The sequence below is a fragment of the Pan paniscus genome, chromosome 4 (assembly GCF_029289425.2).
Source record: "Pan paniscus chromosome 4, NHGRI_mPanPan1-v2.0_pri, whole genome shotgun sequence".
Classification (NCBI taxonomy): domain Eukaryota; kingdom Metazoa; phylum Chordata; class Mammalia; order Primates; family Hominidae; genus Pan; species Pan paniscus.
In genome coordinates, this window is record NC_073253.2 from 88,831,561 (window position 1) to 88,975,739 (window position 144,179).

Consider the following 144,179-nt stretch of genomic DNA (forward strand, 5'->3'; position numbering starts at 1 on the left):
GATGAATGTATATTTTTCAAAAATTATAGAACTGCACACCTTTAAGGTGAAATTTACTATATATAAATTGTGTTCAAGTAAATCTGACTAAAATCACTTTTCTATATAGCAAAAATAACCACTTATAAAATATACTTTTAAGTTACCATTTACCATAACATCTGGAAATACCAAGCACCTACAAATAAACATAACCAAAAATGTGTATATGATTTCTGCACAGAAAACTATAAACTGTTATTGACATGTTAAATGAATCATCATAAAATGGAATTATATGCCATGTTCACTCCTTGGAAAACTCAATATTCTAAAGGTGTCAATCAATACCATAGGGCCATTAAAAATCTTATATTTTTTCATAATTTGATGAGAAAATTTAAAAATATATATTCAAAAATATGAAAATAGTTAATATTCTATAAAAAACTCAGCAACACAGTATTTCAAATAAAAAGATTTATAAACCTACCAAACACTATAATGTGTGATAGTAAATTAAAAATAGACAAAGAGGCCAGTCAAATAAAATGGATGTCACTAAAGCAGACTCACATATTTATGAAAGTGTGATTTACACTAAAGAGTGTACTGCAGAGCAGCTGTAGAAAAACTTTGTTTCCAAAAACTGGTGCTCAGATAAGTAGACATATATATAGAAAACAATGAATATATAGTGTGTTTGTTTGTATATGTTATAAAGAAAAACCAATAAAAGATTGGATGTTAATATAGGAAAATATCTAACTCATGATCTTTGAGTAGCAAAATATTTTTTAGTAACAAAAAATACTAACAAGTATAAATGATGACATTAAAGTGGAAAACATCTGTTTAACAAAAGATACCAAATTACAAATTGTAAAAAAGAATAATATGTCAAGCACACATGGTGGCCTGTATTCCCAGGACTTGGGGTAGCCAAGATGGGAGAATCATTTGAAGCCAGTAGTTCAAAGCCAGCCTGGGCACCACAGTGAGATCTCATCACTAAAAAAACAATATTTAAAAGATTAGCGGTGGCTCACGCCTATAATCCCAGCACTTTAGGAGGCCGAGGTGGGCAGATCACCTGAGGTCAGGAGTTTGAGAACAGCCTGGCCAATACGGTGAAACCATATCTCAACTAAAAAATACCAAAAAATTAGCCGGGCATGGTGGAGGGCTCCTGTTGTACCAGCTACTCAGGAGGCTGAGGCAGGAGAATCGCTTGAACCTGGGAGGCGGAAATTGCAGTGAGCCGAGATCACGCCACTGCACTCCAGTCTGCGCAGTAAGAGCGAGTCTCCTTCTAAACAAACAAACAAACAAACAAAAAAAAAAACTTAGCTGGGCATGGTGGCATATGACTGTATTCCCAGCATCTTGGGAGGCTGAGGTGGGAGGATCCCTTGATCCCAAGAGTAGGAGGCTGCAGCACTCCAGCCTGGGTGAGAGAGTGAGACCTTGTCTCAGAAAAAGGGAAAAAAAATAAAAAAGGTTGAAGTATTGAAAGCTAGAGAATCATCATCTGTAACACCCATATCATTCATATTTTCAGGGAGCAATGAGAGAGAAGTTATTGTGTGAAACTTTGAAAGGCAAAAATATTTAAACAATATTAAAGTAACTCCTTATAGATCACCAATTTTGTAACATTTAAGCTTCATTTAAGTAACATTTTTGCCAAAAAGGAGAACCTCAATTTAATCAGGAATACTCAGCCTATGTAACTAAATGTAAAATCATTTGACCAAATGTCTAGGCTGTAATTTTTGTTCAATCTTTGTATCAATGTCATGAATGTCATGGAGACAAAGAGTAGATGAAATAACCTAGTACTCCTGAGGGTACTGGTAGGATAGATTAAAGTCTTGATTACTGAAAAAAGTGAGGAATAACTTCTTGCTTTAAGTCACAGTACCGAAAGGAGAATCCTAGCTAAAAAGCTTTTCAGAAAGAGAAGACATTTGCGGAAGTTGAAGCACAGATTTGAATTGTTTCAGTTCCAGAAATTGGATGGAGATGATCCTGAATTGCCTGTAGAGTTATGCAAATGACATTAAAAAGGCAAATCCTGCGAGGGCACATACAGCGTCTTTGAATTTTTTTTTAACATTTAATTATATAGAATATTAAATATGTGATATGTTCACATTTTGTGTTTTATTTAAATATCAATTAATTGCTAATCTTATTTGCTCTATACCCTCACTCTAATCCCACACACTGTATAATCAGTAATATTACTCAGTAAATCCTAGCCATAATATAAATTCATCCATACATATTTCACTGTGTATTTATATAAGATATGAACGATAATTTTTAGAAAACCATATATCTATAATCTCACACATAAATAAGCAATATTTCCTTAGTATAATAAAATATCTGATGAGTTTTAAAAGTCCAATTCACTTATAAATCTCATACATTTGTAATAGAGCTTTTCAAACATTTTAATTAGTAACAAGGTAAGCTCTATACTTTGCAACTTAAATCATTTATTTATTTTTTCCCATCCCAGACACTGCAGGCGCTGGTCACTGGTACAACCCTGCTGGGTCTACTAATTAAATTATTTTGAATTGCAAAGACAATGTTTGGAACAAATAAAAGAACCAAGAAGACAACAAGACAATAATGCATAAGTGAAATCATAGAAAAGCAACAGATAATATAAACGGAAATGTATAGTTCCACGTATTGAAGTTATTGAACAAATTATAAAAATGATTTTATTTAGTATTTACAAGGAGATAGAAAACATGACTCACAATTTTAGCAGAGAACTCAAGAAAAATTGGAAAGCCAAATTTTAAATCGTTAATTAAAAAATACAGTAACAACTCCATGGATAAATTTAAGAGCAATATAAATTATTAAGAAAAAAGTAAACTACAAAATAGATGAGACAAAAATGTTAAGAAAAGAACAAGAGACACAGTAAAGGAAAATGGAGAAATGAGTTAGGGACACTAAGAATACACTGTAAAAGCTTAATGCAATTATCAATGAATTTTTTAAATCAATGAAGATTGCAAGGTGCATGGCTGGCTCGGGCCTGTAATCCTAGCACTTAGGGAGGCCAAGGTTGGAAGATCGCTTGCATCCAAGAGTTCAAGACCACCAGCCTGGGCAACATAGTGAGACCCTGTCTCTACAAAAAATTAGCGGGACCTGGTAGGTAGTGCATGCCTGTAGTCTGGGAGGCTAAGGTGGGAGGATCACTTGAACCCGAGAAGCAAAGGTTGCAGTAAGCCCAGACAGCACCACTGCATTCCAGCCTAGGAGACAAAGCAAGACGCCGTCTCAGAAGTAAAAAAAAAAAAAAAGAAGATGAAGAGTGATGATGGGGCTTAAAAGGCTGACTATTGAAGAGTTGAAACCCAAGAACTGTCTAAAGGATGATGAGACAACATATCAATTCATAGATCTAAAAGGTCCTGGCCAGGCGCGGCGGCTTCCGTCTGTAATCCCAGCACTTTGGGAGGTCAAGGTGGGCGGATCACCAGGTCAGGACATACAGACCATCCTGGCTAACATGGTGAAACCCCATCTCTACTAAAAATACAAAAAAAATTAGCCGGGGGTGGTCCTGTAATCCCAGCTACTCGAGAGGTTGAGGCAGGAGAATGGCTTGAACCCGGGAGGCAGAGGTTGCAGTGAAGAGCCACTGCACTTCAGCCTGGGGGACAGAGCAAGACTCCGTCTCAAAAACAAACAAACAAACAAACAAACAAAAAAAACCAAAAGGTACTATCACCATAAAGAAAGATAAAAAGAAAATTTCTTCAAAGCTATCAGAATAAAACTGCCAAGAACATAAGGTACAGCAACCAGAGCAAAAACAAAGCCTTAAAAGCGGAAACACACGTTTTCATATTAACATCAAGACAATACATGTTTTCATATTAGCATCAGTAAATATGAAGAAATTAGAATGACATATTTAAAGAGTTGAAGAAGACTAATGGACAACTTAGACTTTTATAACGAGCAATAATTTATTTCACTTTTGAAAATTAAATACAGACATTTTCAGGCATATACATATTGGTTTCATCACCAGCAGAGCTGCCCATCATGAAAAGGTTCTCATGATAAAGTTAGAGATGCAGGAAAGAGTGTGACAAATCAATAGTGCATTTAATGTTGAGATTATAAGATTTAAGAGCAAAAGCATGTAAGGCAGAAGCTAATTACAGCTTAAATATATGTTCTCTGAGAAAAAGTTAATACATCAAGAAATAGTAGACTTTCAAATAAATTTGGTACATTCTGCAATCTCTAGGTTAGCTAAATAACTAACGAATTAAAAAATAAAATAATGAAATAATTACTTAAGGATAACAATAATTACATGCCTTATCAATCTAAAGTTTTTAATAAAAGAAAGCATATTATAGAATATGTGATGCAAAATTAGACATATAAATAAGATGGATAATTTAAAACCCAATATATTAGTAGAAGTCTGAATGGAAAAAGAAAAAAATAATAAAATTAAGATACAGAGGTTGTGGAATGGATAAGAGTAACAAACATAACTGTGTTATATTTACAGAAAATATATCTAAAACATAACAATATAGGAAAGTTAAAAATATAATAATAAATGATATCCTATGCAAATATTAAACAGCTAAAGCTTTCCTTAAACCAAATAGTTTTAGAAAAAGAAGACTTTAAATGAAAAAAAAAAAAAGAATACTACACATAGAGCTTATTCAGGGGATCAATGCCAAATTTAAATGCACATGCAATATAGGTTTGAAATAAATAAACATTTACCTAATAAGGATAATCAGTTGATAATGAAAGTAAAAGATCCCAATAAAATTTTCATAGCATATGATAGATTATTCAGACAACAAATCAGAAATTATCTAAAACACTTGAACCGTAAAATTGTTCTAAGAGGCACATATCGGCATTAAAACACAATACCCAAATAATGGCACATTTATTTCCAGGCACTCATTTATTTCCAGATATCATATGTGTGATATCTAGGTAACGTCATGTTAAGGGAAAATTTGTATTGTAATTTTATTTGTTGGAAAATACCAGGCCGTGTGCGGTGGCTCACGCCTGTAATCCCAGCACTTTAGGAGGCTGAGGCGGGAGGATCAGGAGGTCAAGAGATTGAGACCATCCTGCCCAACTTGGTGAAACCCCATCTCTACTAAAAATACAAAAATTAGTCGGGCGTGGTGGCAGGCACCTGTAATCCCAGCTACTCAGGAGGCTGAGGCAGAATAATCTCTGGAACCTGGGAGGCGAGGTTGCAGTGAGCCAAGATCGCACCACTGCACTCCAGACTAGTGAAAGACCAAGACTCCATTTCAACAACCACAACAACAACAAAAATACCAAAGCCTGAAAAAGCAATGATCAAAGTATACATGCCAAAGAGATGAGAAAAATAAATAAATAAATAAATCCGAAGACAGCATAAAGGCAGAAATAATGGTCACAGGGTAGAGATTTACAAAATAAAAAACCTGTACATTTGAAAAGTTTGACTCTTTACAAAAGCGTATATTGGATAAAGCCCTGGTAAGAGTGCTCATGATTTTAGAAGACTGGAGTCTTGACTCAAAGCCCTTTTCAGCATTAAAATGACACATGATCAGCCTGAAATGTACGTGATGCTGAAAATAATGTATTTAGCAGAGAAAAAACAGGAGTTTAGATAATAAGGATGAAAGAAAGAAGGCACTGGATGAGCACCTATTACTGCAGAATACTGAGTTTGCTTAAGAAATTCAAAATCATTATGATGAAAACAAAAATTCAGAAACAAATTGAATGTGATGATGTCAAAAAAATACAGCAGATATGATAATGGTAAAATGTTGAAGTCCTTTTATTTTGTAATCTGGCAAAAGACAAGAAAGTCTATTTACAAAGAATTAATTAAACATTGTACTGGATGTCCTTGCCAGTGCAATAAAGCAAAATATAAAAATAAGAGATATAAAGATTGGAAAGAGAGAAATGAAATAATTTTCACAGTATATGGAAATCAAAAATAATTTATCACTTATTCTTCTAATTAGGTTATCATTAGAATTATTATAACTAATGGTGAATTAACAATGGTATGAAATATATGACCCATATTCAGAAAATTATAGCATTTCTGTATATTAGAAGTAATACTCAGAAAATAAATATATACAATATTATTCATATATACCATTTAAATGGAACCCAAAAATATAAAATCCTAAGTAATAATTCTAGCAAAAGTTATGAAGAATTTTACAAAGAGAACTTTAACATAGAGACAGTATAATTGAGAGAAATTTAAAATGAGTTTAAAAATGAAGGAGTTTGGAGTATTCATGAACTGAAACACTGAATATTGTAAACATTTTTATGAATTCAATTAAATATTGATCATAAAACAAGCAGGGTGTTTGCTTTTTTGCTTTGTTTTTTGGAAATGACAACATGATTCCACAATTTATATGGAAAGGCAAAACTGCAAATAGGGCAATATTGAAAAAGAAAAACATGACTCGATTTGCATTTTTTAATATTAATCCTACTCATAAAGGTGGAGAATGTAGTACTGGAAAAGAAGAGAGTATTCAGATTGAAAACCCAGGAACAGACTCATGCATATAAGGATATTTGATATATAACAAATATTGCACAGCACAGCTGAAATGGCGTCATTTCCAATAAACTATGTGTCCCATTTTGGTAGCCACATAGTGAAAAATAATTCCTTATTCTCTACGTTTCAGGTCAACATAGTGAAAAAAAAAATTCTCTACTCTCCATATGTTTCACGTATAAAATCAGTGCTAGTGGGTTGTATAGATGAATATAATTATTCAATAAATATTCTAGAAATTTATATTGTAGAATATCTTCAAGAAATATACACATATTGCATTGTTACATTTGGGGAGGATAATTCTTTGTCATGGTTGGGCAGTCCAAGTATTGTAGCATGTTTAGCAGCACCCATGGCCTCTACCCACATGATGCCACTAGCATCTCACCAGTTAAAACAACCAAAACTGTCACAAGTCATTGAGAAATATTCCCTAGGTGAACAAAACCCATTTAAGAACCATTGAATTAAACTACATTAAAATTGTCATTAATGTTTATTAGATATTGTAAGGTAAGTGAAATGACAATTCATAGAGGGGCTCTTCTCAATGTATAAGTGATAAAGGCTTTTACCCAAAATGTATTTTAAAACAGATATCAAAGACACAGTAATATAAAAGGACTTGAGACTTTATAGAAGAGGAAATCAAAATGTAAAATGAAAATCAGAATAGCCATTATTAAAATGCAACAAAGAACTTCAATGTTTTTGAATTTGACAAAAAATCAAAATATTTTAAATTAAATAGACTGCCCATGTCAAATATTGCCAAAAACATGTAGCTGTTGGTGAGAATCTTGTTAGTGAACTATTTGCTATTGCCCAATAAAACTAATCATATGTTCTGTATGATTCTATTTATAAGAAGTTCAAAAAATCAGGCAATACTGAAATGTCATTCTTGGGGAAGCACGTGAGGTACAGGTATAAAAAATCAAGAAATAGATTACTGTAAAAATCATACCAGTAGTTAACTTTGTGAAGGTAAGAGGTAGTGAATGGGCAAAAGTGTTTGCCAGAGCCCTGTGTGCTAGCAAATTCTAGCTTCTGACCTGTATACTAGTTACACAGGTTTTTCTGATATATGTTTGAGCTACGCAGTTTTTCTTAAATATTTGTGTTTATATATCTTCAAAATATAAAAGGATAAAAAATGAAATATTTCTTCAACTCTGGTTCCACCCCCCAAAGGTAACCACTGTCACCAAATTCTGAATTATTTTTCCCAATTTTTTGCACACATGTGCCTACATACATATTTATATACCTTGAAAACAGCATGCATAGTATCTTGCATTTTATCACATAATGTACCCTAGTGATGATTCTATATTGGAACATACATTATTAATTTTTCTGAAACAAGTGTGTATAAGTGCAGTGCATTTCTAAAAGAAGTATGTATAAGTGCAGTAAATTTTCAAAAGAAGTATGTATAGCGTAATGCTTAAAATAATATACTGTAATAGTCTACAACTTGGCAAGAAATTAAGCTTTCATTTATTTTTGTCACAACAGGTATACTACATGCAGATTAAAATATATATATATATATATATATATATATATATATATATATATACCCACCCTTTATCTTTTAAGGGCATTTTTCATAACCTTGAAATATAAACAATAAAAATTATGAAGCAATAATTTATTTTTTTTTTAAATCCACTTGCCAAACAAACAAGATACTCCTTCCAGGATGTCAGTAATATCAAGATAAAATGCCAGAGAATTTTAGCTGAGTACAGTAAATCAAACAGCTAATTTTTAACTTTGATGGAGGAGAAAATTAGATAAATTCTGAAAATTCATCCATTTATTTTTCTCTCTATATATATGTTAACAACAAGCAAACACATTAAATCCTTAAATTTGGTTACTAAGTTCACAAATGTCATGGACACAGTGAGGTAATATTTACAGACTGAATACTGATTTACTATCCTTTGAGTTTATTTCTACATTTCATAGAGTAGATGCTCTTTATAGATATACTCTTTTGGAAAAAGTCCAGATAACTGGATAATTAACTATTAATATCACTTTTTGAAAATTAAATATTAATATGTTTCTTCCAGGAAAAATTATTTAACAGGTTTTATTCAGACTACTAAGACATACAAAAACCTGACATTAACTCTTTGCTTTTCTAAAGATTCTCTTCAGGAAAATATGCCATCAGTCTTTCTAAATGTATTCAATTTTATCTCAGCAGTCTTGAACCTCAATCTACATGATGTTAATATACCTCCAAACAGCCATTCACATTTCTTAAGGTGATGAAATATGTATTACCTATAATATTCTTAACTAAGTTATTGTAAGGCATATTTATCACGCCACATAATCCTGGGGGAAAATTGGGTATAATAACAATTCCCAAAAATGCCTCTTGACAAAGAGTTGGAATTCAACTTTTTTCTTCTACTGCTAAAGATGTTTGCATCATGTCTTTGGAAAAATGTATCTCATAATTGCAAAGCCCTAATTCCTGATGCTCCATTAACAATATTACTCAAGATATTGTTGCTGATGTGGCTGCTTATATTATTCTCAAGTGAATTTGTAGATATTTAGCAATAGCTGAGGCCATCTACAATGTAAATTCCTATCTATGTTACTCCTCTTGAGAATCTACTCTTGGTACATTTATCAAAGGAAGACACTTTTAGCAACACAGCAGCAGTCCCCCCTTACCAGCGGTTTCACTTTCCACAGTTTTAGCTATCAGGGGTCAATCATGTTTTGAAAAATATTCAATAAAAGTTATAGAAATAATAACTTTGAAATTGTGTACCATAACGTGATAAATTCTCAGGTTGTCCGTCCTACTCCCTGTTTTATCACAAAAAGAAAAGTAGATAATAATAAGGTATTTCAAGAGAAAGAGAGACCGCATTCACATAACTTTTACTACAGTATATTGTTATAATAATTCTATTAATTATTAGCTATGTTCATATATTAGTAAAAGGAATATAATTATATTCCTATATAATTATAGAAGTATACTACTCCTATAAATAATATATTAGTATAACTAATATAATTCTGTTATCATTAGTAGTGTTAGTTTAATAAACTAATAGAATTATTAAACTAATATAATTAGCCTATTAGTTTAATACTACTCCCATAATGAGTATATTAGTTTAAACAAATACTACTACTATAATAATTAGTAGTAGTAGTTTAACTAATAAACTACTATAATTATTAGTTAAATTTCACTATGCCTAATTTTTAAATTACAGTCTATTATAAGTATGTATGTGTAGGAAAAATAGTACTTGTTTACTATCCACTGTTTCAGGCATCAATTGGGGGTCTTAATACATATCTTTTTACAGATAAGGGTGGAGCTACAGTTACCTTCCAAAAGGTAGTATTGCCACTGCCATTGTTGCCTGCTAATGTAAATTCCAAAGAAGTAGATGATTTTGGGAAGGGCAGAAAATAAAAATTTTCATCAATATTAATGATTTTGCCATTAATGCAGATTACCATTGCCATAGTCTGAGAAGTGAGATGAAACTTGAGATTGCTAGAGCTCCTAGGACAGTAGAACAGTGAAGACATTGAGGTTTAAAGTGTTAATGTTATGAAGATAGCTAAAAACAGGACTTGATCAGTATAATCCTCTACCTAACACAACTTGGAATGGGGCAGAGAGTAAAGAAATGGACCTCGGTAAGGATGTGCATGAGCACTAAGAGATAGTGCTTGATGCAAGAGCAATAATAACAACAATAACCACAACAAAGGTATATTATTGGGAGCATTAGAGAAGAACAACAGAAAACTAAAAATGTTGTGGATGTTACCTCCGAGCAAGACAATGGGACTAGGGACACAGGCCCTTTTTGTTTTTTGCTTGCACATTCTGTAATTAGAAAATGTTATTTTATAGACACACATATCAAATAATAGGAGAAAAAAGATATTTCATGTAAGATTAGTTTATTCTCAATATTCTGAATTAGAATATTGGATTAAAACAATATTTAGAATGATAGAAGCTGGATTAAAACAACTTTAAAACAAGCATTTGTACTGCATTGACATCTCTATAGAAGTTGCTGTCATACTAGTTGAGAAGAGCTTGGGGACCTGGACTTGAGAGATTTAATGGATAGATAAAATTACACAGAGGGGTAACCTTATAAAGAATTCTGAAACCAAGAATTTGGAAGTCTAAGAAAAGAAGGGACAACAATGCAAGTTGTCCAACCAAAACCTCTCTTCCCTACTTTGTTGTTTCTGAATGCCATTTTTGTTTGAAAGAGCAATGTGTCCTGCCAAATAACTACAATGCCCAGTCTCCTTGCCCCTGTGGCTGGTGACATGTTATAGTCCTGTAGAAAGATACGTAGGCTGAAGTTGTTGAAAAGGACACTTTGTTCTTCAACTTCTCCCTTCCTGCCCTGATATAAAAACATGATAACACACTACTTATTACTCTAAATATGCATAACTTTTATATGCACTACGAAGTGTATATATCAATACTTAGAGATACAATTTCAGAAATGGTCAAATTAAAGAAAACAAGTTAAAAGTTTACAAGTTCTTATAATAATTATAGAGGCAAGATAAATTACAGATTCAATTTTTTAAACTAGTAATTTAATTAATCACATCATGGATAATGTTTAGAGCTAAAATTTATTCTGTATTTACATAATTAATATTGTAATTAAAAACCACTGAGTATTTTTTGTTGCAACTGAATGTTGTGTCCCCTCAAAATTCATGTGATGAAAACTTAACCTTCAGTATGATGGTAGCAGGACCTATAAGCTGCATATTTATAATGAACTTTGGGAAGTAATTAGCTTATTATGGTGGAGGCTTCATAAATTAGATTGGTGCCCTTAAAAATGACTCTTGAGAGCTCTTTCTGTCCACCATGTGAAGCTGCATTGAGAAGGCAGTAGTCTGAAGCCCAAGAGAGCTCTCTCACCAGAACCCAATTATGCTGGCACTCTGCTGTTGGACTTCCAGCCTCCAGAACTGTGAGATGTGCATTCCGTTATTTAAAAGCCACTCAGGTTATGGAACTTTATTAAAGCAGCCTGAACCGCTGAAGATGGAAATTGATCATGAGAAGTGGGAGTGCTGTTATTATAAATACCTAAAACAAAGTGAAAATGGTTTTGGGCTCAGTGATTGGCAGAGATTGATGAGGTTTTATGCAAAATGCTAGATTACTGTGGAAGAAATTTAAAAGCCAATTCTCGTGAGGGCTCGGAAAGAAATATAGAAGAAAACGCTGTCTTCTCAGAAAATAAATAATCATGAACAGAATATTGATAAAATATGGACAGTAAAGGTCATTCTGTTGGAGTCTCAAATGGAAATGAATATGTTATTGGAAAATGGAGCAAAAGCAATCCATGTTGAAAAGTGGAAACAAACTTCTTTGAATTGTATTCATGCTCTTGTGTTTTGCAGAAGGTGGAACTTGTGTGTAGTGAAATTGGACATTTAACCCAGCAGATTTCTCAGCAACATGTAGAAGCAGCAGCTTGGTTCCTTCTGAATCCGTAGAGTCAAATGTAGAAAAAGAAAAAGGTTTGAAGATGGAATTGTTAAGGAAAAAGTAACCATAATTTAAGATCTGGGAAATTCTCAGCCTGTCCATATTGCAAAAAAAGTGAGAAAGTGTGTTCTGAAGAGAACATGAAGAGTGTTTCGGACCCTTACTGATTTGATTAATATGGGTGTGAACCATAGGCTTAATCAAACATCTCAACACAAACCATGAATAGAAATGGGATTATACCAGGAGAAACACTGCCAGTTGGGACTAAAGGAAACAGAGATAATGGGACGAAATAAAGGAAGACATTCAGAATGCTTAAGCCCTACAGGCCTGGACCCGAGAGCTATTCAGTTGTGGATGTGTGCTATTCTCTTCTTCAAAATTACGGAAGAAGGGGCGCAAAGGGGATTTGGAGACAATTACAGCTGCTGCTTTTACCAAAAATCCAGAGGGTATGGCAAGGTGGGCCAAGGTTGCCTCCATTTTGATTTCAAAGGAGAGAAATGATGCTCAGAGGAGCTGTGTGGGAGGGCCATCCAGTGAAGCCCTGGGTGAGTGACCTCAGCCCTGACAAAAGACAGTGCCATAAGTGGGTCCAGTACATAGAGTCAGCAGCGAGCAGTGCCTCACTGAGTTGTCGGGGACTGTCTGGAAGGTGAGTCATCAAGCCAAAGAGGATGCTTCTTGAACCTTAGGGTTTGATGGAGTTTGCCCTGTTAGGTTTTAGATTTACTTGGGATCCAGCATTCATATATTTTATTTTTTTCGAATAGTGGTTCTTTTTGGAATGGGAATGTTTATCCTATGCCTGTCTCACCATTGTATTTTGAAAGTTCATGTTGTTTGATTCCACAGGTTCACAGATGAAGAGAAATTTTGTGAGAATGAACTGTACCGTGAAGCTCACCTGCATCTGATTTAGGTAATATTTAAATAAGACCTTGGACTTTAGACTGGACTTGAGGCTGGAATGAGTTAAGATTTGTGGATTCGTTGGAATGGAATGACTGCATTTTGTATGTGAAGATATGAATTTTGGGGAACCTGGGGCAGAATGTTACGGACTGAATTTTTAAAGTGTACCCTCAAAATCTGTATATTGAAATCGTAACTGTCAATGTAATGGTATTAGTATGTGGGACCTTCAGGAGGTAATTAGGTTGTGATAGTAGAGGCCTCATGAATAGGCTTAGTGTTCTTATAAAAGGGACCTAAGAGAGTTCTCACTTCTTTCCCCATGTGCTTATACAAAAACCCAACAGTCTGCAACTGCAAAAGGGCCCTCCCCAAAACCAGAACATCCTGGCACTCTGACTTTGGACTTGCAACCCCTAGAACACTAAGAAATACTTTGTTTATTTGTAAGCCACTCAATCTATGGTATTTTGTATAGCAGCCCAAACTAAGACACTCCTCTACACTACAGTGTACACCACATTCTTCTGCCTCTTAGTATGCTTCAGTCACATTGAACTATATTTTGTTTACTAAACATGACAAATTTATTACTGCACTATGGTTTTGCCATATAATTTTTCCTGTCTTTTCAAACAGAAATTATTTCACAGCATACGCAGCTATAGGCAATTATCTAGCTTATGTATAAAATTACTTTCCTGATATTTGTCTCATTTTTTGTTTTTAAATGTTTTAAATAAACAAATAATAATTGTTTTGAGGGGTACAGTATTATGTCTTTGTCTTTATTTATATTGTGGAATGATTAAATCAAGCTGCTTAACACATCTCTTATGTCACATATTTATCTTTTTGTTGTGAGAACACTGAAAATAGACTTTTTAGCAATCGAAAAAAGGCAAACCCTTAAAAGTAGAGAGTAGAATGCTAGTTAATGCTGGAGGCAAGGGATAGGGAATGGGGAGATGTTGTTCACAGGGTACAGTTTCAGTTAGACACAAAGATTGAGTTTTAGAGATTGACTTTATAGCAGAGTGACTATATTTAAAAATGACTTATTGTACATTTCAAATTTTCTATTTAAAATACACATAGTATCTGTATTCCCAGTTCTTAAAACATGACCTATTAAATAACAGATTTGCAAGACTGAATGATTTTTTTTTACCTTGTCCTGATCTCTAGATTTTTTTAAAACTTTATCTCATTAATTGCTAATTCTCTCTTTATGAATGTTAAATACTTAAAATAGCACCAAACATAACTAAACAAAACAAAAACAAAATTTGTTTTTTATTTCAAATGGCATGTTCCATTGCGTTCTAAGACTGGACTGTCTTGGAGATAAAGGAGACTTCATTATTTTATGTAATATTCCTTTGAGAAATCCTGAGCTTTGTGCAAAAATGACATACTTCATTTTTTTTTTTTGCATAATTTTATCACTCCATAGAGCCCAGATCGAGTTCCTAAGTTCTCACTAAGGCACATGGGTCTAATTCCATTACATTTTTGGCCTGTGTCAATTAATTTTCTTTTCTCAGATAATAAATTTACACTCCTATTCCACTTCTGAGCAGTTAGACATTTTCAGCATGGAACATTCTATTAAAATGAAATGGCAAATTGCCTTGTAGCACACACATTTTCAAAGAATGTTTTGTCTGATAATGTAGTTCTTATGAGTTTCTTTCCAAAGTAATCCATTTACACAAAATACATTATTAATTTTGTGCATTTACAAACTACACATAATTTCAAAGTGATGTCATTGTTCCACAAATACATCTAGGTTTCAAAGTGATTGATTAAATTCTGTTTAAAATTTTGCACAGAAGTGCAGTATATAATCACATTTTATATCCCTCTGTGCAGGATATAGTTTTCTAAATCATACTCCATTGTCAGGAGCATGTTCATCTTCCATACAGAACACACTGACTGAAAATAAGATCAAGTCTACACATTTGGGATATAAATTTTTGAGATTACTGCTCTTGGTATAATATATCTCTCTTGTACTTGAGCCTCTAGATCTTGCTGTTTTTAACACTTTTGTGCTCGCAAGATTTACGCTTCTGTATACTTTGTTTATATTCAGCAGCTAAGTATATTTTGTCCTGTTATCATGACTCAACCTGTGATTTGTTTCAAAAGTACAAGTAAGGTTTTAAACATAATTATAGTGTAATCTCTTTAAATTTTGCTGCATTATCACTCAGAATGAGAAAAATCTAAATTAAAAGTGTGTGCACATGTATACACATTTTTCAATATACAAACTTAGGTATCATGTTAGATTCATCACGATTTGAAAATGAAATTTGATGATAATACTTGCAAGATGACTTACAAGTTAATATTTATATGTACACTTACAATTTTTATAATTTTTAAAACCATCCAATATGTTAGTTTTCTTTGATTTCTAATGATAACAGTAGAAATATCTGGCCCTGGTTATCATATCTGGTTGTTATGATCAATAGAAACGATATATGCAAAAGCAAATACATTTTAAAACTTTTTAATATTAATTTTTATTGTTACATATTCTGAATAATGCAGTTTTATAGTTATTATTATAACATGACACAAATGGTAGAGATTTTGATGCCTACATTTTTAATAAAAATGTTCAAAACCATATTTCACAAAATGTATCATGCTGTAAGGTTGCAACAGCCCTCTCAAATAGAGTTCTGCCTTTCTCTTGCCATTTAAACTAATGCTATCTGAGAGTGCAACAGAAGGCCCTCATTACCTGCTGGTATCTTGATCATTGACTTCCTTGCCTACAGAACTATCAGAAAATAATTTTCTATTTTTTATAAATTACCCAGTCTCAGGTATTTTGTTACAGCAGCACAAAACAGACTAAGACATAAAGTGTAAAATTATCCTTCCATATTGCTGCAAGTGAAATGATTTCATTTTTTATAGCTGTGTAGTATTCATTGTGCGTGTATGTGTGTGTATATATGTATATATGTATATCACATCATTTTCTTTATCCAGTTATTTGTTGATGGACACATGTTGATTCAATATCTTTGGTATTATGAATATTGCTGCTATAAATAAATGAGTGCAAATATCTTTTTTGGTATAATGATATTTTTTCTTTTGGGTATACACCCAGTATAGGATTGATAGAGTGAATTGTGGCTCTTTAATTCTTGAAAAAATTTTCATACTGTTTTAATAGAGGTGGGACAAATTTACATTCCTTCTAATTATACTATAAGGCTATAGTAACAAAAACAATATGATACTGATATAAAAATAGACACAATACTCAATAGAGCAAAATAGAAATTCCAGGAATAAAGTGACAAAGGCACTTTGTCACTTTATTAGTGGATATTTATAAAGGGACCTACCTACAGTCAATGGATGTTTGACAACATTGAAAAAAAACATACACTGGGAAAAGGATATCCCCTTCAATAAATAGTGCAGGGAAAATTGGAAAGCCACATGCAGAGGAATAAAACTGGGCCCCTATCTGTTGCCATCCACAAAATTAACTCAGGATGAATTAAAGAATTAAATATAATACCTGAAGATATAAAAGTACTCATAGAATACCTGGAAAAACTCTTCTAGACATTGGCCTTGGCAAAAAATTTGTGACTAAGACCTCAAAAGCAAATTTAGCAAAAACAAAAGTAGACAAATGGGACTTAATTAAACAAAAAAGTTTCTGCACAGCAAAAGAAATAACTGAGAAAACAGATAACCTGAAGAATGTGAGAAAATATTTGCAAACTATGCATCCAACTAAGTACTAATATCCAGAATCGACAAGAAATTCAAACAACTCAACAACAACAACAAAATGGATAACCCCATTAAAAAATGGACAAAGTACATAAACAGGCATTTCTCAAAAGAAGACATACAAGTGGACAGCAAACATATGAAATAATGCACAGTCTCATCATCAGAGAAATAAAAATTAAAACCACAATGAAATGTCACCTTATACTAGTCAGAATGGCTATTTTTTAAAAGTCACAACACATCAGGTATTGATGAGAATGCAGAGAGAAGTGAGTGAATCCTTATATAGTATAGGTGACATTTTTATTTATAGAATATCAAAATAGTTACTTAAAATTCATTTGAATTATAAAATATTAAAATGTAGATTTATGAATACTTTGTACTTTCTAAAAGTTTAACCACAATAAAAATCCAAACTACCACTGTTGTGTCCATAATTCATAATTGTATGTGATGATGTTGAGAAATCTTCCTAAATATTAGGATTTGAGTCCCTCATTTATTTTAATGAAAATATCATTCTTAAAAGCATTTCAAGGAATATAGCTCAACAATTCAACAAATAACATTTGCAAATTGATAATCCATGGTTCAAAGATGTCAAGATGAACTCAAAGTCTACAGGGATACCCTTTTGATTCAAGGAAATGTTACCCTAAATGAGAGAAGATAGGGAAGACCATGTCAAATGAATCACTTTTTGATGTGGTTTGGCTGTGTCCCCACCCAGATCTCATTTTGAATTTTAGTTCTCATAATCCCCATGTGTCATGGGAGGCACCTGGTGGGAGGTAATTGAATCATGAGGGCGGTTACCCTCCGTGCTGTTCTTGTGATAGCGAGTGAGTCTCACAAGAAGGGGATTCCACATTTGCTCGGCTCTCATTCTTCTCCTTCCTGCTGCCATGTGAAGAAGGACTTGATTGCTTCCCCTTCCACCATGATTGTAAGTTTCCTGAATGTTCCCCAGCCGTATGGAACTGTTAGTCCATTAAAGTTCTTTTCCTTATAAATTACTCAGTCTCGGGTATTTCTTCATAGCAGCATGAGAACAGACTAATACACACTTCAATATTGATTTACATTTCTATGATCATCAGTGATCTTGAGTATTTTTTAATGTTTGTTGGCAACTTGCATGTCTTCTTTTGATAAATGTCTGTTTATGTCATTTGCCTACTTTGTAATGACATAATGTGTTTATTTATTTATTTATTGAGTTCCATGTAGATTCTGGATATTAGTGCATCTAACGGATGCATAATTTGTGAATATTTTCTCCTGTTCTGTAGGTTGCCTGTTTACTCTGTTGATTATTTCCTTTGCTGTGCAGAAGATTTTTAGTTTACTTAGGTCCCATTTGCCTATTATTATTTTTGTTTCATTTGCTTCTGATGACTTAGTCATAAATTCTTTGTCAAGGCTGATATTCAGTAAAGTTTTCCTAGGTTTTCTTCTAGGAATTTTATAGGTTTTTACATTTGAGTATTTAATCAATCTTGAGTTAATTTTTATATATGGTGAGATATAGGAATCCAGTTTTATTCTTGTGTATATGGATATCCAATTTTTCTAGTACAATTTATTGAAAAAGGTATCCTTTCCACATTGTTTATTTGTGCATGCTTTGTTGAAGATTAGTTGGTTGTAGGTATGTGGCTTTATTTCTTGGTTCTCTATTTAATTTTATTAAACTATGTATCTGTTTTTGTATTGGTACCATGCTGTTCTTGTTACTATAGGTTTGTAGTATAATTTGAAATGGGGTGAAGTGCTGACTCCAGCTTTGTTCTTTTTGCTTAGAATTGCTTTGGCTATCTGGGTCATTTTTTCAATTCAGGATTTCATATACACTTTGGGATTGTTGTTTTCTAATTCTGTGAAAAATGACATTGGTAGTTTGATAGAAATTGCACTGAATCTTTAGATTGCTTTTGACACCATGGTCATTTTTATTTTTTTTTAATCCATGAACATGGGATATTTTTCCATTAGTTTGTTTTATTTCAGGTTTCTTCCACCCATCTTTTGTAGTTCTTATTGTAGAAATATTTTACCTCCTTGGTTAAACGTATTTCTCAGTTATGTGTGTGTGTGTGTGTGTGTGTGTGTGTGTGTCTATTGTAAATGAGATTGAGTTCTTGATTTTGTTCTCAGCTTGAATATTATTGCTATATAGAAATACTACTGACTATTGGACATTGACTTTGTATTCTGAAACTTTATTGCAGTCATTTGCCAAGTCTAGGAGTCTTTCAGAGTCTTTAGGGTTTTCTTTGTATAAGACCATGCCATCTCTTAATGTAACTTCTATCCCAACTTTTGTGGTAATTTTTTTCTTGCATTTTTCATAATTTTATTTTCTAATTTGTTTATCCAGAAATACCATTTAGTTCTGTTTGGTATTAGACTTGAAAACCGTGCAAATTTTCTTTCTTAATAAATAATGAAAATAAATTTCGTTTTTGAAATTCATCCATGTTTTTGCATAGTTCATTCATTTTTATTGATGTATTGAGTAGTCTTAAGTTACCAATTTCATTTTTAATAGTTATGCTTTTTCCAAAAATTTTATAATAATTAGTAGTTTTATCATGACTATTCCTATATACATATTCATATAAATGCATAACAAAGAGTGCAATTGCTCATTTGGAGGGCATGCCATCTTTAGCACTATGACTATTAAATAAATTGTTTGCATTGATTAAGAGAGTGATATTCCACATCATCACCAGGACTGTGGATTGTCAGACATTTTAAGTAACTGTGGCTCCCCATACAGGATAACTTGGTTAAACTTGCTATTCACTTGGCATCCCTAGCATTATATTATTGTCATCATAAGAATGGAACCCAAAGTTCTAGAGTTTTTAATCAATTATCAAACAACAATTAATTGAATAGCGTGTAAGTTCCTAACCTTGTGCTAGCCGTTGTCCTACATTTGTGATAAGAATAGATAAAGTGCCCTTCTACCTAGCAGTTTAGACAATAAACAAGGAGAAAAGAAATTAAATGTGTATTCTATGATAGCAGGTTAGTGATAATCACTAATAATCCAATGAGTTTATATGATACCAAAATATTGATTAGATCAGGAAATCACTGCTAAAGAGGAAACATTATTTATCAGTATGTTTATAACAGATGGAGCAATGAGTATAAAAGTCATGTGTTAGGGTATGCAAGATGATGATATAGAGCAGAGTAATCAAGGCAAAGGATAATGGTAGGTGGAGAAGCCAGCTTATAGTTCTGAGCAAGATTATATCTTTAGCTTTTATTAGGCATGTAAATGAAATACTTTTGAGATTTTCAGCTGGAAAAATGAAACTAATGTGAAATGCATTATATTGCCAGAGATGACTTCCATTGCCTGGTGGGGAAGAGACTGGAGGAAGGATGGATAATGGCAGCACACAGATGCTGCTGAGAAGCTATTTTAGTAGTTCATGTAAGAGACACTTGTCAAATTTGCAATAAACTTCCAGGTGAAATGGAATTGACTTTCTAATGGCTTGGAATGGTGTATATAAAACAGCTGGTAATGACTCCATGTTTTGAAGCTCTAGAAAATACATTAATAATGGCTCAAATTACTGAGTGAAAAATTACTGGGAAAGAAGCAGGATTGGCAGGATGCAGATAAAGAATTCTGTTTTACTTACTAAGGTTGAGATTCCTATTTGATATTCAAGGCAGTCGCAAATGAGATGAGTGTTCAGGAATGAGATATCAGCTAAAGATATAAATTTTAGTCTTGTGCCCATATCTTAGCTGCAAGGAAGGATTTTATGAACTGCTGGTGAGACTGTAAATCAGTGCAATCAACGTAGACAAAGAAATAAATGCATACACCATGTCATCTTGTAATAACTCCCAACCCCCAACACCTAAAGAAGAGACTGTGTGTTTAAGTTGGGAGTGTATTGTGGAGTAAGAATAAGAAACAGGATGGGTGCTATAGGGAGAGAGAGTAAAATCTAGAACACATTATTAAGTTAGGTGATGGAATACTATATGACCATTCACTGAAGTGAAACAACGGGGGGAATATGTATCCATCAGCTCTAGGAGTTCCATTTTTCAAGCATAGCCTCATGGATGCTAACTTCTCAATGTGTCTAGACAGTGCATTTATGAGTACCAAGCAAAATGCCTACAACAATCCACACAACATTGTCTGAGAAATCCCACAGCAGAAAGTGAATTCTTGCTCTAGTCTGAAGCCACATACTATCACTTCCATCTTTATGAAACTGACCAAAGTCTACATAAAAATAGTAACCAAGGCTCTGACTGGAACAAGAGGTAATGCTGAGAGGGTCTGCAGTGATGTAAGATCCAATACACCCTATGATTTTTAAATTTTGTTCCTGGGTTTATATCCTAGAGAAACTCTGACATATATATGTGTATATATATATACATTTATATATACACACATTTAATATATATATACACACATACACATTCATAGCAGCTTTTTGTTGAAATAGCAAAAAATGAGAAAAAAACTAAATGGCAATATAATGAACAAAAGGGAGCTGTGTTTTGATATTTTTATATAGTACAATGCTAAACAGCATTTAAAATAATTGATAAGAATTATATGCGCCAACATAGATGGACATCATCAATGTCATATAAAACAAAATAAAGCAGAAGGTAGATAGACACTTTTTTTTTGAGTCGGAGTTTTTGCTCTGTTGTCCAGGCTGGAGTGCAGTGGCGTGGTCTTGGCTCACTGCAACCTCCGCCTCCCGGGTTCAAGCAATTCTCCTGCCTCAGCCTCCTGAGTAGCTCGGATTACAGGCACCCTCCACCACGCCTGGCTAACTTTTGTATTTTTAGTAGAGACAGGGTTTCACCATGTTGGCCAGGCTGGTCTTGAACGCCTGACCTCAGGCGATCTACCCACTTAGGCCTCCCAAAGTGCTGGGATTACAGGCATGAATCACCACGCCCTGATGATAGACACATTTTTAACTTCTAAAAATATATGATCATGATTGTGTCTGTGGAGACTTGCACATATACTAAATTTTAAACAATTAGAGATATTTGTTCATTACCACATTTTAGGAGTCATTATTTCCTCTATGAAGAAAGGAATTTGATACAAGTTCACAGGGGCTTCCAGTAGATTGAGACTTTTATTTCTAGCTGAGCTGCTGATGTATGAATTTTTTTTGTTATTATGACTTTCATATGTATTAAAAATAAAATGAAAAAACAAGGATTAGGTGAGGAACCTATACGTCTCTAATATGCAGAATACCACAGAAATAATGACTGTTGGGAAATTAGGCCTTAGCTCTGATGTTTGAACCATCCCCTCAATGTTTCCCAGTGCTTCTTAAGAGTATTTTGATCACCTCTGTGTTGGTGCTTTAGAACTAGAGAAGCCCGTTTTGTTAACTTTTTTTTTTTTTTTTTTTTTTTTTGAGACAGAGTTTCACTCTTATTGCCCAGGCTGGAGTGCAGTGGCACAATCTCGGCTCACTGCAACCTCTGCCTTCTGGATTCAAGCGATTCTCCTGCCTTGGCCTCCAGAGGAGCTGGGATTACATGCCACCACATCTAGCTAACTTTTTGTATTTAGTTGGTCGGGCTGGTCTTGAACTCCTGACCTCAGGTGATCCACCCATGTCAGCCTCCCAAAGTGCTGGGATTACGTGCGTGAAACACTGCACCTGGCCTTTTGTTAACTTTTAGTTTAAGTTCAGGAGTACACGTGCAGGTTTGTTATACAGGTAAACTCGTGTCATGGGGATTTGTTGTACAGGTTATGTTGTCACCCAGGTATTAAGCTTAGTACCCATTAGTTACTTTTCCTGAACCTCTCCCTTTTCCCACCCGCTACTCTCAGGTAGGTCCGAGTGTGTGGTGTTCTCCTCTATGAGTCCATGTGTTCTTATCATTTGGCTCACATTTATAAATAAGAACATGCTGCATTTGTTTTTGTTCCTGCGTTAGTGGGAGCTGAGGATGGGTGGAGCTGAGGATAATGGTCTCCAGCTCCACCCATGTTCCTGCAAAGGACATGATCTTGTTCTTTTGTATGGATGAATACTATAAAGTCTTCCAAACTGTTTTGGTTTTGGTTTGTTTTCTTTCTTGAGAAAGGAAAGACAAAATAGAAATAAAAGAGTAGGCCGAGCGGGGTGGCTCACGCCTATAATCCCAGCACTTTAGGAGGCTGAGGCAGATGGATCACTAGGGGTCAGGAGTTTGAGACCAGCCTGAACAACATGGTGAAATCCCGTCTCCACTAAAAATACAAAAAATCAGTCAGGCATGGTGGCACATGCCTGTAATTCCAGCTACTAGGGAGGCTGAGGCAGGAGAATCGCTTGAATCTGGGAGGCAATGGGTTGCAGGGTGTGCCGGGATGGCACCACAGCCTGGGTGAAAGAGTGAGACTCTGTCTCAAAAAAAACAAAATAAAATAAAAAAGGGAGAGAGAAAGAGTACCAATGTATGGCAGAAATCAAGAGAAGAGTTTGCTTTTTTGAATAACTACACCCTGGACATTAGTTTCAAGAAACCGTCTGCTGGAAATATAACTATATGTTTAAGTTGATGGATCATTATTACACGTAGCAGAAAGAAAGTCACTCCTTGCTAGAAAGCCCTGTGTAGGTCATTAGGCATCACAGTGTGGAGTTATCTAAGCAAGCACCAAGGTAGGATATCTGAATAACTGATTTATTTCCATGTTTACTGAGAATATTCATTGCAACAAGTCAGTAGAGAAACAGTAAAGAGGGCAGGCATGGCTATGCTTCTATAGAATCTAGTGAAGAGGAGATAATTTCAAATAACCCAAGAAGGTAAATGAGTAGTCAAATTTTGAAAAGGACTATTAACTCACAAACAGGAAACTATAATAGAAAATAGTTGGTTGAAGGCAGAATGCCCAGTTCAGAAAAGATTCCTCTGAAAAGCAATATATAAGCATAGACTTCGAGGATGAAGAGTCACTCATTTTGAAAGAGCAGATGAAGAAAGTTTCAGGACAAAGAAACAGCATCTGCAAAGACCTCAACAAAGATATCACACAGAAAATGCTGTATTTAATCTGTTGCTAGACAAAAGTGAGCTACGGATCACATGGTCTTGGATGAGGGAGACAGATGATATAGTTTGGATGTCCCGCCCAAATCTCATGTTGAAACCAGATCCCCAGTGCTGAAGGTGGAGCTTGGTGGGAAGTGTTTGGATCATGAGGTCGAATCCTTCGTGACTTGGTGCTGTCTCCATGGTAGTGCACCTACCCCAACACACTCTCTCTCTCTTGTTCCTGCTTTCACCATGTGAAGTGCCTGCTCCTGCTTTGCCTTCTGTCATGAGTAAAAGCTCCCTGAGGCCTCTCCAGAAGAAGATGCCACTGTGCTTCCTGTACAGCCTGCAGAACTGTGAGTCAATTAAACATTTTTATAATATCCAGTCTCAGATATTTCTTCATAGCAATACAAGAACAGCCTAATATAACAGATAAGCAGGGACTAAAGTCATCAAAATTAGAATTGTGCATTTAATTTTGATTGCATTTAATTTTGATTGCATTTAATTTTGATTGCATTGAAAAGGCAGATGCTTTGAGGCTAGAATGAGGTAATAACTGTTTTGTTTTGTTTTGTTTTGTTTGCTCTTAACAAATTAGTCTGACTTCAGTCCATAGTAAATTGGAGAGGAACTGGTAGAAGATAAAAGAACTGGTAAAAAGCCATTGTAAATACTCAAGTTTCAAAAACAATTTTGTGGTAAGGGCAAATCCTCAGGTCAAGAAAAGTGTGTTACTAAATTCTGTTAGTTTCCAGAAGAAAGATAAAGTCATATGACACAGATTTTACTCCTTACGTTAGAGAGTGTGCTAAGGATACCACCCACATTTTCCAACATTTATTTCCATCATGTTTTATGATCTTCATCTATATTCCATCCTCGTTATTTCTAGCAAGTCTATGAAATTTCTTACATTAATAGAAATAATGTATTAATATACAGCAATGTGCTAAACATTGTTGAAACATTGTCTCAATATTACTCTTGGAAGAGTTCTGAGGTAGACAATATTTCCAATATATGAGTCATGAGGAAACTGAGGAATGGAAAGATTAAACAACTTGTTGAGGGTAGCATAATTGTAAATGGTGAAGACATAATACAAATCCTAATATCTATGACTCTAATGCTTTAAAAAATCATTATATACACTACGCTGTCTCTGATGTGTGAATCTACCCACTTCTAATTCATTATAACAAGTATTTGTTGCCAGGTAGCATTCTAGGCTTTGGGGATACATCTTTGGAAAAGCTTATAGAAATCTCTGTCCTCAGGGAACTAATATTCTAGGGACTATACAATAAACAATAAGCAAAAATGTAACATGTATAGTGTGTTAGACTGTAGTAAGTACAATGGCAAAAAATTAAGAATGGAGAATGTCTAAGGGGACAGATTGTTTGGAATTTGAATAAAGTGGCTATGGAAAACCTCACTGGGATAACGGCATCTGACCAAAAGCATGAGGAAGATATAGAACAAACCGTATCTGTTGCATGTTTAGTAATAACCAAGAAAATACTGTACGTGAAGCTGAGTGAGAAAATTACATAGTGGAAGGAGGGAAGTCCATAGAAGAATTGGGGGCTTCATGTGGTGGAGCATCTATAAAGCGTTGTGCAAGTTCTGACTTTTACAATGAATGAAATGAGAGATCAGAGTTTTACACAGAAAAAGGTAATAACCTGATACATGTTTTAAAGTGATTATACAAATTGCTCTTTTGAGGATGGACCGAAGGGTGCCTTATGCAGAATCAGAAACACCTGTTTGCTGGCCATTTCAATAACCTGGGCAATAAATGATGGTGGTTAGCACCAGGATGCTAGTGGTGAAAGTAGCAAAAATGATCAGAATTGAGCTGCATTTTGAACATAGTTAATAAGTTCTGTGGCATGACAGAAAAATGATTCCATAATATTTCTATTGAGCAACCTTGTTGATTTGATATTCAAACTAAGTCCTAATATTAAACAATGTAGGAATTTCAATGAAAATATGACCAAAGGGAGAAAATGGCTCCCAACCTACTGTAATTAAAGTTCCCTTCTGTTGTTTTAAAATGCTACTATGGATAGAGAAAACAAGATATGGATTTGGAAGAAAATTACCCACAGTCTAATTGTCAGATTTATTGACTTAAATGTTACATGGCAATAAAGTTGAAAGAAAAATAAGAAGAAATTCTAAAAGCCAGCATGTTAGATTTATTCCCTCCACAAAAAGAATTGCTAATATTTATAAAGTGAGATAATATGCCAAATACTTGTACTTGGCATAATTGCATTTTCTCAACAAATCCTATATCATCAACATTGTTTTATTTGTATATGTGTGAAAAATCATGACACCTGCAGTTTAAGTTACATTTGTATCAAACAGTCAATATGTGGCAGAGCCAGAATAAAGCCCACGTTTAGATTAAAGGAATTCTCTTTCCATTGCACCCACCCGTATTGCCTGTGGAAACCCTAAACAAGCCATTTAAATTTGTTGGAATTCCGTTTTTCAACTTTTTAAAACTAAGAGTCCAGTCCTAAATCAAGTTAATGTTTAAATTCTTCACTTATGCTTAGTATGTACATTATTCCAAAATGTGAATTGGTCCCAAATATCATATCCATTCTAACAGAGGACATTAAAAGTTTAAAAGATATCTGTTATATGGCTGAACTGATTATATTTTATCGGAAAGTGAAAGGAACTGAAAGGAACTACTCAGCATATTTCTAATGAGTATACAGAGGAAAAGTATTTTACCTCATTTAATTTTGTAAAATCTCTCTCTGGCACATAATTCACAGTCTTTTTTTGCCCACAGGAATAGTGAGGCAGATATGTATTAATTCATGTCATAATACAAGAATAGGTAGCGATAAAACACTGGCATTTTCCAAATTGCCAGTATAAAGAATTGTCAGAAGAACATGGGTATTAGCTTCAGATTCTCCAAGGGGTTAACATTTATGTTATCTGTTAAATATGAATTATGTATTAACTTCTCATATTTCATATATAAAACTTTATGCTTTGGTCCTGTTCCTCGGGATGACCTTGATGTAATCAGAAATAATAGTGTTCTTTACCAAAGACATTAATCAATAACTTTATAATATGAAGCACTATGAATATTTAATGGCTTCAGCTTGAATAATTCAAATCCCGTATTACTAAAAAATAAAGTCAATTGAGTGACTGAGAGTTCCATATTCCACAATTCCTACTCTGCTTACTACCTATTCTATTTACTATTCTCTTTACTATTTGAGAAGGGTATGGAGTTGTGTATGTTGCAAACATCACGTAACTTTTGTTCGACTTTCTTGAACACGTCATATTTTTTTTTAGTTCATTTTCTGAATATAAGTAATTTTTGGTGAATTAATACTTTAAACAAGAGTTCACCTGGAAAGCAGTAGGCAAAATTTCATTAAAAATATTATTTTATTAACATACCTTAAAAATGTAATAGGACAATGCCTCAAAGAACAATTTCAAAATAAAAACACAGAAAACAAATGACCAGCAAAATTGCTCTGAAGTCTTAAAAACAGAAATAAATACTTCAATAATCATAGGTAATATGGAAATCCAATGTATGACTTACCTATAGAAAACCCTTCTGGAATTTCATTTAAATCTAACGTCAATATGAGCTATGTAGGAAGTCCATTAATAAATAAGAATATTATATAGGTACACATGTATATATTAATTTTAAGCCATATGCAGCCCTATTTGAAAATGTTAAAAAAATCATCAGGATTAGTCCATACTGATTATTAAAAAATAAAATTGTCATTGCTCATTGTAGAAGATAAATGTCAGCTGTGCAGCAGATGTGTTTATAGCCACCCAGTAATCCTATCGCCTCAATAATGCATTTCCCTTTTTTTAGTTAAAAACTTAATTACATTAAGAAACTGTATGTGTTTAGGAATATGAATATAGAAGGAGTAATCATCGTTTAGTAAAATAAGTTTTACTTGCATATTAAAATTTACTGTGTTTGTGAAGATGCTGATAGTACATTACATATGGAGATCCAAGTGCACATAGTCACTAATTCTTTAAACTATGTTTGATATTAGTAATAATTTACTTTACATATATATCGGAATTTAATTGAAAAATAGTAAATGACTGCTAATATACATTATTCTTCTGAGTTGCATTTTTGCTTAATGAAATAGAATTTTTTAAAAAACTGTTTATCTTTATTCCTACCAGATTATACATTTCATGAGAAAAGCATTATCTCTTTATTAGTATATTTGTTTACCTATATTAGAACTTGACTTTGAAATAAACCAGATATAATACCATTGTTGTAGATGTATTTATTGTAGTAAAAATAGTATTCTGCATCTGAGTTTTGAGCAAGGAGATTTTACAGTCTCCTTTCAGTTAGAAAACTACAAGACCCTCTTAACTGATGTTGGAAATGTAAGTAAAGAAGATAAAAATTAAAATGATAAAGAAAAGCATTTGGGGTATAGTATCACTGTGCTTCCCAGGAGAATGAGTTGTAAGTGCTCACTCCGCATTTTTCAGTAACATATACTTAAAGTAAGCACACAGGGGCTACAGACGCTATTTTTTGGTTCAACATGACCTGAGCAGTTAATTATTTGTAAAGGGAAGAAGCAAGAATAGGCTCAGGGAGGGAGACAGAGAAAGATTGGGTGGGGCGGGGAGGGAGGGAGAGTTTCACCTGTATCTAAAACAGATCAGAAGCAATTTCTTCCTCCAACTCCTCACTTGTCTATTTCTACTAATAAAGAGCAAAACCAGACAAAATAGATTATTGTGTCATTTTTGTTTTCTTATTTTGTAATACACAGAAAAACTCAAGCTGGAGACGGAAATGAACAGATGCACATGGCTGGAAAGACTCAGTGCTAATCTCTACAATGTTGTTTTAATAGAATGGAGACAGGACCACATACTTTCTTACAATAATGAGGATCAATAAAGACAAAACTGACACTTTGTAATGAATAATGATCTGAACACTCACCTGAGAAAGTATCTCTTTGTTGCAGGTTTTTGGAAATGGGCTATATTTTTTGAATCATAACCGATATGTACTGCCATAAACAAGAGGATTTCAAGCCAGCTCCATGTGGTCGAAAATTATTTTATTTATTACTAAGAGAAAAGTGTAAGACAAGTCCTGTGGTAAAAACAGATTTATTGCCTCTGCTATTCACCTGTGTTATTTCTTCATATATTACCATTGACATATATTATCCATTCTTCACAGCAATGGCTTTGCCCTGGCAAATTAAATATCTCATTGTCCTTCTCTGTCCATTTTACATTATAATGTTTCTGAGTAGACTTTTATAGCTCTCTCACAGAATTATAGCAAGTCTTTAAATAAAAACAAAATTGAAACAAAAATTTTAGACTCAACTTAAAATCCCTCTTTATTTTATAATTTGGATTTTTAAGTAAAATATGCTATATTCTATTTAACGAGAACTTTCATATGTAATGTATCAATGGAATTATCTAAAGCTCATTTGGTTTTGCATAAAAACACAATTAGAGTAAAAACATTCTAAAATAGACACTGGAATAAAAACAATGAAAGCAAAACTATTAATTTTACATTTTTCATTCAAGTATTTTGATTTTTACTATATTATATTATTATATTAGGTATTAGAGTAATCATTGATTGCTTTCAAACCCTGCTCCTTTCTAGGTGCAATGAAGAATTTTTATTTTATTGAAAAGTTATCTTAAGATGTAAGACTTGTGAATGATAGTAAAGATTTAGTAGACCCAATGTATTCTCAGATAAATGTAAAATAAGCAAGATATGAATTAAAGGGTAAATATAGAGTTTAACAGCATAGATCTTAAAATCCATTATCATAAGGTAGAAGGATGTATAATTTATCATGATTAAAATATACTAAATATTCATATCACAGCATTCTGATTTCTGATATCTACAATTTAGGTGACATATATACATATGTGTGTATATATATATATAACTGTATTATTTGATATTTTAAAAGATAAAAGAGTTATATATTCAAATACCAGTCTAGATGTTGCTCTGAAAGTATTGTTAGATGAGATTAACATGAAAATCAGTAATTTTTGAGAAAAGCAGATATTTTCCAAAATATTGTAGGGCTCATCCAGTCAATTGATTATATTAAAAGACTGAGATCCCTGAAGGAAATAATTCTGCCTGCAGATTGCCTTTCGTCTTGAGACTGTAACATCAACTTTTCTCTAGGTCTCTTGCTTGCTAGCCTACCCTGCCAATTTTTTATACATTAAAAAATATTTTTCTCAAATATTGTAGTTCTGCTATTTCCAGAAACGCTTGAGGATTGTACTTCCAAGTTCTTTTAAAGTTGATCATGGTCATGAAACTCATCATCAAATGGCATTTGAGCAAAATCTTTATTAATTAAACATGAGTGGAAGTTTAAAGGCCAATGCACAACTCACTCAGGCATTGTGAACTATGTGTGCAGACAGATCACAACTCATCCTTGGTCTCTGGGTGTGTCTGCGTCTATTACTGACTTACCCTGGATATGTAAAATGAGTAAGAAAAACTTTTTGTGTTAGCCACTGGGATTTTTGGTTTGTGTATTACTTTAGCATATTATCTCATTTTGAATGCTATAGTTTAGGACACTAGTTTAAACTACTGAAGTTAAAATGTTCTCCTTATTTCAGAGGAGAGAAGGATCTTACAGTGACAGACATCCATTAGTAAGAATTCATTTCTAGAGATAAAGTGAATTCAGTAACCACAGTGTCAGTAGAGTCAGCATGGTCAAAATAGTCTACATGGGAAATGTTTGGTGGCTCTTAGTTGATCATGGAGTCTCTAGAACCAAAAGTTATGAATGCCAATTAAGTTTCGATTTGGCTTATATGATCTCAAATCTTCAGGTTTACAAAACATATCTTGAGCCACCACCCAGCTCTGTCACCCAGGCTGGAGTGCAGTGGCACCATCTCAGCTCATTGCAGCCTCCGCCTCCGAGGTTTAAGCGATTCTCATGCCTCAGCCTCCTGAGTAACTGGGACTACAGGTGCTCACCACCATGCAGGGATTTTTTTTCTATTTTTTTGTAGAGACACGGTTTCACCATGTTGGCCAGGCTGCTCTCGAACTCCTTACCTCATGATCCGCCCACCTCGGCCTCCCAAAGTGCTGGGATTACAGGCGTGAGCCACTGCGCCCAGCCCATTTTTTCTTTTCACCCACCTCGGCCTCCCAAAGTGCTGGGATTACAGGCGTGGGCCACTGCACTGAGCCTACAGCTCATTTCTTAACACATAAAGCTTTGCACCTCTCCACAAAACTGCCATCAGGGATGTCCCCAGAAACCATTCATCCCAGGTGCCACGCAGAGAAGAGTTTCTTGTTCTCCTTTTCCCTTTACCTCTTCCCTCTCACCTCATCATGTTCATTCATTCATCCCTTTTCTATTCTCACTTTTAAGCTTTAACCTTTCAAAAGCCTATCTTCCCATATAAGTAATGTATTGTAACTCCCGCCATCACCATATCCTTCTCCAACCAACCAAACTGCCATCCTGAGTTTATGGAAAGTCCATAAACTAAGAAGAAATGGGAAACATTCATTGCTAACTTGGCAGCCCCTCATCCACCCTACGTGAGAGCACAGATCTTATTGTCTTTGAAGACCCTTTCTTTTTTTTTTTTTTTTGAGAAGCAGTCTCACTGTTGCCCAGGCTGGAGTGCAGTGGCACAATCTCGGCTCACTGCAAGCTCCAACTCCTGGGTTCATGCCATTCTCCTGCCTCAGCCTCCCGAGCAGCTGGGACTACAGGTGCCCGCCACCATACCCGGCTGATTTTTTTTGTATTTTCAGTAGAGACAGGGTTTCACTGTTAGCCAGGATGGTCTCGATCTCCTGACCTCATGATCTGCCTGCCTCAGCCTCCCAAAGTGCTGGGATTACAGGCATGAGCCACCGTGCCCAGCTCCTTTTTTTTTTTTTTAAAGACAGGTCTCACTCTGTTGCCCAGGCTCAAGTGCAGTGGTGTAATCATGGCTTACTGCAGCCTCCAACTCCTGTGCTCAGGCTATCCGCCTGCCTCAGCCTCCCAAGCAGCTAGGACTACAGGCACACACCACCACACCTAGCTAATCTGTTTAGTTTTTGTAGAGATGGGGGTCCTGCTATGCTGAACAGGCTGGTCTCGAACTCCTGGCCTCAAGCAATCCTCTCACCTTGGCCTCCCAAAGTGCTGGGATGACAGGCATGAGCCACCATGCCTGGTCTGAAGACTTTTAAATGCTGCCATATTCAAGACGCGTTGAAACTCACCTGTATTCGATGAGCCTGCTTTTCGCAAATGAGTAACATAAAACAGACTGAAATACCTTAAGCTTCTCAGCCTTTTACCCTCCTCTGGAATAATGAGTGTATCCCAAAAGTAAATCCATAATGAGGTCCAGTTTTTCCTTCATCCTTGGCTATGAAATAGACAAGAAAAAGGCAAGCTAGCCATTTCCATCTCACTATAGCAGACTCTCATGTTTGCTTTTTGACCGCATGTGGGAAGCGGGGGCCTGACTGCTTTCCTACTTCCTAAGCACAACTTACTTTTCCTAGGAAATTCTCAACACAACCTACATGGATTAAACCAGGTTCCCCCCTTTGTTTCCAATATTCTTACAGCCAAAATGTCCAGAATGGGCAAGGCAACCTGAAAAAATGAGGACGGGTACATTATCCCATGCGCTAAACTGCCACTTACACTGGTTAGTCATGAAATCGGCAAAATTCCAGATGAGCTCTCCAACCACGTATTTTCTGCGTTTTTGATCCAGACCCAGATGGTACTGCTCTAGCAGACTTTTCTGGTACTCTTCACTGAACATCAGAGGTGGATCCTGGGATTCAAGGCAAAGAGAATTAAGAGTAAGAACTGGCAGAATTGTAAATGTTAGATAAAAATAAAGATCCACTTGATGGTGACCAAAATATCTGTCCTCACTGGGGGCTGTAGTGACTGCAGGACTCACTGATGCTAGGGTAAAGACAGCCAGGGAGAAATTGGAAATCATCATTCTCAGTAAACTATCGCAAGAACAAAAAAACAAACACCGCATATTCTCACTCATAGGTGGGAATTGAACAATGAGATCACATGGACACAGGAAGGGGAACATCACACTCTGGGGACTGTTGTGGGGTGGGGGGAGGGGGGAGGGATAGAATTGGGAGATATACCTAATGCTAGATGACGAGTTAGTGGGTGCAGCACACCAGCATGGCACATGTATACGTATGTAACTAACCTGCACAATGTGCACATGTACCCTAAAACTTAAAGTATAATAATAATCAAAAAAAATACAAAAAAAAAAACGACAGCCAGGGAATGATGTAACCCAGAATTAAAAAGGAGGTTTAAAAAAAAAACATCAATTAGTAACTGCTTTATTTATAAATATAACTTGATACTCAATTTTTCTTACTTTTCCGTCTCTATCTGCTGATACAGTCTTAAGGCTGAACTACACTAGAAGGAAAAATATGTCTTTAGGTCAGGCGCGCTGGCTCATGTCTGTCATCCAAGCACTTTGGGAGACGGAGGTGGGAGGACTGCTTGAGCCTAGGAGTTCAAGACTAGCCTACAAAAAGTACAAAAGTTAGCCAAGCACGGAGGCACACACCTGTGGTCCCAGCTACTTGGGAGGCTGAGGTGGGAGGACTGCTTCAGTCCCGGAGGTCAAAGCTGTGGTGAGCTGTGTTTGCACCACTACACTCCAGCCTGGGTGACAGAACAAGACCCTATCTCATGAATGAATGAATGAATGAATGAATGTAAAATGAAATTAAACTAAACCAGGCTGGGCATGGTAGCTCAGGTCTGTAATCCCAGCACTTTGGGAGGTCGAGGCAGGAGGATCACTTGAGCTCAGGAGTTCAAGGTCAGCCTAGGCAACACAGTAAAACCCAGTCTCTATAAAAAGGCTAAATATTCGCTAGGTGTAGTGGCGCATGCCTGTGGCTCCAGCTACTTGGGGGGCCGAGGAGGAAGGATCACTTGAGCCCAGGAGGTTGAGCAGTGAGCTGTGATTACGCCACTGCACTCCAGCCTGGGCAACAGAGTAAGGCTGTCTCAAAAAAAAATTTTTTTTAATTAAACCAAATAAATTCAGTTATCCTAGTCATATATCAAGACCTCAATAGCCACATGTAGCTAGTGGCTACCATTTCAGACAGTGCAGACATGGGGCATTTCCATCATTGCAAAGGTTCTTTTTTGAAACAAGGTCTCACTCTGTCACCCAGGTGGGAGTACAGTGGTGCAATTATGGCGGACTGCAGCCTTGACCTACTGGGCTCAAACAGTCCTCCTACCTCAGCCTCCCAAGTAGCTGGGACTAGAGGCAAGCACGACCATACCCAACTATTTTTTTTTTTTTTTTTTTTTTTGAGACGGAGTCTTGCTCTGTCGCCCAGGCTGGAGTGCAGTGGCACAATCTCGGCTCACTGCAACCTCCACCTCCCCAGTTCAAGTGATTCTCCTGCTTTAGCCTCCTGAGTAGCTGGGATTACAGGTGCATGCCACCACACCCAGCTAATTTCTGTGTTTTCTTAGTAGAGACGGGGTTTCACCACGTTGGTCAGGCTGGACTTGAACTCTTGGCCTCGTGATCCACCCACCTCAGCCTCCCAAAGTGCAGGGATTACAGGCGTCAGCCACTGCACCCAGCCACAACTCATCTTAAATATTTTGTAGAGATGGGGTCCATGTTGTGCAGACTGGTCTCAAACTCCTGGGCTCAAGAGATCCTCTGACCTCGGTCTCCCAAAGGGCTAGCATTCCAGGTGTGAGCCAGCACACCCAGCACTGCAGAGGTTCTATCAATGCTCACCTAGACCCTCTCGAGTTTCTTAAGAATTCAGAACTGGGGCTGGGCATGGTGGCTCATGCCTGTAATTCCAGCACTTTGGGAGGCCAAGGCAGGTGGATCGCTTGAGGTCAAAAGTTCAAGACCAGCCTGACCAACATGGTGAAACCTCATCTCTACTAAAAAAAAAAAAAAAAAAAAAAATTAGGTGAGCATGGTGGTGCATGCCTGTAATCCAAGCTACTTGGGAGGCTGATGCAGGAGAATTGCTTGAACCTGGGAGGCGGAGGTAGCAGTGAGTCAAGATTGCACCACTACACTCCAGCCTGGGCGACAAGTGAAACTCCTCCTCAAAGGAGAAAGAATTCAGAGCTGGTTACCTTTTCAAAGAGAATGAACAAGGGTGCATAGCCACAAACCACTTCCCCCTACTTGACTAGTTTGCAGAAGTGTCATTCTGTAAGCACGATAAATTTAAGGGTGCAAACAGAACAGTGCAGTCCATTGTGGGTGGCTGTTCCCTGTGTGTCAACGGGAGTCCCAGGAGCTGTGCAAAAGAGTGTGAGCTGGATGGGGAGGGGACAAGGGGCTGGATGGGGTTCAGGAATCCACATGAAAAAAACCCCACAAGACAAAGCAACATATCTTTGGTGAGAAGGACAAAAAATGAGATGGATAAACAAATGAGGACAGGCCAGGCATGGTGGCTCAGGCGTGTAATCCCAGGATTTTGGGACGCGGAAGCAGGCAAATCACTTGACGTCAGGAGCTCGAGACCAGCCTGGCCAACATGGCAAAACCCCACCTCTACAAAAATACAAAAATTAGCTGGGCATGGTGGCAGGTGCCTGTAATCCCAGCTGCTTGGGAGGTTGAGGCAGGACAATCGCTTGAGCCTAGGAAGTGGAGGTTGCAGTGAGCTGAGATCACACCATTGCACTTCAGCCTGGGTGACAGAGTGAGACTCCATCTCAAAAAAAAAAAAAAAAAAAGACAAAGTGAGTGATTAAACATGGCTCTAAGATCTCACCCATGCCTTCAATAGGTATTATTTAGCATGTGCTGTGTCAGCTATTGCAGAGGACCTGGGAAACAACAATAAATAGGACTCCTGTCTCCTGAGCCCACAGACCGATCAAAGAGAGAGCCAAAGAAATAACAACGGTGCTTGGCGAGAACGTTGGGAGAGCCAGGTTCCGGCTGCAACAGGGCAGAGCACGGGGAAGGTTCCCTCCACCTGGGGCAGGCAGGGTAAACCTCCCCACAGAGGGGACAGCTATGAGGAGACTCAGATGCCAAATAGGAATCTTTTCAGCCACGTGTCGTGACTCATGCCTGTATTCCCAGTACTTTGGGAGTCCAAGACAGGAGGTGAAGACCAGCCTGATAGCGAGACTGCATCTCTACAAAATATTTTAAAACTAGGCTGCACATGGTGGTGCACGCCTGTAGTCCCAGCTACTCAGGAGGCTGAGGCAGGGGAATCGCTTCAGCCCAGGAGTTCGAGGCTGCAGTGAGCTATGATGACACCACCACACTCCAGCCTGGGCAACAGAGCAAGACCCTGTCAGGAAAAAAATAAAAAATAAAAAAAGGCTAGCACAGTGGATCACACCTGTTAATCCCAGAACTTTGGGAGGCCAAGGCAAAAAGATCAATTGAGTCCAGGAGTTTGAGACCAGCCTGAGCAACATAGCAAGACCCTATCTCTAAAAAAATAAAAACAAAAGGATCTTTTAGTTGGTGATTATGGTGCCAACATGGGCATTCCAGGCAGAAAGAATAGCTCAAGCAAGAGCAGGAGAGCAAATGAGGGCAGTGGAAACAGATCAGTGGCCAGGAGTGAGAAGAGAAGAGGATGAAAACCCAGGAAAGAGCAGAGGACACTGAGTGTCCTGACTAGGGGTTAGGACTTTGTCCTATGGGCCTGGGGGAGCCAATGATAGGACTCAAAAATTTTGATTTGTGGCCGGGCACAGTGGCTCACACCTGTAAATCCCAGCGCTTTGTGAGCCTGAGGCAGGAGGATTACTTGATCCCAGGAATTCAAGACCAGCCCGGGGAACACCACAAGGCCCCATCTCTACAAAAGTAAAAAAATTAGCCAGGCATGTTGGCCTGTGCCTATGGTCCCAGCTACTCAGGAGGCTGAGGTGGGAAGATCGCTTGGGCCCAGGAGGTTAAGGCTGCAGTGAGCAGTGATCGCACCACTGCACTCCAGCTTGGGTGACAGAGAGAGAGGCGGTCTCAAAACCACATAAAAATTTGGATTTGTTAGAAAGACCACTTGGGCACGGGTGATAGGAGGCTGTCTGAAAACAAGGCCAGTAAGCAGTCCACCTTTGAGGACCAAGCGAGTGGGGCAGAGGCCTGGCTGCTGGTGAGAAGGGAACGTGGACAGGGTAGCAGGAGGTGAGCCCAAAGCTGAAGCAAGGGGAGCACTGCAGTGGGCGCAGGGCAGGGTGGGGGAGGCAAGTGGCATCTCTGCCCAGAGAGAATACACAAGCAGAAAGTTCAACACCGCTTACCTGGTGAAACCCTACAAGCGTTTCCACTCCATACTCGCTCTGAATAATGGGATTGTGATGTCTTACACCAATTCTCAAACTGGGCGGCCAGCTGCAGCTGAATCAACTCCAGGTGCCCGTAGTTGCGATACCAAGAGTAGTAGCTGTTCACACGGATCACATCCACATACAGAGCCTAGGACCAGAGCAGCAGAGCCCGTTCAGCAACCACAAGACCGCATGACTCAGTACTCACATGCTGTGGGGGCTCCTCTGACAGAGAAGGTAAGAAGGGGATGTAATCCCAGCACTCCGGGAGGCTGAGGCAGGAGGGTGGCTTGTGGCCAGGAGTTCGAGACCAGCCTGGGCAACACAGCAAGACCCCAGCTCTACAAAAAATAGTATCAAGAAAATTAGCACAGCACAGTGGCTCATGCCTGTAATCCCAGCACATTGGGAGGCCAAGGTGGGAGGATCACTTGAGCCCAGGAGTTTGAGACCAGCCTGGGCAACATCGTAGGACTCCATTTCTACAAAACAAAACAAAAGCCTAGAACGGGAAGAGCTGCCTCTCGGGGCTGAGAACATCCAACTGCACTAATTTAGATCCTGAAATTACCCTGCCCCACAAGCAAAAAACATGGTCACAAAGTGGCCCAAAGGAGGCAGGCCTGTGATTGCACACTGACACTCACGACGTGTGCAGCTGAGAAGGGCTGTGAGAGGCAGAGCAGCTGCCAACATGCAGTCCTCAGCCAAAACCCAGGGCCCCCGCCACTGGAACTGACTCCTCTCCAGGCAGCACTCCCAGCACTGGGCATCCCCTCACCTTGCCCTGGAGAAGCCCTCCCACCCAAGGGGCCAATGCAGTCATTCTCACAGATAATCTTTTTTCGCTTTGTTTGGAAGACAGAGTCTCGCTCTGTTGCCCAGGCTAGAATGGAGTGGCACAATAGTGCAACCTCTGCCTCCCACGATCAAGCGCAGGCGTGGTGGCATGTGCCTGTTATCCCAGCTACTTGGGAGGCTGAGGCAGGAGAATTGCTTGAACCTGGGAGGCGGAGGTTGCAGTGAGCTGAGACTGTGCCACTGCACTCCAGCCTGGGCAACACAGCAAGACTCTATCTTTTTAAAAAAAAAAAAAAAAAAGAATGCTAGTATCAGCCAGGCACGGTGGCTCATGCCTGTAATCCCAGCACTTTAGGAGGCTAAGGCAGGAGGATCACTTGAGCTCAAGAGTTTGAGACTGGCCTGGGCAACATAGTGAGATCCCATCTCTACAAAAACATTTAAAATTAGCCGGGCACAGTGGTGTACACCCGGAGTCCCAGCTACTTGGAAGGCTGAGGCAAGAGGGTTGCTTAGGCCCAGGAATTCAAGGCTGCAGTGAGCTGTGATCACACCACTGCACTCCAGCCAGAGCAACAGAGTAAGACCTTGCCTTCACACACAAAAAAAACAAAAACAAAACAAAACAAAAACTCAGGTTCCAACCCTGGAGTTACTAAATCAGGATCTCAGAATGCAGAGATCTGGCATTTCAATAAAACTTCCCCTGGAGATTCTGATCAGCCAGGTTTGGGCCAGATGAACTCTAAGCTCACTTAAACCTTTGACATTTTATGAGTCTATTAAATAGAGTACAAAAAATGCTGAGTCCAAACTGGGCAAACAAATCCCATCTCCCTATGCCCAGCCTCCTTGGATTCAGAAAGCCACACTGCCTGGAGAGTAAGCAGAGAGAGAATTGTCATTAACCCAAAGACCATCTTTGAAAACAGACTGGCTGCGGCTGAGTGCGGTGGCACACGCCTGTAACCCCAGCCCTTTGGAAGGCTGAGGCAGGAGGATCACTTGAGCCCAGGAGTTCGAGACCAGCCTGGGCAACATGGCAAGACCCTGTCTCTATCTTTCTAAGTAAAACAAAATAAAAAGCTCAGACTGGCAGCACATGGCTCTTTCCAGCTGTTCCCATGAGCAGGCTTCAGGACAAGCCCAGGCAAAGGCAGGGAGAAATGGGGTGGGGACCCCCAGGCTCACCCCCTTGTCTGCTGCGTAGGTGGAGTTGGTCACAAAGGTCACAGGCTGGGAGGGGTCCAAGGCTTTGGTGTGAGCAATCACCATCCTGTCCACAAAAGAGAGAAGACACAGGTTCCGTCAGTCCGGGAAAGGCTCAGACACCCTCCCATCCTCTCTGTCCCATCTTCCCCTGCCAGAACACAACTGGGGGCCAGGCATGATGGCTCACATCTGTAATCCCAGCACTTCAGGAGGCTGAGGCAGGCAGATCACTGAGGTCAGGAGTTCAAGAACAGCCTGGCCAACATGGCAAAACCCCATTTCTACTAAGTATACAAAAATTAGCCAGGCATAGTGGCACGCATCTGTAACTCCAGCTACTCGGGAGGCTGAGGCACAAGAATTGCTTGAACCCGGGAGGTGGAGGTTGCAGTGAGCCGAAATCACGCTACTGCACTCCAGCCTGGGCCACAGAGCAAGACCCTGCCCCAAAACAAACAAACAAACAAACAAAAAAAAAAAGAAAGAAAGAAAGAAAAGAAAAGAAAAAAAAAAACAAAGCACAGAGCCGCTGCTTTCTTCCCTAACTTGAGATGTATTTTACATAAGGGCACGTTCCTCTAGTCCTAGACCGAGCTCTCTAACAACACTCTTTCTCCCCCACCCCTGAATCCAATTCCCCCAGAGGCGTAGCCACCCTGCCAGGTACACAGAGCTGAGCTCACTGGACTGAACACTGCCAAAAATGAGGTTCACTTCCTGAAATAGCTCTTGAACACAGGAGTGAATGGGCTGTGGATTCAGGTTGAATATTTATTAATGCATCAAGCAAACAGGTAGTGCGAGGTGGGAGGTAGGCATGAGGCTGGGTGCTAGGTGCTCAGTAATGACTCAAATCTAAGTCCACAGGTCCTGGGCAGTGGGAGTGGAGATGCATGCACAGAAAAACGGTGCAAGTGCCAGGCGAGGTGGCTCACGCCTAGAACCCCAGCAATTTGGGAGGCTTACTTGAGACCAGGCGCTTGAGACCAGCCTGGGCAACATAGCAAGACCTTGTTTCTACAACAAATTTAAAAATTAGGGCCGGGCATGGTGGCTCAAGCCTGTGAGCACTTTGGGAGGCCAAGGCAGGTGGATCACGAGCTCAAGAGTTCGAGACCAGCCTGGCCAACATGGTGAAACCCCATCTCAACAAAAAATAAAGAAGAAAACTAGCTGGGCATGGTGGCGTGAGCCTGTAATCCCAGCTACTCGGGAGGGTGAGGCAGGAGAACTGTTTGTACCCAGGAGGTAGAGGATGCAGTGAGCCAAGATCGCAACACTGCTCTCCAGCCTGGGAGACAGAGCAAGACTCTGACTCGTGGGGAAAAAAAATATTAAAATTTAGCCTGGCAAGGCAGCGCACGTCTGTGGTCCCAGCTATTTGGGAGGCTGAGTGGGGAGGATCGCTTAAGCCCAGGAGGTCGAGATGGCAACGAGCTATGATTGCACCACTGCACTCCAGCCTGGGCAACAGAGTGAGACCCTGACTCTGAAAAACAAACAATGAAAGAAATGTTGCGAATGGAAATGACAAGTGGTGGCAGGAATTGGGCACTCTATGAGACAACAGACACATCCCCGATTGGAGAGTCAGGGACAGGCTCTTAGAAGAAATGGCCTTTATGCGGAGTCAAGTTAACCAGGAGGGATGAAGGGAAGAGGCTCCCAACAGAGGGACCAGTCCGTGCTCAGAGCTCCCAGCATCTGCCCAAGGCCTCCACAGAACAGACTGTTGTGTTTTTGTTTTGTTTTGTTTTTTTGAGATACAGAGTCTCATTCTGTAGCCCAGGCTGGAATGCAGTGGCATTATCTCAGCTCATTGCAATCTCTGCCTCCTGGTTCACCTGAGGCGATTCTCCTGCCTCAGCCTACCTAGTAGCTGGGATTACAGACGTCCACCACCACACCCAGCTAATTTTTGTATTTTTAGTAGAGACAGGATTCACTACCTGTTGACCAGGCTGGTCTCGAACTCCTGACCTCGGGTGATCCACCCACCTCAGCCTCCCAAGCTGCTGGGATTACAGGCGTGACCCACTGCATCCGGCCTAGACCGTTGTTGAAGCTGGTTTTCTTCTTCTTTCCTCAGTTCTTTTCTTTTACATCTTCCCCCCATCATTGCTCTGCCCATCCGAAGGCTGTGGCTGGCACAGGACAGAATAGAACCTCCTAGCCTCAAGTTCCAAACCCACGCTCTCCAATAGCCAGGCTCTCAGATGGGAAGCTTCAAAGCCTTGTGACAGCCTGGCTGAACCTCTCCAGCCTGGGCCCTCCCTCCATTTCCTGCCCCAGAAACAGGCATCTCCTCTGGCCACCTCCCAAAGCCTGTCTGGAAGCCTCAGGCACCCGCTCCTGGAAGCCTGTACGATTCACAACAAAGGGCCTGTCCACCCAGTCGTGCTGAGCACACCCCTATTCCCCCGAGCTCTGAATTGTCCTTTGCCCAGGCTAGGACAATATCTCAGAGCCTTCTGCCTGCTGCAGACTCGGCTCAGCCCAAATCACTCCATGAAATTGGGGTGTGGCATCTGCCTCAAGGAGCATTTCTACAACCTCTGCTGCCTCTACCGCAAATGAAACTGGCTCTCACCCACTGGCTCTCGGTGACGGGCACAGTGCGGAGCCCCACAGGGAGTGTGTAGAAGTCAAAGGCCCCAGTGACTTCTGTGCAGTCAGCCGCACCTATGACAGCCAAAGCGCCAGGTGTGAGCGCCCTGACAGCCTGAGCCCCATCTGGCCTGCCCTACAGCAGGAAGACCCCTCGTGCATGCACCCCAGAAGTCGCCTCTGGGCCTGCAGAGAAGCAGCAATCAGAGGCTCTGCCCTTCACTGGCTGACCCTGGGACCTGCCCTTCAAAATCAGGCCTTCTCCTTGACCAGACGAGGTGGCTCATGCCTGGAATCCCTACACTTTGGGAGGTTAAGGCAGGAGGATCACCTGAGTCCAGGAGTTCAAGACCAGCCTGGGCAACCTAGTAAGACCCCCAACTCTATAAAAAGGAGTTTTTTTTTGAGACAGTCTCACTCTGTCACCCAGGATAGAGTGCAGCGGCATGATCTCAATTCACCGCAGCCCCTGCCTCCTGGGTTCAAGCAATTCCCCTGCCTCAGCCTCCGGAGTAGCTGGGATTACAGACGTGCACCATCATGCCCTGCAAATTTTCATATTTTAGTAGAGACGGGGTTTCACCATGTTGGCCAGGCTGGTCTCCAACTCCTGGCCTAAAGTGATCCGCTCGCGTCAGCCTCCCGAAGTGCTGGGATTACAGGCATGAGCCACCATGCCCGGCATACAAAAAAAATTTTTTTAATTAGCCAGGCATGGTGGCATGTGCCTGTAGTCCCAGCTACTCAGGAGGCCAAGGTAGGAGGATTGCAGCTCAAAGCTGCAGTGAGCTGTGATCAGGCCATGGCATTCCAGCCTGGGTGACAGAGTGAGACCATCACAAAAAAATAAATAAATAAATAAATAAATAAATAAATAAATAAATAAATAAATAAAAAATCTGGGCCTCCCACCAAGGGTGGGAAACATCAGAAAGCTCAGAGGACCACACCTGCCCGTTCACCTGTCCTGGGCTCCTGCTGAAGCCAGGGCTACCAGATGGGGGCAAAAGACCTCCCTTAAGCAAGTCCCAAACCACCATCACCTCCCACGAGTACAGGTAGGCGGGGTGTTCGTGCATCAGGTACGGCCACCAGAGGTTGGCACCCAGCACCTTCAGCTGGCCCTGGGTCCCAGCCTGGTTGTCCACGACTTTGTTTTCTGCATTCAAAAGACACACTTCCAACTTGAACTGGTTGCTGCACTTGACGGAGATCTGGTAATTCACCAGCCCTGCAGGAGGCAAGAGAGACCAGGGCTTAGGGAGGGACATGACCTGGGTCACACAAACGGGAAGGCCCCACAATGACCACTCCCAGGCACTCTCATTTGCTTCTGCTGCTTTTTTTTTTTTTTTTTTTTTTTTTTTTTGGAGATAGAATCTCGCTCTGTCGCCCAGGCTGGAGTGCAGTGGCATGATCTGGACTCACTGAAACCTCTGCCTCCCAGGTTCAAGTGATTCTCCTGCCTCAGCCTCTGGAATAGCTGGGATTACAGGCACCTGCCACCACATCCAGCTAATTTTTGTATTGTTAGTAGAGACGGGGTTTCACCACATTGGCCAGGATGGTCTTGATCTCCTGACCTCGTGATCCGCCTGCCTCGGCCTCCCAAAGTGCTGGGATTACAGGCTTGAGCCACCGTGCCCGGCCCTGAACCAATGCGCCCGGCCCGCTTTTTTTTAATTTAATTTTTAATTTTAATTTTAATTTTTATTTTTATTTATTTATTTTTTTGAGATGGAGTCTCACTCTGTCACCCAGGCCGGAGTGTAGTGCTGCGATCCTGACTCACTGCAACCTCCACCTCTGGAGTTCAGGTGATTCTCCTGCCTCAGCCTTCCGAGTACCTGGGAATACAGGAATGCACCACCATGTCCGGCGAATTTTTGTATTTTTAGTAAAGACAGAGCTTTGCCATGTTGGCCAGGCTGGTCTCCAACTCCTGAACTCAGGTGATCCACCCGCCTCAGTCTCCCAATAGATTAGATATATTATTAATGAATTGCTTCCTTTAACACCCTATTCATTGAATTTTCCAGTAAACCACAATTACTAATTACTCCTGAAATCAGAAAAGAGGTTAAAAAGATTTTATAACAGTATCCTATGAAATCTACTACTTTCAAGTAATAGTAGTTGAATTACCAAAACCCGTCACTCAAGCCAATGACTACAATTAAGATATCAGTAACATTTCCTAGATAAATAAAGTCAATTAATTATATTTGCATCTGGGAAATAGAGAAAGTACATACAAGCCATGATTTTGAAGTCAAAAGAGAGAGAATATTTGGCAAGGAGGGGTGAGTTATAGTATGTAATTATAACATATAGAAGTTTTTTGTATGCTGGTAACTAATTTTAATTTCCTACATTTTTATGTAGATTTCTGCTATTCTTGTCCTATTTTCCTAATCATCTTTCTATATGAATGACTACATAATTCTGAGAATACCAAAAGAGACAGACACAGAACCAATCGGATTCCTTTCTTCCTGAAGCTTCTGCACAGCAAAAGAAACTATCAACAGAGTGAACAGACAACCTACAGAATGGGAGAAAATTTTTGCAACAATGCATGTGACAAAGATCTAATGTCCAACACTGATAAGGAACTTAAACAAATTTACAAGAAAAAAAAAATCTCATTAGAAAGTGGGCAAAGGACATAAACAGACACTTCAAAAGAAGACACACATGCGGCCAACAAGCATATGAAAAAAAGCTCAATATCACTGATCATTAGAGAAATGCAAATCAAAACCACAATGGCATACCATCTCACACCAGTCAGAATGGTTATTATTAAAAAGTCAACGCCGGGCATGGTGGCTCACGCCTATAATCCCAGCACTTCAGGAGGCCAAGGCAGGCAGATCGCATGAGGTCAGGAGTTCCAGACCAGCCTGGACAACCTGGCGAAACCCCGTCTCTACTAAAAATACAAAAATTAGCCCAGCGTGGTGGCGGGTGCCTGTAATCCCAGCTACTCAGGATGCTGAGGCAGGAGAATCGCTTGAACCCGGGAGGCAGAGGTTGTAGTGAGCCGAGATCATGCCACTGCACTCTCCAGCTTAGGTGACAAGAGCGAGACTCTGTCTCAAAAAAAAAAAAAAAAAATTTGAATTTTGTTTAAATCGCTAACACATACTGGGCATTTAATAACAAAAAAAAGGACATGAGATTGTGATCCTTATGAAGGTTTGAGAGGCATTTCACTAGGGTTCAACATAGAGCAGTCTGAAACATACTGTAATAATTTAATCCAATGGCTCATCTACAGCACCTAAAAAGATTACAGCACATTCTCATTATTCAGTGTAGTTACGGTCTAGAAAGTTCCATGAACAAATAAAAAGTTAGGTTTCAGCAAGCTACTGGTCACACTTTTGTAAGCTTACCAACACCTACTTTTGTTGTATGTGTGCTTATTTAATATATATTGTTGGCCAGGCACAGTGGCTAACGCCTGTAATCCCAGCACTTTGGGAAGCCAAGGCGGGCAGATCATTTGAGGTCGGGAGTTCGAGACCAGCCTGGCCAACGTGGTGAAACCCCGTCTCTACTAAAACTACAAAAAAAAAAAAAAAAAATTAGCCAGGCATGGTGGCGCATGCCTGTAGTCTTAGCTACTTGGGAGGCTAAGGCAGGGGAATCGCTTGAACCCAGGAGGCAGAGGTTGCAGTGAGCCAAGACTGCACCACTGCACTCCAGCCTGAGCAACAGAGTGAGACTCTATCTCAAAAAATAATAATAATAATTAATTAAATGAAGAATAAATAAATAATATACATTGTTCATTCATTAACATTGAACTCACAGCCAATGGCACTACAGCACTCACGCCTGAATGGAGTTTATTTAATGCATGTATTTTCTCTGTAAGACACATCACAGACTTCTTGGACTTGTGAATGCTAAGCAGCACTTCAGCACTATGCTTGGGGGTTAATTTAAATGGCAAAACAACCAACAAACAGTACAAAAACAGGAAAAGCATGGCATTAAATAGACCACAAAAAGGATACCTGACTATTGTATGACAGCTGAAAAAGAAGGCAGAATATCACCCTGTTCAAACTCAAATTCTTTGACACTCTGCGCAAACACATGACTATGAAAGTGCTGTGAGTACTGATTTGGGGGTTACAAAAAATAGTAGGTGAGTTCACAAATACAAAAGCTGAAAACAAGGAGGATCGACTGTATTTTCGTAGACAATCTAATCTCAGAAGATTTCAATTCAGACAAAAATCATGAGAATTACTGTATTACAAAAGGGCACTAGATAGGGGGAAAAGAGTAAAAATCACAATTAAAACAAAGGTTCAAAATTCTGCAGCAACCATATCCAGTTACACTTTAATATGTTTGTGGCAGACTACATTATTGTTCCCAACTCATCACCCCTCCCTATATCTAAAACCTTTCCCCAAGACAATGCAGTTCCTCCTGCTAGAGATCAGGTATATTTATCTATACTATCAATGTTAGCCATGGACAAGGTATGTGCTTTGGCTGACTGAATGTTAGTGGACATGATAGAAGCAATGGCTTAAAATGTACTTCCAGAACTGGAGTTTCCTTGTGATTCTATCACTGTGACAAAAACACATTCTCAGGTAGTCCACTGATCCAAGGGGGAACAAACACACAGAAAACATACCTAGACTCTATCTGCAGCTTGCAGCCTCACCAAGCCAAGAACAGTCAACTCACAGATATGTTAGCAAAAATAAATGTTTTTCGTACCTTAAGTTTTATATAATTATTGACCTATAGTTAACTGATATACAATATACATTAATCTTAAAATATCATTATCCCATTAAAAATATTTACATTAAAAACTGAGACCACTTTCTTTCCTCCTTTTTTTTTTTTTTTTTAAATTAAGAGATAGGGTGTCTCAATGTTGCCCAAGCTGGAGTTCAGTGGCTAGTGGCTATTCACAAGAACGATCATCGCACACTACCTCAAACTCCTGGGATCAAGCAATCCTCCTGCCTCAGCTTTCCAAGTCGCTGGGACTATAAGTGTGTATCACAGCATGTCAGCTCTCTCTCTCCTTCTTGACCTAAAGCCTAGCATAAAATTAGCTAAGTAGAATGTTTCCAAAGATGCCTGCATCAGTTTCTCCCATCCCACATGATTTCTGTTTGATTTTGCCATTCACCCATAAAATGGTGGGATCTACCTCCCCTCCTTGCAAATTTGAGCTGGCCCTCTGATCCTGTCTAAGATCTGAAGCCAGATATTAAGGTACTTCATTAATTTCCATGTTTGTCCTCTATGCAACCTAGCAATCAAGCAAGAAGTCAAAACATACTGACATAGTTTGGATGGGTCCCCACCCAAATCTCACCTTGCATTGTAATAATTCCCACGTGTCAAGGGTGGGGCCAGGTGCAGATAACTGAATCATGGGGATGGTTCCCCCCATACTGTTCTCGTGGTAGTGACTAAGTCTCATGAGATCTGATGGTTTTATAAATGGGAGCTCCCCTGCACATGCTCTCTCCTGCCTGCCACTATGTGAGACATGCTTTTGCACCTCCTTGCCTTCCACCATGATTGTGAGGCCTCCCCAGCCATGCAGAACTGTGAGTCAATTCAACCTCTTTCCTTTATAAATTACCCAGTCTCAGGTATGTCTTTATTTGCAGTGTGAGAACAGACTAATACAGTAAGTTGATACCAGTAGAGTGGGGTGCTGCTGTAAAGATACCCGAAAATGTGGAAGCAACTTTGGAAATGGGTAACAGGGAGAGGCTGGAACAGGTTGGAAGGCTCAGAAGAGGATAGGAAAATGTGGGAAAGTTTGGAACTTCCTAGAGACTTGTTGAATGGCTTTGACCAAAATGTTAATAGTGATATGGACAATAAGGTCCAGGCGGACGTGGTCTCAGAGGGAGATGAGGAATTTGTTGGGAAATGGAGTAAAGTCACTCTTACTATGCAAAGACACTGCAGGCATTGTGCACCTGTATTAGAAACGGGCATAAGATAGGCGGGAAAGAGTGAAAATAAGAATTTTTTTCTAGAGTTCCCTAGAGATCTGTGGAACTTTGAACTTGAGAGAGATGATTTAAGGTATCTGACAGAAGAAATTTCTAAGCAGCAAAGCATTCGAGAAGAAGCAGAGCATAAAAGTTCAGAAAATTTGTAGCCTGATGATGCAACAGAAAAGAAAAATCTATTTTCTCAGGAGACTGGGTTGTAGAAATTTGCATAAGTAATGAGGAGCCAAATGTTAATCACCAAGACAATGGGGCAAATGTCTCCAGGGCATGTTAGAGACCCTCACAGCAGACCCTCCCATCACAGGCCAGGAGGCTTAGAAGGAAAAATGGTTTTGTGGGTCCAGAACCCCCTGCTGTGTGCAGCCTAGGAACTTGGTGCCCTGAATCCCAGCTGCTCCTGCCATAGGTAAAAGGGGCCAAGGTACACCTCAGGCCATGGCTTCAGAGGGTGCAAGTTCCAAGCCTTTCAGGTTCTAGGTGGTGTTAAGCCTGCAGATGCACCGAAGTCAAGAATTAACGTTCATGAACCTCTGCCTAGATTTCAGAAGATGTATGAAAATGCCTGGAAATCCAGGCAAAAGTTTGCTGTGGGGGGGAGGGGGGGGCCCTCATGGATAACCTCTGCTAGGGCAGTGTCAAAGGGAAATATGGGGTTGGAGCCCCCACACAGAGTTCCCACTGGGGTACTGCCAAGCAGAGCTGTGAGAAAAGGGCCACCATCCTCCAGACCCCAGAATGGTAGATCCACTGACAGCTTGCACTGTGTGCCTGGAAAAGCTGCAGACACTCAATGCAGCCAGAAGGGGGGCTGTACCCTGCAAAGCCACAGGGGCGGGGCTGCCCAAGACCCTGGGAACCCACTTCTTGCATCACCTAGATGTGACACATGGAGTCAGAGGTCATTTTGGAGCTTTAAGATTTGCCTGCTGGGTTTTGGACTTGCATGGGGCCTGTAGCTCTTTCGCTTTGGCCAATTTCTCCCATTTGAAACGAGTGTATTTACCCAATGCCTGATTCCCTGTGTATCTAGAAAATAACTAACTTGCTTTTGATTTTACAGGCTCATAGGTGGAAGGGACTTGCCTTGTCTCAGATGAGACTTTGGACTATGGAATTTTGAGTTAATGCTGAAATAAGAGTTTGGGGGACTTAGGGGAAGGCATGATTGCTTTTGAAATATGAGGACATGAGATTTGGGAGGGGCCGGGGAAGAATTATATGGTTTGGCTCTGTCCCCACCCAAATCTCATCTTGAATTGTAACAATTCCCATGTGTCAAGGGTGGGGCCAGGTGGAGATAACTGAATCATGGAGGCAGTTTCCCCCATGCTGTTCTCATGGTAGTGAATAAGTCTCATGAGGTCTGATGGTTTTATAAATGGATGTTCCCCTGCACATGCTCTCTCCTGCCCACCATGTCTGACTAAATTTTGTATTTTTACTAGAGACGGGGTTTCACTATGTTGGCCAGGCTGGCCTCCAACTCCTGATCTCGTAATCCGTCCACCCCAACCTCCCAAAGTGCTAGGATTATAGGCATAAGCCACCACACCCGGCCTCTTTTTTTTCTTTTTCTTTCTTTTATCTGGAGACTTGAGTTTTGCACTCGTTGCCCAGGCTGGAGTGCAATGGTGCCATCTCAGCTCACTGCAGTCTCCACCTCAGCAGGAGAGCAGGAATCTTCAGTGATCCATGGGCAGATCTGCAGCCATTGTGGGCACCTGTTCCTCCCGCGACCTTTGTGCCCACGTCTCTCCCTCCAGTACCTATTGCACGACCCCCCATGTCCGCCTCCTGCCATTGCCAGCAAGTGCCTTGCGCGGGTACCTGGCTGCGCTTATTAATCCATTATGGTCGCTCTGTCACTGGTGCCATTATGTGCTCACGTGCCCACTCCCTCAGGTTTAGGAGGTGCGTTGCCCGGCAACAGAACAATCTGCTGGCTTAGCCTTTGGCCAAGTTGGCAGCTGGACGAGGACGCTCAGAGCCCAGCTCTTGAGAGTTCAAGTATCCGACAGTTCCCCACTGCTCCCAGGAGCGGTTACCCAGGCACTCTGTGCCCCTCATTCCTGTTTGGGCCAAGGCCGAGGACCTGCGAGTAGGGCTCAGTTGCCTGGAGCCCCTTCGGCCCATCCCCTAGTTCACTTTGCTTGTGGGATCTCCCCGTTGCTCCTGCCCCTGGACTGAGTGGCAGGCCATCCTACAAACACCCGGACACTCGACATCAGTGCTGTCAAGACAACTCTAAGAAGGTTTTCCGTGATCCTGCAAGACCTGTGTTCCATCCTGGTGATTCTGTCTTCAATTTCACTGCACAGGTACCACAGTAAGCCAGTGCTGTGTGCTCCGAGTTCCAGGGCATCCCCCAGTTCAGCCACTACACTGAGCACAAGGACTCTGTGGGGCCCAGGAGCAGGTAGTCACCCCTTTGGGTTCCACAACACCCGGCTGTCCCCAGACTTGTGTTCAGGGAAGATAGTGTTGAGGGCCCTCAAGGAGAGCAGGGCAGGGATGCCTGGGCAGGACAAGGACCCCAGAGTCCAAGAAAATCCTGATGATCACACAACGGTCCCCGAGGTCACCGGGGATGCACGGTCTGCATTTTGGCCCCTGCGGGACAATGGAGGCCTCTCTCCCTTTGTGCCCAGGCCCGGGCCTCTGCAGACAGACCTCCATGCCCAGAGCTCAGAAATCAGATATAACCAGACATCTCAGACATCCTGGAAGAGCTCGAGCACCAAACGAAATGCCATCTCCAGCTACTACAGCTCCACGGGAGGCTTGCCGGGGCTAAAGCAGAGGAGGGGGCCAGCCTCATCCCGCTGCCAGCTGACCCTCAGTTACTCAAAGACAGTGAGTGAGGACAGGCCTCAGGCTGTCTCTTCGGGTCACACACGGTGTGAAAAGGCAGCAGATACAGCACCAGAGCAGACACTCGCCCCAAGGGGTGGCTCCCCCAGATCCCAGGCCTCTAGGCCCTGTAGACGCAAGATTCCCCTGCTGCCACGCAGGCAAGGGGAGCCTTTGACGCTGACACCTCCCTTAGAGCTGGGGTACAGGGTCACGGCTGAAGACCTGCACCTGGAAAAAGAGGAGGCATTCCAGCGCATCAACTGTGCACTGCACGTTGAGGACAAGGCCATCTCGGACTGCAGACCCTCACGGCCTTCCCACACTTTGTCCTCACTTGCAACAGGGGCTTCGGGTGGGCCTCCCCTTTCTAAAGCACCCACTATGGATGCACAGCAGGACAGACCCAAGTCCCAAGACTGCCTGGGCCTAGTGGCCCCCCTAGCATCTGCTGCAGAGGTCTCCTCTACAGCTCCCGTGTCTGGGAAGAAGCACAGACCACCAGGACCCCTGTTCTCCTCCTCAGATCCCCTTCCTGCCACCTCTTCCCACTCCCGGGACTCAGCCCAGGTCACCTCGATGATTCCTGCCCCCTTCACAGCTGCAAGCAGGGATGCCGGCATGAGAAGAACAAGGCCTGGCACCTCGGCTCCTGCAGCTGCAGCAGCAGCCCCTCCCCCCTCCACATTGAACCCCACGTCGGGGTCACTACTCAATGCAGTGGATGGAGGCCCCTCACATTTCTTGGCCTCAGCCACAGCTGCAGCACGTGCCCAGAGGTCAGAAGTGAGATATAACCAGAGATCCCAGACCTCCCGGACCAGATCGTGCCTCCAAGGAAATGCCAGCTCCAGCTCCCACAGCTCTACGGAAGGCCTCCAGGAACTAAAGCGGAAGAGGGGGCCAGCCTCATCCCACTGCCAGCTGGCCCTCAGTTCCTCAAACACAGTGAGTGAGGACGGACCTCAGGCTGTCTCTTCGGGTCACACCCGCTGTCAAAAGGCAGATACAGCACCAGGGCAGACACTCGCCCCCAGGGGTGGCTCCCCCAGATCCCAGGCCTCTAGGCCCCGCATCAACAGTGCACTGCACGTTGAGGACAAGGCCATCTCGGACTGCAGACCCTCACGGCCTTCCCACACTTGGTCCTCACTTGCAACAGGGGCTTCGGGTGGGCCTCCCCTTTCTAAAGCACCCACTATGGATGCACAGCAGGACAGACCCAAGTCCCAAGACTGCCTGGGCCTAGTGGCCCCCCCAGCATCTGCTGCAGAGGCCTCCTCTACAGCTCCCGTGTCTGGGAAGAAGCACAGACCACCAGGACCCCTGTTCTCCTCCTCAGATCCCCTTCCTGCCACCTCTTCCCACTCCCGGGACTCAGCCCAGGTCACCTCGATGATTCCTGCCCCCTTCACAGCTGCAAGCAGGGATGCAGGCATGAGAAGAACAAGGCCGGGCACCTCGGCTCCTGCAGCTGCAGCAGCAGCCCCTCCCCCCTCCACATTGAACCCCACGTCGGGGTCACTACTCAATGCAGTGGACGGAGGCCCCTCACATTTCTTGGCCTCAGCCACAGCTGCAGCACGTGCCCAGAGGTCAGAAGTGAGATATAACCAGAGATCCCAGACCTCCCGGACCAGATCGTGCCTCCAAGGAAATGCCAGCTCCAGCTCCCACAGCTCTACGGAAGGCCTCCAGGAACTAAAGCGGAAGAGGGGGCCAGCCTCATCCCACTGCCAGCTGGCCCTCAGTTCCTCAAACACAGTGAGTGAGGACGGACCTCAGGCTGTCTCTTCGGGTCACACCCACTGTCAAAAGGCAGATACAGCACCAGGGCAGACACTCGTCCCCAGGGGTGGCTCCCCCAGATCCCAGGCCTCTAGGCCCCGCATCAACAGTGCACTGCACGTTGAGGACAAGGCCATCTCGGACTGCAGACCCTCACGGCCTTCCCACACTTTGTCCTCACTTGCAACAGGGGCTTCGGGTGGGCCTCCCCTTTCTAAAGCACCCACTATGGATGCACAGCAGGACAGACCCAAGTCCCAAGACTGCCTGGGCCTAGTGGCCCCCCTAGCATCTGCTGCAGAGGTCTCCTCTACAGCTCCCGTGTCTGGGAAGAAGCACAGACCACCAGGACCCCTGTTCTCCTCCTCAGATCCCCTTCCTGCCACCTCTTCCCACTCTGGGGACTCATCCCAGGACACCTTGCTGATTCCTGCCCCCTTCACACCTGCAAGCAGGGATGCCGGCATGAGAAGAATGTTTTGTGTTCGAAATTGTTTGAGGGGTTTGGGTTTATTTTTGTTGGTTTTTTCTTTTTTTTTGTTGCTTACATGGGCATCCTTCAGCTTTTAATAAGCTGAAAAATTCTATTTACTCATTGTCAATGTGTATAAATTAATCTGAATCAATTTTATACAATGAAAGGTCAACTTTTATGCATGAAACAATAATTTAACAAAAAATGTAACGGAAGAAGAATGTTCATTACAAATATAGGAAACGTAAATATTACCAAATATTGGCAAGCACTAAAATGTTCAGAAATATAAGTCTATTACAGTTATAGCTCTCTCAAGCAAAAAAATAGCAGAGAAAAACTTAGTTTACCTTAGGGGCTATTTGTTTACTTAGGGATTTGTTAAAAGGTCAAATGGGGTCACACAGAATACTAAGAAGAGCTGTTCACCCAGGCCTCACTAAGAACTCTTCTTCATTCAGTAGCTATATAGTAATATGACAACTGCTCCTACGACCCAAAGAGGAACTACAGCAACTAGTCTTTAGCATCTGTTGCTCCCAACTCTGCTTTGCAATTATATGACTCAAGCATTCTGGCTCCGTTAACTATTACTGCTGTTACTCCCAATTAAATTCCCTCTAAAAAATAAAAAATTTTTAAAGCTGTAATTTAAGCTCTCTGCTGCCTCATGACTTCAATTCCATCAGAGTTATGCATTGTTTCCTCTGTACATCTTTGCTCTGCTTCCGTTGCTAATTCCCTAGTAAAGTGTTGTATATTCAAAGTTCCAAAGAAACAGAATATCCAAGACATCACCAATCATCCAAAACACAGTGTAGGAGGCCACAGTTAAGAGAAGCAAGACCATTAGCTCTTTTTATAGGCTCGAGAACAACAGGATGCTTTGGTCCTGTATCAGCAGGACGCTTTTCGGGTAGATCCTACTGCCACCCTACTATCGGGTAGATCCTACTTCCACCCTAGCTATGGGCACATGTCAGAGTCCCATGTAATAAAGGAGACAAAAGGAAACCACCACGCGTATAAACTAAGAAAAGTACTCCAAGGTTTCTAAGAATGGAGCTGTATAACTCACTTTGCCCCATTTGTTACTTCTCCACGGTACTTACCACCACCTATTACATATATTTTGTTTATAGTCAGTCTTCCCTCATTAGAATGAAAGTGCCGTGAGGATAGGACTATACAGTCAGCCCTCAGTATCCATGGGGGACTAGTTTCAGGATCTCCTGAGGATAACAAAGGATACTCAAGTCCCTGATATAAAATGACATAGTATTTGCACATCACCTTTGCACATCCTCCCATATACTTCATATCAACTCTAGATCACTCATAATATGCGATGTAAATGTCATGCAAATAGTTATTGTACTATATTGTGTAAGGAATAAGGACAAGAAAAAAGTCTGTACATGTTCAGTACAGACGGAATTTTTTTTCCCAATATTTCCAATCCTTGGTTGGCTTAACAGATGTAGAACCCAGGAATAAGTTCTGGTGTCCTATTGCATAGTAGGATGAGTATAGTTAACAATAACATATTATATATTTGAAAATAGCCAGAAGAGTAGATTTTGAATTTTCTCCCTACAGAAAAATCATTATGCAAATTACCCTGATTTGATCATTACACATGTATTAAAACATCACATTGTACCCCATACATATGTACAATTATTATGTGTCAATAAAAATTTAATGTCAATATGTGAAATAAAATGAAAAAATAAAAATTTTTAAAGCTGTAATTATCTCCATCTGGTAGGAATATATATAATCTGAAATAAAAAATACATTTGTAATTGTTAGGACAAAATAGATTATACATTAAGTCTGCAAATTATAAATTATAAAATTCTCACAGAACCTGAAAAATTATTGATACTGTTAAATATTTAAAAAGCTGTCCTTGGAGAGAAAGAAACCTATCAGATTTACATCAACAAGTGTAATATATCAGCCTATTACCATCTGCTACAGACTGCATGTTTGTGTTCCCTCAAAATTCATATGATAGGCCGGGCGTGGTGGCTCATGCCTGTAATCCCAGCACTTTGGGAGGCCGAGGTGGGTGGATCACGAGGTCAGGAGATCGAGATCATCCTGGCTAACATGGTAAAACCCCGTCTCTACTAAAAATACAAAAAATTAGCCGGGCGCAGTGGCGGGCGCCTTAGTCCCAGCTACTGAGGAGGCTGACGCAGGAGAATGGCGTGAACCCAGGAGGCGGAGCTTGTAGAGAGCCGAGATTGTGCCACTGCACTCCAGCCTGGGTGACAGACAGAGCAAGACTCTGTCTCAAAAAAAAAAAAAAAAAACATTCATATGATAAAGCCCTAACCCCCAAGGTGAGGATACTGGGAGGCGTGGCCTTTAGGAGAGAATTAGGTTTAGATGAGGTCATGAGAATAGAGCCCCTATGGTGGCATTACTTCCTTTATAAGAAGAGACACTAGAGCTGCTTTTCTCCCTACCATGTGAGGATACTGAGAGAAGATGGCCATTTCCAATCTAGGAAGCAGGCCCTCTTTAAGAAACGTAATTTGCCAACACTTTGATCTTGCACTTCCAGTCTCCAGAACTGTGAGAAATATCCGTTTTGTTTTTTTTTTGTTTTTTTTGTTTTTGAGACAGAGTCTCATTCTGTCACCCAGGCTGGAGTACAGTGGTGCGATCATGGCTCACTGCAACCTCCGCCTCCCAGGTTCAAGCAATTCTCCCACCTCAGCCTCCCAAGTAGCTCAGACTACAGGCGTGCACCACCATGCCCAGCTAATTTTCAGAGAGACAAGGTTTTGCCATGCTGCCCAGGCTAGTCTCAAACTCCTGAGCTCAAGTTATCCACCTGCCTCGGCCTCCCAAAGTGTTAGGAATACAGGCATAAGCCACCACGCCTGGTCAAAATATCTATTGTTTAAGCTACCTAATTTACGGTATTCTGTTTTAGCAGCTGAAGCAGACTAAGATACCATCCTATAAGCTACAGACCAGCACTATCCAATAGAACTTTATATGACGAGGAAATGTTTTATATCTGTGCTATCCCTTATGTTAGCCACTAGCCACATGTATCCATCAAGTATTTGAAATATGGCTAGTGCAACTAAAGAACTTAATTTTTTATTTTATTTTTATTTTTATTTTTATTTTTGAGATGGAGTCTCGCTCTGTCCCCCAGGCTGGAGTGCAGTGGCGCCATCTCGGCTCACTGCAAACTCTGCCTCCCAGGTTCACGCCATTCTCCTGCCTCAGCCTCCTGAGTAGCTGGGACTGCAGGCGCCCGCCACCACGCCCGGCTAATTTTTTGTATTTTTAATAGAGATGGGGGTTTCACCGTCTTAGTAAGGATGGTCTCGATCTCCTGACCTCATGATCTGCCCGCCTCGGCCTCCCAAAGTGCTGGGATTACAGGCGTGAGCCACCACGCCCAGCCAATTTTTATTTTATCTTATTTAAATAACCACATGTGGCTAGTGGCTAATGTATTGAACACTACAGCTGTAGACAATATGAAATAAATATAAAGCAGTCTCAACTTTGGAAAAACAGAAGACTCTTACTGCCTCATAATACAGATGAAAAATGAAATACTAAGTTAAGTAAAATGTTCTTTAAAGAACAAAAACAAAAGAAAACCTAATGAAAGCTATAAAAGTCCATTGGATAATAATGCTACCAGTACTAAGGAAGTACAGCCCCTAAAAGTGACTTGCAGTCACAAATATAAAAATGACTATTCAAGTGAACTCCTAAGGTAAAAATTTCTTATTCACCATGCTCCAAAATGGTCTGTAATATTCTTCAGAGATGGCATGGTAAAGTACGATACAAGGGTAATATTAACAGCATGCTGTCACAGGTGCCATTCTCTTAAAAAAGAAATCCCAAAATAAATATAAGTGGAAAGCAAATAATTAAACACACTAAATACAGATTATTACAAAAATCCATAAGGAATTCTGGTGCAGAAACAACTTAATAATCAAAATCCCAAAAATAAAATTTATCTATCAAAAATGAAAATGCTGACAGTTTCTTGCAAAAAAAAAGTTTAGAAATTTTTTTAATATAAATAAATAAGAACATCTTTTTAAACAAAATCTTACACTGTTGAGTCCCGTTTATTTTCTACACCTCTAATTCCAAAGCTGAGAAACAAACGGATACTTCAGAAAAAAAAAAAAAAAATAACTCATGACAATTTGTCTTTTGGATACAGAATATAAAGGAAAAATAAAATTTATGTCTATCTGGCCAGACCTCAATTGAATTTTTCATCCTAGCTGGATCCTAAATCCAAATCAGATACTTATCAATAAAACTGTTTTTCTGCACAGCTACTACTAGCTAGAAACTGCTTCTCCAAATTTTTACTGATCATTTCTTCTAAAATGTTGAAATTCTAGCTGATAGTTTTTAAAAAACCATTCTTAATGTACTGATTCCAGAGTACTAATTTCAATGGCCAAGAAAATTCAAAAAGATTTGGAGTGGTCTCTGAGATTAGAATGTGTGACAGTGTGAAGCATTTCACTACAATGTCCAAGATTAAAGTGTCAAAGCAGATGAGGAAATGAAGCTCCCAAAACAGATGCCCATGAGAAAGGAGCCCAGACAAGCAAAAGGGGCCACAGCCCAGGACCTTACAATAAAGAAAAGTGGCTCTGGCCCCATGGTATCCTTCCTGAAACACTGGGAAAGAATGAAGTCCTTAGCAAAATTCTGACCAGGATCCCAAATTTAAATGTAAGCTTGTAAGGAAAACACTTATGGACTTGTGTTTAATTTGTCCATCTAAGATATAAAATTACAAGTTTGACCAAATGTGCCAGTTGTCCACTTATTGTCTCTCAGCTCCGAATTCAACCTTTCATGTCTGCTCTGCAGAAATGAACTTGGACCCTTTAAACATTTTTCCTTTGCTAGTTGGCATGATGTTAGATCGACATTGTAAGAGGAGATTTTCCTCTTCTTTCCAAGAGTCTTGTGTGCTCCTCTTGGCAGGCTTCTGTACTGCAACACAGCTTCTCCAGTGTCCAGATCCAGAACCCGTGCAGTTTGCTCTATTGTCAGGCTCCTGAAGTGCACAGCAGTCAGCAGCACCGAGTATCTTCCACCAGTACCTCCACAAGGCAGTATTATAGCAGAGTGATTCTGATGAGACAGATTTCTACCACAGCAACTTCTCTTCATTCAGTGAGCCACAGCCATGCCCCCTCAAACAGGGTCTGGATCTTAATCCCAGAGGCCCTGGATGTTGTATCTCAACCCCAGGGGTTGATGCTCCTTTTATCTGTTATTCTTATATTCCTTAGAGTTCTCTTTACTTTTTACTAGCCAATCCTCATTGCTCCAAAACCCTGTTATAGCTAGGAATTCTTCGTATTGATCTTTCCTTGTTCAAATTACATGTGATTTCTCTATTCTAATCAAACACTGACTGATAGATCAAATTTCAGGCAATTAATCAAACTGAGAAAATTATAGGGCATTATGTCTAATTTGTTATTTTATATATTAGCAAACACATAAGATCTGATAATCAGAAAGTTCAGAGCGCTAAACCAAAGTCTCTAAAGAAAGAATGGAATGAATCAGTTCACAGGATATATGCTTGTTAATGCTACTCCCATTTGGGGGAAGTGTAATTTTCTCCAGTAACCATGAAAAATAAGAGATCACTTTGTTTCTTCTGATGATTTATTTTTATTTTAAAACGGAAATGAAAATCTAAAAAATATAAAAGTTTAAGAAGACAAAGTAGAAACAGTCAATGGCTCCATTTCTCTGGCAAACTAATCAACCAAACTGTTCTATCTACATTTGGCGGGAAACCCAAAATTTCAGTGATCCCACACTAATATTCACATTGTTTTTCTGCTATATAGGAACACTTTTAACATTTTCCCTCTGTCTCACTGTTTGTCACGTACTCTCTGTAGACTACTTTGCCAACATTAAAATGAAATGTTCAGCATCAAGCTCATCATTCCTGTCTCACTTCACTCTTAAATCTGCTAGCCACAGAGTTAAAAGGACAGGATTAAGAGTCGTTAGACACAGTCCTAAGGAGAATTAAAGGGCCTGTTCAAGGGGCATAACATCTGCTCCTCAAATTCCTGCCTAAACAACGAAGATTCCTATCAAAGAGAAGAGAGGGAAAGCCAATCTAACCAGTAAACCGGAGTCATGAGGAAGTGAATGCTCTCTCACAGAGTAACTCTGACACCAGAGGAAGGCTTAGTGACATTGCACAATTGTTTCTGTGAAGTTATTCATGGGTCAAGTGGAGTATATGAGTAGAAGTGGAAGGGAGTGGGAAGGTGAAGACTGAGGATCCTTTTAAGTAGTTTTTGCTCAGCTAGCAAAACAAGCTGGGACATGCAAGACAGATAAACACAGCTGTTTGGGGCTGTCACTTCGGGCTCAGGAGCCAAGGTGTCCTGCTGTAGTGAAAAGTGCACTGGAATGTGAGTCAGGAGTTCAGGGATCCAAGTCCTCATTCTGCTGCTAACTAGCTGCGTGATGATGAGCAAGTCTACTGGCTTCACTAGACTCAGTCTCTTTTTTTTTTTTCGATACAGAGTCTCACTCTGTCACCCAGGCTGCAGTGCAGTGGCACGATCTCAGCTCACTGCAACCACCACCTCCTGGGTTCAAGCAATTCTCCTGCTTCAGCCTCCTAAGTAGCTGGGATTACAGGTGCGCGCCACCACGCTGGGCTAATTTTTTGTATTTTTAGTATAGACGGGGTTTCGCCATGTTGGTCAGGCTGGTCTCAAACTCCTGACCTCGTGTTCCGCCCACCTTGGCCTCCCAAAGTGCTGGGATTATAGGCATGAGCCACCACGCCTGGCCTCAGTCTCCTTATTTCATGGAAAATGAGGAGACAAGACTAGATGGCAACACTATAGAGAGATGCTCCTGAACCCACAGAGTTCACGTACTAGTTAATATAACTTTGCTGAGTCCTGGTTTCCTCCACTGAAAAAAACATGAGAAATAATACTTTTTATAAAATTGGGTGAGGATTAAAAATAATATACATAAAGACACCTAGTACAGTAACTGAAACAAGTAATTATTATTATTACTTTATTTCCAATGCTAAGATTATTTGAGGGGTATAAAATCTTGGTAGCCAAATGCAATGTTATTTCAAATGCACCACAAGTTAGTATATGTTTAGTATATGTCTTAATTATTGCTAACCAAAATACTCAAGCCTTACAAATTAAGGACTTGGGCCGGGCGCGGTGGCTCACACCTGTAATCCTAACACTTTGGGAGGCCGAGGCGGGCGGATCACAAGGTCAGGCGATCGAGACCATCCTAACTAACACGGTGAAACCCCGTCTCTACTGAAAATACAAAAAATTAGCCAGGCGTCATGGCAGGCGCCCGTAGTCCCAGCTACTCAGGAGGCTAAGGCAGGAGAATGGCATGAATCCGGGAGGTGGAGCTTGCAGTGAGCCAGGATCACGCCACCGCACTACAGCTTGGGCGAATGAGCGAGACTCTGTCTCAAAAAATAAATAAATTAATTAATTAATTAAGGACTTGCAAATGTCACCCAAAAATGTAAAAATATATTTTGTCAATATAAGGTTGATTCTCCAGAGGGTGCAAAAAAAGAATATAAATAAGAAATCCTTAAGAATTTGGAAATAGGAAATATAAAAGACTTCTAAGGAAAAAGAGCTGAGGACTTCATCAGACTTCCCTACTCCAAATGCCAAAAGAAATAACCTAGAAAAATATTAAATCAGGATAAATGAAAGGACTACTGAAAACTGGAAATTATCCAGAAATTTATAGTAGGAAAATATCAGAATGATTAGGAAAGCACCTCCCAGAAAGAGTGCAACAGCCTCATATGAAACTACCCAGAAACCATGAAGTCCATGGGTGGTTCGTTCTCAAAGCAGCAAGGATGCCCTTATGGAAGCAGTTATCACAAAAATTAGGCAGCAGGCACAAAAAACAATGTGGAAGAGACAATATAGGGTTAATGAAACCAAGATATATAGTCAAAAACCTACTATCTTTCCTAAAAATACAGCATACAGGCCGGGAGCAGTGGCTCACGCCTGTAATCCCAGCACTTTGGGAGGCCGAGGCGGGCAGATCATGAGGTCAGAAGATCAAGACCATCCTGGCTAACACCGTGAAACCCCGTCTCTACTAAAAATACAAAAAATTAGCTGGGTGTGGTGGTGGGCACCTGTAGTCCCAGCTCCTCGGGTGGCTGAGGCAGGAGAACAGCGTGAACCCAGGAGGGAGAGCTTGCAGTGAGCGGAGATGGCGCCACTGCACTCCAGCCTGGGCAACAGAGTGAGACTCTGTCTCACTCTGTTGCACAGTTTACAACAACAAAACTATAGCATCCATCACATAGAGGAGAGACTCCCCAACACACACACAAGGATTACTCTCAGCCCCAGCTCCCTCAAAATTCCTAAGATCACAGACACATTCCACTGGCCACAAGCAGTGAGGTTAAGAAGGTAAGGAGATACAAGAAGAATCTTTTCAGCCTGTGTCTCACCAGGCAGAGAGCGTAAATAAGAAGAGCAAAATAATAAGCGGTTGTGAAGAGCTTTTACAGTAGGGTCAGCAAACTTTATGTGAAGGACCAGATAAATATTTGAAGCTTTCCAAGCCATATATGATCTCTGTATCATATTCTTCTTCATTATTCTGGGGTTTGTTTCACAACCCTTTAAAACTGTAAAAATCATTCTTAGTTCAAGTGTCGTACAAAAACAAGCCATGGACTAGAGTTCAGCCACTGGTCACAGTCTGTACTGTTCTAAGATATAAAAGACAAAGAATATAGCTGTGGAATTTTTTTAAAGGAAAAAGAACATATTACCAGACTCTTATTTTGTGCTGAAAAAAAATTCAAGAAAACGTGTCATCATCACATATAATGCTATAATAAATAAACTTGTTCCTGATCATTTCCACATATGTGGATATATCTGTCAGAGGAACTCCTAAAAGTGGATTACTTGGTCTGAGGGTATATGCATTTGTAATTTGGAAGAGAATGCCAAATTGCCCTCTACAAGACAGTGCCAATTTACACTCCCACCATGCCTGATAGTATTTGTTTCTCCAAATCTTGCTATCATAGTTTACAGTTTACATAAGAATAAGATATACTGGCTGGGTGCGGTGGCTCACACCTGTAATTCCAGCACTTTGGGAGGCCAAGGCGGGTGGATCACTTGAGGTCAGGAGTTGGAGACCAGCCTGGCCAACATGGTGAAACCCTATCTCTACTAAAAATCCAAATATTAGCCAGGCATGGTGGTGCATGCCTGAATTCCCAGCTACTTGGGACGTTGAGGCATGAGAATTGCCTGAACCCAGGAGGTGGAGGTTGTAGTGAGCCAAGATTGCGCCACTGCACTCCAGCCCAGGCGACAGAGCAAGACCCTGTCTCAAAAAAAAAGACATTATCAAAGTGTTATGCGGAAAAAAAAGTCTGGTCATTTACACCCCCACCTTAGCCTTCTCACATTGGATAGTATATGTTCTCTTCACTTTCGCCAGTCTTACAGGTAATACATAGTAACTCACTGGCACTTTAATTTTTCCTTCTTTATTAATGAAGCTGAATATCTTTATGTTTATTGACTATTTGTATTTCTTCTGCTGTTACCTATTAATTCATTTCCTTTGGCTAGTTTTAGTTTTCAAATATCCCTTTCTTTATTTACAGAAACTGTATTATGGAGAGTAGCCCATTGCTTTCAATCTGTGTTACAATGTTTTGTTTATAATTTGTCTTTTTAATTTTGTTTTTGATGTCCTTTGTTTTCTGAAGTGTAAAATATCTTTGTAAGTTGTAAAAGTAATTCATGCTGTTTTGTTATGTCATATAAAAATATAAAATGAAAGTTCTCCAATACTCCCACATAATACACTTCCATTTCTAGGACATAACCTCTCAAACTTTCCCTAGTAACTAAAAAACACAAATACATAAATTATATATTACAAAAGTGGAATTTTTTTGGAAACTACTTTTTCTATTTAAAAAATATTTATGGAACTCTTTCTATCTAAGCAACAGACTGGAATATTTGTGACACACATATCTTATAAAGAACTTTATCAACCAATCCAAGAAAAGAACCCAGTTCTTAAAATGGGCAAAAGTTTTTGAACAGTTCCTTCATCAAAGAAGACATATAAGCTCAATATCACTAATCATCAGGGAAATTCAAATTAAAACCCAATAACATATCACTACATACCCAACTGAATGGCTGAAATTTAACATATTGACAATACCAAGTGTAGGTAAGGATATGAAGTAACTACAACTCTTACACATTGCCGCTAAGAAAGCAAAATGATACGGCATTTTTAAAAAGTTGGGCAGTTTCCTATAAAGTTAATACTCACATATCATCTGACAAAGCAATTCACACTTAGGTATTGACCCAGGGAAATAAAAACACCTGTCTATAAAAATGACCTCTACAGTACGGAGTATTTATAGAAGCTTTATTCCTTATACCTAAAAACTGGAAATAAGCCAAATGTCTATCAACTGGTAAAGAGATAAACAAACTGTATGTAATATAGTCATACAAAAGAGTACTACACAGCTATAAAAGGGAACAAAACTACTGACAGAGGCAAAATCACATCAGTGGTTACCTGGGGGTCAGAAGGAGGGACTGACTGCAAAGGGGCTAAAGGGAACTTTGGAGGATAATCATAGTGTATGACTATGACTGTATGCATTTCTCAAAATTCATAGAACTGTACAAATAAAAAGAATAAATTTTACTAAATGTAAATTATACCTGAATAAATGTGACTTTTAAAAAGTTCATTAAGAGTAGAAAATTAGTAAAGTGAATTGGCTTAAGAAGTTTTCACAAATTGTGGCAAAAAGAAAAAAAAAGATAAAGAGAACTGGACCCAAGAGAGAAAAAGGGAAATGGAGAACAGATAACAGAGAGCCAAAGCTAAATAGCCTATACTCCCAAAAAACAAATCAGGGTCAGGCGCGATGGCTCACGCCTGTAATCTCAACACTTTGGGATGCCAAGGCAGGAGGATCACCTGAGGTCAGGAGTTCAAGACCAGCCTGGCCAACATGGTGAAACCCCGTCTCTACTAAAAATACAAAAATTAGCCGGGCATGGTGGCGTGCCTTAAGCCCAGCTCCTCAGCAGGCTGAGGCAGGAGAATCGCTTGAACCTGGGAGGCAGAGGTTGCAGTGAACCAAGATCGTGCTACTGCACTCCAGCCTGGGCAACAGAGCTAGACTCTACCTCAAAAAAAAAAGAAAGAAAGAAAGAAAGAAATCAGGACAGGTGATAGTCTTAAATAGTAGTCTGATTTTTCAGAGGTAAAATCCAATGTTACAATACTAAAAACTCAGAAATGGGAAGTAATACTTGAAAGACATGAGAGATATCAACTTAAGAATCTGTGCACTGAGATTCCTTCATATTAAATAAATACTAGGTGAGTTATTATCTACCGAATGCTTTACTAGGTGCCAGGCACTGTGCCATGCACTTTACAATATATACATTATTTCATTTAATCATCAATCAGAACACCAAAAAACTGGTAGTATTAATTCTATTTTACAGGCAAGGAAACTAAGGGTCAAAGTGATTAAATGACATGCCTAAAGTCATATAGCAAATGAACAAGCCAAGACATAATTCAAATTCAGATCTTTATGAGTCAGAATCCATGCTCACATTCCATTATGCACATTAAGTCTATAGTTATACTTAGTTGTAGAATTAAATTTTACATCAATTAATATGCAATAAAAAAGAAAGAGGAGGAAAAATACTTCAGTGAAAATCTAGGACAGTAATCTCCCCGTCATCCCACTAAAACTGATAGTTATGGCAGAAGCTCAGCTAAATTAGCAGAGAAGACAGTGTATAACACTTTATGACTACAGCATTGACTCATCCATTCTGATTTCCAGTAACAGAAATTTTTAAATTTCAGAATCTAGGATTGACTCAGAAATGCAAAACAGTAGGTATCTGTTTTTTTCTTTTTTTATTTATTTGAACTCTGAAACTCTTTAATCAAGTAACTGTTCATACATAGCAAGAACTACAAATACCATTTGAATAGATGGAAATTTCTCAGTGGCAATCACTTTTAATATAAAATGAATGGAAATCATAAGATGCAATAAAACTCACTATTCAATTATCTTCAGAATACATATCATATTTTTATTTTTTTAAAAAAAGCTAAACATATCAGCCTTAAGCCTGTAGCTCAAGGTGTCACTTACAGTGCAGAGCCAGTGATTTCAAAAACTGTTCCTTACTTGCCCTGAACTAATAGGGTTTAAGCCAAGGATTTCAGATCTTCCAGAAAAAGAAATCCTTGTGCTTCCTTTCTTTTCCAAAAGGTGGGTACACCTTGCTGAAAATAGTCTTCTGCTCTATTTCTCAACAGAAAACTACTGAAAAAAAATATGAAACACTACTATTGTATGACTTATTTAATGAATAATAAGTTCCAAGTATATCCCAAACACTGTTTTATGTGCTGGAATAGAAGTAAACTAATGTGAAAAACACATCACTTCTGATCGTTATAAGTGCTATAAAAGAAATAAATCAGGGTAATGGGTAGAGTGGGTGGCAGTGGAGAGGTGGGAGAGGAGCTACTTTTGACAGTATGGTGAGGAAAGGTCTCTTTGAGGAGCTGACATCTGAGCTGAAACACGACTCAAAAGAAGGTCACTGGATCTTAATAAGATAAAATTTTAAAATTATGTAACTTGATGACAGTTACAGAGGGAAGCAAAAACCAGGAAATTAAGTAAAAGGCTATTACAGATAGTTTACATAATTTTACCATGAAAATGTCAAAGAGAAGGTGTTGGGAACAGGCCCCCCAAAATCTGGCCATAAACTGGCCCCAAAACTGGCCATAAACAAATCTCTGCAGCACTGTGACATGTTCCTGATGGCCATAATGCCCACGCTGGAAGGTTGTGGGTTTACCGGAATGAGGGCAAGGAACACCTGGCCCGCCCAGGGCGGAAAACTGCTTAAAGGCACTCTTAAACCACAAACAATAGCATCAGCGAGCTGTGCCTTAAGGACATGCTCCTGCTGCAGATAACTAGCCAAACCCATCCCTTTATTTCAGCCCATCCCTTCGTTTCCCATAAGGGATACTTTTAGTTAATCGAATATCTATAGAAACAATGCTAATGACTGGCTTGCTGTTAATAAATATGTGGGTAAATCTCTGTTCGGGGCTCTCAGCTCTGAAGGCTGTGAGACCCCTGATTTCCCACTTCACACCTCTATATTTCTGTGTGTGTGTCTTTAATTCCTCTAGTGCCGCTGGGTTAGGGTCTCCCTGACAGAGCTGGTCTCGGCAAGAAAGAAAAATATATTCAGGTAAATAATGTATATCAAATAATAAATGGTGCTTAACAACAAAAGAAAAGCATTTTTTAAAATTCAATTTTTATACTGGTAGACCAAGTAAAAAACACCTAATGTCAGTCTTTTTAAAGTGTGCTAGGTGAGTGAGAAAGAAGCTAAGAATACTACAGCACCAAAGAGCTCTTCTGGAGAAATTCGTCAGAGATGCCCAAAATCCAGAATATTTACCTCAGCTTCACTCCTAGACTTGGACTTCTATCTCCCTTCCTGAATAGCTATGGGGGTGTTCTTTGAGTGTGACTGCCTCTTTGATATCCACTTACTCACCATGATGCTGCCTCTTGGATCTCAGACAAATTCTGATGTTTGCTATTCCAGGTGAGGAGATGGTTTGAAAACATCATACTATGTTTCCATATCTTCAAGACAGTCAACAAACTCCCTCAAGTTATCTTTGTGGATAATATAGGAATAATACAGATCAGTGACAAAAAGATGTGGGGGAATTTAGCTGAGTTATAGGCATGTGTGGATTCTCACTTGGGTGAAAAACGTAATTTAAAAGGTTAACAGACCAATGTCGGGCGGGGGCATGGTGGCTCACGCCTGTAATCCCAGCACTTTGGGAGGCCAAGGCAGGCAGATCACCTGAGGTCAAGAGTTCAGGACCAGCCTGGCCAACATGGTGAAACCACGTCTCTACTAAAAATACAAAAATTAGCCGGGCATGGTGGCATGCACCTGTAATCCCAGTTCCTCAGGAGACTGAGACAGGAGAATCGCTTGAACCCGGAAGGTGGAGGTTGCAGTGAGCCAAGATCATGCCATTGCACTCCAGCCTGGGCAACATGAGACAGACTCCATCTCAAAAAAAAAAAAAAAAAATCAGTCTCAAAATAAAGAAAGGCTTCTAATGGCATATGAGAGTTTGACTCTCCCATATTCAATAGGTATCAGCTGAATGAGAATTTACTGTACATTCACCAAATTTGCAATTGGCAAAACACAAGCAGCAATCATTAACATACATATTGGGTGTTACAATCAGAAACTAGAACAATGATTCAACAAAATAAAGAGAATGAAATTGGAGGGGAAAATAAATATTAAAATATATATGTTTCACTTTTTTCTTTTTTGTTGTTGTTGTTGTTGTTGTTGTTGAGATGGAGTCTCACTCTGTTGCCAGGCTGGAGTGTAGTGGCGCCATCTGAGCTCACTGCAACCTCTGCTTTGCAGGTTCAAGCGATTCTCCTCCCTCAACCTCCCTAGTAGCTGGGACAACAGGCAGGTGTCACCACACCCAGCTAATTTCTGTATTTTTAGTAGAGATGGGGTTTCATCATGTTGGCCAGAATGGTCTTAATCTCTTCACCTCGTGATCCGCCTGCCTCGGCCTCCCAAAGGGCGGGGATTACAGCCGTGAGCCACCACACCTGGCCTCACTTTTTCTTCATTTAAAAATCTGCATTAAACTTTAGTGACTTTTTGGTAGTAGCATTCCTGTTTTTGAATTAAGTCACATATTTTTATGTCTAGAGGTACCTTGTTATCTATTGTGGTAGTTTGTGTGTACTGGATTTGGCCACTTAAAGGGAGGCTCAAGATATGCACTATCCAATACAGCAGCTACCTAGCCACGTGTAGTTATTTACATTTTAATTAAAATTCGATTTTAAGAAATTTCAGTTCCTTAGAATTACTAAACACATTTCAAGTATTCAGTAACCCCATGTGACGAGTGACTACCATACTGGATGATACAGATACATAATATCTCCATTACCACTGAAAGTTATATTGGACAGCACTCTTAAACTACTGGAATCATCAAGTGATGACCCTAGGAATACTCAATCAAACAGAAATTACAGCTAGAAAATGATTTTATTTTCTTTCTTAACCAAAGATCCAAGGCATCAAGTCAGATTTTACTGTCTTTTCTTGAAAAAAGTAGGCCAGAGGCAATGGCTCATGTCTGTAATCCTAGCACTTTGGGAGACCAAGACGGGCAGATCACCTGAGGTCAGGAGTTCGAGACCAGCCTGACCAACATGGAGAAACCCCGACTCTATTAAAAATACAAAATTAGCCAGGCGTGGTGGCACATGCCTGTAATCCCAGCTACTCAGGAGGCTGAGGCAGAAGAATCGCTTCAACCCAGGAGGTGGAGGTTGCGGTGAGCCGAGATCATGCCATTGCACTCCAGCCTGGGCAACAAGAGCGAAACTCCATCTCAAAAAAAAACAAAAAGAAAAAGAAAATGTATATACTCACACAAACACACACATAGACACAGACACACACACACACATAAATATATACACACACAGATAAATTTAACAAAGACCATTTGTGACCTGTAAAGCCTAAAATGCTACCTGGCCCTTTATAAAAAAACTTTCCCAACCCCTTGACCAATAAGTGTTTTCTTATAAATGACTTCTATCTTTTAATTTGAATATCAAATTAAAAGACATTAAGAAAAATTCTGTAATGCTAAATTTAAATTGGAACACAGGTACAATTAACAATTCTTAAATTGCTTTACATGTATACTGAGGCTGAATAAGTAAATGGATAGTGGAAGCTAGGTTTCTCACCATTGGAAAGTGATGATACAGAAAAGCACGAAGGTTAGAATAAATCAACATAGTACTGGAAGAGTTAGAACATCAGTATGAACTGGTGTTCAGGTTAACGTGGATGTAGAGAGATACAAACAGTATATACTATATACATAGGTTAGTATAATATACATGCATGTATTTCCTAGCTTTGTCAGCTGAGTCAGCCTAAGAGCAGTGACATCCCAGGAGCAATGAGCATATTAAGAACCTAGATCTTCTAGAGCTAGAAATACCATCCGACCCAGCAATCCCATTACTAGGTATATACCCAAAGGATTATAAATCATTCTACTATAAAGACACATGCACACATATGTTTATTGCAGCACTGTTCACAATAGCAAAGACTTGGAACTGACTCAAATGCCCATCAATGATAGACTGGATAAAGAAAATGTGGCACATATAAACCATGGAATACTATGCATCCATAAAAAAAGATGAGTTCATATCCTTTGCAGGGATATGGATGAAGCTGGAAACCATCATTCTCAGCAAACTAACACAAGAACAGAAAACCAAACACCACATGTTCTCACTCATAAGTGGGAGTTGAACAATGAGAACACATGGACACAAGGAGGGGAATATCACACACCAGGGCCTGTAAGGGGGTGGGGGGCTATGGGAGGGACAGCATTAGGAGAAATAGCTATGTAGATGATGCGTTAATGGGTACAGCAAACCATCATGGCACGTGTATACCTATGTAACAAACCTGCACATTCTGTACATGTATCCCAGAACTTAAAAGTATAGTAAAAATAATAATAATAATAAAGAACCTAGATCTTATTTGCTAATATACTTCTCCTGGGGAAAAGAACTGATTCTAGAACTGGGGCAGGGAAAATACAAGCATCTATAGCCTGGAGCATTTGATCTTATTTATTTATTTATTTATTTTGAGACAAAATTTCACTCGTTGCCCAGGCTGGAGTGCAATGGCACGATCTCAGCTCACTGCAACCTCCACCTTCTGGGTTCAAGCGATTCTCTTGCCTCAGCCTCCGAAGTTACCAGGATTACAGGCACCCACCAACATGCCCGGCTAATTTTTGTATTTTTAGTACAGATGGGGTTTCACCATGTTGGCCAGGCAGGTCTTGAACTCCTGACCTCAGGTGATCTGCCCGCCTCAGCCTCCCAAAGTGCTGGGATTACAGGCGTGAGCCACTGCGCCCGGCCTGGAGCGTCCTGCAGTATCAAAAATTAAGGGAGTATTTCCAAAAATGAAAGAAAGGAGGCATGTCAAAGCGACAAAAGACCAAACTAAAAGAGCTCCCAATCACCACAGTTGAAACAAGCTGAGCAACAAAATAAATACATAAGAAAACCAAAAAGTTTATTTAAATACTACTCACTCCAGGAAGTGGAGCCGAATTTTTCCACTGCCTCTAGTTTGAGCAGCACTCAGTGGCTTGCAGCCAAAGAATGGCATATGGAAAGGAAAGGAAAAAGTAACTTTACCATGAAGAACCTAAAAAAACATGATAGAAGTACCCCGATATGATGTAATAAGAAAGCCACTTCACCTCTGTGATATTCTTCCCAAGGACTCATAATCTCAATCTAACCATGAGAAAAGCATCAGACAAAAGCAAATTGAGAGACATTCTACAAAATACCCGACCAATACCCCTCAAAACTGTCATGGTCATGAAAAACAATGAAAGACTGAGAAACAGTCAGGGACTAAACAAATACAAGGACCAAAGGTAATGTGGTATCTTGGAGGAATCATTAGTGAAAAAAAAAACAGTGAAATCCAAATAAAGTTTGGAGATTAATCAATAGTAACTGACTGTTAATTTCTTAATTGTGACAAATGGAACATAAGATGTTAATCATAAGAAAAACTGGGTGAAGCGTATGCATAAACTCTGTACTATCTTTGTAGCTTATCTATAAATTTAAAAATATTCTGAAATTTAAAAGTTTACTAAATATTTTGAAATTGAAATAGAAATATCAAAGTGACCTTGTAATTTAAACATAGACACATATATGCATGAATACATATGTGTCTATATTTTCTACCTCTTTCCATCAAAAGGTCAAAAGCAATGACATCCCAATATCAATGAGCATGCCTAGCAACCAGATTTGGTCTCTAAATACCATTCCCACAAAAAGAAAGACCGGCTACTCAGGGAAGTACTGATTCCAGGACTTGGAAAGGAATGTAACAGGAAGCCTACATCATGTTGTGCCAGAAACCAAGTCAGTTTTAAAGACTAATAAGGTCATGTCAAAATTATACAGCAATCAAGGACTCCTACTAGACAAATCTAGGACAATTTAAACATGGAAAAGAATAATGACTGCAATTGACTGAAACATGAAAATTTAAAAATCGTAAAGACTGATAATCAAAAAAGAAAAAGAAATCATCACCAATAACAGAAACAACTCATTTATCACCACCAGCCCTTAAGCTTAAAATGGGCAATTAAAGAAAGATAACTAAGCTTTTATCCTGCCTCTTCAGTAGTAACTATATTTCAGGGTAACCAAATAACATCAGTTAATGAGGAAAAGTTTTTCTTTTTTTCTTTTTTAATTATACTTTAAGTTCTAGGGTACATGTGCACAATGTGCAGGTTTGTTACATATGTATACATGTGCCATGTTGGTGTGCTGCACCCATTAACTCGTTATTTACATTAGGTATATCTCCTAATGCTCTCCCTCCCTCCTCCCCGCATCCCATGACAGGCCCTGGTGTGTGATGTTCCCCTTCCTGTGACCATGTGTTCTCATTGTTCAATTCCCACCTATGAGTGAGAACATGTGGTGTTTGGTTTTCTGTCCTTGCGATAGTTTGTTGAGAATGATGGTTTCCAGCTTCATCCATGTCCCTACAAACGACACGAACTCATCATTTTTTATGGCTGCATAGTATTCCATGGTGTATATGTGCCACATTTTCTTAATCCACTCTATCATTGATGGACATTTGAGTTGGTTCCAAGTCTTTGCTATTGCGAATAGTGCCACAACAAACATACGTGTGCATTTGTCTTTTTGGCAGCATGATTTATATAATCCTTTGGGTATATAACCAGTAATGGGATGGCTGGGTCAAATGGTATTTCTAGTTCTAGATCCCTGAGGAATCGCCACACTGACTTCCACAATGGTTGAACTAGTTTACAGTCCCACCAATAGTGTACAAGTGTTCCTATTTCCCTACATCCTCTCCAGCACTTGTTTCCTGACTTTGTAATGATCGCCATTCTAACTGGTGCGAGATGGTATCTCATTGTGGTTTTGATTTGCATTTCTCTAATGGCCAATGATGATGAGCATTTTTTCATGTGTCTGTTGGCTGCACAAATGTCTTCTTTTGAGAAGTGTCTGTTCATATCCTTCACCCACTTTTTGATGGGGTTGTTTTTTTCTTGTAAATTTGAGTTCTTTGTAGGTTTTGGATATTAGCCCTTTGTCAGATGGGTAGGTTGCAAAAATTTCCTCCCATTCTGTAGGTTGCCTGTTCACTCTGATGATAGTTTCTTTTGCTGTGCAGAAGCTCTTTAGTTTAATTAGATCCCATTTGTCAATTTTGGCTTTTGTTACCATTGCTTTTGGTGTTTTAGACAGGAAGTCCTTGCCCATGCCTATGTCCTGAATGGTATTGCTTAGGTTTTCTTCTAGGGTTTTTATGGTTTTAGGTCTAAAACTTAAGTCTTTGATCCTTCTTGAATTAATTTTTGTGTAAGGTATAAGGAAGGGATCCAGTTTCAGCTTTCTACATATGGCTAGCCAGTTTTCACAGCATCATTTACTAAATAGGGAATCCTTTCCCCATTTCTTGTTTTTGTCAGATTTGTCAAAGATCACATGGTTGTAGATGTGTGGTATTATTTCTGAGGGCTCTGTTCTGTTCCATTGGTCTATATCTCTGTTTTGGTACCAGTACCATGCCGTTTTGGTTCCTGTAGCCTTGTAGTATAGTTTGAAGTCAGGTAGTGTGATGCCTCCAGCTTTGTTCTTTTGGCTAAGGATTGTCTTGGTGATGCGGGCTCTTTTTTGGTTCCATATGAACTTTAAAGTAGTTTTTTCCAATTCTGTGAAGAAAGTCATTGGTAGCTTGATGGGGATGGCATTGAATCTATAAATTACCTTGGGTAGTATGGCCATTTTCATGATATTGATTCTTCCTATCCATGAGCATGGAATGTTCTTCCATTTCTTTGTGTCCTCTTTCATTTTGTTGAGCAGTGGTTTGTAGTTCTCCTTGAAGAGGTCCTTCACATCCCTTGTAAGTTGCATTCCTAGGTATTTCATTCTCTTTGAAGCAATTGTGAATGGGAGTTCACTCATGATTTGGTTCTCTGTTTGTCTGTTATTGGTGTATAAGAACGCTTGTGATTTTTGCACATTGATTTTTTATCCTGAGACTTTGCTGAAGTTGCTTATCAGCTTAAAGAGTTTTGGGGCTGAGACGATGGGGTTTTCTAAATATACAACCATGTCATCTGCACACAGGGACAATTTCAATTCCTCTTTTTCTAACTGAATACCCTTTATTTCTTTCTCCTGCCTGATTGCCTGGCCAGAACTTCCGACACTATGTTGAATAGGAGTGGTGAGAGAGGGCATCCCTGTCTTGTGCCAGTTTTCAAAGGGAATGCTTCCAGTTATTGCCCATTCAGTATGATATTGGCTGTGGGTTTCTCATAAATAGCTCTTATTATTTTGAGATATGTCCCATCAATACCTAATTTATTGAGAGTTTTTAGCATGAAGGGCTGTTGAATTTTGTCAAAGGCCTTTTCTGCATCTACTGAGATAATCAAGTGGTTTTTGTCTTTGGTTCTGTTTATATGCTGGACTACATTTATTGATTTGCGTATGTTGAGCCAGCCTTGCATCCCAGGGATGAAGCCCACTTGATCATGGTGGATAAGCTTTTTGATGTGCTGCTGGATTCGGTTTGCCAGTATTTTATTGAGGATTTTGGCAGAGACACAACAAAAAAAAAGAATTTTAGACCAATATCCCTAATGAACATCAAGGGAAAAGTTTTTCTTTAAGAAGATGCCAGGAAATAAATGCAGATGAAATAACAGAATAGGAAAATCACCAATTTGTAGCCCTCGGTGACATAACCGATTCAGGAAGAAATCATCAATGGACACTAAGCTCATTAAGTGAAAGAATGATGAGTATCTGGATAGTTACATAGTACCAAACTATCTCTCTACGAAGTTCTTGCCTATCTCAAGTATAAAATATTAACTTTACAATGAAGGAATCAGATGTCACTACCTTAATCCAGGGATTTACCTTAATTTCTAGTCACTAACAGTGAAACAACTAGACAATACATGCCATCTGAAGTGATACAATATAATTATGATAAAGCCTTTGATATTCCACAGGAAATACTGGAAAGGAGATAAAGAAACAAGTTAAGTCAGGAGTCCCCAAAGCCCAGGCCATGGACTGGTATCAGTCCATGGCCTGTTAGGAACCAGGTGCACGGCAGGTGTTGGGAGGGTGAGCAAGCATTACCACCTGAGCTCCGGCTCCTGTCAGATCAACAATAGCATTCGATTCTCATAGGAGTACAAACCCTATTGTTAAATGCGCATGCGAGGGATCTCTAGGTTGCATAATCCATATTAGAATCTAATGCCTGATGATCTGAGATAGAACAGTTTCATCCAGAAACCATCCCACCACCCTGACCTCCACGCTACCCCTAGTCCATGGAAAAATTGTCTTCCACAAAACCAGGCACTGGTGCAAAAAAGATTGGGGACCGCTGAGTTAAATGATACCATAAGAAAGCAATATGCCAAAAGATCAGATATGGTCAAAAACAGAAAAGAGAGTGGCCTATGGGCCAGGCGCGGTGGCTCATGCCTGTAATCCCAGCACTTTGGGAAGATGAGGCAGGTGGATTACTTGAGATCAGGAGTTTGAGACCACCCTGGACTACAGGGTGAAACCCCATCTCTACCAAAAAAATACAAAAATTAACCAGGCATGGTGGTGCACACCCATATAGTCCCAGCTATTTGGGAGGCTGAGGTGGGAGGATGTCTTGAGCCCAGGAAGCAGAGGTTGCAGTGAGCCAAGATCTCGCCACTGCACTCCAGCCTGGGCAACAGAGCCAGACCCTGTCTCAAAAAAAAAAAAAAAAAAAAGAGAAAGGCTGGCTCATTGTAGCAACATGGAAGGCCCTTTCAAACATAATGCTAGCCGACCATACCTAAACAGTACAAAATGGATTGGTACCCGGTTAATGGCTTAACATATGTTAATTTCTCATTTCTCAGAATTAATTGGAATGTTTTAAAACAAAGTTTGTTTTTTTTTTAATTTTTTTGTTTTGAGTTGGAGTCTTGCTCTGTCGCCCAGGATGGAGTGCAGTGGCACAATCTTGGCTCACTGCAGCCTCCACCTCCCGGGTTCAAGCGATTCTCCTGTCTCAGCCTCCGAAGTAGCTGGGATTACAGGCATGAGCCACCATGCCTGGCTTGTTTTTATATTTTTAGTAGAGATGGAGTTTCACCATGTTAGATAGGCTGGTCTCGAACTCCTGACCTCAGGTGATCCACCCACCCTGGCCTCCCAAAGTGCTGGGACTACAGGCATGCGCCACTGTGCCTAGCCTTTTGTAATTTTTTTTGAGACGGAGTCTCTCTCTGTTGCTGGGCTGGAGTGCAGTGGCACAATCTCAGCTCACTGCAACCTCCACCTCTCAGGCTAAAGCAATTCTCCTGCCTCAGCCTCCCGAGTAGCTGGATTACAGGCATGCGCCACCACGCCCAGCTAATTTTTGTAATTTTAGTAGAGACGGGCTTTTGCCATGTTGTCCATTCTGGTCTCAAACTCCAGGCCTCAGGTGATCCGCCTGCCTCAGCTTTCTAAAGTTCAGGAATTACAAGTGTGAGCCACCGCGCCAAGCCTAAAATATAAGTTTATGAAACAAAAGAAATGTAAGGCTCATTTTACTTCATTTAAATTATGAAGGCAGTATACAGTCATATAAATGTAATGTATTTTGATACAAATCATTGTAGATGGGATTCCAAAGCCAACAGCACTATCTTCCAATGTGAAGATATTAAGTCAAATATGAAGATATTAAGTAAGTGAATGCATACCACTCACAGGGCTGAAGGGATTGAAATGCCTTAAAAGAAGCATCCATTCCAGCAAAATCCCAAAACTTAACATCAGAGTCATATCCTCCTGTCACCAAACGGGCACCTGAGGGATCCAGACCCAAAGCAGACACCTGGTTTTAAAAAAATAAAATAAAATGACTGGAGCAAAATGACATACGGTCAATTATAACCTCCCATTTCTGTTCTTTAATCCCACCCCCTATGTTATAGGACTTGGAAGCACAAACCACCAACTATTGTTACTTCTGAAAAGCGGGAATGGATGGTTGCCTTCCATATTATTAGACTTTGTTACTATATTAATTCCTTTGCAATAAAGAAAAATACTTTAAATCTATTTGACAATTTTGTCCCAAATCATCAACCATGTACTCAGAATAGCTATCACTGCAATTCCATAAGATAAACTAAGTTGCTTTAGTGTACAAGTAAAAATCTTACAAATAATTACAATAATTCAGCATTTTCAACATACAATCTGAGGAAAACTTTTAAGATAATCATAACTGAATGAAAACCATATGAATCTGAAATTACCAAAATGAGTAACACCAAGGGAGCTTTAAGAAATCTATTTAACAAAGTAGAACAAAGCAGAATTATCTGTCCCTTATGGTCAAATGGCTCGGTATATTCACCTTAAACAATTATTTTTAAAGCTGAATTTTTAAGTGACTAGTCACGTTATAATAGCACTTATATTGGTTCCATAAAATATTTGCTTTCGGCCGGGCATGGTGGCTCATGCCTGTAATCCCAGCACTTTGGGAGGCCAAGGCAGGGAGATCACTTGAGGTCAGGAGTTTGAGACCAGCCTGGCCAGCATGGAGAAACCCCATCTTTACTAAAAATACAAAAATTAACTGGGCGTGGAGGCATGCACCTGTAGTGCTGAGGCACAAAAACTGCTTGAACTTGGGAGGCGGAGGTTGCAGTGAGCCAACATCGTGCCACTGCATTCCACCCTGGGTGACAGAGCGAGACTCTGTCTTAAAAAAAAAAAAATTTGCAGGCCAGGCACCGTAGCTCATGCCTGTAATCCCAGCGCTTTGGGAGGCTAAGGCAGGCGGATCACCTGTTGGGAGTTTGAGATCAGCCTGACCAACATGGAGAAACCCCATCTCTACTAAAAATACAAAATTAGCCAGGCATGGTGGCACATGCCTGTAATCCCAGCTATTTGAGAGGCTGAGGCAGGAGAATTGCTTGAACTCGGGAGGCAGAGGTTGCAATGAGCTGAGATCGCGGCTCTGCACTCCAACTGGGCAACAAGGTGAAACCCTGTCTCAAAAAAAAAAAAAAAAAACACAATTGCTTTCCCTGTGAACTTTCCTAGGTCCAATTCACACGTCAATATCCAATGTGTAACTCATTGTTCCTAAGCTATATGTAGCTTTCTCTCAAAGCAGAAAGTCCCTAGATCTACTGCCCTCTAAGAAGAAAAGAACTGCATTAGGAATATTTAATGCGATTGCCATACATTGGACACAGTAAAAGAGTCAAAGGTTTTTTTTGTTTTGTTTTTTTTGAGACAGAGTCTCACTCTGTCACCCAGGCCGGAGTGCAGTGGTGCAATCTCGGCTCACTGCAACTTCTGCCTGCTGGGATCAAGCGATTCTCCGGCCTCAGCCTCCTAAGCAACTGGGATGACAGGCGCGTAGCACCGCGCTCAGCTTATTTTTGTATTTTTTAGTAGAGAAGGGGTTTCACTTGTTGACCAGGCTGGTCTCAAACTCCTGATCTCAGGTGATTTGCCCGCCTCAGACTCGCAAAGCTGGGATTAGAAGTGTGAGCCACGGCACCTGGCCAGAGTCAACGTTTTACATAAAGGAAGTTTCTATAAATCAGTTCTCCTAATAAATAGACTTGAAATGTAATTAATATAATTATAATTAAATAAGTCAGATACTGACAAAATTACATATTCATTTCAATTAGCACTTGCAAATACTGATTTCATAATATAAGGGAATCATACATAAATAACAATACTTATGTTAAAATTAGACATGAACTCTAAAGATGTCAAGGAAAATATACAAGTGAAAACAAAGTCATTTTTTATGCCCGAACAATAAGGTCTTAAAAAACAATCAAAAACAAAAATAAATGAATAGTAGTTTTAAAAATCTAGAAGTGGCTTCTGCTACCACCACCTACAAACTCACTTGCCTCTATGTTCATTATGCTATCCTTCTTCCCTCCTGTTACAATTTAAAAGTTATTTCTCCTCCTAATAAAGCTAACCCCACCAGTGTTCATCTCACTACAACACAATATAAAATTACAACTTCATTTGTGGTTCCTCTATTCTGTATCTGTCCTTCCCTCAAGAGTATAAGCACCATATGGACAGAGACCTTGTCTGTGCCCAGCACTGAACCTGGCACAAAATACAAACTCTACTAAATATTTGTTTAAAAGAAAGGAGAACTAAAAATTGTTAAATCTTATGTAAAACAAACATGCAGTCTGACAAATATGAGACAAATTCCTTTTTATCAAGGAAGAACAGAATAAATTGCAAACTTGACTGTTCTCCTAACTAAGAAGAAAGATGACAAATTAAAAAGCAAAATTACAAAATGTAGCTTTCAATGCTACCATTCACTGAAGTATCAGGATCTCTGCTGCTGACTGTATATATGATTCATCATTTACCAAAAGGATATGAAGGAGGTAATTAGAAAAATAGAAAACAGAGCCCAGAGGCTGGGCGCAGTGGCTCACGCCTGTAATCCCAGCACTTTGGGAGGCCGAGGTAGGCGGATCACCTGAGGTCAGGAGTTCAAGACCAGCCTGGCCAACATGGCAAAACCCCATCTCTACTAAAAATACAAAAATTACCCGGTGTTGTGGCGAGCGCCAGTAATCCCAGCTACTCGGGAGGCTGAGGCAGGAGAATCGCTTACCCCTGGGAGGTGGAGGCTGCAGTGAGCCGAGATGGCACCACTGCACTCCAGCCTGAGTGACAGAGCAAGACTTTGTCTCAAAAAAAAAAAAGTGTCTTGTTCCAACTTGAGAATGAGCACAAATTTTCAGTTTTAACATTTATATTAAAAGAATTAATGTGTATCACCCTCTCCTCCTTTCAAAAAGCTTTAGACTTTATCATCACATTCAGTGGGAAGGGTTCAGTTGACTATTATGCCATAGTAAGTATATTCACTAAATATTCACTAAAAGGAGAAAAAGCACAAAATCTTATAGAGATATAAAAAATAAACATGATGATAATTCTCCTAAGAGTACATCAGACATCATTAAGAGACTGATTTGAACAAACTGACTCTAAAAAAATGTATGAGAAAACTGGAGAAATTTGAACACTAATGAGATATTAGATTAATTAATTATTGAAAAAATAGATATATAAAGATGGTATTATGTAGGAAAGAGTGTATGTGTGCACATTCAGAAAGAGTGTACGTGTGCACATTCAGAAACAGCCCAATATTATCTCTTAGAGATTCATATTGAAATATTCACAGATGAAATCATATGAAGTCAGGTATTTGCTTTTAAATAATCCTGTAAGGTGGGGACGGGGGGACTAAAATGTAAAGTACATAGGAAAGAAATAAGATTGGCCTTATGGACCTTTTTAAAATAACTCATTTAAAAGAAAAAAAGATCAGATAGAAAAGTCACCTTCTAATCCAACATTTATTTAAAAATAAATTTATTTGCATGTAGAACAAAGGCAGGATTGCAAAAAAAAAAAAAAAGAGTTAAGCCAAGAGTATAATTAGACACTCTAATTGATTTTCAATGTGTAAAACATACTGGAGTATTTTTTAAGTTATGTTTCTCTGTAAGATAAAACTTGATTTACGAAAAAAGGAATATTTAAATCAAACTTGTGAAACTCATGACCCATCTCTCAGTTGTAAAATTCTCCAGACTAGATGACAGAAAAGCTTCCTTTTAAATACTCAGTCTACAATTTTTCCTTATTTACTTAAAAACACAAAAAGTAGAATTTCATCATAATTTCAGAACAAAAATATAAAAAACCTGATTTAAGAAAAAAAATAAATATATTAAGAATTAGATGGAAATGATGTCTTAAGGCAGCAATTCCCACATAGTTTCATTTCAAGACTCTTTACACTCTTAAAATCTACTGAGGACTCCAGGCCGGGTGCGGTGGCTCACACCTGTAATCCCAGCACTTTGGGAGGCCGAGGCAGGCAGATCATGAGGTCAGGAGATCGAGACCATCCTGGCTAACACGGTGAAACCCCATCTCTATCAAAAATACAAAAAAATTAGCCAGGTGTGGTGGCGGGCACCTGTAGTCCCAGCTACTCAGGAGGCAGAGGCAGGAGAATGGCATGAACCCGGGAGTTGGAGCTTGCAGTGAGCCAAGATCACACCACTGCACTCCAGCCTGGGTGACAGAGTGAGACTCTGTCTCAAAAAAAAAAAAAAAAAACAAAAACGAATGAGGACTCCAAAGAGGTTTTGTTTATGTCAGTTATATGTATCACTATTTCCACTAGAAATTAAAACTAAGAGATTTTTACATCTTTTCCATTTCATTTAAAATAACAATGAACCCATTATATTTAACATAAATATTTTTATGAAAACAATATTTTCAAAAGAAAAACTGTAAGAATGACCCTGTTTATATCATTCCTGGGTCTACCTCTATTGATTGATATTTCCCTCTTATTATGGGATGTATTTTCTTACTTCTTTACATGTCAATTAGAAAAAAGTAGTTTCACTGAAAAGGGAAAGATAATTTTTTTCATTTCATATGAATGTTTCACTCATTTAACTACTACTTTTTAGTGGCTTTGCAATAAGATACAATGATTTCACCTTACATCTCAAATATTCTATATTATTCATCTTTAAATATTTTAGATTACTCAAACATAAGTAAATATAACAATATAAACATGCAATCTGTAAACTAAGTATTAATAAATACTTAGACCCATACAGTAACTACTTAAAGTTCATTTCTTATCTCAACATTCATCTGAAAAATGAACAAATTCATGCCTTTTACTGATACAGAAGTAAAGCCAAAGGTAGTAAGAAATTTTCCCACACCATAAAAAGCAAAATTGTGTTTGAGTTTCATTTCTTTCTTCCACTTATAATGTTCCTATATTAAAAAATAAGAGATTTTTAAAGCCAACAATAACAGTGACAATAAGTGTTCCTATTTTAACTAAAAGGAAATGGCTATTTTGACTGAACATAAAAGTAATCTATTTTTCCTTAATGTCTATAGCTTTTATGTCATCAGTTGATTGTATAATTAGCCTTAATACAAATGTATCTTATCAGTTCACTTTTCCATGACAGCCCTGTAATTTGAGAGAGGAAAAAACTAGATTTTTAAACTTACTGTTTTAGTGCCATGCTTCAGCGTTATCTCATGGGAGTCAGGAATCTTGTGAACAGGATTCTGAAACAAGAAAACCCCATGACGTTAACGGTAAAATAACATATTTGTGGGGAACTACACAACACATTTCACAGGAAATACAATTTTTTAAAATTGTATCATTGGTTTTTAAACACAAAGCTTAAAAAAACAGCAAAAAAGTGTGAGAGTATCTTTTTTCTACACTTCTAGACACACTATGATGGGTCTCTGATGATAAACTGATTTTAAATCTCTAAAAGGATAAACCTAAGAAACTCATTAGGTTCTATAAAATTATCTCTTATTGTCAACATAAATTGAAATTTTAATTTAATCCAAATGTAAAAATAAATCAGTAGTTGTTAATAGTATAATTCATAAAGAAAAACTAGAAATTTATTTTTCCTTTAAATCACAGTTTATCAAGAGGAGCAAAAAGGTTGATATCTGCTTACCATACTTTAATATCAAAAATTATTTTTAAGCATATTGTAACCTATGTATAAAATAATAATTACAGATTTTCCTAAAAAATAACCAACAAGGTCCTTTCAACATTGAAAATTTTTAAAGTTCTCTATTTATCTATTCTGGGGCATACCTTAAAGTGTTAAGTACTTAATTTCTAACAAACAACAAAACCTTCACAGGGTAACTATATACCTTTTAACCCTTCAAAGTTAAAAAGAAAATTGTTCAAAAATGGTAAAAATAAGAAACTCCAAATCATTCACTGATTCATTGGTTCAATAAGCATTTACTGAAGTGGGATTATACCAGTTGTTAGGTGGCAGCAGACACGGTCTCTTCTCATCCCTCCCACACAAGAAGCATATGGTCTAACAGGGAGATATCAATGGCTCTACTTCAGTATAATGAATGCTATGATAGACAGGAGTATGGGCAGAACAACTGAGGGACAGTAAAGAGGAATGCATAAATCAGACATAAGAGGTAACAGTGATCATTTAAATCAGAGGTTTCATTGTTTATTCAAGTCTCATTACTCAAGAGCAGGCTAATCCTACTAATATTATATGTCTATTACAAATTCAAGAATCATCTCACCATCTACTTAATTAAACATGTGACCTAACAGCTTTTTCTATCTTCAATCTTTCCCCTGCTATGGCTCTTTCTCTTCAGCATATAAACAAAGTATTAATACTTACCATAGTAAAAAAACAAAAACTAAAAGACTACTGACTTCCCCTAAAATTTATTGCTCAATCGTTATCTTTTCTTCTGCAATCCCGCTTTTTCAAACTATGGCTTCACTCAGTGTCCCCACTTTCTTTCACCCTCTACCTCAATTTTGGCATTCATCATTTTATTCCTAATTCTTAGCACAGTTCTTGGCACATAAGAGGCTCTCAGTAAATAGTTCTAAATGAACAAACAAGTCACTATAAATCCCTCTGCACACTTTACAGAACTTAATCTACATACACGAACTTTCAACAGCATGGTAACTATTTATCGCCTCCATCTTGAAACTGTCCTTTGCTGGGAGGATAGCCTGCAGAAAAAGCCAGAAATGCTAGAGTTTTTTAAACTAGCAATGCCATTAATTAACCATGTGATGACTTCAGCAAAGTTATGACTCTCAGTTTCATTTGCAAACTATGAATAATAGCACCTGCCCCACAGGTTACAGTGAAGTGGTTTCAAACTCCTAACAGAGTTTGGCACATGGAAGAGCTCAATAAATGATAGCCACTATTTATTCCAAGGCTTACCTCCTATATTGGTCACATCATCTTAGAGTGTTTTTCCAGGCTTCTTTTCCTCTTTACCTGGCTAATTTTTATTCATCCCTCAAAACTCAATTCAGATGTGACCAGCTGCTCAAAGCACTTCTCAACATTTCAAACACTGGGTTAAATGACCCTCTTATGCATTTCTATGGCATTTCCTTATCTCAGTCACAGAACTTATGATAATACATTGTAATTTTTTACCTATCTCCCCCACCACCACCCCCTTATCAAACTGCAAAATATAAGCTTCTCAAAGACTATATCTATTTATCATCTCTGGATCCCCTATGCACAAAAAAGCTGGTATATGGCAGACATACATACACACACAGAGAGGTTTTAGAAATGAATAAATGGCCCACTGTCTACCTTGTTCATCACACTAGACTGTAATTTTTAATTAACTCTCAAATTTTAGAGTAATGATTATGTCCATAAAGAAAAGCAGGTGCTATCACATCAGGCCAGCCTGGTAAGTGAGAGGCAAGAGATAATTAAGATTTTCAAAAGCTGAAAACCTTTTAAGACCAAATTATTATATCCCAGACTAAAAGCAGATTGAAGATTGCAACAATACAGAAATAAAGGTAGTTTTGTTTTAGATTGTAAAGAAACAGTTGGGGAATTTGCAGTTTTTTTCAAGACAAAGACATTACTGTTTTGTTTACTATACTGTGGAAAGTGCTGCACATACCTCTTTCAGAGATATCAATATTCAAACACAAATTCCAAAACAATTTAAAGGTCAAATTCTGGACTATTCCTACACTGAATAATCTGAGTCACTACTCTCTTTGCAGCTGACCACATTTGAACATAATGAAAACTCATTTGTAAGTGCTAAATATTCTTGCAAGAACCAAGATAATACTTGAAATGTTCTACTTACAGAAGAATCTATCATAGTTTGTACCTCATTTCATAACTACTTTTTCATCACTCAGCAAATAGAAATACTGTCACCAAAAAGATAGGATGAAAATTATTTCATTTATTTCAATGCAGAATGTGCCTATATATAGACAATTTCTAACACTTAAAAAAATTTACAAGGACATACAACTTAGTATTTATATTAGGAGTGAATTAACCATTTAAATAAATGTTTACATTTAAAATCAAAGTTTTACTGGAAGTCATGCATGGCATAACTCATAAAAATCCCATATAATTGGCACAGCTAAATCATCTAAAATAGTAGCAATCCATCTTTTGGTAGCACATCACTTGATGGTGACTGTTCTTTTTCCAGAACTTTTACTAATGACTTTTTGAAATATAGCTTAGTGTGAAATTTGCTATAACAGTAAAATATTTTCAAGATTTTCCTGCCAAGGAACATCATAAACTATTTGACTTCGATGAAGTAATTTATTACCAGAATTCATAACAAGAGCTACAGTCCTAATGGAAGAGAGGAAAATATACCATTTTTTGTTTTGGCTTAATTTTGAAAACCAACCAAAGGATTATTTCCCAGGCTCTGTGGTCTACCCCCAATAACAACAATGGTGGTAAATATATCTAAAATAATATGAGCAATTCTATCTGATGAACATCCTTACAGAGATTTCAAATGACTTACAAATCAGAAACAACCCTTCTAGGCTAAGGTCACATACAACTATAAGCCATAATAAAACCTCTACCCAATAACAAAGATCTGCTACAAAGTTGCTGGGTGCTGGGGGAAGACAGTAAGGACTGCCAAAAAGAAGCTTGAAAATGAGTGCTATTTTCTCGCAGAAATCACTGAAGTACAGTTACCAGTGCAGGCAACCAGAATTAAAGTCTATTCTAGTGCAACTATGGAGATCTAATAACACTAACTTAACATTAATTCATTTCTTCATTGATACGGTTCGGCTGTGACCCCACCCAAAATCTCACCTTGAATTGTAATCCCCACATTCCCAGGACCAGGTGGAGGTAACTGGATCATGGGGGCAGTTTCCCCATGCTGTTCTGAGAGTGAGTCTCACAAGATCTGATGGTTTTATAAGTATTTGACATTTCCCCTGCTTGCATGTCGCACTCTGTCTTGCCACCCTATGAAGAAGGTGTTTCTCCTTTGCCTTCTGCCGTGATTGTAAGTGTCCTGAGGCCTCCCCAGAAATGTGAAACTGTGAGTCAATTAAACCTCTTTCCTTTATAAATTATCCAGTCTTGTGTATTTCTTCATAGCAGTGTGAGAATGAACTAATACCTTCATTTACTCACTAAACATTCACTTCACAAACATTTATTATTTAATTACATACCACACACTGGGTTAGATTAATAATAAAAGAACTATTAACAAAGACTCTGCTTACACGGAACTGTCAGTCCAGAAAAGCAAAATAAGACAGGTAAACAAATGGGCAAATGAAAATGTTTCAGTTGCTGTAACAGAAGTATACACAGGATTCAGTGCTCAATTCCATTCTGCCTAAGAAAGTAGGTGGTTAGAAAAGAGATTTCTGGTATCTTTCAAAAAATAGAGGTTATCTAGATGAATATGATGAACATCCAGGAGAGAATAATATAAATCTTGACACTTTCTGAACTTCAAGTATTTTTCCCTTACTAGAGTTTGAATTGCTAGGCAGAAAATAGAGCAAGGGTGTATGTGTTATACATATACAGCACTATGCCATTTTATATAAGGGACTTCAGCATCCTTGCATTTGGGGATCAGCAGGAGAGTCCTGGAGCCAATTCCTCTCAAAGGGCAAACTGTATACCTAAAAGCCAGAGAGAGAGTTCCAAATCAGGCTGTATACGATTCCAAAAAACAGAAGTTTAAGCTCTGAGTCATAGAAAGTAATTTGATAAAGTCTGAGATTTTAGGCCAGGCACGGTGGCTCACGCCTGTAATCCCAGTACTTTGGAAGGCCAAGGTAGGCGGATCACTTGAGGCCAGGAGTTTGAGACCAGCCTGACCAACATGGTGAAACCCCATCTCTACTAAAAATACAAAAATTAGCCAGGCGTGGTAGCACACGCCTGTAATTCTAACTACTCGGGAGGCTGAGGCACATGAAATGCTTGAACCTAGGAGGTGAGGGTTGCAATGAGCCGAGATCGTGCCACTGTACTCCAGCCCAGGTGACTGAGACTCTGTTTAACAACAAAAAAAAATCTGAGATTTTAAAATATCGCCAAGGTGTTCTGGGCATCAAAAGAGATAATCAATACAGTAAAAAGACAATCTACAGAGAAATGGGAGAAAATTTGTGCAAATCATATATATAAGGGATTAAAATCCAGATTATATATGTTTTTTAATTTCTACAGCTCAACAACAGAAAAAAACAAACCACCTCATTTTAAAATGAGCAAAAGGCCGGGTGCGGTGGCTCACGCCTATAATCCCAGCACTTTCGGAGGCCAAGGCAGGCAGATCACGAGGAAGGTCAGGAGATCAAGACCACCCTGGCCAACATGGCAAAATCCCATCTCTACTAAAATACAAAAAGTTAGCCAGAAAGGCCGGGCGCAGTGGCTCAAAGGCCGGGTGCGGTGGTTCAAATGCTGGGCGCGGTGGCTCATGCCTGTAATCCCAGCACTTTGGGAGGCTGAGGCAGGTGGATCACTTGAGGTCAGGAGTTTGAGAGCAGCCTGGCCAACATGGTGAAACCCCGTCACTACTAAAGATACAAAAATTAGCTGGGTGTGGTGGCGCAGGCTTGTAATCCCAGCTACTTGGGAGCCTGAGGTGGGAGAATCGCTTAAACCCAGGAAGTGGAGGTTGCAGTGAGCTGACAGCATGCCATTGCACTCCAGCCTGGGCAACAGAGCAAGACTCCATATCAAAAAAAAAGAAAAAAAGAAAAGAAAAAAACTATAAACAAAGTATTAATTAATTACAACAGTAAAAACTTCATTAGTACAGGATGATTTTAATCAATGTGGAAAACGCATTCAATACACTAGTCTTTCATTTTCTTTACCATTATTCAGCCATTTACCCTCATGTCCAATTCTAGAATTAATTGACACCCAGTGCTGCTTTGATTCTAAAACCACAAACCAAGATATCCAAATCTTTAACTACAACAGTTCTCTCTTCAGATCACACTCAGTCACACTGTTTTCTACCTTATTAGTAGACCACTTTACTTTCATCTTATCACTCCCTTTCTCTGACCTTACATCCCAATAAAGATATTTTATAAAAAGGTGTATTGGAACTAGGTTTACCTCTAAGAGATATATTAGTTAGGACATTGGAAAGTTCACAAATAAAACTTTAAAACAGGCTGGGTGCAGTGGTTCACGCCATTTAAGATAATAACAAAAAACATTAAAACTAAGAAATAATTTTTTTAAAATATGTGCAAGACCTGTACACTTAACACTATGTTACTGAGAAAAATTAAGGAGAACTTAAAATAAATAGAAAGATATATATTGGAAAGATATATATATTGGAAAACTTAATATTGTTAGGAAAGTAAGGCTCTCAAAACTCATCTACAGATTCAATACAATCTCAACAAAATCTCAGCAGGCAGTTCTGTACAAATTTACAAACTAATTCTAAAATGTATATGTAAATTTGAAGACTCAGAGTAACCAAATCAGTTTTCAAAACAAACAAGTCAGAGAACTGTACACTACATGATTTCATGTATAGAGCTATAGTAACTAAGACAGTAACTGAGCTACAGTAACTGAGACATTGTGATAGTAGAGTAAGAATGGCCAAGCATATCAATGAAATAAACAAATCAGAAATTAACCCACACATATATAAATTTGTTTTCAAGAAAAATGCCAAGATAATCCAAATGAGAAGACCTTTTAAACAAACAATACTCAAACAATTGGGTATCAATTTGGAAAAAATAAAAAAGGAACTCCAATCCTTTCCTTACACCATACATAAAAATTAACTTGAAACAGATAATAAACGTAAAAACTAAACCTATAAAACAATGAGAAAGTATAGGAAAAATTTTTGCAATCATTGGTAAGGAAAGATTTCTTAGAATACAAAAAATACGCACCAAAAAGAAAAAAAAACTGACATATTTTATCAAAATTTAAAATTTCTATCCTCAACAGACATGATCAGGAAAATAAAAGGCAGACTCAGACTGGACAAAGATATTTACAATACATTTATGTGACAAAATACTTCTATCCAAAATATTTAAGCTCCAAATAAACTCTAAACTCTAAAACTCAATAGAAAGGCAACCTAATTTTTCAAATGGACAAAAGATTTGAACAGACACTTCACAAATGATGTACACATTAGCCAGGCATAGCGATGCACACTGCAGTCCCAGCCACTCAGGAGCCTAAGGCAGAAGGAATTGCTTGAGCCCAGGTGTTTGAGTCCAGCCTAGGCAACACAGTGAGACCTCATCACAAGAAAAGAGGTTTAATGTCAGTCAACAAGCAAATGCAAACTAAAGCCACAATTAAACAGCACTACACACTTACTGGAATAGCTAACATTAAAATTATCAACAATACCAAGTGTAGGCAAGGATATGGAGGAGGCAGAATTCTCCAATTTTGCAGGTGAGAGTGTAAAATGGTAATAATCACTCTAAAAAACAGTTTGCCAGTTTCTTATAAATATACACTTACCACATGATCTAGCAATTTTGCTTCCAAGAGAAATAAAAACATATATCTACAAAAAGACCTGTACAAGAATGATCACAGTAGCTTTATACAGAATAGCCAAAAACCGAGAACAAGCTATTTGTCTATCAAAAGATGAATAATCTATGGTAGATTCATAAACATACTACTACTTAGCAATAAAAATGAACAAAGCACTAACACATGAGACAAGATGGGCAAGTCTCAAAAGCATTATGCTGTGCAAAGTAAGTCAAACACAGAAGAGTTTGTACAGTGTTTCCATTTATATAAAATTCTAGAATGGGCTAAATTAACCTATAGTGACATAAAACAGATTTGCCTGGGATTAGGGGTAAATGGAGGGAAAAATGGATTGACAGCAAGGTGGCTTGAAAGAAACATTTTTGGAAATGTTCTAAATCTTGATTGTAGTAGTGATTACTCAGATGCTTACATTTTTAAAATTTCACAAACTATACTCATAAATTGGTTGCATTTTACTGTGTGTAAACTATACCTCGATAAAACTAATTTTTACTTTTTTTGCTGATATCTGCAGAAAAGCAAAACTGGTATTTTTTTAATGAAAAAACAAAAACAACAACAACAACAAAACAAAAGCCTGATAGAATTAGTTTTGGCTGTAACAAAAACCCAAAATAAAGTCAGGACTGACATATGTCTAAGACAATCAGGACCACAGCTTGTTGCCCTCATAAATTCAACAAGTCTAGGTGATGGGCCAAAAGGCTGCTGTGGTTTCCACACAGCAGGGGGAAAAAAAAAAAAAAAGGAGGATACATTTCTTCCCATTAATTTTCCTCTCAAAAGTTGTCCATATTCTTGCACTTACATTTCACTGTCCAGAACTAAGCCACAGAGCCATACCTAGCAACAGGAAAAGCTCGGAAATGTATCTTTTTCTTTTATGAGACGGAGTTTCACTCTTGTTGCCCAGACTGGAGTGCAGTGGCACGATCTCAGCTCACTGAAACCTCCACCTCCCAGGTTCAAGCGACTCTCCTGCCTGAACTCAGTCTCCTGAGTAGCTGGGATTACAGGCGCGCGCCACCACGCCCAGCCATTTTTTGTATTTTTAGCAGAGACGGAGTTTCATCAGGTTGGCCAGGCTGGTCTCGAACTCCTGACCTCAGGTGATCCTCAGGCGATCCACTCATCTCGCCCTCCCAAAGTGCATGGATTACTGGTGTGAGCCACCATGCCCAGCTGGGAAATGTATCTTTTATCCTGAACAGTTACATACTGAGAATCCTATGTAATAAAATCCTATGGAATAAAAAGAGAAATGTATGTGTGCATGCATGTGTGCATGTGTTTATGCATGTGTGTGTACATGTATGTACATATACACGTCTATGTGTGCATGTGTATATGAATCAATGAAATGACGTGTTTCTTTTTTTTTTATTTTTTATTTTTGAGATGGAGTCTCCCTCTTTCGCCCAGGCCGGACTGCAGTGGAGCTATCTCCGCTCACTGCAAGCTCCGCCTCCCGGGTTCATGCCATTCTCCTCCCTCAGCCTCCTGAGTAGCTAGGATTACAGGCGCCCACCACCACGCCCAGCTAATTTTTTGTATTTTTAGTAGAGACGGGGTTTCACCATGTTAGCCAAGATGGTCTCGATCTCCTGACCTCGTGATCTGCCCGCCTCAGCCTCCCAAAGTGTTGGGATTACAGGCGTGAGCCACCGCGCCCAGCCAACGTGTTTCTTTTTAAAGAGTTCAAAAATCTAGATAAAGCTGAGCGTGGTAGCTCATGCCTGTAATTCTAAAACTTTCAGAGACCAAGGCAGGAATATCACTTGAGCCCATGAGTTTGAGACCAACCTGGGCAATACAGCGAAACCCCATCTCTAAAAAAAATTTAAAAATTAGCTGGGCATGGTTGTGCACACCCGTATTCCCAGCTACTCGGGAGACTGAGGTGGGATCATTTGAGCCTGGAAGGTCAAGGCTACAGTGAGCCGTGACTGTATTCCAGTCTGGCAAGAGAGACCCCATCTCAAAAAAAAAAAAAAAAAGAACCTAGATTAGGCTTTAAGGCAACTACTTTTAGGTGGATATGTTAATTAGTCTCCAAAAATGGCCTCAAGAAATCACATCTCTCAATATTCACATCCTTGTTGTCTTCTTCCATGCAGAATCATCAAGTAAGAAGTCTGGATACACTGTTGGAAAGACTAGAGAGAGGGAAGGTGCTTTCCCCAAGTTTCAACGGAGCCAGCCTTCCAGCTGTCCCACCAAGGCACCAGCTATGTAAGTAAGGCCATGGTGAACATGCTATATGCTAACTGCAGCTACACGAGAGATTCAAAGTAAGACCAGAAGAAGCAGCTAACCTCCAGTCAAATTATAGTCATGAGAAAAATTATACTGGCTATTCTTTTAAATCACTAAGTTTAAGGTGGTTTGTTACATAGAAGTAGATAACTAAAACAGTAAAGATGTTTTGATTTGGCAAAAAAACAAACTGTGAAGTAATCTCATATAATCTGAATTACTGCTTAAAGTTAAAATAATTACACTTTGTCATTAAATATAATAAAGATGCTTCTCATTTTACTTCATCTAATTCTGACACAATTGACCACACATTTTTTTCCTATCACAATCTTCCTTTTGGTTTCCATGACACTTATTACCCTGATTTACCTTCTACCTCCTTCTTGGCCACCTGTGCAGGATCCTTCTCTATCTGTCCCTCGGGGTTCTGTCCTAGGCTTTCTGCTCATCTTGTTCATTCTCAGAGCTTCAATAGCCATACATATGCTGATGACTCTAAAATCTATCATCCCAGGTTAGATGTCTCTCAACAACAAACCTATATTTCTAGCAGTCATCAGGATGCTTTGCCTGGATGTCTCAGAAATACCTCAACTTAATTGTCCAAAACTGAATTTACAATCTTCCCTATCACTCAGCCTCCAAATTCTGCTCATCCTGCTTTCTATCTCAGCAACTACTGCCACTATCTACCAGCTACAAAACTAATAATCTTGATGAGTCCCTCTCACCACACTTATATAATCAATTACCAAGTCATTTCCATTCTTCCTAAAAAGCATCTTTCAAATTATGCCATTACTCAAAAATCATGCTCAAAATCATTATAATTATAGACAAACTAAGGCTTAGGGGGAAAAAAGAAAAAAAACAGCATAAAAGGAAAAGCCTTTACAATTACCTACAGGTCCTCCTGTTAGTGTTCTGATGTCAGTCATCTCCTCCTTCTCTCCCTCTTGTTCATTCTGTTCCAGCCATACTCGCCTAAGAGCTTTTTTCATGAACGTGCCAGGCACATTACTGCCTTAGGGCCTTTACACTAGCTGTTCCTTATGCCTGCACCATTCTCCCAGATATCTACATGGTCAACTTCCTAATCTCTTTCAAGTCTTCTCAAAGGTCATCTTCTGAAGGAGGCCTAACTTGACCGCCCTATTTTAAATTACAACCTGTCTCCCAGTTAGCACTTCTGATCCATGTTATCATGCTCTACATGTTCCCTTTCCCTATAGCACTTACAGCTTTCTATTGTTTATATTTATCTTTTTTGTTGTTTTTTTGAGACAGGGTCTCACTCTGTCACCCAAGCTGGAGTGCAGAGGCACAATCATGGCTCACTCACTGCAGTCTCAACTGCCCCAGACTTAGATGATCCTTCCACCTTAGCCGCCTGAGTAGCTGGGACCACAGGCCTGCATGACCACGCACAGCTAATTTTTCTATTTTTTGTAGAGACAGGGTTTTGCCATGTTGCACAGGCTATTCTTGAACTCCTGGGCTTAAGTGAGCCCCACCCACCTTGGCCTCCCAAAGTGCTGGGATTACAGGCGTGAGCCACCGCACCCAGCCTTTATTATCTATTTCTCCCTATTAGAATGCAAGTTCCATAAAAGCAAGATTTTTTTTGTCTGTTTTGTTCTCTGATGTATCTAGGTATCTAGAACAATGTTCAGCTTATAGTAGGCACATATAAAAAAATACTTTTTTGACAAAAAGCTGGAAAAAATTACAAATTAAATATAACTATAAAACAAATAAAATGTTAATTCACATCAACGCAAAGTTAATTTGATGAGTGATATTCTGTTGAAACTACACTGTTGGTTGGGCATGGTGACTCATGCCTGTAATCCCAGTACTTTGGGAGGTGAGGCAGAAGGACTGCTCGAGTCCAGGAGTACAAGTCCAGCTTGGGCAACAGAGCAAGACTCCGTCTCTACAAAAACGAAAATAAAAAAATTAGCCGGGCATGGTGGTGCACACTTGTAGTTTCAGCAAGCAGAGGTGGGAGGATTACTTGAGCCTGGGAGCTTGAGGCTACAGTGAGCCGTGATCACGCCACTGTACTCCAGCCTGGGCAACAGAGCAAGACCCTGTCCCTTAAAAAAAAAAAAAGGAAAAAAATTAAATTGTCACTTGCAAAGTGCAGTACTGATGCCTCCATTTGGTATGTCTTTTGGTCAATAAGATCCATCTAGTAGCCTTTATAATTATATTTAGTATTACTGCATGCTACCTAGGCAATTCTAAGAACTGCTAACCGCACAGAGACATCTGTAAGAACACTTTAATTCCAAAAACAGACAAGCAGCAATATATTTATAAATAGATAATTTTTTTCTTTTTTTTTTTTTTTTTTTTGAGATGGAGTCTCCCTCTGCCACCATGGCTGGAATGCAGTGGCGTGATCTCGGCTTACTGCAACTTCCACTTCTCGTGTTCAAGCGATTCTCCTGCCTCAGTCTCCCGAGTAGACAGGATTACAAGCATGCACCACCTTGCCCAGCTAATTTTTGTATTTTTAGTAGAGGCAGGGTTTCACCACGTTGGCCAGGCTGGTCTTGAACTCCTGACCTCAGGTGATCTGCCCGCCGCGGCCTCCCAAAGTGCTGGGATTATAGGCATGAGCCACCGGGAGTTCAAGAATAGGCAGGGTGTGGTGGTTCACACCTGTAATCCCAGCATTTTGGGAGGCCGAGGCGGGCGGACCACGAGGTCAGGAGTTTGAGAACAGCCTGGCCAACAGTGAAACCCCATCTCTACTAAAAATACACAAAAATTAGCCAGGTGTGGTGGCGGCTGCCTGTAATTCTAGCTACCTGGGAGGCTGAGGCAGACAAATAGCTTGAACCTAAGAGGCAGAAGTTGCAATGAGCCGAGATAGCGCCACTGCACACCAGCCCAGGAGACAGCGCAAGACACCATCTCAAAAAAAAAAAAAAAAAAAAAAAAGACAAAAAAAAACAAACATTTAAACAACCTAAGCAGCAGTAAATCAAATTAATGTTTCAATTTATAATTCTGTCATGATTTTAAAAAAGCAATGATTATTGCCAATGAAATTATGGTAGTTGAAAATCATACAAGAAATCCTATATTAGCAACTCTTGTTCTTCCTTTTTCTTCCCTTGTTTTTTCTTTTTCTTCTTTTTTTTTTTAATGTTTTTGTTTATTATACTGGCCATGAACACTCCACCACAGTAACTCTCCTTTTATTTGCTTCCTAAGTCAGAAATCCTGGAATCTAGACAGGAATCTATATTTAACTCCACTTGTAACCTTCAGTAAGTTGTTTAACCACACCAAACCTCAGCTTTGTCAATTACAAAAGTGAAAGAGGTTAGTTACCATGAATTATATGACATAATTTACTTTGGATTTATTCACATCTGGAACTGTGAACACTACACCTTGTCACTGAGAAGGCCCCCCCTCACTTCCATCCTCTTCACTTCTTTCCACACTGCTCTCTACAATACTATTCTTCATAGGTCATTTTTCATCAAAAACCTTCAATGGCTCTCCACCACCTTTGTAGCAATCAAAAACTTTTCACAACATTCCCGCATTTTGTTTTAGAAAGTTTTCTACATTTGGCCAGGTGCAGTGGCTCACACGTATAAACTCAGCAGTTTGGGAGGCTGAGGCGGGCAGATCGATTTGAGCTCAGGAGTTCGAGACCAGCCTGAGCAACCTGGCAAAACCCCGTTTCTACAAAAAATACAAAAAAAATTTAGCTGAGGGCTGGGTGCAGTGGCTCACGCCGATAATCCCAACACTTTGAGAGGCTGAGGAGGCAGGCGGATCACCTGAGGTCGGGAGTTCAAGACAAGCCTGGCCAACATGATGAAACTCTGTCTCTACTAAAAATATACAAAAATTAGCTGGGTGTGGTGACATGCACCTGTAATCCCAGCTACTCAGGAGGCTGAGGCACGAGAATCACTTGAACCCAGGAGGTGGAGGTTGCAGGGAGCAGAGATTGCGCCAGTGCACTCCAGCCTGGGTGACAGAGTGAGACTCTGTCTAAAAAATATATATAAATAAATAAAATAAAACAAAAAAATTAGCCAGGCATAGAGGTTCATGCCTATAGTCCCAGCTACTCTGGAGGCTGAGGCTGGAGAATCACTTGAGTCCGGGAAGTGGAGATTGCAGTAAGTCGATATTGCACCACTGCACTACTCCGGCCTGGGCGACAGAGTGAGACTCTCAAAAAAAAAAAAAGAAAAAAGGAAAGTTTTCTACAACATTTGACTACTGTTTCAGGTAAAGTTAAACAAAATTAACATTTCAGAAGTTTCTTACATAATTAGAAAGCAAATACTTGTATTTTGTTATAAGATACTAATCTCTAAAGAGCCTATCATTTGCAGTGGTATTTTTCATTTATTACTTATTAATATTTGTATTAAGAATCCATCCTTATCCTTTACCCTCAGTATTAACCATTCCAGGTAGGAATGAAAGAAGAGAGAAGCTGAGCTTGCCAGGGAGAAGGATGGCCTGTAACAGAACTAAGAAGTAGCGACCTGGCTTCCTGGGACCCTGTAATGAAACTCCTCCCTCCCACACTCTCACTCCCACCCCAAGGAGAAGACTTTCTTTTACAACCACCAAGAGAGAGGGAGAATTTCACCTGCTGAGCTGGGTCTGAGTTGCACCATTTTTCCTATTCCTGAAAAAGTCCTTCATCTAGGATGTCAGTGGCAATACCAACCTCATGTATACCCCATTCTCATGCACACAAATTAACAACCTGAACCGTCTTCTCAAAGCCTCAAATCCTTAGCCTTCTCTCTACAAAGAATATTTGTTGATTGATTCATTTAGGAAACAAGGCATCTTTTTAGAAGTAGAATAAAGATTAATACACACTTCACCCTGATATCTCCACAGTTCTGTTACTAAAAATGTAAGACAGGAATATAACAAATCAGAGGTAGCACAAAAGAGAAGGTATTCAACACCACTTTTGTGAGTCAGTGAAGATTTTCACAAGGAGAAAATGCTCTGTTTTCACAGGGAAAAATAATTCTGAAAAATGAAAAAGGTCTTCCTTGATGAAAGAGATAGGTCTGTCACAAAGTACCTTACAAGGGTCACAGCTTACGTAGAATGCCACTGAATAGAGGTGTACTAAGTATTGATCAGCATCCAGAGAGAAGAAAAAGTATTCTGGAATGCATGAAACAGTCAGAACCAAAGACTGTTCACAGTTTATACAGATAGGGTATGAGGCAAATGTAGGAGAGAGTCGAGATGACCCTGAGAAGCAGAACAGGTCACAACCAGTAGTGTAGCAGGGCATAATGGTTAAGCACATGGATTCTGGAGTAGCTTCCCTAAATTTGAAACCTGACTCCGCCATTTACCACTGCGTGGCCTTAGAGAACTTAGCACTTCCGAATACTAGTTTCCTCACCTGTCGAAAGGGGATGGATAACTGTACCTCCACTTCACTGGAGCAGTAGGAGGATTATATGAGTTAATTCATCTTAATTGTTTAGAAAATTGCACAAAAGAAGGATCCGCTCACTGTTGAACTGTTGGTGCTATAGTGCATATGCGTTTTCATATCATAATTCTTTTATTTATTTTTTGTTTTTGAGACAGAGTCTTACTCTGTTGCCCAGGCTGAAGTGGTGGCGTGATCTCGGCTCACTGCAACCTCTGCCTCCTGGGTTCAAGTGATTCTCCTGCCTTAGCCTCCCGAGTAGCTGGGACTACAGGCACGTATCAGCACACTCGGCTAATTTTTTTGTATTTTTAGTAGAGACGGGGTTTCACCATGTTGGCCAGGCTGGTCTCAAACTCTCAACCTCATGTCATCCTCCCAAAGTGAGAGGATCATTTAAAGCCATGAGTTCGGGAACAGCCTGAGGAACATATGAAGACCCCATCTCTATAAAAAATAGCTGGGCATGGTGGCATGCACCTTCTTTGTTCCTAGCTGCTCAGGAGGCTAGAGCAGAAAGATCACTTAAGCCCAGGAGTTCGAGGCTGCAGTGAATTATGATCATACCACTATATTCTAGCCTGGGCAACAGAGCAAGAATCTGTGTCTAAAAAAGAAAAGAGAAAAAAACAAATCTTTTTCAAGATTGGCACAGGCAAATCTACTTGTATACACGTCAACAAAAGGTGAAAGATCAAGGAAACTATTTTACTTTCAAACACTGTGTTACTACTACTAAAGTGCAAATTGATACGTCTGTTCCTCTGGCTGTCTTCATTAATATTTAGAGGAGTCATAAAATAATTACCTGATTCTTGCTTCTAAGAATACTTACTTTTTTCTCTTTTTAGTTATTTATTAATTTATTTTGTAGAGACTGGGTCTATGTTGCCCAGGCTGGTCTTGAACTCCCAGCCTCAAGTAATCCTCCCACCTCGGCCTCCCAAAGCACTGGGATTAGAGATGAGAGCCACTGTGGCTGACCAAGAATACTTTCTTTAGCTGTTAAGGTAGAAAACAAAATATGGGCCAGGCACGGTGGCTCACGCCTATAATCCCAGCACTTTGGAAGGCTGAGGGGGGCAGATCACTTGACCCCAGGAATTCAAGACTGGCCTGGGCAACACAGTGAGACCCCATCTCAAAAAAAAATGTAATCAATAAATAAAGTAGCCCAAAATAAATTTAATAAATAGTAAACTGAGATAAACAAACAAAGCGAAAAATATAATTGCACTAAATTCAGTTTTTGTTTTTGAGACAGAGTCTCATTCTGTCGCCCAGACTGGAGTGCAATGGCGCTGCTCACTGTAACCTCCACCTCCTAGGTTCAAGCAACTCTCCTGCCTCAGCCTCCCAAGTAGCAGGGATTACAGGCACCTGCCACCGCACCCAGTTAATTTTTTGTATTTTTAGTAGAGATGGAGTTTCGCCATGTTGGCCTGGCTGGTCTCGAACTTCTGATTTCAGGTGATCCACTCACCTTGGCCTCCCAAAGTGCTGGGATTACAGGCACAAGCCACCTCGCGCAGCCTTCAAGTATCTTTTTTAACCACAACAAAATAAAACCAAAATCAGGCCAGGCGCAGTGGTTCATGCCTGTAATCCCAGCACTTTTCGAGGTAGAGGTGAGCGGATTGCTTGAGCTCAGGAGTTCAAGACTAGCCTGGGCAACACTGTGAACACCTGTCTCTACAAAAAAATACTAAAATTAGCCAGGCATGGCGGCACACACCTGTAGTAGCAGCTACTTAAGGGGCTGAGGTGGGAGGATCACTTGAGTCTGGGAGGCGAAGGTTGCAGTGAGTTAAGAATGTGCCACTGCACTCCAGCCTGGGTGACCGAGTGAAACCCTGTCTCAAAAAAAATTAAAAAATCAATAACAAGAGGAACCTTGGAAATTGTACAAATACATGAAAATAAAACAACAGGCTTCCAAATTACCAAAGGGTCAATAAAAAAAATTTTTTTTTAATTTCTTGAAACAAAAGAAAATGGAAACAAAACATCTCAGAACCTACGGAAAACAAAGAAAACAGTACTAAGAAGGACATTTACAACAATAAACACCTACATAAAAAGTAGAAATACATCAAATAAACAACCTAATGATGTACCTCAAGGAACTAGGCAAAGAATAAAGCAAACCAAAAATTATTAGAGGAAATAAAAAAAAATCAGAGCAGAACTACAAATGACATTGACACTAAAAAAAGAATAATAACGCTGGGCGCGGTGACTCACACCTGTAATCCCAGCACTTTGGGAGGCCGAGGCGGGTGGATCACAAGGTCAGGAGTTCAAAACCAGCCTGGCCAACATGGTGAAACCCAGTCTCTACTAAAAATACAAAAATTAGCTGGGCATGGTGGTGGGCACCTGTAACCTCAGCTATTCAGGAGGCTGAGGCAGAGAACTGTTTGAACCGGGGAGGCGGAGGTTGCAGTGAGCCGAGATGGTGCCACTGCACTCCAGCCTGGGCAACAGAGTGAGACTCCAACCCAAACAACAAAAAAAAGAATAACAAAACATCACTGAAACAAACGTTGATTTTCTGACAAGATAAACAACATCAATGTGTTAGGCCATTGTTGCATTGCCAAAAAGAAGTAACTGGGATGCCAGGCACGGTGGCTCACACCTATAATCCCAGCACTTTGGGAGGCCGAGGCGAGCAGATCACGAGGTCAGGAGTTGGAGACCAGCCTGACCAACATGGTGAAACCCCATCTCTACTAAAATACAAAAAAAATTAGCAGGGCGTGGTGGCCCACACCTGTAATCCCAGCTACTTGGGAGGCTAAGGCAGGAAAATCACTTGAACCCAGGAAGCAGAGGTTGCAGTGAGCCCAGATCAAGCCACTGCACTCCAGCCTGGGCGAAAGAGCGAGATTCCATCTCAAAAAAAGTAATAACTGGAGGCCAGGCCCAGTAGCTGACACCTGTTATCCCAGGACTTTGGGAGAATGAGGCGGACAGATCATGTCAGGAGTTTGAGACCAGCCTGGCCAACATGGTAAAACCTGTCTCTACTAAAAATACAAGAATTAGCCGGCCGTGGTAGTGCACGTCTGTAGTCCCAGCTACTCAGGATGCTCACGCCTATAATCCCAGCACTGTGGGAGGCTGAGGCGGGCGGATCACCTGAGGTCGGGAGTTCAAAACCACCCTGGCCGATATGGTGAAACCCCATCTCTACTAAAAATACAAAAATTAGCCAGGGTTGGTAGCGCATGCCTGTAATGCCAGCTACTTGGGAGGCTGAGGCAGGAGAATCATCTGAACCCAGGAGGTGGAGGTTACAGTCAGCCAAGATCACGCCACTGCACTGCAAAGGGCGATAGAGCAAGACTCCGTCTCAAAAAAATTAAAAAAAAAAAACTCTATAAACACCTAGAAACTGATAGTTTAATAGAAGTCCTTCTGAAAATCAGGCACCTGGAAGATGATTCGGAGCAATCTCTGACCACATTTGATCTTGAGGATGTTGGCTCAATATCTTCATTTTGTCTTCTTAATTCTTTCTCTCTGTTTATTTCTTCCTCTTTTTCTCTTGCTTCTGAAAAGATTAAAAAAAGATTAACAAAAAAATTCCAACGGTTACAATTCAAAATATGTTAGTATTAGAAAGGCTAAAAATTAACATAGTCACAAAGATATAACTTAGAGTGCTAGCAGTAACAGCAAAAAATTATCAACCACAGCCACTGGAAAACAGTATGGTGGTTCCTCAAAAAGTTAAACATAGAATTATCACGTGATCCAGCAATTCCACTTCTGGTATATATCCAAAGAAACTGAAAGCACAGTCTAAAAAAGATACTTGTATACCCATGTTCATAAGAACATCATTCACAACAGCTAAAATGTAGAAGCAACCAAAGTATCCATCTGTAGATAACTGCATTAGCAAAATGTGGTATATCCTCATAATGAAATATTGTTCACCCAAAAAGGAGATTCTGCAATATGCTACAACTTGGATAAACCTTGAGGACACTATGCTAAGTGAGATAGACCACTCACAGAAAAACAAAAAGACAAATATTGTATAATGCCACTTACATGAGGTAATCTAGAGTAGTCAAAGTCAGAGACAAAAAGTAGAATGGTGGTTACCAGAGGCTAGAGGGAGGGGGAATGAAGAATTGTTTAATATGTATAGAGTTTCAGTCTTACAAGATGAACAGTGTTATAGAGATGGATGGTGGTGATGGCTGCACAACACTATGCACTTAAATATTAAGATGGTACATTTTATGTGTATTTTATAACAATTTTTAAAATTAGAAAAAAAAGTTATCAACCTAAATGGCCAATGTGGTAAAAGAATTGAACGAAATTACTGCATAGCAATATAATATTAATTGCAGATAATAAAAATAGTGATAGAAAACAGAAATCTGGGAAAATATTAACAGATATGCTAAGCAAAATTAGCATAATGTAGATGGTGATATATTTTTTAAAAAGTATTCAAAGGTGAGATTTTAGGTAATTAACTTTCTAATGTTTTAAAACATAAATTTAGCACTTCTTGGCCAGGCGCAGTGGCTCATGCTTGTAATCCCAGCACTTTGGGAGGCCAAGGTGGGCAGATCACTGGAGGTCAGGAGTTCGAGACCAGCCTGACCAACATGGAGAAACCTCATCCTTACTAAAAATAAAAAATTAGCCAGGCGTGATAGCGCATGCCTTTAATCCCAGCTACTCGGGAGGCTGAGGCAGGAAAATCGCTTGAACCCGAGAGGTGGAGGTTGTGGTGAGCCGAGATTGCACCATTGCACTCCAGCCTGGGCAGCAAGAGCAAAACATCATCTCAAAAAAATTAAAAAATAAAAAAAAATAACAGCACTTTTTTTCTGAATTTCCTACACTAGAATTTTGGTCAGAGACTAGCTATCAAAATCATAATAAAATTTATACTACCCAGGTGTGGTGGCTCACGCCTGTAATCCCAGCACTTTGGGAGGCCGAGATAGGTGGATCACGAGGTCAGGAGATCGAGACCATCCTGGCTAACACGGTGAAACCCCGTCTCTACTAAAAATACAAAAAAATTAGCCAGGCGTAGTGGCGGGCGCCTGTAGTCCCGGGTACACAGGAGGCTAAGGCAAGAGAATGGCGTGAACCCGGGAGGCAGAGCTTGCAGTGAGCCAAGATCGTGCCACTGCCTTCTAGCCTGGGCGACTGAGTGAGACTCAGTCTCCAAAAAAAAAAAAAAAAAATTTTATATTATAGGCTGCTCTGTCTATAAAGTAGCCATTCTTTTATTCCTCTACTTTCCTAATAAACTTGTTTTCACTATATTAAAAAAAAAACTACTACATTAATTTTCTAGAGTTGTTTACTCTAGAAAGACAAAAAAATATTTAAAATACTAACTTTTTTCCCTCTGATAATCTCACTCTACAATTGTGGGGGCACTAGGAAGAAAAAGTATTATTTATGAATAGTTTTATTCTCAATTGCCACCATCCTCAATAACCTGAGATAATCTTTAACATTTTTTTCCTTCACTTAATAATGAAATACAATACAATCCAAGTTGGGCAGCAGCAAAGGACACTTATCAAGTGGAATGTTGTATTCTTTAGGGTCTTTAGTTGCTGGGACATGGAGGATGAGGAAGAAGCTTACCCAGCAAACATCAACAAGGAACTACATAGTCTTTCATGTCAAATATGGAAGACAAAACCCTCCAGGAAGAGGAAAGGCAAATATTACGGTGCTAGATCATGTTGACTTTTTTGTGTCGGCTGAGGCGGGTCAAGAGTCAACAATTCTGCACTCTGATGCTAGAAACTGGAAAAAAATTAAAAAGAAGCATAGTGTCCAGATTTAAGAATGGGCCTGTCGGGCACGGTGGCTCACGCCTGTAATCCCAGCACTTTGGGAGGCCCAGGCAGGCGGATCACGAGGTCAGGAGACTGAGACCATCTTGGCGAACACGGGGAAATCCCGTCTCTACTAAAAATACAAAATAATTAGCCAGGCGTGGTGGCAGCCGCCTGTAGTCCCAGCTTACTCTGGAGGCTGAGGCAGGAGAATGGCGTGAACCTGGGAGGCAGAGCTTGCACTGAGCGGAGATGGCACCACTGCACTCCAGCCTGGGCAACAGAGCAAGACTCCGTCTCAAAAAAAATAAATAAATAAAAAAGAATGGGCCTGAAGCTGGGCGTGATGGTTCACACCTGTAATCCTTGCACTCTGAGAGGCCGAGGCGGGTGGCTTGCACGAGTTCAGGAGTTCGAGACCAGCCTGGGCAATATGGTGAAACCCTGTCTCTACTAAAATACAAAAAATTGGCCAGGCGTGGCGGTGTGCACCTGTAGTCCCAGCTACTCGGGACACTGAGGCAGGAGAATCGCTTGAACCCGGGAGGCAGAGGTTGCCGTAAGCCGAGATAGTACCACCACACTCCAGCCTGAGCCACAGAGTGAGACTCCATCTCCACGAAAAAAAAAAAAAAAAAAAAGAATGGGCCTGCTTAGCTCCTAGTTCACCCTGTTTTTTCAGCCAATCCCTCCAGACCTCGGGGGGTGGCAGCAGCAGCATTTGTACTCTAGGCTCATCTTCTCCCTCAGGTCTTATAGTCAATTATATTACTAATCAGGAAAAGATATTGAGGCTGCCTACTCAGCTGCCATTTCCCCCTTTTTTACTATTATTTTTTTAATAGAGACAGGGGTCTCACCATGTTGCCCAGGCTGGTCTTGAACTCCTGGGCTCAAGCAATCCTCCTGCCTCAAGATTTACAAATGTGAGCCACCACACCATGCCAGTCCTCCCTCTTTTTCCCTTAGTTTTTCTTTTTGTTTTTGTTTTGAGACGGAGTCTCACTCTGTCACCAGGCGTCAGTGCAGTGGCACAATCTCAGCTCACTGCAACCTTCACCTCCTAGGTTCAAGCAATTCTCCTGCCTAAGCCTCCCGAGCAGCTGGGATTATAGACGCCAGTCACCATGCCCACCTAATTTTTGTATTTTTAGTAGAGACGGGGTTTCACCATGTTGGCCAGGCTGGTCTCGAACTCCTGGCCTCAACCAATCCACCTGCCTCAGCCTCACAAAGTGTACTAGGATTACAGACATGAGCCACTGTCCCCAGCCTAGTGTAACACTTCTTAAAAAAAAAAAAGTCTGTATTTCAGCTGGGCGTGGTGGCTCACGCCTGTAATCCCAACACTTTGGGAGGCTGCGGCAGGCAGATCACGAGGTCAGGAGTTCGAGACCGGCCTGACCAGCATGGTGAAACCCCGTCTCTACTAAAAATACAAAAAATTAGCCGGGCATGGTGGTGCACACCTGTAATCCCAGCTACTCAGGGGGCTGAGGAAGAAGAATTCCTTGAACCTGGGAGGAGGAGGTTGCAGTGAGCCGAGATCGTCCCATTGCACTCTAGCCTGGGCGACAGAGAGAGACTCTGTCTCAAGAAAAAGAAAAAAAAATTTGTATTTCATATGTCCTACACATACTTATAGCTTTCAAGAACATAAAAAACATTTTTAAAAATGTGTACCATTATCATTTCCAGACCCTTCACAGCACATATTTTATTGGGGTTTTACAGTAATTCATCCTTTCCACTAGTGCACTTAGCAACCAAGACAGCTCATACCCCCATATACAGACAAACTTGCTATTAAAAGGGTCAAAGTCTTAGTTTCCTCAAGTGTACTATCAATACCCAGGGAAAGACTCCAATACCAAGCATGAGATAAATAATGCCCGTATGAGAATTTTCAACTTTTAAAGAAAAGTAAGTCAAACTGTCTCATGGTAGGAAACTAGGGTTCCCACAACCCCTCTCTTCAATTTCATAATTTGCTAGGACAGCTCACAGGGAATCACTTTTAATTCCACAGTCTAAATGTAATCTAATTGCCAAGTCTGGAAGAACACTAAAAAAAAAAAAAAAAAAAAAAAACTCTTATGAATAACTTCCCATATAATGATGAATACTACTTCCATAAATTATCCCAATGGTATTTTCTATTTACATGCTAAAGCTAAGTAGATCTTTCAAAGAGATAATCAGTTTAGATTCATGTGTTTAGATCAGAGGTAGAAATTGCAGTCCAAAGATGTAAATCAAGAAAGTTCAATAATTTGTCCACAAAAATCAAAGGAGATCATAGTCTTGAGACAATTTTTCAAAAATTTAAAAATTTAATAACCCCCCAAGTTCCTCTTAGGTAAAATGTATACATGCTTTACTAAGAAAAATTACAAGAATTTAAAATAATATTTATAAAGTACTTTGCTGTTTATAAGCTACTACACCCAACATCTTAATCTCTTCAAGAAACTTCCAAGGTAGATGATACACACACAACAGGGTTATGAAGGATCAGAAATTGGAAAATCCATCCAATGTTACTCATCTAGTAGACTGTGGGGCTGGGCCTTAAACCTTGGTCCCCCAATTCCAAATCCCAAGCTCTTTCCAACAGATTGTGCCCATTTTTTTTTTTTTAGACAGAGTTTTGCTCTCGTCGCCCAGGCTGGAGTGCAATGGCATGATCTAGGCTCACTGCAACCTCCGCCTCCCAGGTTCAAGCGATTCTCCTGCCTCAGCCTCCCGAGTAACTGGGACTACAGGTGCCCGCCACCCACACCCGGTTAATTTTTGTATCTTTAGTAGAGACAGGGTTTCATCACGTTGGCCAGGCTGATCTCAAACTCCTGATTTCAGGTGACCCACTGACCTCAGGCTCACAAAGTGTTGGGATTACAGGCGTGAGCCACCATGCCCAGCCCAGATTGTGCCATTTTAAAACATTCTCCAAAGCAGCAAGATTTCATTTTTTAACAAGACAGTATTACAGGTCTAAATTCAATTTAATATTCTCAAAATATTACTGAGAACCTATTTTACAAAGCAAAGTACTAGGGGCTATAAAACTTACATACCCACAAATATATACATCTACTATGTACCCACAAAAATTGAAAATAAAAAAATTAAAAATAAAAAGCTTCACTTTGGGAGGTTGAGGCAGGCGGATCACTTGATTTCAAGAGTTTGAGATCAGCCTGGCCAACATGGTGAAACCCTGTCTCTACTAAAAATACAAAAGTTAGTCAGGTGGTGGTGGCACGTGCCTATAATCCCAGCTACTGGGGAGGCTGAGGCAGGAGAATTGCTTGAACCAGGAGGCGGAGGTTGCAGTGAGCCTAGATTGCACCATTGCCCTCCAGCCTGGGAAACTCAAAAAAATAAATAAGTAAATAACAACAAAAAGCCGACATAGCCAAATAAGACAATCCTTGTTCAAAACATGTTGTATTATATGCTTAAAATGGTAAATACAAGGTACCTATACTGTGATAGTACAAACATTCACTAAATTGTTTAAAACATTTGTAAATGCCTCAGATAGCATGTCTTTGTCTACCATTTGAGGATATTAAAATTGTTTTTTGATGTGATGATACTGTGGCATAATATGAAATATATTTGGCCAGGTGCGGTGGCTCACTCCTGTAATCCCAGCACTTTGGGAGGCTGAGGGGGGCGGATCATGAGGGCAGGAGATCGAGACCATCCTGGCTAACAGGGTGAAACCTCGTCTCTACTAAAAATACAAAAAAAAAAAAAAATTAGTCAGGCATGGTGCCCGGTGCCTATAGTCCCAGCTACTCAGGAGGCTGAGACAGGAGAATGGCGTGCACCCGGGAGGCGGAGCTTGCAGTGAGTCTAGATCACACCACTGCACTCCAGTCTGGGCGACAGAGCGAGACTCTGTCTCAAAAAAATATATATATATCTGGTCTTTGTTTCAGGTTCCTGCTACAGAGCTTCTGAAACACTTGGAATTTCCTGAGTGATAGGAGTTGTCTTTTGTTATTCATTAGAAGCCCCTTTGGATCCCACCTAAGTTTATGCTATTGAAGTGACTTAGTGTGGGATCCCTAGGCCTCAGGATGGGACTGCTGCTCACTAAAAAAACTGACGGGTTAGATAATTGGAACTTTCATCCCCACCCACCAATCTCTGGGGAAGCTGGAAATTAAGATCTATAGAAATTTTTTTTTTTTTTTTTTGAGACAGGCTCTTGCTTTTTACTCAGGCTGTGATGCAGTGGCATGATCATAGCTCACTGCAGCCTCAACCTCTGGGCTCAACTGACCCTCTCACCTCAGGCTCCCAAGTAGTTGGGACTACAGGTGTGCGCCGCCATGCCCAGCTAATTTTTATAAGATTTTTTGAATGGGATCTCACTGTGTTAGCCCAGGTTTGTCTCAAACTCCTGGGCTCAAGTGATCCTCCTACCTTGGTCCCCCAAAGTGCTGGGATTATAGGTGTGAGCCACTGCACCCAGCCTAGACACTCCTGAACCACTAGATGTGATTAGCTTCAGGGTAGTTGAACACAGGGGGATGCTGGGGAGTTGGTGCACCCAGAGAGGGCACAGAAGCTCTGCACCTCTGCCACCGCATACCTTGCCCAATGCATTACTTCATCTGGCTGTTCATCTGTATCATTTATAATATTCTTTATAATAAACTGTTAAACATAAGTAAAATGTTTCCCTGTGAGCCGTCCTAGCTAATTATCAAAGCAAAAAGAGTGGTCATGGGAACCCTGATTTATAGCCAGTAGATTAGAAGCACTGGTCACAACCTGTGAATTGAGATTAGTGTCTGAGTGAAGGCAGTCTTGTGGTAGTCTCCAGGCAGACGGTGTCAGAATTAAGGTGAGTTACCGGATACCCAGTTGGAGAACTGGTTGATGTGTGGGGGAAAACTCCTACATATCTGGTGTCAGAAATAAAGTACTGGTTCACACCTGTAATCCTAGCACTTTGGGAGGCCAAGACAGGTGGATCACTTGAGCCCAGGAATTCAAGACTGGCCTGGACAACATGGTGAATTTTTTTTTTTTTTTTTTTTAATTTGAGACAAGAGTCTGACTCTGTCGCCCAGGCTGGAGTGCAGAGGCAAGATCTCGGCTCACTGCAAGCTCTGCCTCTGGGGTTCACGCCATTCTCCCGCCTCAGCCTCCCAAGTAGCTGGAACTACAGGCGCCCGCCACCATGCCCAGCTAATTTTTTGTATTTTTAGTAGAGACGGGGTTTCACCATGTTAGCCAGGATGGTCTCAATCTCCTGACCTCGTGATCTGCCCCTCCCAAAGTGCTGGGATTACAGGCATGAGCCACCGCGCCCAGCCAACATGGTGAAATCTATCTCAACTAAAAATACAAAAAATTAGTGGAGTGTGGTAGCACCAACCTATAGTCCCAACTGTTTGGGAGGCTGAGGTGGGAGGATTACCTGAGCCCGGGAAGTGGAGTCTGTAGTGAGGCAAGGTCATGCCACTGCGCACCTGTCTAAGCAACAGCAGTGAGACCCTGTCTCAAATTTAAAAAAAAAAAAAAAAAAAAAGGAGGGGAAAGTACTGAGAGGAGTGTGAGAGGATAGGAAACAACTTGGTTTTTCCTATCTCTTACATGTATCTTGGCTAAGCTTTTTTTTAAAACAATCCTTATTGTTTTAAGGTATATACAAAAATATTTATGAGTAAAATGATGTCCAAGATTTGCTTCGAAATCATCTGAAAGGGGAAACAGAAGTAACGCTAGCCATGAACTGTTACAGTAGTTAAATATGATTGATAAGTACATGGTAGTTCATGACTATACTTCCGTGTTTGAAATTTCACATAATAATGAAGGGTTTTGCTGGGTGCAGTGGTTCACACCTGTAATCCCAGCATTTTGGGAGGCCAAGGCGAGTGGATCACGAGGTCAGGAGATCGAGACCATCCTGGCTAACATGGTGAAACCCCATCTCTACTAAAAATACAAAAACAAAATTAGCCAGGTGTGTTGGCAGGCACCTGTAGTCCCAGCTACTCCAGAGGCTGAGGCGGGAGAATGGCGTGAACCCGGGAGGCAGAGCTTGCAGTGAGCCAAGATCGCACAACTGCACTCCAGCCAGGGCGACAGAGCGAGACGCCATCTCAAAAAAATAACAATAATAACAATAATAATAATGATGGGTTTTGGCTTGGCATGGTTGTTCACACCTGTAATCCCAGCACTTTGGGAGGCCGAGGCAGATGGATCACCTGAGGTCACAAGTTCGAGACCAGCCTGGCCAACATGGCGAAACCCCGTCTCCACTAAAAATACAAAAAATTTAGCCAGGCGTGGTGGTGGTCACCTGTAATCCCAGCTACTCAGGAGGCTGAGGCAAGAGAATCACTTGAACCCAAGAGGCGGAGGTCACAGTGAGCTGAGATCGCGCCATTGCACTCCAGCCTGGGTGACAGAGCAGGCCTCCGTCTCAAATAAAACAAATAATGAAGGGTTTTTTCAAAAAATAGTACATGTAGATGGCTTTCTTTTCGCCACAAAAAAGTTTTCTTCCAAAGACTGAAAATATTTTTTGTCAGGCACACTGCCAAATACTGGATATTGCTGCTGTACAACATTTTATTTTTTATTTCAGTTATTTTGTTTTATACTTTATATTTTATTGTATCTTATTTTATTTTAAGATGGAGTTTTGCCCTTGTCGCCCATTTTATTTTATTTTATTTTATTTTATTTATTTTGAGATGGAGTTTTGCTCTTGTCGCCCAGGCTGGAGTGCAATGGTGCGATCTCAGCTCACCACAACCTCTGCCTCCCAGGTACAAGCGATTCTCCTGCCTCAGCCTCCCTAGTAGCTGGGATTACAGGTGCCCACCATCACACCCGGATAGTTTTTCTATTTTCAGTCAAGACGGGGTTTCACCATGTTGGCCAGGCTGGTCTCGAACTTCTGACCTTAGGTGATTCACCCACCTCAGCCTCCCAAAATGCTGGGATTACAGGCATGAGCCACTACAACTGGCTCATTGTTGGTTTTAAAATGATAAATTGGGCTGGGTGCGGTGGCTCACACCTGTAATCCCAGCACTTTAGGAGGCAGGCAGATCACAAGATCAAGAGATCAAGACCATCCTGGCCAACATGGTGAAACCCCATCTCTACTAAAAATACAAAAATTAGCTGGGCGTGGTGGCGTACACCTGTTGTCCCAGCTACTTGGGGGGCTGAGGCAGGAAAATTGCTTGAACCGGGGAGGTAGAAGTTGCAGTGAGCTAAGATCGCACCCCTGCACTCCAGCCCAGCAATAAAGCAAGACTCCATCTCAAAAAAAAAAAAAAAAAAAAACCAAAAAACAAAAAGCAGGGCACGGTGGTTCACGTTTGTAATCCCAGCACTTTGGGAGGCCAAGGTAGGTGGATCACAAGGTCAGGAGTTCAAAACCAGCCGGGCCAACACAGTGAAACCCCATCTCTACTAAAAATACAAAAAATTAGCCGGGCATGGTGGCATGTGCCTGTAGTCCCAGCTATTCGGGAGGCAGAGGCAGGAGAATCGCTTCAACTGGGGAGGTGGAGGCTGCAGTGAGCCGAGATCATGCCATTGCACTCCAGTCTGGGCAACAGGGTGAGACTCCATCTCAAAAAAAAAAAAAAAAAAAAAACCAACAGTGACAAGTAGCATAACAACATTCTTTTTTTCTTTGTTCTCTGAGATGGAATTTCACTCTTGTCCCCCAGGCTGGAGTGCAATGGGGGGATATCAGCTCACTGCAACCTCCGCCTCCCGACTTCAACCGAAGCTACTGCCTCAGCCGCACGACTAGCTGGGATTACAGGCCCCTGTACCATGCCCAACTAATTATTGTATTTTTAGTTGAGATGGGGTTTCACCATGTTGGCCAGGCTGGTCTCAAACTTCTGACCTCAGGTGATCTGCCTGCCTTGGCCTCCCTAAGTGCTGGGATTACAGGCGTGAGCCACGGCGCCCAGCCAACATTCTTTTCTCTTTTTTAATATACTTGCATGAGGTATACATAGTACTTAAACCAATAAAACGACAGATATCTGAACTTCTTACCCAGTGTTTTGCGACTTCTTTCCACAGCTGTTCTTCGAGTTTGTTCAAACATTGCTTCCAAGTCAAATGTGCGAGGTTTTTTACCTAAAAGATGAACAAATGGGAGACTGTGATTGTCTTGCAGTAAGTTGGCCAAACTTTAGGTGATCAATACTGATCAATAAACACTTACTTTGTCTAGTTTATAGCATGGCTCCAATATAACCATAAAATATCACAGAAGGAGTCTGAGTCACAGAAAACTTCTGATGACAATCCCTTCACTAAGTACTATTAACCAGGCAACTTTCCCATCCTCCTCTAGATCCCTACCCTATGAAACAACAACACTAACGTGGGAGGCAGAATGCAGAATGTCCCAAAAGTTACCCTTTACAAATGTAATTAAGGTTATGGACTTTTAAATAGGGAAACTATCCTAGTTGGCCCTTAAAGGCAAAGATGCACAACAGCTATGGCGGAAGAAGTCAGAGAGATCCAATGTTTGAGAAGAATTTGAGGCATTATAGTTGGCTTGAAGACGAAAGGGGCAACATGAGAAGTAATGCAGGTACTTTAAGGAGCTAAGAGGGAAACAGAAATCTCAGCCCTATAACAAGGAACTGTTGAGCATGGAAACATTCTCCTCCTCCCCCAGTAACTTTATCAAAACTCTTAAAATTTTCCCCTATTTGGCACAAACATATGGACACCTTTCTCATTCCTGAGTAAAGGAATGATGTACTAAAATGAAGGATTTATACCGGGTGGGGTGGCTCATGCCTGTAATCACTTTGAGAGGCTCAGGTGGGCGGATTGCTTGAGCTCAGGAGATCGATCAGCCTGGGCAACATGGTGAAACCTCGTCTCTACCAAAAGTATAAAAAATTAGCCAGGTGTGGTGGCACATATCTGTGGTCCCAGCTACTCAGGAGACTAAGGTGGGAGGATGGCTTAAGCCTGGGAGGAGGAGGCTGCAGTGAGCCAAGATCGCACTAGTACACTCCAGCCTGGGTGACAGAGCGAGATTCCATCTCAAAAAATAAAAAAATAGAAAAGGCTGGGCGCGGTGGCTCACGCCTGTAATCCCAGCACTTTCGGAGGCCGAGACGGGCGGATCACGAGGTCAGGAGATCGAGATCATTCTGGCTAACACGGTGAAACCCCGTCTCTACTAAAAATACAAAAAAAATTAGCCAGGCGAGGTGGCGGGCGCCTATAGTCCCAGCTACTCGGGAGGCTGAGGCGGGAAAATGGCGTGAATCCAGGAGGCAGAGCTCGCAGTGAGCCGAGATCTTGCCACTGCACTCCAGCCTGGGCGACTGAGCGAGACTCCGTCTCCCAAAAAAAAAGAATGAATAGAAAAACTACAGAACTAGTATGTGTGAACACAACCCAAGGCCAATATGTGTAAGTCTACTGTTTAATTACTATCATAGAATTAATACATGCTGCTCAAAAGAGAACAAGAAGACCTTGAGAAAAGGTTCAGGGAAGTTAGAATCCCAATGTTTGGATGAACAGCATTTATAATTTTAAAATGCAAAATAAAGAGAAATCATTTTTCATGTATCAGTCTACTAAAGTTTTGTTTTCATTTTTTAAATAATTTTCTTTTTAAATAATAATACCTACTCTGTGTTGGTACGGATATGGTAAAAATGGCATTCTTAAATTCTGTTAACTTTGGTATAACCTGAAACAAGTTTTTTGATGGGTATTACGGCAGTAAGCATCAAGAAGCTTTAAAAGGCACATATCCAATTTTTCAGCTTTTTAAGTATTTATACTTCTGAATAAACTAGGCTCTCTTTTAGAAATCTACCCTACAGAATTACATATTGTTAAAAATCCTCGTAGAAATGCTGTTATTTACAAAAATGTTCATTTTAGCATTATTGGTGACTTAAAATTAGAAAAATCCTTTCTCTTCCTCTCTCTCCAGGACTCTCATAACTGTCACCTGAGTTGGTTCCAACGGATACACAGAATAGAAGACAAATGGGAGAAGAATATTGACAAACTGCAAGGTATGCACCCGAGCTACAGTAATTCCGAGTTGACAGCTCGATCTCCCCTCCCACTCTGCGGCTCTTCAAACCTCTGCAAAAGGAAGAGGGTCTCTGCCTGGGGCAGTCACTCACCGAACCCCGTGAAGCCCATGGTTACCGCAAGCTGCGGGTCCGGTCCCAATGCGTCTGAGCCTGTCACTGGAGCAAGAGGAAAAGAGAGGCGGCCTAGTTAGTGCGGCGCCCCAGCTCCCCCGACACGGCCCACCCCGCCCGGACTCGCTTCATGAAACCCACCTTCGCTGGGCCCAGAGCGCTCCATGGCTGGCCGCACACCGCAGAACCAGCCACAGCGACAGCCCAAACAACTGCAGGGGAACTTGCCAACAACTCGCGGCAAATGCTGGAGGAAGCACCGCCTCCAAGCTACAGCGGCGCCGCCGAAGCCAAGAGCGGCGCCTTCCGCAGAGGGACTGCGGCTTTCTGCGCGGTGCCCCCTGCCGGACAGGCGGAAAAGCGCCGCGCAACTCAGACCACTGAAGGGGAGTAGTATCTGGAGTTTCTGTAACATCCTTTCCCTTTTTTTTTTTTTAAAGCCAGAGCCTCTGTCGCCCAGGCTGCAGTACAGTGGCGTAATCTCAGCTCACTGCAACCTCTGCCTCCCGGGATCAAGCGATTCTCCTTCCTCAGCCTCCCGAGTAGCTGGGATTACAGGTGCCCGCCGGCTAATTTTTGGTTTTTTGTTTTGTTTTTTGTTTTTGTTTTTGTTTTTGTTTTGAAACGGAGTCTTTGTCGCCCAGGCTGGAGTGCAACGGCGTGATCTCGGCTCACTGCAACCTCCGCCTCCCGGGTTCAAGCGATTCTTCTGTCTCGGCCTCCCAAGTAGCTGGGATTACAGGCGTCCGCCACCACGCGCAGCTAATTTTTTGTATTTTTAGTAGACACGAGGTTTTGCCATGTTGGCCAGGCTGGTTTCGAACTCCTGGCCTCAAGTGATCCGCCTGCCTCGGCCTCCCAAAATGCTGGGATTACAGGCGACACCCTTTGCTTTTTTTTTTTTTTTTTTTTTTTTTTGAGGCGGAGTATCACTCTGTTGCCCAGGCTGGAGTGCAATGGCGTGATCTCGGCTCACTGCAACCTCTGCCTCCCAGGTTCAAGAGATTCTTCTGCCTCAGCCTCCCAAGTAGCTGGCACTGCAGACACGCACCACCACACCCAGGTAATTTTTTGTATTTTTAGTAGAGACAGGGTTTAACCATACTGACCAGGCTGGTCTCAAACTCCTGACCTCCTGATTCACTCATCTCGGCCTCCCAAAGTGCTGGGATCACAAGCGTGAGCCATCGCAAATACAAATATTCATTAAACGTATAGGCTGTCTACTTACTCTATGACCTTTCTACCTAGACTAAAGCCAAAAAACTCTGACACCCTAAAAGATTAATAAATTATTTACTACATAAGGTTTAGATGCATCATTACCAATATTGCACATAGAAATTTAATGTTGTTAGTTGAGCAAACAGATGCCATGACTATTTCTTCTCTTTATAAATCTTGGTGGCTTATGGCAGCAGAAGCCTACTCCACTATTTAGGCTCCTATGACAGCTACTTTTCCCCTATTGAGCAAGTTTCACCTTAAGTTACTACCAAAAAAATTATACAATTAATATATTTTGTAACTCCTGAAAATAATTGTTTATATTATCATCTCAAGTAAAATAAAATATTTTCATAGAGAGATGGAGAGATGTGTAGGCAATTTATCAAATATTAACCTCTTCCTAAACATGGGGTTGAATTCCTCCAGTAACATTGTAACGTTGTTAGAATTATGTGAAAGGGGGCTTTGTCTCAACTATCCTGCTAGTCATTCATTCAACAGCAATCTATTTATGTTGTATGTTTCCCTAAATGTTTCCATTTTTGCCTCCAAACACTGCTAATTTGGTTTGGTTGCTATTTATTTTATACTGTCTTATAAATCCCCTGGAAAGTGTACTGCCCCATGCCTGCACACACTGCAGTACAAGAGTGTACTGAAGTACATAATGGAAGAGTTGGTTTTTTCTGCCACTCCATCGCTTGAGTTTAAATAATAAGGAAACACAGAAATCTAAAACATTTTGAACAGTTAAGAATTATTAAAAGAAAGTAGAATGACAAACAGGAAAATTATCTATCCATATCTATATATGTATATCTTTCTAGAAATGTCCAAAAGGACAAAAGAGGAAAAAATGAAGGGAAAATTATGAACCCTTGAATATGAGTCCTTCTGAGCGAAACTCTGTTCTTAGCATTTCTCCACTATTATCAAGTTTCTAGTATCCTCCAAGAAAATACCATATTATCATCCTGGAACTTTGGTAGTATATACCTGTCCTTTCTATCCCTATCTACAGAGACCTGTCTGATTTAGATTCTAAACTGACCTTCCTCATTTTTTTTTTTTTTTTGAGACAATATTGCTCTGTTGCCTATGGTGGAGTTTAGTGGTGTAATCTAGCCTCACTGCAACCTTTGCCTCCAGGATTCAAGTAATTCTCATGCCTCAGCCACCTGAGTAGGTGAAATTAGAAGTGTTCCTCATTTTTAAAACTCTAGAACACAGAAATTTTATTTGTCTCCCAAAGTCCAAAAATTTAAGAATAAAAGAAAAATTAAGAGTCAGCTTTGATATCCTGACATAGTCTTCTTTGAGATATTAATACCTTTTATAATAAAAATGAATGGGTATTTTTATGACTTTTTAGTAAGAAAATAGTGAACCAAACCTGCTTGCACACATTTATATTTACATAATTCTCAAAGACAAATATTTAATTATAGAAATGGTATATATACATATGTACACACATACATACATTAGTGACTCATATTCAAGGACTCATATTCTAGGGTTCATAGTTTTCCCTTCTATATATATATATATATACACATATATATATATATACATACACACACACGTATATACACATATAAAATACTAAAAAATGTTTAAAAGTTAACTTGTAAATCTTACATTCAGATATTCTGATTTACCGTGTCTATATCAAGACTCAATATGGTTTTGTAAAAGTAAACACTCCAAGTAGTTTTGATGCAAGTCATCTAAATCACTCATTAAAAAAATTGTGGCTCATAAGTGTTCATTAACAAATAAATGGATAAAGAAAATATGGTATATATACACAAAGGAATACTACAGAGCCATAAAAAGAATCAAATCATGTTATTTGCAGAAACATGAATGAAACAATAGGTCCTTATGTTAAGTGAAACAAGCCAAGCATAGAAAGACAAATATTGCACATTCTCACTCATTTGTGGGAGCTAAAAAGTCTTATCTCAGGAAGGTAGAGAGTAGAATGATGGTTAACAGAGGCTGGGAAGGAGGCAGGATGAAGATAGATATTGGCGAATGGGTGCACATATAGAGTTATATAGAAGCGATAAGTTCTAGTGTTCAATAGCACACAAGAGTGATTATACTTAGCAATAATTTATTGCCTATTTCAAAATATTCAGAAGAAGACTTAAAATGTCCCCAACGCATACAGACGAAATAAATGTTGGAGGTAGTGGATATACTAATTACCACGATTTGGCCACTATGCATTGTATGCATGCGTCGAAACATCACATGAACCCCATAAATATGTACAATCAATATGTATCAATTCACAAAGACGGAAAGATGGAAATGTTTTCATTTATAAAAACAAGGATGGAAAAAAACATCCTTACCTAAATACTGTCCACAATGTCACCGGTGCTTTGCATCATTCAGGTGAGCGATGTTAGTGTCCCTTCTACTTATCCCCGGGGTTTAATTTGCACCAAGATTGTTGTCTGCACAAAGATTCAATAATATACAGAAAATCTTATGGTGACCCAGAGAAGATGTGAAATGATTATAGTTTTATGCCTTATATGATGTTGCATTTCCAGCCATGGCAACACATCCCCAGAAACTTTTCTGTAATTAAAATGGAAATACTATATAATTTATCATTTCATTATAAAAGTAGTTACTCTATATGTGGAAGGTTTTGGTGGTGTAATTTCCCCAGATAAGTATATCAATATGTGCGAGCAAATGCTTGTAAGTAAAAACAGATAAGATAATTTTATATTCTATATGATGTTAAGAGTGTTAAGCCAGAGCAAAATTTCATTTTGAATATGGTAACCCTGGATTTGTTGTTTCAATCTGGATTTTATATTTTAGATAGGGTTAATTAATCAGAAAATAGATCACTCTTACTGCCTCTTCTGAAATTTTAACAAATAGTTTTGTTATCTGTTAAATATCAGCACCTTTAAAGTCTTTGGAGAGACTCTTTTCAGTTTAAGTAAAGCATTAGTGTTTGTACACTAATGTATGTATGTCAGGTTTATTTATTTATTTATTGACCTCAGTGCAGGAAAATTTCACCCCGGGGGTCTTACATTATTTTTCTACTCCAAAATACATAGGCTACACAGAACAACATCATTAGCAACATTGTTTCAGCAAGGAAATAATCCTTATTGGCAAAGGGAAACCAAGGAAAGAAAACTATTGTTTTCTTCAGCTACATGCTGTCTGCAAAGCACCCCATGGATTCAATTTCTCATCAATTCAGAATGGAATACTAACGTGCTCCCTAGAGATACAGAAGTGGGATGAACGCAGGGCCTTACTCAGCATTCAGAACAAAACTGTGAGTAAACTTTCAGGCATGACATGCTTAGAGTCAGTCATAGAGGAAAAATAGAAGCCTCAAGTTCTATTCAGAGACATCAACTTACCAAAGTTTAGGCTAGTATATTCCTCATTTGCACTGGTGCTTTCCAAAGACCCGGATGCGACGTTAGCAGTCTTCTCATGACCATTCGTGTGCAATAAATTCATAAAGGTAAAATATGTGTATTTATTCTCCATATATTTTTTAATTGTATAAGCTTCAGGCTCAGAGGTGGCTTGGAAAAGATGTCCCTGACTGCATCTCCCTTCACTGCATCTTTGTTCAGCAAAATCTTAATTAAGAGCAAATCATCCTTCACTGATATCAGTGAATACGGTAACATGAAAAAAAATAATAAGATGAAGGTAGAGAGAACATGGAAGGGGAGGTGAATAATGAACTGGAATGTCCAGTTGGAAAAACCATCTAGAAAGTATTGAGAAGTTATAATGATTGATACTATCATAGTAAAGTAAGAAGACATAGAGAAGTAGTGTTGACACATCCCATGTTTTGCTAGTCTCAGAATTAAAACTTAAAGAAATAATAGTCAATAATTTTTAATGATTAAATAAAAGTGATGAAAAGACAATGGATTAAAATAAAACAAACAAAACTGCCTCTACATTATCGATGTTAATGTTAAGGAAGTTAAAGACAAAAAAATAAGCTTCCAGACAATATATAATATAGTATAATACATCTTGTTAATAAGAATAATTTAGAATGCATTAAGTTTACCTATAATTTATAGGTTGATTAGCCACAGTAAACATGATAATACATAAATGTAGTTCTGTAATTCCAGTATGTAATGACTCCCTACAATAACTTTTGGAAGAAGTGTACATATGGGGGGAATCAATAAGACATACTCCATCAATCAGCTATTGTTGAGTAAAAACCACATCAAAACTTAGCAGATTAAAACAATAATTATTTATTATTTCTCATGATTGAGCCAAATCTGGCTGATCTATGCTTATATATCTGAGAACTCAATAACAATAGGTTGGTGGAAGTCAGTCTGTACTGAGACTACTGGTATCTGCTCTGTTGTAATTAACTTTGTGGGGCTAACATTGCTCATGACATTGACAGGGCTCCAAAAGCAACAACAGAAACAAGAAAGCTGTTTGAAGCCTAAGCTCATGGATGACACATTCTCAATTCTGCTGCATTTATTGGTAAAATGTTATACCAGAATCAAAAGGTGGGGACACAGACTATAGTTGTCTGGAGAAGGTGCAAAGTCATAATGCAGAGACTGGATACAAAGAGAGATAAAAGCTTGCTGCCATTTTTGTAATCAATCAATAATAAATGATAAACTGGAGTGACTAAAGACATTAGTAAATTTAGATTACCTGGACCAACAGAAAGCACCTGCTATGGCCTGAATTGTGTTTCTCCAAAATTCATACATTAAAGCCTTAATATTCATGTGATGATATTTGGAGACAGAGTCTTTAGAAAGTAATGGAGTTAGATGAGGTCATGAGGATGGGGCTGTTATGATGAGATTAAGGCCCTTATAAGATGAGGAAGAGACAGCAGAGTTTTCTCTTTCTGAGCAAATACATCGAGAAAAAGCCACGTGAAGACATAGTGACAGTCAACAATTCACAACCCAAAGAGAAACCACTCAACAGGCCCTGGTCCTGTTGCCACCTTAATTTTGAACTTCCAGTCTCCAGAACTGTGAGAAAAGCAATTTCAGTTGCTTATGCCACCAGTTCATGGTATTTCGTTATGGCAACCTAAGCAGACTAAGAGAGCATCTCTTTGGAATGGCTTTGAAATATTTAAACAGCTCTCACTTTCTTCCATACTTTCAATTATTCGTGCTAAGCCAAGAATCTTCAGGTGTTTACAGGCCTTTTGGGATATGATTTTAGAATGCTGACACTCCAAAAGAGTTATATCCATGCCTTTGGTAAACTCAACAATGCACTACTAAATATTTAATGGCAGATATACATTTTGGGATATTTTAGGTTTCTAAACTCAAGTGTGCTCAAAAATCAGGGGAAAAAAATGGCTCTTAAAAACAAAAAGAAGTCCAAAAGTAAGTTAAGCTTTACATTTAGCTGGTCATTTTCCTCCATATTTCCCTCAAGCTAGATTCTATTTGTCTTGTGCTTCTGCTATCTACTTATGGTGGGAAATTTATGCTCAGCTGAACAAAATTTGATTTCTTGTGACTCCTGGTTGAGAGCCAGACAGGTCCTTTCACAGATGCTCTCAACAATCTGCTCCTTCATTAAATGAGCTTAAGGATGCTCATCTCTGAACCAATTACAAGGTTACAAGGAGGAGAGGAGGATGCCTGAACACCACCAGGGTCTGTGAAGGAACGTGGACTAGGAAATTGATTTTTGGCAGGCAACCAACTATGCCCTTGGGATGAGATTTGTGCCCAGATTGCCAAAGGATTGTGCAATGACTACAAGGTCGTAACAGTGAAGATGGTCATGGAAACAATGAATCTGAGTGTCAGAGCACTGAAGAGATGGCAAAGACCTATGGATGCATGAAAACATTCCTATGCTGAACACCCCAGAAATATTTACCAATGTTACCCATAATTATAGACATAATTATGGGTAGACTTCTTAGAAAAAAATAGAGTTGCATGTAATTTCATGTTAGATGTCTTTCTCAGAATACACCATGAGCACATGAAGAATAAGAAGCAGAGACCAAAGGAAAGTAAGCAAGCTGTGCAACTTACAGGGAACAATTTGAATTGGCCCACATCTTGGAATTTTTCTGACCACATTTTATAAATCTCTGAAAAGCTCAGAGGTGCCATATGGTATATTAATTATAACAGATATACAACTATTATATGTGTGTAAATATATATATCTGTGTATATATGTGTATATATATGTGTGTATATGTGTGTGTATGTTTATATATGTGTGTATACACGTATATGGATCTTTGTGGAGAAAATTAACATATATATGAATCTTTGTGGAGAAAATGCACGAGGAATTAATCAGGAATAGAGGAAAAGTTATGCCACCTTCCAAAAGAAAAACAAATTCTACTAAAGACTTGCAGAATCTTCAGTGGAGATTCTGAAGATTCCGAAGATTCCTCCACTGAAGATTTTGCAAGTGGTTAGTAGAATCTGGAGCCATGAGGAGAGGGAACGAATGGGTAGTCAGAAATTACCACATCGTACATAGTTTTGAGAAAATAGGAAAAAAATTGAGTACGTTATTTTCTATTTTGCTTCATCATACAATATATTAGACCAAATATTCAGTAGAGCATTGGGAAAGACAGATGGCATGGTGTAGAAGTCTCATGCACAGACAAGGAAGCCATAAAATGTCAATGTTCATTTTTGAGAGGGATGTGGATTAGAGATGAGGTTCATACAGGAATTCTCAGTACCTACATTTACTTTTTTTAGTGCTCAATCCTTACTCTTCAAATGGGGGGTTTGAATGGAAACTGCTTACATGGGAGTAGCAAGGTTTGATTCGAGTCATTCTTAAGCGGTTTTTGCTATACTCCTAAGAAACTCCAGTTAGGGAGGCAGGAGTCTCATCTAACTTGAGAGGTCTCCATTTATCATTAATTAGAGAGGAACAAGAAAGCACTATGATCCGACATACAGAGGAAAATGTGCTAATAATGAAAGCAGCCTATGAAATGCAGAAAATTAAAAAAAAATGGAATAGCAGAGGTACATGCCTGAAGGTGACCATGACCAATGACAGTGAATTGAGTTATCATTTGTGTTCACATTCATATTTAATATTTGTGTTTTGGGTTGACAATGGAAAATAAATGGATCAGACACGAAGTTAAAACTTAAATTTAGCCATATATTTTACAATATTTACCAAATACTTAAATTCTACATATCCTGAAAAATCTTGAAATTGATGGAGAAAAAAACATGTTTTATCTAGCCATATTCTATCTCTTATAGGTAATAATATATAACTCAATCATGACAATATGTTACAGCAGTGTAGGATATGTCAGTTTAAAGCCAAAGCCTTATATATTTAGTATTAAAGTTATTAAGCTGTTAGTATCTTATTTTTTTCAAAATGGAATCATTTTGAATAAAGTTAACTATAAATTAATGATAAAATCAATGACCTTGTGTCCCTTATTAAGATACTGTGGAGACAATATTTTGTTATTTAACGTTCACTATTCATTGGGAGGAGGGGGAATTAGGGGTGGCCCTGGTGAAAGTACTTCAACCTAGAAATTTGGTAGGCTTTATAGTTACTGCTTTATGAGAAAGAAAACAGAGACTCTGAAAAGTTCAGTAATCTTACCTATGGTAACACAGCTAGTGAACTGTGGGTATTAACCCTAAAATTTTGTCATTTAGCTAATTCCCTAAGCATTTTTACTACCTCTTCTCGTTTCTCTTTGTTTAGATTTTTCAATCCAATTCACGTTAAGAAAATAACTTATTTTTTTATTTTTTTATTTGATGGTTCTTTCTTTTTTAAAAAAAAAAATCTCAATAGTTTCAGGGAACAGGTGGTGTTTGGTGGTGATCTCTAAGATTTTGATATACCAATCATCTGAGCAGTGTACACTGTACCCAGTATGTAATCTTTTTATCCCTCACTTCTCTGCCACCCTTCTCCCTGAATACTCAGAGTTCATTTTATCATGCTAATATCTTTGCATCCTCATAGCTTAGTTCCCACTTATAAGTAAGAACATACGATGTTTAGTTTTCCATTCCTGAAATACTTCATTTAAAATAATGGTCTCCAACTCTGTCCAGGTTGCTGTGAATGCCATTATTTTGTTTATTTGTATGGCTTAGTATTCCATTATATATACATCTATCTATAAAATAGAGTTGCATATAACTTAATATTAGATGTCTCCCTCAGAATAAACCATGAGCACATGAAGAATAAGCAGAGACCACAAGAAAGTAAGCAAGCTGTGCAAGTTACAGGGAACTCTCTCTATATATAATATATATATCTGTGTGTGTATGTGTGTGTGTGTGTATGTATATATAACATTTATATATAAATTTATATCTTTATTATACATAACATATAATATAAATATTATATATAAATGTTATATATTTTATATATATAAATGTTTATATATATATATATAAAACATTTTCTTTGGTTGATGGGCATTTGGGCTTGTTCCATACGTTTGCAATTGCAAATTATGCTGCTATAAACATGCCTGTGCAAGTGTCTTTTTCATATAATGACTTCTTTTCCTCTGGGTAGATACCCAATAGTGGAATTGCTGGATCAAATGGTAGATCGACTTTTCAGTTATTTAAGGAATCTCCCTACTATTTTTTAAAATGGTTGTACAAGTTTACATTTTCACCAGCAGTGTAAAAGCGTTCCCTTTTCACCATATCCATGCCGACATCTGTTATTTTCTTATTTTTAAATTGTGTCCATTCTTGTAGGAGTAAGGTTATATCCCATTGTGGTTCTGATTTGCATTTTCCTGATAATTAGTGATATTGAGCACCTTTTTATATGTTTGTTGGCCATTTGTATATCTTCTTCTGACAATAGTCTATTCATTTCCTTTGCCCACTTTTTGATGGGATTATTTGTTTTTTTTCTTGCCGATTTGTTTGAGTTCCATGTAGATGCTGGATGTTAGTCCCATGTCAGATGCATAGTTTATGAATATTTTCTCCCACTCTGTGGGTTGTCTGTTTACTCTGCTGATTGTTTCTTTTGCTGTGCAGAAGTCTTTTAGTTTAATTAAGTCGCATCAATTTATCTTTGCTTTTGTTGTATTTGCTTTTGGGTTCTTGGTCATGAAGTCTTTGCCTTTGCCTAAGCCAAAGTCTAGAGGGTTTTTCTGATGTCATCTTCTAGAATATTTTTTTTATGGCTTCAGGTCTTAGGTGTAAATCTTTGATCCAACTTGAGTTGATTTTTGTATAAGGTGAGAGATAAAGATCCAGTTTTATTCTTCTACATGTGCTTTGACAATTATCTCAGCACCATTTGTATAACAGAGTGTCCTTTCCCCCACTTTATGTTTTTGTCTGCTTTGTCAAAGATCAGTTGGCCATATGTATTTAGCTATATTTCTGCATTCTCTATTCTGGTCCATTGGTCTATGTGCTTATTTTTATACTAGTACCATGCTGTTTCAATAACTATAGGCTTATAGTATAGTTTGAAGTTGGGTAATGTGATGCCTCCTACTTTTTTCTTAGTCCTGCTTTTGCTATGCGAGCTCTTTTTTTGTTTTCCATGAATTTTAGGACTGATGTTTCTAGTTCTGTGGAGAATGCTGGTGGTATTTTGATTGGAATTGCATTGAATGTGTAGATTGCTTTCAGCAGTATGATCGTTTTTACAATATTGATTCTATCCATCCATGAGCATGGGATTTGTTTCTATGTGTTTGTGTCACCTATGTTTTTTTTTTTCAGGAGTGTTTTGTATTTTTCATTTTTAAGGCCTTTTACCCCCTTAGTTAGGTATATTTCTAAGTATTTTTGTTTGTTTTTGCAGCTGTTGTAAAAGTGATTGAGTTCTTCATTGGATTCTCAGCTTGGATGTTGTTGGTGCATAGCAATGCTATTGATTTGTGTACATTGATTTTGTATTCTGAAACTTTACTGAATTCATTTATCAGATCTAGGAGCTTTTTAGGAGTCTTTACAGACCAATATCTCTGATGAACATAGATGCAAAAATCCTCAGCAAAATACTAGATGACCAAATCCAACAACACATCAAATAGATAATACATCATAATTAAGTGGGTTTCATTCCAGGGATGCAGGGTTGGTTTAACACACATGAGTCAATAAACGTGACACACCACATAAACAGAATTAAAAACAAAAACTATATGATCATCTCAATAGGTACAGAAAAAAACATTGGACAAAATCCAGCATTTCTTTATGATTAAAACCCTCAGCAAAATCAACATAGAAGAAAAATACCTTAAGGAAATAAGAGCCATATATGACAATCCCACAGCCAACATTATACTGAACAGGGAAAAGTTGAAAGCATTCCACCCTGAAAACTGGAATAAGACAAGGATGTCCACTTTCATAATTTCTATTCAACACAGTACTGCAAATCATAGCCAGAACAAGCAGATAAAAAAAAAAGTAATGGGCATCCAAATTGCTAAAGACGAAGTCAAACTGTCACCATTCACTGATGGTATGATCACATAACAAGAAAATATTTTAAATTACACTAAAAAGTAAAGCCAATTGCAAAATGGTGTTGCCACTTTGGAAGACACTTTAGTACCTTCTTATAAAACTAAACATACTTGTACCAAATGATCTGGCAGTTGTGCTCCTTGGTATTTACCCAAATGATTTTAAAACCTATGTTCATACAGAAACCTGCACAGGAATGCTTACAGAAGCTTTATGTTTAATTACACAAACCAGAAAGCAATTAAGATATCTTCTAATACATAAATAGACAGCCTAGTAATCCATACATTTAAATATTATAATATTGTTTAGCAGTTAAAAGAAACAAGTTCTTGCTGGCAAGATGGCCAAACAGCTTCAGTCTGCAGCTCCCAGTGAGACTGATGCAGAAGGTAGGTGATCTCTGCATTTCCAACTGTGGTACCCCATTCATCTCATTGGGAATGGTTGGAGAGTGGGTGCGGCCCACGGAGGGTGAGCCAAACCAGGGTGGGGTGTCGCCTCACCTGGGAAACCCAAGGGGTCAGGGGCTTTCCCTCCCCTAGTCAAGAGAAGCCATGAGAGACTGTACTGGGAGGAGTGGTGCACTCCAGCCCAGATACTGCACTTTTCCCACAGTCTTCACAACTGGCAGAACAGGAGATTCTCTCTGGTGCCTATGCCACCAGGGCCCTGGGTTTCAAGCACAAAACTGGGTGGCCATTTGGTCAGATACCAAGCTAGCTGCAGAACTTTATTTTTTTCATACCCCAGTGGCACCTGAAATGCCAGCGAGACAGAACCATTTACTCCTGTAGAAAAGGGGCTGAAGCCAGGGAGCCAAGTGGTCTGGCTCTGCAGGTCCCACCCCCACAAAGCCCGGCAAGCTAAGATCCACTGCCTTGAAGTTCTTGCTGCTAGCACGCAGTCTGAGGTCAACCTGGGATGCTCAAGCTTGGTGGAGGGAGGGGCAACTGCCATTGCTGAGGCTTGAGTAGACGGTTTTACCCTCTCAGTGTAAACAAAGCCCCCTGGAAGTTTGAACTGGACGGAGCCCACCGCGGCTTAACAAGGCCTCTGCAGTCAGACTGCTCCTCTAGATTCCTCCTCTCTGGGCAGGGCATCTCTTTACAAAAGGCAGCAACCCCAGTCAAGGACTTATAGATAAAACTGCCATGTCTCTGGGACAGAGCACCTGGGGGAAAGGGTGGCTGTGGGCACAGCTCCAGTAGACTTAAACATACCTGCAGACTTAAACATACCTGCCTGACAGATCTGAAGAGAGCAGTGGTTCTCCCAGCACAGCATTCAAGCCCTAATAAAGGACAGGCTGCCTCTTCAAGTGGGTCCCTGACCCCACGTATCCTGACTGGGAGACACCTCCCAGAAGGGGATGACAAACACCTCTTACAGGAGAGCTCTGGCTGGCATCTGGCAGGGCTAATATCCAGAATCTACAAAGAACTTAAACAAATGTACAGGAAAAAATCAAACAACCCCATCAAAAAGTGGGCAAAGTATATGAACAGACACTTCTGAAAAGAAGACATTTATGCAGCCAACAAACATATGAAAAAACCTCATCATCACTGGTCATTAGAGAAATGCAAATCAAAACCACAGTGAGATACCATCTCATGCCAGTGAGAATGATGATCATTAAAAAGGAAACAACAGATGCTGGAGAGGATGTTGAGAAATAGGGACACTTTTACACTGCTGATGGTAGTGTAAATTAGTTCAACCATTGTGGAAGACAGTGTGGCAATTCCCCAAGTATCTAGAACTAGAAATACCATTTGACCCAGCGATCGCATTACAGGGTATATACCCAAAGGATTATAAACCATTCTACCATAAAGACACATGCGCAGTATGTTTATTGAGGCACTATTCACAATAGCAAAGACTTGCAACCAACCCAAATACCCATCAATGATAGACTGGATAAGAAAATGTGGCACATATACACCATGGATTACTATGCATCCATAAAAAAGGATGAGTTCATGTCCTTTGCAGGGACATGGATGAAGCTGGAAACCATCATTCTCAGCAAACTAACACAAGAACAGAAAACCAAACACTGCATGTTCTCATTCGTAAGTGACAGCTGAACAATGAGAACACATGGACACTGTGGGGGGTGGCGGGCATCACACACCATGGCCTCTTGAGGGGTGGGGGCCTGGAGGAGAGATAGCATTAGGAGAAATCCCGAATGTAGATGACGGGTTGATGGATGTAGCAAACCACCATGGCACATGTATACTTATGTGATGAAACTGCATGTTCTGCACATGTAGCCCAGAACTTAAAGTATTAAAAAAAAAAAGTTCTCTAGCCTGAAAAGACATGGGAAAACCTTAAATGCACATTGCTAAGTGATATAAACTGATCTGTAAGTGCTACATACTGTGTAATTTTAATTATATGACTTTCTGGAAGATGCTAAAGTACAAAGACAGTGAAATGATCAGTGGTTGCTAAGGTTCCAGGTTGAGGGAGGTGAAACTGTCCTATATGATACTGGAATAGTGGGTACATGTCATTCCATATTTGTTAAAACCCATAGAATATATGCACATAGTTAGCACTGTTGTTAACTTCACACAAACAGTGAACCATAATGTAAACTATGGACTATAGTTGATAATAATGTATCAGTATTGGCTTATCAATTGTATAAAAAAAGTACCATCCTAACACAGAATGTTATTAATGGAGAACACTGCAGGGTGAGGGCAAGGTAAATAAAGGGACATAGGAAAACTCTGTATTTCCTACTTCATTTTTTTGTGCACCTAAACCTGCTTTTAAAATGCATCCATTTTTTTTTTTAATGAATCCAATAGCATTCACATTGTTTTCTTCATGGTTAATATATAGAGGTTGAGAAGACTTATAATATCATCATGTCTAGTTAATTATAATTTTAATTATAAATTCTGACCACATCACAGCGTTTGTTATTTAATCTTTAATTATTACTGTTTATAATAACATTTTGTAGTATTATAGGATCCTACTCATGCTTATTAATTTTGTTGTGTTAAATATTTACCAGTTTAAAGGCTATTTCAAAAGTCTCTAGCATTTATTTTTAAAAGATTTCTCTTTAAGAAGGTTGTACTAGAGGGGAAAGGGTGATCTACCATTTCATTAATCACTTTGCTAATTTAGTATTTCGTGATTTTACTACTTTTCTATTCATTGTTTTGTTTGATTGAATGTGCTCTAATTTCTCAACTACGGGAAATATATCAAGCTAACAAAGTCTTAGAAAAATAAATTTTTAATAGAAAATACGTGACTATCCCTTCATGAAAATGCAAAGTAAAGCAAAGTATTCCCTTTTCTGTTGACCATCTCTAAAAAATAAAGGAAAAATCACTTTTCTGTACTTTAACTTTACTTTTTACCTTACATTATCTTACCTTACCTTATCTCCCCTTCATTCCTCTTACCTTCCCTTCACTTTCTTACTGTTTGCTGTGTGGGATGTTGGTGATTAAGATCATTTACTTGTCAGTGACTCAACTGATTAAAGTCATTTTTTGAAAAACTGAGTTTGGGAGGGGATCATCATGGCAGATGGGAGGCAGGACTAGATTGCAGGTCTGGACACAGCAGCTTGCGGAAGCTTGCATTGTGAATTTTAGCTCCAGATCAACTGCAAGAACAAACCAGCAATCTCGAGAGAACCCACAGACCCTATGAAGGAAGGGGACTGCTCCTGCAGGACCTGGGAGACAACCTAAATACTCCACCCCCACCAGAACAAGTGCTGTTATCCACGGCTGAGAGATCCATAGACGGTTCACATCACCGGACTCTGTGCAGACAAACCCCAGTACCAGCCCGGAGCCAGGTAGACTCACTGGGTGGCTAGACCCAGAAGAGAGACAACAATCACTGCAGTTTGGTCCACAGGAAGCCACATCCATAAAAAAGGGGGAGAGTACTTCATTGAGGGAACACCCCGTGAGACAAAAGAATCTAAGTAACAGCCTTCAGCCCTTGGCCTTCCCTCTGACAGGGCATACACAAATGAGAAGGAACCATTAAACCAGGCCTGGTAATATGACAAAACAAGGCTCTTTAACACCTTGGAAAAATCACACTAGTTCACCAGCAATGGATCCAAACCAAGAAGAAATCCCTGATTTACCAGAAAAGGAATTTAGGAGGTTAGTTATTAAGCTAATCAGGAAGGTACCAGAGAAAAGAGAAGCCCAATGCAAGGAAATCCAAAAAAATGATACAAGAAGTGATAGGAGAAATATTCAAGGGAATAGATAGCTTAAAGAAAAAACAAAGAGCATAAACTAACATTCTAAGGTCACACCTCAAGGAACTAGAGAAACAAGAACAAACCAAACCCAAGCCCAGAAGAAGAAAGGAAATTATCAAGATCAGAGCAGAACTAAATGAAATTGAAACAAAAATATACAAAACATAAACAAAACAAAAACCTTGTTTGTTGGAAAGATACGTTAAATTGATAGACCATTAGGAAGATTAACCAAGAAAAGAAGGGAGAAAATCCAAATAACTTCACTGAGAAATGAAACAGGAGATATCACAAGTGACACTGCTGAAATACAAAAGTTCATTCAAGGCTACTATGAATACCTTTAGGCACTAGAAAACCTAGAAGAGATGGATAAATTCCTTGAAAAATACAACCTTCCTAGGGTAAATCAAGAAGAATTAGATAACCTGAACAGACCAATAACAAGCAGCGAGATTGAAATGGTAATTAAAAAATTATCAACACAAAAGTCCAAGGCCAGATGGATTCACAGAATTCTACCAGACCTTCAAAGAAGAATTGGTACCAACCATTTGACGCTATTTCACAAGATAAAGAAGGAACCCTCCCTAACTCATTTTATGAAGCCAGCATCACCCTAATACCAAAATCAAGAAAGGACATAACCAAAAAAGAAAACTACCGACCGGTATCCTTGATGAACATTGATGCTAAAATCCCTAACAAAATACTAGCTAACCGAATCTAACAACATACAAAAAGATACTCCAGGCCGGGTGCGGTGGCTCACACCTGTAATCCTACCACTTTGGGATGGCTGAGGCAGGCAGATCACGAGGTCAGGGGATCAAGACCATCCTGGCTAACACGGTGTAACCCCGTCTCTACTAAAACATAGGAAAAACTAGCCGGGCATGGTGGCGGGTGCCTGTAGTCCCAGCTATTCGCGAGGCTGAGGCAGGAGAATGGCATGAACCTGGGAGTCAGAGCTTTCAGTGAACAGAGATAGCGCCACTACACTCCAGCCTGGGTGACAGAGTGATACTCTGTCTCAAAAAAAAAAAAAAGAAAAAGATACTTCACCATGATCAAGTGGGTTTCACACCAGGGATGCATGTATGGTTTAACATATGGAAGTCTATAAATGTGATACACCACATAAATAGAATTCAAAACAAAAATCACATGATCATCTCAATAGGTGCAGAAAAAGCATTCGAAAAAATCCAGCATCCCTTTATGATTAAAACTCTCAGCAAAATCAGCACACAAGGGACTTACCTTAATATAATAAAAGCCATCTATGACAAGCCCACAGCCAAAATATTGAACGGGGAATAGTTGAAAGCATTCCCTCTAAGAACTGGAACAAGACAAGGATGCCCACTCTCACAACTCCTCTTCAACATAATATTGTAAGTCCTAGCTAGAGCAATCAGACAAGAGAAAGAAATAGAGGACATCCAAATTGGTATAGAGGAAGCCAAACTGTCACTGTTCGCTGACGATATGGTCATTTATTTTGAAAACCCTAAGGACTCCTCCAGAAGGCTCCCTGAACTCATAAAAGAATTCAGCAAAGTTTCCAGATACAAGATTAATGTACACAAATCAGTAGCTCTTCTATACACCAACAACAACCAAGGAGAGAATCAAAACAAGAACTCAACCTCTTTTACAATAGCTGAAAAAAAATGCTTTTGAAAGAAATCATAGACAAACAAATGGAAACACATCCCATGCTCATGGATGGGTAGAATCAATATTGTGAAAATGGCCATACTGCCAAAGCAATCTATAAATTAAACACAATCCCCATCAAAATACCATCAGCATTCTTCACAGAATTAGAAAAAACAATTCTGTAATTCGTATGGAACCAAAAAAGAACCTGCATAGCCAAAGCAAAACTAAGCAAAAAGGTCAGATCTGGAGGCATCACACTACCTGACTTCAAATCACCATACTGCTAAAAGCAATCTACAAGCAAATGCAATAAAACAAAGATGAATACCTGGCACCTAATTAAACTAAAGAGCTTTCACATGGCAAAAGGAACAGTCTTCAAACTAAACGAACAATCCACAAAGTGGGGGAAAATATTCATAAACTCTGCATCTGACACGGGACTAATATCCACAATCTACAATGAACTCAAACAAAGCAGTAAGAAAAAACAAACAAACAAAAATCCCATCAAAAAGTGGGCTAAGGAGGTGACCAGACAATTCTCAAAAGAAGATATACAAATGGCCAACAAAAATATGGAAAAATGATCAAAATCACTAATGATCAGGGAAATTCAAATCGAAACCACAATGCAATACCCTTACTCCTGCAAGAATGGACATAATCAATAAATCAAAAAACAGTAGATGTTGACATGGATGCAGTGAACAAGGAACACTTCTACACTGCTGGTGGGCGTGTAAATTAGTACAGCCACTATGGAAAACAGTGTGGAGATTCCTTAAATAACTAAAAGTAAAGCTACCATTTGATCCAGCAATCCCACTACCGGGTATCTACCCAGAAGAAAAGAAGTCATTCTTCGAAAAAAGATACTTGCACACGCATGTTTAGAGTGGCACAATTCACAACAGCAAAATCGTGGAACCAACCCAAATGCCCATCACTCGAGTGGATAAAGAAATCATATATATGATGGATATATATACACAACATATATATCATATTTATATACACATCATATATATATGATGGAATACTATGCAGCCATAAAAAATAAATGAATTAATAGCATTTTCAGTGACCTGGATGAGACTGGAGACTTATGCTAAGTGAAGTAACTATGGAATGGAAAACCAAACATCGTATGTTCTCACTGATATGTGGGAGCTAAGTTATCAGGACACAAAGGCATAAGAATGACACAATGGACTTTGGGGACTTGAGGGGAAGAGTGGGAGGGGGCGAGGGATAAAAGACAACAAATATGGTGCAGTGTATATGGCTCAGGTGATGGGTGCACAAAAATCTCACAAGTCACTGCTAAAGAACTTACTCATGTAACCAAATACCACCTGCACCCCAATAACTTATGGAAAAATAAAAAATATATATGGTAAAAACAGAGTTTGAAAAACTCATGATTTTTTAGGCATAGAGAAGACCTTATGTTTGTGAAATAATTAAATATTACAACTGTTGTCAATAATAACTTTCTATACTTTACAAGGATTGTCAAAAATAGCAATTGCCTCTCTCTCTTAAAACTTGACATATGGGTCTGACTACTTTTCTAGGGAATCAGACCTCACAGTTGGATACAGTGGAGAACAGTGTAGCTTTACTAAGTGTGGATACATTTGTAAACCAGGGATCACCATGCTGTGTGTGTACTGTGTGATTGTTAGTAATTTTTTTTAACTTAATTTGAACCTGTGTTTTCTCAACTAAATTTTTGCTAGTCTGTGTCTTTGCCATCAACTATCCAGCTTGCTGGTGCTAGCAAATCATTTATTTCCACTGTTGGAAATTATTGGAATTCTAAGATTGACTGTACATTTTGTAACCCATTCTTGCTTTTTACCAACACTGACACCGTATTTCTTGAAACAGAAGTCATTATTGAGGATATTTAAATTTCACATATAAGAGAGAAATAACAGTATAATAATACTGATTATAGAAAATATAGAAAACTGTAACTCCTCTAACTCATTGTATTTATGGGAGAACAGGAAACATAAAAAAGCAAATAATTATCAACTTTGCATACCAATGTTGATCTAATTACAAAATATATGATAACAAGTAAATACAGCTATCTGTACCTGTGCAATTGGCTGACCTGTGAAAGTTACTTAACAAAATGAGATACATAATTTAAAAAAATGAAATTATACCTGATGCTTGTGCCATTTTAAGTTAATTCTGTGATCTCAAAAGCAATATTTTGAGGAATTCACATTTCCAAATAATGCAATTTGAGAGTTTTATATAGGTTACATGTTTAAAGTCTTTATAATATTCAAAGCAACTTTGCTTTGTAATAAATTTCTATAAAACATTTTAAGACAACAAATTATAAATACATTGTTTTTATTGAAAGAAAAAAGAAGTTTAAAAATGCATGTGTATATTGAGCAGAACAATTAAAAGTGATTAGTGAAGACACAATTATTTTTGTTTAAGTTGTGAATAAAATTATTTGCATTAAAATGCATAAGTATATCCTAAATATTGTGTGAGACATAATAAACAATTATGTGTTACATAGCATGTTGAAAAATATTGGACAATGTATATTTTTATGTGCTAATTCTGGCAACCCTAACTTGAATAGCAATTTATGTAACCTAAATACATGTCTGGTTGATGCTGAAAATCTACTGCAACATTCTAGTATCAAAACAAATATTACAGATTCTGTCAATGACTTTTGCTTTGCTACAACTGTAAAGCTAATGAAATTATTTCAATTGTTAAACTGATCATTGTTTTTATGCCAACTAATCTCTATTGCTTATGGAATACACCATTTCCACTTACCTTACAATAAAAAAAGTTACAGGTATTAAATTTGCATTATGAAATGCCCACATTACATTTTTCAAGGGCTCCAAGTATTTTGAAAAATAGACCTCAAAAACATGATAAAAGGATGTTCAACCTTAAGCAGAATAAGTCCACCAATGTAACAAGAATGGAAGATACTCTAGAAAGTAAATAGTCTAATGATGTGGAATTTTAGAAATGTGTTGTTTAAAAGTACAATCATGAAATAAGCATGTGATTAACTATAAGCTTTAAGACTGATTAACCTAATGAAAACAAAAGAAATTAAAGTTGACATTCTACGTGATGTTTCTGGTAAACCTAATAATTTCCCTGTCTTTTGCAATAAAATGTAACTACAGCATAATACATTTACAGGCTGACATTAAATATTTTAATTAAATCTTATTCTATCAAAATCATTAGAGATCAGTAGATTAGATGATCTATCTGGTACAATTCATGTCAATGGTAAATTTTAACACTTGGTCAGTTTTTCCATTACCATGTCAAAGATATAGCACAACAATTGCACACATGCAAACTCCCACACATTTTTATATAGTGTAAATTGCAAATTACATTACAATACATAATGAAATGCCTTATCTGTTCAGTGGCTGTAGCCATCTATGGACCATCCACTCAAATACGTAGTTATTCTGTTACAAGGTCCTATAGAGTTAGGATAATTTATTTTCAGTTGCTAAATTTGCCTTGTGGATGAACGCATTTAGTATGTATTTTAAAACAAGAGAAGTGAAACATTTATTCAGTATTTCAAGGGAGTATGCTGATATTCAAAGAAACTGTTTTTGTAAAATTAAGAGCCAAGGGAGGCAAAAATACCATATGTTAAACATCGTAGTAGACTTAAGGGCAGAATATCATGGAAGCCAGAAAAAGTGCAGTTAACCTAGTGTGAGGAGAGTGGGAAGGGTCAGGAATTGCTTCCTGTCAGAGGGGACATGTTAAGTCAGATTAAAGAAAGTATTAGAATTAGCCTAGCATAAGATATAAGAAAGTTGCTAGGAAGAATAACACTGTAACCAAACTGATAAAGCTTCCTGCTTCATTGAGAAGATTAGGGTTGTTTTAGGTTATGTTACAGAATGTTACTGAAGGATTCTTTGGTTTGTAAAAAGCAATATGTTATCCCTTAAGTATTATTATTGCAATATATATATATATAAATATAAAATAAAGTCTAATGGAAAATCAAATAACCTGCTATTTGTGAATGAATGAAGATGTGTGTTTGGGGGGATAGAGACATGTTCAGGATATATAATTTTAAAGATGTTATTTGAAATCTGTAGATTACTAGAGTATATAAAATCAACTAGGTCAAGTAAGCAAACGGCTTGAGACCTGGAACTTAGAGACCATATGTTTGATAAAAATGAGTATTGTTTTTATTTAGGATCAGTATAAAATGAGTCTTCAAGAAATTAAATTTTTTGACAATGATAAGAATTAACAATAAACCTTTAAAAATATTATTCTTAAGTTCCTATATATATTTTAGCAAAAATTGATACTTAAGGTCTGAGATTGAATGAAAACACTTTATGTGAAAAGAGACAACAGTTTGTTAATATATTATTAAATTATTTTTATTTCAATAGTTTCGAGGAAACAGGTGGTGTTTGGTTACATGAAAAAGTTCTTTAGTGGTCATTTCTGGGGTTTTGGTGCACTCATCATCTGAGCAGTGTAAACTGTACCCAATGTGTAGTCTTTTTATGTTTGTTTTTGTTTTTTTTTTTAGACAGAGTCTCGCTGTGTTGCCCAGGCTGGGGTGCAGTGGCGTGATCTCGGTTCGCTGCAACCTCCACCTCCCAGGTTCAAGGATTCTCGTGCCTCAGCCTCCCAAGTAACTGGGACTACAGGCACCTGCCACCACACCTGGCTAATTTTTGTATTTATACTAGAGACGGGGTTTCACTATGTTGGCCAGACTGGTCTTGAACTCCTGACCTCGTGATCTGCCCTCCTTGGCCTCCCAAAGTGCTGGGATTACAGTCGTGAGCCACCACACCCAGCCTAATGGTAGTCTTTTATCCCTCACCTACCCTCCTGCCCTTTCCCGCTGAGTCCCCAAAGTCATGTATTTGCATCCTCGTACCTTAGTTCCCACTTATAAGTTAGAACATGAAATGTTTGGTTTTCTATTCCTGAGTTACCTCACTTAGAATAATGATCTCCAACTCCAGTCAGGTTGCTGCAAATGCCATTTCATTTTTTTTTAATGGCTGAGTAGTATTTCATGGTATGTATATCTGTATATCTATATGTTATATATAACATATATATTATACACACTATACACACACACACACACACACCACATTTTCTTTACCCACTCGTTAATTGATAGGCATTTGGGCTTGTTCCATATTTTTGCAATTGCAAATTGTGCCACTATAAACATGTGCCCGCAAGTATTCTTTCGAATAACGACTTCTTTTCCTCTGGGTAGATACCCAGTAGTGGAATTGCTGGATCAAATAGTAAATCCACTTTTAGTTCCTTAAGGAATCTTCACATTGTTTTCCATAGTGGTTGTACTAGTTTACATTCTCACCAGCGTGTAAAAGTGTTCCCTTTTCACCACATCCCAACGTGTGTGTGTGTGTGTGTGTGTGTGTGTGTGTGTGTATGCCATTCTTGCAGCAGTAAGGTGGTATCACATTGTGGTTTAGGTTTGCATTTCCCTGATCTTTAGTGATGTGGATCATTTTTCAGTATACTTGTTGGTCACTTGTATATCTTATTTTTAGAACTGTCTTATTTATGTCTTTAGCCCACTTTTTAAAGAGATTGTTTTTTTCTTTCGAATTTATTTGAGTTCCTTGTAGATTCTGGATATTTAGTCCCGTGTCAGATGCACATTCTGCAAATATTTCTTCCCATTCTGTGGGTTGTCTGTTTACTCTGATGATTATTTCTTTTGCTGTGCAGAAGCTTTTTACTTTAATTAAGTCCCATCTATCTTTGTTTTTGTTGCATTTGCTTTTGGGTTTTTGGCCATGAAGTCTTTTCCTAATCCAAAGTTTAGACTGGTTTTTCCAATGTTATCTTCTAGAGTTTTTATGATTTCAGGTCTTAGATTTAAGTCTTCGATCCATCTTGAGTTGATTATTGTATAAGGTGAGAAATGAGGATCCAGTTTCATTCTTGTACATGTGGCTTGTCAATTATCCCAGCACCATTTGTATAATAGGGTGTCCTTTCCCCTGCTTTATGTTTTTGTTTGCTTTGTCAAATATCAGTTGGCTGTAATTACTTGGCTATATTTCTGGGTTGTTTATTATGTTCCATTTGTCTATGTGCCTATTTTTATACCACTACCATGCTTTTTCAATAGCCTGACAGTATAGTTTGAAGTTGGGTAATGGAATATCTCCAGATTTGTTCCTTTTTTTTTTTTTTTTTTTTTGGCTTGTTTTTGCTATGTGAGTTCTGTTTTGGTTCCCTGTGAATTTTAAGATTGTTCGTTTTAGTTCTGTGAAGAATGATGGTGGTAATTTGATGAGAATTGCATTGAATTTGTAGATTGCTTTTAGCAGTATGGTCATTTTCACAACATTGATTCTACTTCTCCAAGAGTATGGGATGTGTTTACATTTGTTTTTGTCATCTATGATTTCTTTCAGTAGTGTTTTATATTTTTCTTTGTAGGGGTCTTTCACTTCCTTGGTTAGGCATATTCCTAAGTATTTTGGGTTTTTTTGCAGGTAATGTAACAGGGATTGAGTTCCTCATTTGATTCTCAGCTTGGCCACTGTTGGTGTACAGCAGTGCTACTAATTTCTGGACATTAATTTTGTATCCTGAAAATTTACTGAATTCATTTATCAGTTCTAAAAGCTTTTTGGATGAGTCTTTAGGATTTTCTAGGTGTATGACTGATACGGTTTGGCTGTGTCCCCACCCAAATCTCATCTTGAATTGTAGTTCCCATTATCCCCACATGTCATGTAACGAACATGGTGGGAGGTAATTTAATCATGGGAGCAGTTACCCTCATGCTGTTCTTGTGATAGTGAAAGAGTTCTCATGAGATCTGACGGTTTTATAAGGGGCTTTTCCCCCTTTTGCTCAGCACTTCTTCCTCTCCTGCTGCCACATGAAGAAGGACATGTTTGCCTCCACTTCTGCCATGATTCTAAGTTGCTTGAGGCCTCTCCAGTCATGCTGAACTGTGAGTCAATTAAACCTCTTTCCTTTATAAATTACCCAGTCTAAAGTATGCCTTTATTAGCAGCATGAGAACAAACTAATACAGTAAATTTGGTCCAGGAGTGAGGTGCTGCTTTAAAGACACCTGAAAAATGTGGAAGCAGCTTTGAAACTGGGTAACAGGCATAGGTTGCAACACTTTAGGGGGCTCAGAAGAAGGCAGGAAAATGTTCAAAAGTTTGGAACTTCCTAGAGACTTGCTGAATGTCTTTTACCAAAATGCTGATAGTAATATGGACCATGAAGTCCAGGCTGAGGTGGTCTCAGATGGAGATGAGAAACTTGTTGGAAACTGGAGTAAAGGTCACTCTTGCTATGCAAAGAGACCTGCAGAATTTTGCTTCTGCCCCTCTGCTGTGGAACTTTGAATTTGATAGAGATAATTTAGAGTATATCAGGCAGAAGAAATTTTTAAGTGTCAAAATGTTCAAGAGGAAGCAGAGCATAAAAGTTTCAAATATTTCCAGCCTGACAATATGACAGAAAAAAAAAAAAAACCTATGGAGAAATTCAAGCTAGCTGCAGAAATTTGTATAAGTAATGAGAAGCCAGATGTTAATCACCAATATAATGGGGATTATGTCTCCAGAGCATGTCAGAGACCTTCATGGTATCCGCTCCCATCACAGCCCTGGAGGCCCAGGAGGGAAAAATAATTTCTTGGGTGGGGCCAAGGGCTCCCCTGTTCTGTGCAGACTCAGGACATGGTGCTCTGCATCCCAGCTGCTCTGGCCATGGCTTAAAGAGGCCAATGTAAAGCTCAACCCATTGCTTCAGAGGATGCAAGCCCCAAGCCTTGTCAGCTTCCACGTGGGACTGGACCTGAGGCTGCGAGGAAGTAAAGAATTGAGGTTTGGGAATCTCTGCCTAGATTTCAGAGGATGTATGGAAAGTCTGGTATGTCCAAGCAGAAGTTTGCTGCCCTCTTGGAGAGCCTCTGGTAGGTTGGGTTAAAGCCCACACACAGAATCTCCACTAGGGCACTGCCCAGTGGTGCTGTAAGAAGAGGGCCACCATCCTCCAGCCCCCAGAATGATAGATACACTCACAGCTTGCACTGTGTGCCTGGAAAAACCACAGACACTCAACACCAGCCTGTGAAAGCAGCCTGGGGAGCTCCAAAGCCACAGGGTGGGGCTGCCCAAGGCCATGGGAACCCATCTCTAGCATCAGAGCACCCTGGATGTGAGACATGGAGTAAAAAGAGATTATTTTAAAACTAAGATTTAATGGCTGCCCTATTGAATTTTGGAGTTGCATCAGGCCTGTAGGGCCATGTTTTTGCATTTGGGATGGGTGTATTTATCCAATGCCTTTACCTCCATTCTATCTAGAAAGTAACTAACTTGCTTTTGATTTTACAGGCTTATAGGTGGAAGGGACTTTCCCTGTCTCAGATAACAACATGGACTTGGATTTTTGGGCTAATGCGGAACTAAGTTAAGATTGGGGAATTGTTGAGAAGGGTGTGATTGTGTTTTGAAATGTGAGAACGTGAGATTTGAAAGGGGCCAGGGAGAAATAGAAATAATATGGTTTGGCTCTTTTCCCACCCAAATCTCATCTTGATTTGTAGTTCCCATAATTCCCATGTGTCATGGGAGAAACGGTGGGGGGTAATTTAATCATGGGGGATGTTACCCTCATACTGTTCTCATGATAGTGAGTTCTCATAAGATCTGATGGTGTCATAAGGGGCTTTCCCCGCTTTTCCTCAGCACTTTTCTCTTCTGCTGCCATGTGAAGAAGGATGTGTGTGCTTCCCCTTCCACCGTAATTGCAGGTTTTCTTAGGCCTCCCTAGCCATGCTGAACTGAGAGTCAATTAAACCTCTTTCCATTGTAAATTACCCAGTCTAGTCTCAGGTATATCTTTATTAGCAGCATGAGAATGGACTAATACAATAATCATATCACCAGTGAACAGTGACAGTGTTATTTCCTCTTTAGCAATTTGGATGCCCTTTATTTCTTTCTTTTGTCTGATAGCTCTTGATAGGACTTCAAGTACTATGTTCAGTGCAAGTGGTGAAAATGGGCATCCTTGTCGTGTTCCAGTTATCAAGGGAAATGCTTTCAACTTTTCCCTTTTCAGTATAATGTTGGTTTTGGGTTTCTGCATCCTTGGTATGAAACCCTCTTTATCATGCTGGATTATCTTTTTGATATTGTATTAGTCCATTTTCACACTGCTGACAAAGACATACTCGAGACTGGGTAATATATAAAGAAAAAGTGGTTTAATGAACTCACAGTTTCACGTGGCTGGGAGAACTCACAAGTATGGCAGAAGGCAGAAGTCTAGTCTTACATGGTGTCAGGCAGGACAGAATGAGAGCCAGCTGAAAGGGGAAACTCCTTATAAAATCATCAGATTTCATGAGACTTATTCACTACCACAAGAACAGTATGGGGAAATGCACCACCAGGATTCAATTATCTCCCACTGGGTTTCTCCCACAACACGTGGAAATTATGGAAGCTACAATTCAAGATGACATTTGGGTGGGGACACAGCCAAACTCTATCAGATATACTGTTAGATTTGGTTATCTAGTATTTTGTTGTGGATTTTTGCATCTATGTTCCTCAAGGATATTAGTCTATAGTTTTCTTTTTTTGTTAGGCTCTTTTCTGGTTTTACTATTAGGGTGATGCTGGCTTCAAATAATAACTTAGGGAAGACTCTTTCTTTATTTTTTTTGAATAGTGTCAATAGGATTGGTACTGATTCTTCTTTGAACATCTGATATAATTCAGCTGTGAATCCATCTTGTTCTGACTTTTTTTGTTGTTGTTCATTTTTTAAAATTACCACTTCAATTCTGCTGCTTGTTATTGGTCTGTTCAGAGTTTCAATTTCTTCCTGGTTTAATCTAGGAGGGTTGTCTTTTTGCAGGAATATATCCATCTCCTTTAGGTTTTCTAGTTTGTATGCATAAAGGTGTTCATAGTAACCCTGAATGATCTTTTGTATTTCTGTGGTATCTGTTATAATATCTCTCATTTCATCTCCAATCTTTTTTTTCTCGGTTAATCTTGCAAATGGTGTACCAATTTTGTTTATCTTTTCAAAGAACAAGCTTTTTGTTTTATTTATTTTTTGTATTGTTTGTTTCAATGTTCTTTACTTCTGCTCTGATCTTTGTTATTTCTTTTCTTCTGCTGGGGGTGGGTTTGGTTTGTTCTTGTTTCTCTAGTTTCTTGAGGTGTGACGTTAGATTGTCTATTTGTGCTTTTTCAGACTTTTTGATGTAGGAATTTAATGATATGGATTTTCCTCTTACATCACTTTTGCTGTCTCTCATATGTTTGGATATGTTGTATCACTATTATAGTTCAGTTCAAATAACTCTTTAATTTTCTATCTTGATTTCATTGTTGACCCTATAATTATTCAGGAGCAGATTTAATTTCCATGTATTTGCATAGTCTTGAGGGTTCCTTTTGGAGTTGATTTCTGATTTTATTCCACTGTGGTCTGAAATAGTAATTGATATAATTTTGATTTGCTTAAATTTATTGAGACTTGTTGGTAGCCTATCATATGGTTTATCTTGGAGAATGTTCTGCATGCTGATGAGTGGAGTTATATTCTGCAGTTACTGGGTAGAATGTTCCATAAATTTATGTTAAGTCTGTTTGTTCTAGGGTATGGTTTAAGTTTATTGTTTCTTTGTTGACTTTCTTGATGACCTGTTTAGTTCTGTCAGTGGAGTATTGAAGTCTGCCACTATGATTGTGTTTCTGTCTATCTCATTTTTTAGGTCTAGTAGTAATTATTTTATAAATTTGGGAGCTCCAGTGTTTGATGCATATATATTTAGAACTGTGATGTTTTCCTGTTGGACTCATCCTTTTATCATTATATAATGTCCCTCTTTGTCTTTTTTAACTATTGTTGCTTTAAAGTCTGATTCATCTGATATAAGAATAGCTACTCCTGCTCACTTTTGGTATCTATTTACATGGAATATTATTTCCACCCCATTTACCTTGAGTTTATATGAATCCATATGTGTTATGAGAGTCTCCTGAAGACAGCATATACTTGGTTGGTGAACTCTTAACCCTTCTGTCATTCTGCATCTTTGAAGTGGAGCATTTAGGCCATTTACATTCAACATTAGTATTGAGATATGAGGTACTGTTTTATTCCATTTGCTGTGCTAGTTGTTGCCTGAATACCTTGTAATTGTTATTTTTTTTTCATTGTGTTATTGCTTTATAGGTCCTGTGAGATTTATGCTTTAACGAGTTTTTCTTGTGATGTATCTCAAGGATTTGTTTCAAGATTTAGAACTCCTTTTAGCAGTTCTTGTAGTGCTGGCTTGGTAATGAAAAATTATCTCAGCATTTGTTTGTCTTTAAAAAAAGACTGTCTTTTCTTCATTTATGTAGCTTAGTTTCACTGGATACAAAATTCTTGGCTGACAATTGTTTTGTGTAAGAGGCTAAGATAGGACCCAGTCTCTTCTATTCTGTAGGGTTTCTGCTGAGAAATCTGCTGTTAATCTTATAGGGTTTGCTTTATAGGCTACCTGTTGCTTTTGCCTCACCATTCTTAAGAGTCTTTCCTTTGTCTTGATTTTGGTTAACCTGATAACTATGTGGCTAGGCAATTATCTTTTTGCAATCAGTTTCGCAGGTGTTCTTTGAGCTTCTTGTATTTGGATGTCAAGATTTCTAGCCAGGCCAGGGAAGTTTTCCTTGAATAGTCCCTCAAATATGTTTTCCAAATTTTTAGATTTCTTCTTCAGAGCACCAAGTATCCTTAAGTTTGGTTGTTTAACATAATCCCAACCTTCTTGGAGGATTTGTTCATTTCTTTAAAGTTTTTTTTCTTTGTCTTTGTCAGATTGGGTTAACTCAAAAGTCTTTTCATTGGGCTCTGAAGTTCTTTATTGCACTTGTTTAATTCTATTTTTGAGACTTCCCAATGTATTTTGCATTTCTCTAAGTGTGTCCTTCCTTTCCAGGAGTTGTGATTGTTTTGTATTTATGCTATTTCACAAGATTTTTCCATCATATCCTGTGTTTATTTTACTTCTTTAAGTTGGACTACATCTTTCTCTGGTGCCTCCTTAATTAACTTAACAATTGACCTTCTCAATGCTTTTTTCTGAAAATTCAGAGATTTCTTCTTGGTTTAGATCCACTGCTGGTGAGCTGGTGTGATCTTTGGTGGGGGCGGGGGGTGGTTAAAGAACCTTGTTTTGTTGTATTACCATAATTGTTTTCCTGGTTCCTTCTCATTTGGGTAGTCTATTCAGAGGGAAGATCTGGGGCTCACTGGCTGCTGATCAGATCCCTTTGTCCAACGGTGTGCTCCCTTGATGTGGTACTACTCCCCTTCCCCTGGTGATGGGGCTTCCTGAGAGTCAAACTGCAGAGATTGTTATTTCTCCTCTGTGTCTAGCTACTCAGCAGAGTTACTGGGCTTCAGGCTGGTACTAGGAGAGTGTCCACAAAGAATCCTGTGATGTGATTCATCTTCAGGTCTCTCAGCCCTGGATAACAGTACCTGTTCCGGTGGAGGTAGCAGGAGTGTGAAGTGGATGCTGTGATGGTCCTTGGTTGTAGTTTTGTTTAGTGCACTAGTTTTCTGTCAGTTGTCCTCCAGCCAGGAGGTGGCACTTTCAAGGGAGCTCCAGTTGTGGTAGTATAGAGAGAATACAAGCTTTCTCCAAGGTCACGTGGATAATTATTTGGGTTTCTCAGGTGGTGGGAAGGACCATTGAGCTCTCAAGATATTATGACCTTTGTGTGTGGCTACCAGGGTGGGTAGAGAAAGACCATAAGTTGATGGCAGGCTTAAGTGTATCATACTCCACTGTGGAGTATGGCGGAGTGGTTCTCAGGCCAATGAGGTTATGTTCCCAGGGGGATTATAGCTGCCTTTGCTGCTTCATACAGGTCAGCAGAGAAGTGGGGGAAAGCCAATGGTGATAAGCCTCATCCAGCTCCCATGCAGCCTGAAAAGCCAGTCGTACTCCCACTGTTCCCTCACAACAGCACTGAGTTTATTTCCAGGTAACCTGTGAGCAGGGCTGGAACTTGCCCCAGATTACAAGCCTCCCCCTGAGAAAGCAAGCAGGGCTTTCAGGTTTTATGTCTCCCTGACTGCCATAGCTTTTGTGCTGGTATTTGCACTCCTGCTTTGCCCCCTTCCCCATATTCTGTTTGAGAAACTTCATGTTCAGTCAAAACTGTTAGAAAGTTCAGCTTGAAGTTTCCTTCTCCCTACGGTCTTTCTCCAATTCTCCTGGCAACCCTCCCCAAGGACCCCTGTGAGACAAAGTCAGAAATGACTTCCCTGGGGAATGAATGCCCATAGGGCTCTTCCTGCTGCTTCCTCTACCCCTATGTTTCACTAGGCTCTTTAAATTCTTCTCAGCTCCAGTAAGGACTACTCCTTCTCCCATGATCTGGACCTCCAGGTTCCCCAGTGAGAATGTGTATTTGGAGGTGGATGTTCCCCTTCACACTTTGGGCACT

At 39.5% G+C, this 144,179-nt stretch overlaps 2 protein-coding genes across 2 annotated transcripts; one reads left to right on the top strand and one right to left on the bottom strand.

The window, feature by feature from the left end:
- Nucleotides 1–37,365: 37,365 nt before the first annotated feature.
- Nucleotides 37,366–114,809, bottom strand: LOC117980327 (uncharacterized). The gene is made up of 6 exons (XM_055112493.2): nucleotides 113,029–114,809; nucleotides 112,867–112,932; nucleotides 110,744–110,827; nucleotides 43,054–43,241; nucleotides 39,383–39,467; nucleotides 37,366–37,538 (listed from the first exon to the last, which is right to left on the bottom strand). The coding sequence occupies exons 1-6, from the start codon at nucleotides 113,300–113,302 to the stop codon at nucleotides 37,438–37,440; spliced, it is 798 nt and encodes a 265-aa protein (XP_054968468.1). The 5' UTR covers nucleotides 113,303–114,809; the 3' UTR covers nucleotides 37,366–37,437.
- On the top strand, nucleotides 43,236–76,300 carry LOC112438747 (putative POM121-like protein 1-like). The gene has a single exon (XM_024927421.4). It carries the CDS (start codon nucleotides 50,545–50,547, stop codon nucleotides 53,239–53,241), a length of 2,697 nt encoding a protein of 898 aa, XP_024783189.3. The 5' UTR covers nucleotides 43,236–50,544; the 3' UTR covers nucleotides 53,242–76,300.
- Nucleotides 114,810–144,179: the final 29,370 nt, after the last annotated feature.

Excerpts from the sequence above, each read along its gene's own strand:
- LOC112438747 (XM_024927421.4), top strand. The coding sequence starts at position 50,545 with ATGCCTGGGCAGGACAAGGACCCCAGAGTCCAAGAAAATCCTGATGAT.
- LOC117980327 (XM_055112493.2), bottom strand. The coding sequence starts at position 113,302 with ATGTTACAGAAACTCCAGATACTACTCCCCTTCAGTGGTCTGAGTTGC. Across the intron at positions 110,828-112,866 it reads CATGGGCTTCACGGGGTTCG|GTAAAAAACCTCGCACATTT; the intron begins GTGAGTGACTGC and ends TTCATCTTTTAG. Across the intron at positions 39,468-43,053 it reads CCTACCTGTACTCGTGGGAG|GATGGTGATTGCTCACACCA; the intron begins GTGATGGTGGTT and ends TTTTGTGGACAG.